Source organism: Rutidosis leptorrhynchoides, chromosome 4, assembly GCF_046630445.1.
Source record: "Rutidosis leptorrhynchoides isolate AG116_Rl617_1_P2 chromosome 4, CSIRO_AGI_Rlap_v1, whole genome shotgun sequence".
Lineage (NCBI taxonomy): Eukaryota > Viridiplantae > Streptophyta > Magnoliopsida > Asterales > Asteraceae > Rutidosis > Rutidosis leptorrhynchoides.
The window spans coordinates 310,193,323-310,337,501 of record NC_092336.1 but is presented as its reverse complement, the minus strand read 5'-3'; positions in this window follow the sequence as shown (position 1 = coordinate 310,337,501).

Here is a 144,179-nt window from a genome sequence, read left to right as displayed (position 1 = left end):
CGACTCTTCTTCCGGTTCCGACTCTTCATCCGGTTCCTCTTCGGGAACTTGTGAATCAGTCCACGAATCATTCCAATTTACATTTGACTCTTCATTATTATTAGGTGAGTCAATGGGACTTGTTCTAGAGGTAGACATCTATCACATAATATGAAACACATTAAGAGATTAATATATCACATAATATTCACATGTTAAAAATATATAGTTTCCAACAAAATTTGTTAAGCAATCATTTTTCAAGTAAACACGGTCGAAGTCCAGACTCACTAATGCATCCTAACAAATTCGATAAGATACACTAATGCAAAATTCTGGTTCTCTAAGACCAACGCTCGGATACCAACTGAAATGTCTCGTTCTTATTGATTAAAAACGTTCCATATTAATTGATTTCGTTGCGAGGTTTTGACCTCTATATGAGACGTTTTCAAAGACTGCATTCATTTTTAAAATAAACCATAACCTTTATTTCATAAATAAAGGTTTAAAAAGCTTTACGTAGATTATCAAATAATGATAATCTAAAATATCCTGTTTACACACGACCATTACATAATGGTTTACAATACAAATATGTTACATCGAAATCAGTTTCTTGAATGCAGTTTTTACACATTATCATACAAACATGGACTCCAAATCTTGTCCTTATTTTAGTATGCAACAGCGGAAGCTCTTAGTATTCACCTGAGAATAAACATGCTTTAAACGTCAACAAAAATGTTGGTGAGTTATAGGTTTAACCTATATATATCAAATCGTAACAATAGACCACAAGATTTCATATTTCGATATACATCCCATATGGTGAACACCTGGTAACCGACATTAACAAGATGCATATATAAGAATATCCCCATCTTAATAATCACCTGAGAATAAACATGCTTAAAACGTCAGCAAAAATGTTGGTGAGTTATAGGTTTAACCTATATATATCAAATCATAATAATAGACCACAAGATTTCATATTTCAATACACATCCCATACATAGAGATAAAAGTCATTCATATGGTGAACACCTGGTAACCGACATTAACAAGATGCATATATAAGAATATCCCCATCATTCCGGGACACCCTTCGGATATGATATAAAATTCGAAGTACTAAAGCATCCAGTACTTTGGATGGGGTTTGTTAGGCCCAATAGATCTATCTTTAGGATTCGCGTCAATTAGGGTGTCTGTTCCCTAATTCTTAGATTACCAGACTTAATAAAAAGGGGCATATTCGATTTCGATAATTCAACCATAGAATGTAGTTTCACGTACTTGTGTCTATTTTGTAAATCATTTATAAAACCTGCATGTATTCTCATCCCAAAAATATTAGATTTTAAAAGTGGGACTATAACTCACTTTCACAGATTTTTACTTCGTTGGGAAGTAAGACTTGGCCACTGGGTGATTCACAAACCTATAACAATATATACATATATATCAAAGTATGTTCAAAATATATTTACAAAACTTTTAATACATTTTGATGTTTTAAGTTTATTAAGTCAGCTGTCCTCGTTAGTAACCTACAACTAGTTGTCCACAGTTAGATGTACAGAAATAAATCGATAAATATTATCTTGAATCAATCCACGATCCAGTGTATACGTATCTCAGTATTGATCACAACTCAAACTATATATATTTTGGAATCAACCTCAACCCTGTATAGCTAACTCCAACATTCACATATAGAGTGTCTATGGTTGTTCCGAAATATATATAGATGTATCGACATGATAGGTTGAAACATTGTATACGTGTCTATGGTATCTCAAGATTACATAATATACAATACAAGTTGATTAAGTTATGGTTGGAATAGATTTGTTACCAATTTTCATGTAGCTAAAATGAGTAGTTTTTACCAATTTTGTTTTGCTCGCCATTTATTCGTTTCTAATCCGTTTTGAGTGATTTATGCGGCCACGGTTTCGTATTGAACTTGAATTTATGAAACTAAATAGAAAAGGTATAGGTTTATAGTCGAAAATACAAGTTACAAGTCGTTTTTGAAAGAGGTAGTCATTTTCGTCGAAAGAACGACATCTTGATGACTGTTTTGAAAAACATACTTTCACTTTGAGTTTAACCATGATTTTTGGATATGGTTTCATGTTCATAAGAAAAATCATTTTCCCAGAAGTATAGCTTTTAAATCAAAGTTTTTCATAGTTTTAATTATCCAAACCAAAACAGCCCCCGGTTGTAACTACGACGGCGTAAATCCGGTTTTATGGTGTTTATCGTGTTTCCGGGTTTTAAATCATTAAGTTAGCATATCATATAGATATAGATCATATGTATAGTTGATTTTAAAAGTGTAGTTAGAAGGATTAACTTTATTTGCGAACAAGTTTAGAATTAACTAAACTATGTTCTAGTGATTACTAGTTTACCACTTCGAATATGATAGCTTTTTATGTATGAATCGAATGATGTTATGAACATCATTACTACCTTAAGTTCCTTGGATAAACCTACTGGAAAAGAGAAAAATAGATCTAGCTTCAACGGATCCTTGGATGGCTCGAAGTTCTTGAAGCAGAATCATGACACGAAAACAAGTTCAAGTAAGATCATCACTTGAAATAAGATTGTTATAGTTATAGAAATTGAACCAAAGTTTGAATATGATTATTACCTTGTATTAGAATGATAACCTACTGTAAGAAACAAAGATTTCTTGAGGTTGGATGATCACCTTACAAGATTGGAAGTGAACTAGCAAACTTGAAAGTATTCTTGATTTTATGAAACTAGAACTTTTGGAATTTATGAAGAACACTTAGAACTTGAAGATAGAACTTGAGAGAGATCAATTAGATGAAGAAAATTGAAGAATGAAAGTGTTTGTAGGTGTTTTTGGTCGTTGGTGTATGGATTAGATATAAAGGATATGTAATTTTGTTTTCATGTAAATAAGTCATGAATGATTACTCATATTTTTGTAATTTTATGAGATATTTCATGCTAGTTGCCAAATGATGGTTCCCACATGTGTTAGGTAACTCACATGGGCTGCTAAGAGCTGATCATTGGAGTGTATATACCAATAGTACATACATCTAAAAGCTGTGTATTGTACGAGTACGAATACGGATGAATACGAGTAGAATTGTTGATGAAACTGGACGAGGATGTAATTGTAAGTATTTTTGTTAAGTAGAAGTATTTTGATAAGTGTCTTGAAGTCTTTCAAAAGTGTATGAATACATATTAAAACACTACATGTATATACATTTTAACTGAGTCGTTAAGTCATCGTTAGCTGTTACATGTAAGTGTTGTTTTGAAACCTTTAGGTTAACGATCTTGTTTAATGTTGTTACCCCAATATTTATAATATCAAATGAGATTTTAAATTATTATATTATCATGATATTATGATGTACGAATATCTCTTAATATGATATATATACATTAAATGTCGTTACAACGATAATCGTTACATATATGTCTCGTTTCAAAATCATTAAGTTAGTAGTCTTGTTTTTTTACATATGTAGTTCATTATTAATATACTTAATGATATGTTTACTTATCCTAATATCATGTTAACTATATATATAACCATATATATGTCATCATATAGTTTTTACAAGTTTTAACATTCGTGAATCACCGGTCAACTTGGGTGGTCAATTGTCTATATGAAACCTATTTCAATTAATCAAGTCTTAACAAGTTTGATTGCTTAACATGTTGGAAACACTTAATCATGTAAATAACAATTTCATTTAATATATATATAAACATGGAAAAGTTCGGGTCACTACAGGTATGATCTGTGATCCTTTATCACGTTCCATTAGAAACTCAGCATGACTTACTGTAATATAATCATGTTGGCCGGGCGTTATTATATTATACTAACCCATGCTTCAATTCCCAACACTTCTCCACAATTCATTCATAATTTATACTTAGATTTTACAGAAGTTTCCAATATAATGGAATACAGAAAACACGAAGAGGTAGATAATTTCGGACAAGAATATTTATGAAAATATCTTCAGAAATATCGAAGATATTTATGATGATATTTTAGAATTTCTAAGTTCGAAGGTTGATGAAGAAAAATTTTCCTCAAGATTTTAACATGGCTTCGGAGCAAGATATTCTCTAAAGATTTCATCGGATCCAGAATTACCTGGATTCTTTGAATATAGGATTTGGTCCTTGTATTTGTCCTTGGTCTCTTTCATGGTTAGCTCAATCTGTTTTTCAGTACCAAATTTTCTATCGAGCGTTCCCAACACTCTATTCTTTATCATCAAACTCTTGGTCATTTAGGCCATTTACAATTTTACTATTTCCTCTGCATTTAATGCAGCCATATCTGAATCGTCGGTTATCAATCCGAGGTGGTTTTAGGAGAATTGTGTTTTTAGATGATTAAACGCTGATGGTAGTATGGTAGAATATAAAAGGTTCTCCAGTAACAATAAAAGAGCACGCATATATATCAAGGTTATAATAAGGTTGTTTCGAACGAAAAGTCGAAGTTGACTTGCTGGAGCTGTGACAAAATTGACTAATTTGAAAAAGAATTGAAATGTTATTTTCGGTAATAGCAATGCCAAAGGAGCTAGCACAGATACGTGTTAAACATTTACTCAGGTTTCGAGTGTTTTCACGTGCATAACTATATGCATCAATCTTTTCTTCTGTAGATGAGGTGCGGTTGGTTCATCCTCTCGATTGAAGTGTTTTCAAGAATTATGAAATGTTTGAACGCAGATTTGAATCGTCAAGATACAAATGAGGTTTAAGATGAAATCAAGTGGCAGACTTGAAGAAATGTCTAGTTTCATATGTTATAATCAATATTTTAATTCATTTTAATTGTCCAATGTTGGTAGTCCTCAGTTGATAGTCTACAGTTAGCAATTCAATAATTCATATATAATTTAATATATAATATTCAAATTAATTAATACGTATCGTGACCCGTGTACATGTCTCAGACTCAATCACAACTCAAACTATATATATTATTGTAGAATTAACCTCAACCCTGTATAGCTAACTCTCACATTACTGCATATAGAGTGTCTATGGTTATTCCAAATAATATATATAGATGCGTCGATATGATATGTCAAAACTTTGTATACGTGTCCCGATATTTAAAGTGCGAAAAATAAATAACATAAATTAAATGACGATAAATAAAATTGCAAGAATATAAATTGCGATAATTAAAATGTAATCAGTTAGCTAGGAACAGTTAGCGTGGATTCTTAACAAAATTTCTCATAGTTAATTTGTTTATTTCTAACAAATTTTATTTTGTACAATGTTTTCTTCATTATGCCACTTGTTGGATTCTGGTAAATCAAAATTCAAATATGAAATTGGATGAAAATGGTTATTCTGCGGTGAATGGATACGTATATCGGTAGTTGTAAGTAGGATAGTGGATGACTGTTGAATCAGATTGAAAGAATGTACAGTGTAACTTATTAATGTGAAATCTAAATATTCATCGGGTATTACCTACCCGTTAAAGTATTTTCACCATTAACAGTTTGTACAGAAGAATTTTTAATTACCATCTTTATGAAAACATATATACATATATATTTTCTTCAGATGTAATTATGAATTTAATGAGTCAATGTGATATTAAATTCGTCAGATTTACAGCTAGAACTAGAGTACATAATCTCTAAAACATTAGAGATTACATAATCGCCATGAAGAACGAAGATAATTGATGTAGAACGATACGTAGAACGATGATTATACTCGAGGTACAGAATGAGATATTGAGGCGTGTGATGTTGAAACTTGGGTTGTTGGTGGTACTGTTGGTGCCGGTGATGTTGTTGAAGCTAGTACGATTCGCACCATATTTTCCAAGACTGCAATTTGGGCGCGAAGCTTGTTGACTTTTTTTATTACTCCGGGATGATTGGCGGTTGAAACGAGCGGATGAATAAGGTTTAGAATTGTGGATATGATATAATCGTGTCGAGATACCCTGGAAATGAGAGAGAAAATGGTATTTCGGACAGGTTCGCCCGTAAGTGCTTCTGGTTCTTCGCCAAGAGGGCAATGTGGTGGATGAAAAGGATCGTCTTTTTCGCATCTCCATTGATTAAGTTGACTACGAACCCATCAGATGAATTTGGAATGGATGATTTGTTGATTAATTCTGGTGACACTGCTTTCGGAGCTTAGGTGAAATTCCATATCGGAAGAGCTGTCGGAATTCGAGGAATTCGAACTGATTGAGGGATTCATCTCTTACAATCAGATGAAAGATTTTCGATAAGGAATAGAATAGGATGTAGATTAGTACCCTGCAATACATAGTTTACATATGCATATATATAATACTAAAATCCCATTAGTTACGAAGGAATCTTCAGAAGCTGTCAGGCAAAGGTAACAGTAACAGATACGCTAAGATATGAATTTTGTCTATACACTATTCATGCAATTAATGCAGCAATACGTGCCTAGACTAAGAATGATAAGCAAATAATTTTCGACACCAAATGATAAGCAAAACTTTTTGACATGCAGACCAGGTTCAAGTGCAGACTTATTAATATAACCTAACAACTACTAAGTCGAAGTCCAGACTCATTAATGCATCCTAACAACTCCTAGTTAGACACACTAATGCAAGACCTGGTTCGCTAAGACCACCGCTCTGATACCAACTAAAATACAGTTGGGGACAACCACCGTCCCACCCAGTGCCTTCCCAGCTAACTGCCTGGTGACCATTGAGTGTACCTCAGATACTAATTTTAGGGCCTGCCTCTCGGCTACTGCCAACCCTCGTAAGGGATCGCAAGGAGTAAGAGCCAATGCTTTGTCACAGGTAACACTGTGAGAACCTCCTTTACGACTAACCCGCCACACATGGACGGCGTTATACCAGCTCTGATACCAACTGAAAGGACCCGTCCTAATCCATCTGGACGAAATCACCAACATCTGGTCCCACTGCAATGATCGAGTCCAAATAATGTCTCTAAAATGCGCAAATGCACAGTGGACGATTTCTTTCATACCTGAGAATATACATGCTTCAAAGTGTTAACCAAAAGGTTGGTGAGTTCATTAGTTTAACATAAATAATCATTTTCATCATTTTAATAGACCACAAGATTTTCATTTCTCATGAATATACGTCCCATGCATAGAGACAAAAATCATTCATATGGATTTAACACCTGGTAACCGACATTCACAATATGCATATAAGAATATCCCCATCATTCCGGGATCCTCCTTCGGACATGATATAAATTTTGAAGTACTAAAGCATCCGGTACTTTGGATGGGGCTTGTTGGGCCCGATAGATCTATCTTTAGAGTTCGCGTCAATTAAGGTGTCTGTTCCCTAATTCTTAGATTACCAGACTTAATAAAAAGGGGCATATTCGATTTTGATAATTCAACCATAGAATGTAGTTTCAATTACTTGTGTCTATTTCGTCAAACATTTATAAAAGTATTTCATGTATTCGCAGTTCAAAATGTATTTCAAAAGCATTTAATAAAGCAGTTATAAAAGTAGCGCATGTATTCTTAGTTCCAAAAATGTAAAGAGTAAAAGGGAATCAAATAAACTCACGCATATAAATATTGTAAAACAGTTAATAAAGCATTTGCATGTATTCTCAGCCCAAAAATATAAAGGGTAAAAAGGTAAATGAAACTCACCTAATGTATTTTGTAGTAAAAATACATATGACTATATTGAACAATGCAGGGTTCGCCGCAGATTCACGAACCTATATCAAGTATATATATTAACACGCATAATGGTAATCGAACAAATTTAGGTATTATTTTTAATTGTTATTTTAGAAATTTGTATGTTTCATTAATAACTAAATTAACTACATATATTTTATATACATTAAATAGATAATTAATATTTGTTACAAAAATATTAATATAGTTATGTTTTATGTTAATAATATATTTTTACATAGAAAATCTTTATTTGATATATTAATATTAATAATACTAATAATAATAATGATAAAAATAATAATACTCATTATAAAAATTTTGATGATTCTAATAATAATGATAATGATAATTTTAATAATAAAAATGTTAATTTCAATAATAATACTAATTTAATAAAAATGCTAAATTTAAAAATAATGATACTTTTAGTAATAATGATAATAATAATAATAATGTAAAAATAATAATAATAATAATAATAACATTGTTAATAAAAAGGAAGATACTTATAATACTAATAATAATAATAATACTAATAAATAAAAATGTTATATGTTAATAATAATAATAATAATAATAATAATAATAATAATAATAATAATAATTACTAATAATAAACAATAATACTACCTTAAAAGGGATAACAATTATGTCACAGGCAGGGCTCGAACACCCGACCTTTCGTTCCCTAACATCACCTCTAAACCATCTGATATGTTATGCTTTTGTGATTTAAACTCGAACTTACAACTATATAACTCATTTAACTAATGTTTCATCTTAGTCATCACCCATCAAAACACCAATTCATCATCATTATTCAACTCGCTTAGCAGGTCTCACAAGTGGGTCTTGGGCTAACCAAAACAAACGGCTCAATTAATCATGACAGCCCAATGCTTAACAAGCCCATGATGAACCACCCTAAATAGTCCATTAGTCCTAATAATCGATCCAGTAGTTAAGATAGGATATTTATGTGAATTCCTTGGATTCGTCTGACTCAGCAAATAATTAAAATAACAATCGATCAACATCAATTCCTCATCAATTCATCATTCTTAATTATCTTTCTTTATGTCATTACATGTACACTTTCATCACCTTTTCCTAATATAACATCATCATCACTTTCTCGCTGCACAGTTTTAGAAGAAGAACCATAGCAGCAGCAAGTTCTCAAATATAAAACAGAAGACGAAAGGAAAAAATATAATAATAGTGAGAGGTATTTGGTTTTGCTCGGTTTGAGCAGACACTTAAGAAGCATAGCAGAAGTTGTAGCATTCGACCAATTTATAAAAATGGGTTTCGTGGTTCCATAAACCGAACAAGATACAAGTGATTTACACTCCAATTTGCAGCTGCAAAATTAGAGGGTTGTGAAGGCTTGTTTTCATGGGTTAAGTAGAAAGTAAATGGTGGGGCTGGAAGTGGGTGATACCACCGAAAGCTTTTCTTTTCTTGAGTAGACCTTGTAATGCTAATCCCTTTTGGTGCCTCCTCTATTAAATCACCAAAACTCCTTTGAGTTTACCTTATCATTATTTCTGTATCATTTATATTATTGCATCATCACCTGTGTAACCATTATTATTATTATCATTCTTAGAATCAGAAAAGAAGTAGCTGCAAAAGAAAATCTCGATGGTGGTTTGTTGGGTTTAAGTGGGTTTCGGTTTGGACAGAGAGATAGAAGCAACTGTTTATTTAGTGATGTTGTTACGGTGTTTGGTGTTGAGCTAACCGGAAGTATAAGGGAATAGCAAATGGCAGCAATGAGGGTTCGAGCATGGTTAAATGGGTTTTTGAAGGTGATGGTATTGGGTTGGGTCTCGAGTAGAAACAATAACACTATGGTTCAGTTTAATGGTGATCGATAGAAATAAAAATGAGGAAAGGTAATGGTGTTCTTGACTTGTTCGAACGTACAGTAACAGGGATAAACAAGTGCAGTTTAAAATGAAATAGAAGTAGTAGATGCAAGTGAGTTTCTATTAACAAAATATATGTATATAAAGTATATATATTTATCATTTGGAGATCTTTTGACTTTGTGTAATTATCCCATATATCATGTATTTTAGATAGAGATCAAAGTTAGTTTGTTACCTAAAATAGTGGTAACAATAAGTTGTACATATACGTTTGCTTGGTGGCCACACCGAATCAATTTCCTATGGTTCGATAAAGGGTGGTGGCATGAAGAAATGGATGAATAAAAAAACAGCTGCAGTGATGAATGGTGGGGAGTTGTGGTTTACAACGAGAAAGAAAAATGGAGAAAGGTCATTTCGATGGTGTCTTTTAGAAGTGACCAAGGTGGTGTTTTTGTGGTTACTCCTAGAATGTATGTTTCCATAAGTATATATATGTAAAGTGTTGATAATTTGAACAAAGTGGTAAACAATAATGACTCACAATCGTTTAATAATGCGTGCATGGAATATGTACATATATTGAGTAAGATAGTGATGGAAAGTATCTATAAGAAAAATTATATAAAGTGTGATTATGATTGATAACAGAAAGTAAATTTAATTGTAAGTGAAAAGATGATGGTGGGTTCTCACAAAAATTAACAAGTGCGATTCATCGATGAAAATGCACATAAAGAAAAGAGATTGAGATTATGGAAAGTCAAAAGGTAACACAGTAATATAACTAGAATCAAACACCCGTGAAGTTCCTTTGTCAAAAGGTTACCGATAGTTTATCAGGGTATTATTTCATACTCCGTTGGTAATTAGTGGTGGATAAAAGTCCTTCGAAAAATTTCATATTTTTTAAATTAAATGTCTTTATTTATTTCAGTCATTATGGTATAAAATTTGATCATTAATTATTAAATAAAAATTACATCAACTGTCCCTCTCAATTATGGGTAAAATACAAAAAGTTCTAAAATTTAACAAACAGCTCCAAAATACATTTTTAATAAGTCTATAATTTATAGAACTCATTTTTGGATCACCGTTTATTTTAAAATCATATAAGTTTGAATTTAGTTTGCTTAATATCAATCAAAACATTAAACGAGTATTACAATCATTTAATATCTATTTTTTAATATATATTTATATATATGTAATTATTTATTTAAATTATAATATCTTATTTTATTTTTTATTTTACATAGTTAATTTTAACAACATATAATATATTGAATTATATTTCAAGTTATTAGATATATAAATATTTAAATATATACATATTTATTTGCAAGTAATTGTTCGTGAATCGTCAAGAACAGTCGAAGGTCAAATGAATATAAGAAACAGTTCAAAATTTTTGAGACTCAACATTACAGACTTTGCTTATCGTGTCGAAATCATATAAAGATCAAGTTTAAATTTGGTCGGAAATTCCCGGGTCGTCACACATAATGGTTTACAATAAGAATATATTACATCAAAAATAAGTTTCTTGAATGCAGTTTTTACATAATATCATACAAGCATGGACACCAAATCTTGTCCTTATTTTAGTATGCAATAGCGGAAGCTCTTAATAATCACCTGAGAATAAACATGCTTAAAATGTCAACAAAAATGTTGGTGAGTTATAGGTTTAACCTATATATTATCAAATCATAATAATAGACCACAAGATTTCATATTTCAATATACATTCCATACATAGAGATAAAATTCATTCATATGGTGAACACCAGGTAACTGACATTAACAAGATGCATATAAGAATATCCCCTATCATTCCGAGAAATCCTTCGGACATGATAAAAATGAATTCGAAGTACTAAAGCATCTGGTACTTTGGATGGGGTTCGTTAGGCCCAATAGATCTATCTTTAGGATTCGCGTCAATTAGTAGATCAGTTTACTAATTCTTAGGTTACCAAGCAAAAGGGGCATATTTGGCTTCGATCATTCACCCATATAATGTAGTTTCAATTACTTGTGTCTATTTCGTAAAACATTTATAAAACTGAATGTATTCTCATTCCAAAATATTAGATTTTAAAAGTGAGACTATAACTCACTTTCACAGATTTTTACTTCGTCGGGAAGTAAGACTTGGTCACTGGTCGATTCACGAACCTATAACAAATATGTACAAATATATCAAAGTATGTTCAAAATATACTTACAATATTTTTAATACGTTTTAATGTTTTAAGTTTATTAAGTCAGCTGTCCTCGTTAGTAACCTACAACTAGTTGTCCACAATTAGATGTACATAAATAAATCGATATATATTATCTTGAATCAATCCACGACCCAGTGTATACATGTCTCAGGCTAGATCACAACTCAAAGTATATATATTTTTGGAATCAACCTCAACCCTGTATAGCTAACTCCAACATTACTGCATATAGAGTGTCTATGGTTGTTCTAAATAATATATATATATGGGTCGATATGATATGTCAAAACATTTGCATACGTGTGTATGGTATCCTAAGATTACATAATATATTAGAATACATGTATAATACAATATAAGTTAGCTAGGATATGATTAATATAAATTTGTTACCAAATTCACGTAGCTACAACAAGCAAAAATAACCAATCTTGTTTTACCCATAACTTCTTCATTTTAAATCCGTTTTGAGTGTTTCAAGTTGCCATGGTTTCATATTGAACTTAAGTTTATGAATATAAACAGAAAAAGTATAAGTTTATAGTCGAAAATACAGGTTACAAGTCATTTTTGTAAAGGTAGTCATTTCAGTCGAAAGAACGACGTCTAGATGACCATTTTGGAAAACATACTTCCACTTTGAGTTTAACCATGATTTTTGAATATAGTTTCATGTTCATAATAAAAATCATTTTCCCATAAGAACAAATTTTAAATCAAAGTTTATCATAGTTTTTTAATTAACTAACCCAAAACAGCCTGCGGTGTTACTACGACGACGTATATCCGATTTTACGGTGTTTTTCGTGTTTTCTGATTTTAAATCATTAAGTTAGCATATCATATAGATATAGAACATGTGTTTAGTTTATTTTAAAATTCAAGTTAGAAGGATTAACGTTTGTTTGTGAACAAGTTTAGAATTAACTAAACTATGTTCTAGTGATTACATGTTCAAATCTTCGAATAAGGTAGTTTTATATATATGAATTGAATGATGTTATGAACATCATTACTACCTCAGGTTTTGTGGATAAACCTACTAGAAATGGAAAAAATAGATCTAGCTTCAAAGGATCCTTGGATGGCTTGAAAGTTCTTGAAGCAGAATCATGACACGAAAACAAGTTCAAGTAAGATTTTAACTCGAAATAAGATTGTTATAGTTATAGAAATTGAATCAAAGTTTGAATATGAGTATTACCTTGTATTAGAAATATATATTACTGTAAATAAGAAAGATTTCTTGAGGTTGGATGATTACCTTACAAGATTGGAAGTAAGCTAGCAAACTTGGAAGTATTCTTGATTTTATAAAACTAGAACTTATAGAATTTATGAAGAATACTTAGAACTTGAAGATAGAACTTGAGAGAGATCAATTAGATGACGAAAATTGAAGAATGAAAGTGTTTGTAGGTGTTTTTGGTCGTTGGTATATGGATTAGATATAAAGGATGTGTAATTTTGTTTACTTGTAAATAAGTCATGAATGATTACTAATATTTTTGTAATTTTATGAGATATTTTATGCTAGTTGCAAAATGATGGTTCCCACATGTGTTAGGTGACTCACATAGGCTGCTAAGAGCTGATCATTGGAGTGTATATACCAATAGTACATACATCTAAAAGCTGTGTATTGTACGAGTACGAATATGGGTGCATACGAGTAGAATTGTTGATGAAACTGAACGAGGATGTAATTGTAAGCATTTTTGTTAAGTAGAAGTATTTTGATAAGTGTCTTGAAGCCTTTCAAAAGTGTATGAATACATATTAAAACACTACATGTATATACATTTTAACTGAGTCGTTAAGTCATCGTTAGTCGTTACATGTAAATGTTGATTTTAAACCTTTAAGTTAATGATCTTGTTAAATGTTGTTAACCCAATGTTTATTATATCTAATGAGATGTTAAATTATTATAGTATCATGATATTATGATATATTAATATATATTAATATGATATATATATATATATATATATATATATATATATATATATATATATATATATATATATATATATATATATATATATATATATATATATATATTAAATGTCGTTACAACGATAATCGTTACATATATGTCTCGTTTCGAAATCCTTATGTTAGTAGTCTTGTTTTTACATATGTAGTTCATTGTTAATATACATAATGACATGTTTACTTATCATTTATTATGATTAAACATAGTGTAACAACATCTTAATATGATTCATATGTAATTAGTAAGACGTTGTTATAAAGATAATCGTTATATATATCGTTTCGAGTTTCTTAATTCAATAAACACAATTTTATGTATATAACTCATTGTTAAAATACTTAATGAGATACTTACTTATCATAATATCATGTTAACTATATATATAATCATATATAAGTCATCATATAGTTTTTACAAGTTTTAACGTTCGTGAATCACCGGTCAACTTGGGTGATCAATTGTCTATATGAAACCTATTTCATTTAATCAAGTCTTAACAAGTTTGATTGCTTAAAATATTGGAAACACTTAATCATATAAATATCAATTTCATTTAATATATATAAACATGGAAAAGTTCGGGTCACTACCGTACCTACCCGTTAAATAAATTTCGTCCCAAAATTTTAAGCAGTTGGAGGTGTTGACGTATCTTCTGGAAATATGTGCGGGTATTTCTTCTTCATCTGATCTTCTCGTTCCCAGGTGAACTCGGGTCCTCGACGAGCATTCCATCGAACTTTAACAATTGGTATCTTGTTTTTCTTAAGTCTTTTAATCTCACGATCCATTATTTCGACGGGTTCTTCGACGAATTGAAGTTTTTCGTTGATTTGGATTTCGTCTAACGGAATAGTGAGATCTTCTTTAGCAAAACATTTCTTCAAATTTGAGATGTGGAAAGTGTTATGTACAGCCGCGAGTTGTAGTGGTAATTCACGTCGGTAAGCTACTGGTCCGACACGATCAATAATCTTGAATGGTCCTATATACCTTGGATTTAATTTCCCTCGTTTACCAAATCGAACAACGCTTTTCCAGGGTGCAACCTTAAGCATGACCATCTCTCCAATTTCAAATTCTATATCTTTTCTTTTAATATCGGCGTAGCTCTTTTGTCGAATTTCGGCGGTTTTCAACCGTTGTTGAATTTGGATGATCTTCTCGGTAGTTTCTTGTATTATCTCCGGACCCGTAATTTGTCTATCCCCCACTTCACTCCAACAAATTGGAGACCTGCACTTTCTACCATAAAGTGCATCAAACGACGCCATCTCAATGCTTGAATGGTAGCTGTTGTTGTAGGAAAATTCTGCTAACGGTAGATGTCGATCCCAACTATTTCCGAAATCAATAACACATGCTCGTAGCATGTCTTCAAGCATTTGTATCGTCCTTTTGCTCTGCCCATCAGTTTGTGGATGATAAGCAGTACTCATGTCTAGACGAGTTCCTAATGCTTGCTGTATTGTCTACCAGAATCTTGAAATAAATCTGCCATCCCTATCAGAGATAATAGAGATTGGTATTCCATGTCTGGAGACGACTTCCTTCAAATACAGTCGTGCTAACTTCTCCATCTTTTCATCTTCTCTTATTAGCAGGAAGTGTGCTGATTTGGTGAGACGATCAACTATTACCCAAATAGTATCAAAACCACTTGCAGTCCTTGGTAATTTAGTGATGAAATCCATGGTAATGTTTTCCCATTTCCATTCCGGGATTTTGGGTTGTTGAAGTAGACCTGATGGTTTCTGATGCTCCGCTTTGACCTTAGAACACGTCAAACATTCCCCTACGTATTTAGCAATATCGGCTTTCATACCTGGCCACCAAAAATGTTTCTTGAGATCCTTGTACATCTTCCCCATTCCAGGATGTATTGAGTATCTGGTTTTATGAGCTTCTCTAAGTACCATTTCTCTCATATCTCCAAATTTTGGTACTCAAATTCTTTCAGCCCTATATCGGGTTCCGTCTTCCCGAATATTAAGATGCTTCTCCGATTCTTTGGGTATTTCATCCTTTAAATTTCCCTCTTTTAAAACTCCTTGTTGCGCCTCCTTTATTTGAGTAGTAAGGTTAGTGTGAATCATTATATTCATAGCTTTTACTCGAATGGGTTCTCTGTCCTTTCTGCTCAGGGCGTCGGCTACCACATTTGCCTTCCCCGGGTGGTAACGAATATCAAAGTCGTAATCATTCAACAATTCAATCCACCTACGCTGCCTCATATTCAGTTGTTTCTGATTAAATATGTGTTGAAGACTTTTGTAGTCGGTATATATAATACTTTTGACCCCATATAAGTAGTGCATCCAAGTGTTTAATGCAAAAACAACCGCGCCTAATTCCAAATCATGCGTCGTATAATTCTGTTCGTGAATCTTCAATTGTCTAGACGCATAAGCAATTACTTTCGTTTGTTGCATTAATACACAACCGAGACCTTGCTTTGAGGTGTCACAATATATCACAAAATCATCATTCCCTTCAAGTAATGACAATATAGGTGCCGTAGTTAACTTTTTCTTTAACAATTGAAAAGCTTTCTCTTATTCATCTTTCCATTCAAATTTCTTCCATTTATGCGTTAATGCAGTCAAGGGTTTTGCTATTCTGGAAAAGTCTTAGATGAACCTTCTGTAGTAACCAGCTAGTCCTAAAAATTGGCGTATGTGTTTTGGAGTTTTCGGGGTTTCCAACTTTTCAACGATTTCAATCTTTGCTGAATCCACCTGAATACCTTCTTTGTTCACTATATGACCGAGAAATTGAACTTCTTCCAACCAAAATGCAGACTTTGAAAACTTAGCGTACAGCTTTTCTTTTCTTAACAACTCTAGCACTTTTCTCAAATGTTCTTCATGCTCTTGGTCATTCTTTGAGTAAATAAGTATGTCATCAATGAAAACAATGACAAACTTGTTAAGGTATGGTCCACACACTCGGTTCATGAGGTCCATGAACACAGTTGGTGCGTTAGTCAATCCAAACGGCATAACCATAAACTTGTAATGACCGTAACGCGTCCTAAAAGCAGTCTTTGGAATATCATCCTCCTTCACCCGCATTTGATGATATCCAGAATGTAAATCGATCTTCGAATAAATAGACGAGCCTTGTAGTTGATCAAATAAGTCTTTAATTATTGGTAGTGGTAGCTGTTCTTGATGGTAAGTTTGTTCAACTCTCGGTAGTCGATACACAACTTGAATGTACCATCTTTCTTCTTGACAAACAAAACAGGAGCTCCCCATGGTGATGTGCTTGGTCAAATGAAACCACGCTCTAAAAGTTCCTGTAACTGACTTTGTAATTCTTTCATTTCACTGGGTGCGAGTCTGTATGGAGCACGAGCTATTGGTGCAGCTCCTGGTACAAGGTCTATTTGAAATTCAATGGTTCGATGTGGGGTTAATCCCGGTAATTCTTTCGAAAATACATCGGGAAATTCTTTTGCGACGGGAACATCACTGATGTTCTTTTCTTCAGGTTTAACTTCCTCGATGTGTGCTAGAATGATGTAACAACATTTTCTTATTAGTTTTTGCCCCTTCAAACTACTAATAAGATTTAATTTCGCGTTGTTCTTTTCTCCGTACACCATTAAAGGTTTTCCTTTTTTACGCATAATGCGAATCGCATTTTTGTAACAAACGACCTCTGCTCTCACCTTTTTCAACCAGTCCATGCTAATTATTACATCAAAACTGCCTAGCTCGACTGGTATTAAATCAATTTTAAACGTTTCATCCCCCAGTTTAATTTCTCTCTCCCGGCATATATTATCTGCTGAAATTAATTTACCGTTTGCTAATTCGAGTAAAAATTTACTATCCAAAGGCGTCAATGGGCAACTTAATTTAGCACAAAATTCTCTACTCATATATCTTCTATCTGCACCCAAATCAAATAAAACATAAGCAGATTTATCGTCAATAAGAAACGTACACGTAACAAGCTCCGGGTTTTCCTGTGCTTCTGCCGCATTAATATTGAAAACTCTTCCACGGCCCTGCCCATTAGTATTCCCCTGATTTAGGAAATTTCTAATAATGTTGCCCAGTTTTCCACATTTATAACAAACAGCGTCGGTATTACTTGCTCCGACACTATTCGTTTCGGCATTACTTGTTCTGACATTATTTGTTCCTTTAGTTCTGTTAAACTTTGGTCCGTAGACCTCACACTTTGTCGTGCTATGACCATTTCTTTTACACCTGTTGCAAAATGTCGTGCAAAACCCCTGATATTTTCTTCACACCTATGACATGGCTGTTTTTGGTTTTTGTTGCCGTTGTTGTTATTGAGGTTGTAGTTGGGATTGTTATTGTTGTTGAAACGGCTGTTGTAGTTGTTGTTGTTGTTAGGATGTTTGTTGTAGTTATTGTTAGGATTGCGGTTATTGTTGCGATTGTTGTTGCGGTTGTTGGATAGTTGTTGTGATTGTGGTTGTAATTGTTGTTATTGTTGTTGTACTGGTGACTCTTGTCACCGTTTTCCTCCCACTTCCTCTTGAGTTGTTTCGCGTTGGCTTCTTCAGCCGCCTGCTCTTTAATTCTTCCCTCAATATGATTTATGAGTTTATGAGCCATTCGACTTGCCTTCTGTATAGAAGCGGGCTCGTGTGAACTCACATCTTCTTGAATCCTTACTGGTAACCCTTTTACAAATGCGTCAATCTTCTCTTCTTCATCTTCGAATGCTCCCAAACACAATAGGCACAACTCTGTGAAGCGTCGATCTTCTCTTCTTCATCTTCGTAACTCTCTAAGTTCTGCCTTGAGTTTATTGACTTCGTTTCCAGGACGGTACTGCTCGTTCGTCAATTGCTTGAATGCCGACCACGGTAGTGCGTAAGCAGAATTTTATCCTACCTGTTCAAGATAGGTGTTCCACTACGTTAACACAGTACCTGTGAAGGTATGCGTAGCGTAATTAACTTTGTCCTCTTCAGTACACTTACTTATGGCAAACACCGATTCGACTTTCTAGGTCCACCGTTTCAATCCAATTGGTCCTTCGGTTCCATCAAATTCCAAAGGTTTGTAGGCAGTGAATTCTTTGTAGGAGCATCCTACACGATTTCTTGCGCCGTTAGCTGTATTGCTAGATTCAGAGTTATTGTTGGTATGTAGCGCAACCTGTATTGCAGCTATGTTTGCAGCAAGAAAGGTACGAAATTCCTCTTCGCTCATATTCATGGTGTGTCGAGTAGTCGGTGCCATTTCCTTCAAAATAGCCAACTAAATCGAGTTAATCATACAGAATATTAAGACTAGTCAATAGTATTTCCTAGCATAATCTGAACTCATTTATAAAAGCTTTTTCTTCATATTAGCGTTTTATAAGTTTAAATTCGGGTACTACCTACCCGTTAAGTTCATACTTAGTAGCTAATATACAATTCAACTACTACAATTCCATATGAAAAACTAATTATAATAATATATCACATATAAATATTTTTCAAACTTACAACATCACTATATTACATATAACATGAAATATAGTACACTTTGATACAGGACAGTTTTGAAGATAAATCTAGTTAATACGCAAGTTGTTCAGCAAAGGAAATAAAGACACGTAATTCATAAGTCCAGAAACAAGTCATGCATTCTGGTTTTACTAAGACGACTTCCCATCCTTGGTCTTGTGGAAAATAACCGTTATGACCATTGGCTAGGCAGCATGTTGTAATATCGTCAAAAGGACAAGGGTTTCGTAATGTCCAACAGCCCTGTAATAATCTAAAAATCTTGTTTCTCACCCCAACTACTGAATCCGTCACTTGTGGGAAGGTTTTATTTAAAAGTTGCAATCCGATGTTCTTTTTCTCACTTTGGTAAGAAGCGAACATCACTAACCCGTAAGCATAACATGCTTCTTTATGTTGCATGTTAGAAGCTCTTTCTAATTCACGAAATCCTATGTTAGGATATGTTGAGTCAAAATAGGTTCTTAACCCGTAGCGTAAAATTGCATTTAGGTTCCCCGCATTTAACGCTTTAAATAAAACACGGCGTAACTTACGGTCTCCCCAATGTGATATACCCCACCTATCAAAGGAAAGCCTTTTATAAACTAAGACATTTCTGGAAAGTCTTTCAAATGATTGACAAGTTAATTTCGCCATAACTAAATGTGCTGATGAATTCTGACCGACTCTAGACAAGATTTCCTCAATCATATCCTCTGGTAGGTCTTCTAAAATATTCGGTTGTCTACTCTTAACGTCCATTTTGTTTTTATACTGTAAAATAGACAAGGATTAGATTCGTAAAAGATAATTAACAAACAATACAAGCAGTTTTTACATAGAACATAAAAGTACAAGCACACTACAATACATATAATACATAACATAATTAAAAACGTTCCATATTAGTTGATTTCGTTGCGAGGTTTTGACCTCTATATGAGACGTTTTTCAAAGACTGCATTCATTTTAAAAACCAAACCATAACCTTTATTTCATCGATAAAGGTTTAAAAATCTTTACGTAGATTATCAACTAATGATAATCTAAAATATCCTGTTTACACACGACCATTACATAATGGTTTACAATACAAGTATGTTACAACAAAATAAGTTTCTTGAATGCAGTTTTTACACAATATCATACAAGCATGGACTCCAAATCTCGTCCTTATTTAAGTATGCGACAGCGGAAGCTCTTAATAATCACCTGAGAATAAACATGCTTAAAACGTCAGCAAAAATGTTGGTGAGTTATAGGTTTAACCTATATATATCAAATCATAATAATAGGCCACAAGATTTCATATTTCAATACACATCCCATACATAGAGATAAAAGTCATTCATATGGTGAACACCTGGTAACCGACATTAACAAGATGCATATATAAGAATATCCCCATCATTCCGGGACACCCTTCGGATATGATATAAATTTCGAAGTACTAAAGCATCCGGTACTTTGGATGGGGTTTGTTAGGCCCAATAGATCTATCTTTAGGATTCGCGTCAATTAGGGTGTCTGTTCCCTAATTCTTAGATTACCAGACTTAATAAAAAGGGGCATATTCGATTTCGATAATTCAACCATAGAATGTAGTTTCACGTACTTGTGTCTATTTTGTAAATCGTTTATAAAACCTGCATGTATTCTCATCCCAAAAATATTAGATTTTAAAAGTGGGACTATAACTCACTTTCACAGATTTTTACTTCGTCGGGAAGTAAGACTTGGCCACTGGTTGATTCACGAACCTATAACAATATATACATATATATCAAAGTATGTTCAAAATATATTTACAACACTTTTTATATATTTTGATGTTTTAAGTTTATTAAGTCAGCTGTCCTCGTTAGTAACCTACAACTAGTTGTCCACAGTAAGATGTACAGAAATAAATCGATAAATATTATCTTGAATCAATCCACGACCCAGTGTATACGTATCTCAGTATTGATCACAACTCAAACTATATATATTTTGGAATCAACCTCAACCCTGTATAGCTAACTCCAACATTCACATATAGAGTGTCTATGGTTGTTCCGAAATATATATAGATGTGTCGACATGATAGGTCGAAACATTGTATACGTGTCTATGGTATCTCAAGATTACATAATATACAATACAAGTTGATTAAGTTATGGTTGGAATAGATTTGTTACCAATTTTCACGTAGCTAAAATGAGAAAAATTATCCAATCTTGTTTTACCCATAACTTCTTCATTTTAAATCCGTTTTGAGTGAATCAAATTGCTATGGTTTTATATTGAACTCTATTTTATGAATCTAAACAGAAAAAGTATAGGTTTATTGTCGGAAAAATAAGTTACAAGTCGCTTTTGTAAAGGTAGTCATTTCAGTCGAAAGAACGACGTCTAGATGACAATTTTAGAAAACATACTTCCACTTTGAGTTTAACCATAATTTTTGGATATAGTTTCATGTTCATAATAAAAATCATTTTCTCAGAACAACAACTTTTAAATCAAAGTTTATCATAGTTTTTAATTAACTAACCCAAAACAGCCCGCGATGTTACTACGACGGATTAAATCCGGTTTTACGGTGTTTTTCATGTTTCCAGGTTTTAAATCATTAAGTTAGCATATCATATAGATATGGAACATGTGTTTAGTTGATTTTAAAAGTCAAGTTAGAAGGATTAACTTTTGTTTGCGAACAAGTTTAGAATTAACTAAACTATGTTCTAGTGATTACAATTTTAAACCTTCGAATAAGATAGCTTTATATGTATGAATCGAATGATGTTATGAACATCATTACTAACTTAAGTTCCTTGGATAAAACTACTGGAAAAGAGAAAAATGGATCTAGCTTCAGCGGATCCTTGGATGGCTCGAAGTTCTAGAAGCAGATTCATGACACGAAAACAAGTTCAAGTAAGATCATCACTTGAAATAAGATTGTTATAGTTATAGAAATTGAACCAAAGTTTGAATATGATTATTACCTTGTATTAGAATGATAACCTACTGTAAGAAACAAAGATTTCTTAAGGTTGGATGATCACCTTACAAGATTGGAAGTGAGCTAGCAAACTTGAAAGTATTCTTGATTTTATGTAACTAGAACTTGTAGAATTTATGAAGAACACTTAGAACTTGAAGATAGAACTTGAGAGAGATCAATTAGATGAAGAAAATTGAAGAATGAAAGTTTTTGTAGGTGTTTTTGGTCGTTGGTGTATGGATTAGATATAAAGGATATGTAATTTTGTTTTCATGTAAATAAGTCATGAATGATTACTCATATTTTTGTAATTTTATGAGATATTTCATGCTAGTTGCCAAATGATGGTTCCCACATGTGTTAGGTGACTTACATGGGCTGCTAAGAGCTGATCATTGGAGTGTATATACCAATAGTACATACATCTAAAAGCTGTGTATTGTACGAGTACGAATACGAGTGCATACGAGTAGAATTGTTGATGAAACTGAACGAGGATGTATTTGTAAGCACTTTTGTTAAGTAGAAGTATTTTGATAAGTGTATTGAAGTCTTTCAAAAGTGTATAAATACATATTAAAACACTACATGTATATACATTTTAACTGAGTCGTTAAGTCATCGTTAGTCGTTACATGTAAGTGTTGTTTTGAAACCTTTAGGTTAACGATCTTGTTAAATGTTGTTAACCCAATGTTTATAATATCAAATGAGATTTTAAATTATTATATTATCATGATATTATCATGTATGAATATCTCTTAATATGATATATATACATTAAATGTCTTTACAACGATAATCGTTACATATATGTCTCGTTTAAAAATCATTAAGTTAGTAGTCTTGTTTTTACATATGTAGTTCATTGTTAATATACTTAATGATATGTTTACTTATAATAGTATCATGTTAACTATATATATATATATATATATATATATATACATATATATATATATATATATATATATATATATATATATATATATATGTCATCATATAATTTTTACAAGTTTTAACGTTTGTGAATCACCGGTCAACTTGGGTGGTCAATTGTCTATATGAAACATATTTCAATTAATCAAGTCTTAACAAGTTTGATTGCTTAACATGTTGGAAACATTTAATCATGTAAATATCAATCTCAATTAATATATATAAACATGGAAAAGTTCGGGTCACCACACATGGACTCCAAATCTTGTCCTTATTTTAGTATGAAACAGCGGAAGCTCTTAATAATCACCTGAGAATAAACATGCTTAAAACGTCAACAAAAATGTTGGTGAATTATAGGTTTAACCCATATATTATCAAATCATAATAATAAACCACAAGATTTCATATTTCAATATACATCCCATACATAGAGATAAAATTCATTCATATGGTGAACACCTGGTAACCGACATTAACAAGATCCATATAAGAATATCCCCTATCATTTCGGGAAATCCTTCGGACATGATAAAAATGAATTCGAAGTACTAAAGCATCCGGTACTTTGGATGGGGATAGATCTATCTTTAGGATTTGCGTCAATTAGTAGATCGGTTTACTAATTCTTAGGTTACCAAGCAAAAGGGGCATATTCGGCTTCGATCATTCACCCATATAATGTAGTTTCAATTACTTGTGTCTATTTAGTAAAACATTTAAAATATTAGATTTTAAAAGTGAGACTATAACTCACTTTCACAGATTTTTACTTCGTCGGGAAGTAAGACTTGGCCACTGGTCGATTCACGAACCTATAACAAATATACATATATATCAAAGTATGTTCAAAATATATGTACAACATTTTTAATACGTTTTAATGTTTTAAGTTTATTAAGTCAGCTGTCCTCGTTAGTAACCTACAACTAGTTGTCCACAATTAGATGTACAGAAATAAATTGATATATATTATCTTGAATCAATCCATGACCCATTGTATACACATCTGAGGCTAGATCACAACTCAAAGTATATATATTTTTGGAATCAACCTCAACCCTGTATATCTAACGCCAACATTACTACATATAGAGTGTCTATGGTTGTTCCAAATAATATATATAGATGGGTCGATATGATATGTCAAAACATTTGCATACGTGTCTATGGTATCCCAAGATTACATAATATATTAGAATACATGTATAATACAATATAAGTTAGCTAGAATATGATTAATATAAATTTGTTACCAATTTTCACGTAGCTACAACAAGCAAAAATATCCAATCTTGTTTTACCCATAACTTCTTCGTTTTAAATCCGTTTTGAGTGTTTCAAGTTGCCATGGTTTCATATTGAACTTAAGTTTATGAATCAAACAGAAAAAGTATAAGTTTATAGTTGAAAATATAGGTTACAAGTCATTTTTGTAAAGGTAGTCATTTCTGTCGAAAGAACGACGTCTAGATGACCATTTTGGAAAACATACTTCCACTTTGAGTTTAACCATGATTTTTGGATATAGTTTCATGTTCATAAGAAAAATCATTTTCCCATAAGAACAACTTTTAAATCAAAGTTTATCATAGTTTTTAATTAACTAACCCAAAACAGCCTGCGGTGTTACTACGACGGCGTATATCCGGTTTTACGGTGTTTTTCGTGTTTTCCGATTTTAAATCATTAAGTTAGCATATCATATAGATATAGAACATGTGTTTAGTTGATTTTAAAAGTCAAGTTAGAAGGATTAACTTTTGTTTGCGAACAAGTTTAGAATTAACTAAACTATGTTCTAGTGATTTCAAGTTTAAACCTTCGAATAAGGTAGTTTTATATATATGAATCGAATGATGTTATGAACATCATTACTACCTCAGGTTTTGTGGATAAATCTACTGGAAATAGAAAAAATAGATCTAGCTTTAAAGGATCCTTGGATGGCTTGAAAGTTCTTGAAGCGGAATCATGACACGAAAACAAGTTCAAGTAAGATTTCCACTCGAAATAAGATTGTTATAGTTATAGAAATTGAATCAAAGTTTGAATATGAGTATTACCTTATATTAGAAAGATATCTTACTGTAAATAAGAAAGATTTCTTGAGATTGGATGATCACTTAACAAGATTGGAAGTAAGCTAGCAAACTTGGAAGTATTCTTGATTTTTTGAAACTAGAACTTATAGAATTTATGAAGAACACTTAGAACTTGAAGATAGAACTTGAGAGAGATCAATTAGATGAAGAAAATTGAAGAATGAAAGTGTTTGTAGGTGTTTTTGGTCATTGGTATATGGATTAGATATAAAGGATGTGTAATTTTGTTTACTTGCAAATAAGTCATGAATGATTACTAATATTTTTGTAATTTTATGAGATATTTTATGCTAGTTGCCAAATGATGGTTACCACATATGTTAAGTGACTCACATGGGCTGCTAAGAGCTGATCATTTTCAGTGTATATACCAATAGTACATACATCTAAAACCTGTGTATTGTACGAGTACGAATATGGGTGCATACGAGAAGAATTGTTGTTGATACTGAACGAGGATGTAATTGTAAGCATTTTTGTTAAGTAGAAGTATTTTTATAAGTGTCTTGAAGTCTTTCAAAAGTGTATGAATACATATTAAAACACTACATGTATATACATTTTAACTGAGTATTTAAGTCATCGTTAGTCGTTACATGTAAATGTTGATTTGAAACCTTTAAGTTAACGATCTTGTTAAATGTTGTTACCCCAATGTTTATTATATCTAATGAGATGTTAAATTATTATAGTATCATGATATTATGATATATTAATATATATTAATATGATATATATATATATATATATATATATATATATATATATATATATATTTAAATGTCGTTACAACGATAATCGTTACATATATGTCTCGTTTCGAAATCCTTAAGTTAGTAGTCTTGTTTTTACATATGTAGTTCATTGTTAATATACATAATGACATATTTACTTATCGTTTATCATGATTAAACATAGTGTAATAATATCTTAATATGATTCATATGTAATTAGTAAGACGTTGTTATAACGATAATCGTTATATATATCGTTTCGATTTTCTTAATTCAATAAACACAATTTTATGTATATAACTGATTGTTAAAATACCTAATGAGATACTTACTTATCATAATATCATGTTAACTATATATATAATCATATATAAGTCATCATATAATTTTTACAAGTTTTAACGTTTGTGAATCACCGGTCAACTTGGGCGATCAATTGTCTATGTGAAACCTATTTCAATTAATCAAGTCTTAATAAGTTTAATTGCTTAACATGTTGGAAACACTTAATCATGTAAATATCAATTTCATTTAATATATATAAACATGGAAACGTTCGGGTCACTATAACAGCAGCTGGTGGTTCCATTATGAAGAAAACCTCAACTGAAGCTCACAAAATTATTGATAACACGGCCTCCCACTCTCATGAGTGGCACCAGGAAAAAGATATCTTTCATTCATCTAAAGCGGCTAGAGCCGATTCTAGCCATGACTTTGATTCCGTTTCCGCAAAAATAGATGCTTTCGAGAGACGAATGGAAAAGATGAATAAAGATATTCACGCAATATGAATCAGTTGTGAGCAATGCGGTGGACCACACTTAACGAAAGATTGTTACATTGAACAAACGATGGAACAACGAGAGAATGTTTCCTACATGAACCAAAGGCCGAGAAATAATTATCAAAATAATTATCAACCGCCAAGGCCAAACTTTAATCGAAATCAAAACATTCTTTACAATCCAAATGGACCTAACAATAACTCGTACAACGAACAAGGTCCGAATAATCAACCAACTCAAAACAACACTTTCAATCAACAAAGACTTGGCTTGTATAAACCACCAAAACAAACAGAAGAGAAAAAGCCAAATCTGGAAGAAATGATGACAAAGCTAATGGAATCTCATAGACAAATTATTACATCTCAAACCCAAACGAATGAGAGGTTTGATCAGTCATTAAGAACTTAACAAGCTTCCATTTTGAATCTAGAAAAACACATAGGTACTCTTGCTAGCATGATAAGTGAGAGGGAACAAGGAAAGCTATCAAGTAATACTGAAGTAAATCCTTGGAATGAGAATGTTAACATGGTGTCAACGAATTCTGAAAAATCAGCACCAGAAGATGGGAATGTTTTAGATGTGAGTAACGATGAAGAAGTTACAACACCACCACCACCCGAGTATGTAAAGCCAGTGGTGGCACCATACAGACCACCCATCCCGTTTCTAAGAAAAGGAGTTGAGTATGAGCAAGTAATAGTTAATAAAGTTTGTGATACCTCTGGAAATAAGAAGAAGAATAAGAAAGTGCAAGAAACAAAAACCGTATAAGTAAACTCGGTGAAGACAGTTCCACCAAAAGTTCCACCCAGGTTGGGTGATCCGGGTGAATTTATTATTCCTTGTCTACTTAGTGATTATGTCATGTATGATGCATTAGCAGATTTAGGTGCGAGTGTGAGTGTTATGCCCCTTTCATTATATAAGAGATTAGGAGTAGGTGAGTTAAGTCCAACAAAAATGAGTGTTCGACTCTTTGATCAAACCATTAGGCACCCAGTTGGAATTGCTGACAACCTACCGGTTCAAGTGGGTAATTTAACCTTTTTAGTCGAATTTATTGTCATTGACATAGAAGAGGACTCAAACATTCCTCTAATTTTAGGCCGACCATTCTTAGCATCCACCAGGGCGTTATTTGATGTAAGAGAGGGTAGAATGACACTTAGTGATGGTGAAAAATCGGTCACCTTTGTTTGTCGAAAGAGTAAATCTCCACCAACCAAAACCATTAAACCAACAAAAATGATCGGTAAGAACCATGTTGTTTTACCAACTCCAACGGTAGTGCTAAACAATAATAAAATGGCTAAGTGTGGGTAAGATGAAGTAAAACCTAATGATGACCTGATAACAAAGAACCCCATTGTTGATACGAAATTAAATGACCCCGTTATTAACAGTTCAATGAAGAAACTTATTAATCGGATTCGCGATGCTAGAACCAAGGGGAACTTTAAGTTATGTAATCGGTTAGTATCCAATCTATCGCCTAAAGAAAAGGCGAAACTAGTTGAAATTGTGGATATTACACAGGAATCCGACCAATGGCTTAAAGTAAAAGTCACAGATATGCAAGTTGATTATGGTCCAAAAGAAATTGACGATGAAGTTAATCACAATTTTGACACCACAACTACCTAAGTGTGGGGAGATTCAAATGTTCTAAAAAAATGTTGTCTAGAGTTAGTTGTTCTGTTCTCGTGTAGTTCCGAGAATGGAATCCGATTGGTCTTTTCCACTAGCAGACACTAAAGAACTAGTTTTCTCCCCCCATTCTGAATTTTTTCTGTTTTGTAGGTTTTGTATGAAATTAATACGCTTTTTAAATTTAAGTTTTGTGTGAATTTAAAAACAAAATTTACTTTATTTCATTAAGCTTAAAAAATGATTTCTAAAATTCGTCGTAGGTTAAAGACTAGGTCATGGAACCGAAATTGCTTTACCCGAGGGCGGGGCGAAAAATTTTGTTACCATTATTTTTAATTTTATTGATCTAAAGTATACCAAAAAAAAAATTAAAAAAACCCAAAAATCTTTGCTTTTAAAACAATCGCTTTAAAAACGGTAAATGTTAAATTTTGTCGAGGGACGGACTAGGTAAACATACAGAAACTACCTAAAGTAAAAGGAAACAAAATTTTAAAAAATTATTCATTTAAATTGTTTTAATAAATAAAGGTTTTATAAATAGATATATATATATATGTATATATATATATATGTATATATATATATGTATATATATATATATATATGTATATATATATATATATATATATATATATATATATATATATGTATATATATATATGTATATATATATGTATATATATATATGTATATACATATTATATATATGTTTGTATTTTATGTAATATATTAGAACAGGGTAAAACATCGCACTTTCAAAGATTGGCATTAAAGTTCAGCAAAAGCTACTAATTTTGACGACAAGACGCAAAATATCAAATGTGATATAAAATAATATGTTTGCAAACTCGGTATTTTTAATCACTATTCTACTCTAATCACCCTCATGAATTTATAATTATAGTCTGATTTCATGCAAATGAGGGCATTGCATGATCTCAAGTGTGAGGAAGGGTTATAAATTCTCTCGGGTTTACACTTAGTTTAATTGCCAAATTTTGTGAAAATTTTAAAAATTTTCAACTAAATGAATTCAAAATCATGTTTATACATATTTATGAACGATAAAACTAGGTGTTAATGCCGAAATTATTGTTACCTCAGAGAGAACATAAATGGAGAAACAACCCAAAACGCTTGAATTCATTTAAAATGGAATAGAAGAGAATAAAAAGGCAAAGAAAAGAATAAATAAAAGCTAAGTGTGGGAAGAATTTACCAATTTCTTTAAAACACATATCACATATTTGGTACAGATTATTGCAGGTACTTTTTCTTTGGACTAAACTAATCAGTTTTACCCGATTTATTGTAATACCTTTGAAAGAATAGATGGATCTACACGACGAATCAATTCCATCATTAAAAGGAAGTAAAGTCTTCCGAAAAAGACACGCGCTTCTTGATTTAGGTCAGGAAATTGTCTTCCAGATCAGCAGTAGGTTGACGAAAAATCTAGAAAAGTCATCTCTAAAATCAGCAGGAAATTCACGGACCTCAGCATCAAACAGGGTCGCCAAGTGGTCAGACTTATCCTAACCATGAGAGGATCTGTCTCGTAAAATGGGTTGGGGGGGCGCCGTGCAAATTAGCTTGATAAGACTAATGAATCAGACCCCCAGAAAGGATAATCTCCTTAAAGATCAAAAATAAGCTTTTAAGCCTGATATTACTCAATCCGTGAGATTGACCATAAAGATTGAGAATTACAAACTCATAGAATTCGATGATATCTAAACTCGAGCTTGAACGAGAAAATATTTTGATCAAAATTACAAACCGATTTGTTTTCTAAAAACCTATTTTCAATGCGTTCATTACCATTGAACGTAAAATTCTAAGAATTCACCAGAATACATTAGGTCACCTGAACCAAATCGGGTGTCAACCGTTAGAACGCTGGTTGCATAGCATGGTCGAAGATAGGACCTTGTGCCAGACCGAAAAATTATAGGGTGATCTTTACTATTTCTCCGACAAAGGATAGTAATTGCATCCGACACGTTATGGACCATGAACATCTGCATGTCATTAGATATTACCTTAGCAGTTGCTTGTTCATCACTTTTATTTACAACATAACGGTAGTTTACCGAAAGGTAATATACAGGACAAGTAAACTGGACGTGTGCTTTCCTAATACAAGGTTAGCAAGTGGGTGACACAAAACCACAAGTTTTGAGCTAAAATTTTCAAATCTGAAACCCACAAAACCCACAAAACCCACAAAAATATTTTGCGAACACCGGTGAAGGGTTATTCCGGAAAACTTGTCTAGGGTAAAATCTAGCTTGAATTTTCAAAAGATCAAAAGTTTTCATAAAGATCCAATTTCCTTAAGGATCTAAATTTTCATAGTCATGTGGGACTGTAAACCACATCGTTACTATCATTGTTTATACCGCCGTATCAAAATCACTGATGTATAAAGTGTGAAAAAAGTGATTCGGGTGAAGTGTGATTTAATTTCAAGTTCTGTATTGCTTGAGGACAAGCAACGCACAAGTGTGGGAATATTTGATAGTGCTCCAAATGAACATATAATTAGGCGCAATATCATTCCAATATGTAAAGTTTTAGTTACAATTGTTCTATTTTTAAGTTGTAATCGTTTAAATAAATAAATGCGAAGACGAAGCACGAAGATTAAAGAATTGAAGAAAAAGTGCCACTAAAACTAGAAAAGGGTCCTTAAAGCCATAGTGCACTCAAAAGCATCCTAAAAAGTGAGTTAAAAGACTTGCGCGGATTTTGGGAGTTAAGGAAAATAATTTTTTATGCAAATTACAAATTGTGAAACGCAAAGAACAAGATATCTACGCGTACGAAAGGACGTTCAATAATCCGGAATCAAGACATAAACCGGGCGTAAACGTACGAGACAAGGGAGCTAAAATTACAAGTCAACTATGCACAAGAATATAATATAATATATATATAATTAATATAAATTATATATATTATATATACATTTAAATAAAACGTCGGCAACAAGAAAAAAAAATCAAGTGGCCTGATACAGCTGGCCATGCGATCGCATGGCCAGGAAGCCTAAAAACCATGCGATCGCATGGCAGGAGAATCCTGGCCAAGTCTATAAATTGCAACATTTTCGGACGAATTATGTTCACTCTTTCACTCTTCTTCCTCTGTAAGAAATATATATATTAATATTTGTAATATTAAGTTTAATTTAAGTTTAATAATAATTGGGTTAATGTAAGAAATGTTTTAAGGTTTTGTAAGTTGAAACTCTGTCCGGGTAACGCTGCGCGATTAATCACCACTGTAAGCTATGTTCTTCCTTTTTAAATTAATGTCTCGTAACTAAGTTATTATTATGCTTATTTGAGCCGAAGTAATCGTAATGTTGGACTAAATATTAAAATGGGGTTATTGGATTTTGTACCATAATTTGGGTTTGGACAAAAGACCGACACTTGTGAATATTGGACTATGGACTATTAATAGATGGGGGGTATTGTCTAATTGAATGACAACTCATTGGAATCTGTCAAACCTATCTTCAAAATAGTTAATCTAATAATTATTAAATGATTATGCATGTCCTATTTAGTGACGTTTATACGACATCTTTTACAAATCATTTAATTTAATCAATTGGATTGGGTAATTTATTATTCATTATGGCCAAGTGAATAAATTATGTATCATGGACTAATTATAACAGGGGTGGATTACATACAAGGGTAATTGGTGTAATTTTTAACAAAGTATTAAAACCTTGGATTATATGCAGTCGATAACCTGGTGTAATCATTAAACAAACTATTAAAAGCTTGTTACAGTTCTAATCTCTAATTAGTTGGAATATTTGACTTCGGGAATAAGGTTAATTTGACGAGCATTTTATAATTATGACCGATGAACTATTATGGACAAAAACCAGATAGGTTCAAATAATCCAGGACAAAGGACAATTAACCAAGAGTAATAAATTAAAATCAAAACATCAAACATCATGGTTACAAAAGTTTAAATAAGCATAATTGTTTTATTTCATATTCTATCGCACTTTTATTTACTGTCATTTTATTTATTGTCATTTTAATATTGTTATTTATTTTACGCACTTTAATTATTGTCATTTTTCTTTACGCTTAAAATATAAAATCGACAAACCGGTCATTAAATGGTAAAAACCCCTTTTTATAATAATATTACTATATATAATTATATATATTTTATATAAATATAGTTGTTTAAAATATAGCGTTAAACTCAGTTGTCTCCCTGTGGAATGAACCGGACTTACTAAAAACTACACTACTCTACGATTAGGTACACTGCCTATAGTGTTGTAGTAAGGTTTAGGTATATCCCATTCTATAAATAAATAATAAAGCTTGTGTAATTTGTATCATATTTCGTAATAAAAGTAATAGTATTTCGTATACACCACTGCACACATCAATATCAATATGATATGCTAACTTAAGGATTTAAAACTTGAAAACACGAAGAACACCGTAAAACTGAACATACGCGGTCATAGTGAAACCGGAGGCTGTTTTGGGTTGGATAATTAAAAACTATCATAAACTTTGATTTAAAAGTTTGTCTTCTGGGAAAATGATTTTCATATGATCATGATAATATATCCAAAAATTATGGTTAAACTCAAAGTAGAAGTATATTTTTCAAAATAGTCATCAAGATGTCATTCTTTCGACGGAAATGACCACCTCTTTCAAAGTTGATTTGTAATCTGTAACTCCGACTATAAACCACCACTTTTCAGTTTAGTTTTAGAAAATTGAGTTTATTACAAAACCATAGCAATTTGATTCACTCAAAATCGATTTGTAATGAAGAAATTATGGGCAAAACAATATAGGTTAGAAATAAGTAAATTGACTACGAGATTTATTTAACAAGATCTATACTAACCATATTCTAGATAACTTTGTAGTGACCCGAACTTTTCCATATATATATATATATATATATATATATATATATATATATATATATATATATATATATATATATATATATATATATATATATATATATATATATATATATATAATGAAATTGATATTTACATGATTAAATGTTTTCAACATATTAATCAATCAAACTTGTTAAGACTTGATTATTTGAAATGAGTTTCATGTAGACAATTGACCACCCGAGTTGACTGGCGATTCACGAACGTTAAAACTTGTAAAAACGACATGATGATATATATATATGGACATATATGTGGTTAACATGAGATTATGACAAGTAAGTATCTCACTAATTATATTAACAATGTGTGATATACATAAAAAAAAATGAGAATATTGAATTATAAAGCTCGAAACGATGTATATAACGATTATCGTTATAACAACGTCTTACTAAATACATATGTATTGTATTAAGATATTGATATACTATAATTAATGTTAACACCTATTTCCTTATGAGGTAAGGTTTAGTATGTCAACACGATACTAGAAGTAATCTAGCTTTAGGTGGGCGAGTGTTGTCGATTGATGTTTGTTCTTGGGAAATAATCCCTGCAGACCTGTTTCACAAGTGTAGAAACTTGTGGGGTGGCTTAATCAATCTGTCGTCCGTAGAGCGTAAAAGTGCTAGCCGGATGACTTCTAGTGAGAGAAAGTGCTAGAGAGAGAGAGGTAAAGTCTGTGACCACTCGGAAATTTCCAATCAAATTTAAACTTTATCTTTATATTATTCCGACACGATAAGCAAAGTTTGTTAAGTTAAATCTCAAGAATTTTAAATTGTGTTCATACATTCATTATAACCTCGACCAAATTCAGACGATTCACGAACCGTTATATATAAATAAATATGTATATATATGTATATATATATATATTATAACTTGAGAATATTAATAAAGTATTAAACGTATAATACTTTACATGATCGTATTTGTTTTAATATGTTTATCGATGGAATTAGAAGATAATATCAAATTGTTGATTTATCAGATACATTATGATATAATTACGAGTCCATGTTATGAGGTCCACTGTGATTTAAGAAATCTATTCTTTTTGACAACATTCGGAAAATGGTAAAGTGATTTATAAGTAAGAACGTGAAGTGTAAATAACTTAGATGTTGGATATCGACAAGTTAAGTAACTCGACATTTTTCATTAAGATGATTTCATACGTTTATTTAACCTTTAAACTTTATCCCATGCTTCACCAACAAACTGTAATTTAAAAACTTGAAACCTATTATGAATATATATGATTCTATTGTTTTAAAACATTTTATGATATAACGATTTTCATTATTTTAACCTTTAAACAAAATGATTCTTAAAAATATATTTGGTTTTGGAAAACAAAATTATTATATTTATTTGATTTAGTTTCAAACGTACACAAATGTTTTCAGTTTAAAAAGAAATTTATTATTAAAACGTATATAACTTTTATAAATATCTAGAACAACTTTTGACAACTCATTACTTAACCAGTATGATAAAGATAACGATATTTATATTTTATTTTATTAAATATATATAACGATTTAAATTAATATTATATATATTTATACGCGTATTATACGTACATAGTTTTATACTTTTACTATACTTAAACTTTACCATTACTTTATTTTTACTTTACTTTAACTTTAATAATTCACTTTAATAATTCATACTTTAATAATTCTCTTTAATAATTCATACTTTATAATTCACTTTAATAATTCATACTTTAATAATTCACTTTAATAATTCATACTTTAATAATTCACTTTAATAATTCATACTTTAATAATTCACTTTAATAATTCAAAAATCTATTATAAATAGAATTCAATAGGTTTAATTATTTCATAGAAACTTGAAAATATTTTTCTCTAAACTCTCTCAATCGATTTACATATATATATTTACTCCGTATTATTTCAAGATATTATTAGTATACATAAAATATTACGTCAGAGTGCTGTCCGAGTGATTTCGAAATTGTTTTTCGAGTGGGATTGGATTAAGGAAATTATGGGTTATAGCTATGGAGGTGATTGGTATGGTTCATGGGTATGCTCGTGAGGTCAATATAGTGTTTATCATCTCCGTTGCGTCTACGTACCTTTCCTGCAATATTGAATCTCAATATTGATACGTGAGTACTCATAATTTAACTTTTACATACTAATAGTGTATCCCTGACTAGTGCTCGAGTATATAGGATTATGCATGTTTGTACTTTTGATATTGCCTTTAGTTAGGTTATGTTGAATCCTGAATTAGTTATATATGCGACTGAGATAAGGTATAAGATATGCATGTCGTTGGAAAGCTAGCGAAAAATTAAGAACTTTTCATTTAGATATCGAATGATTTCGATGAACGGATTTGAAGTTATAGTCCATCAAATTTTTGTATTATTATTAAAAATGATTATTATTATCGTCGTTATTATCGTCGTTCTAGTTTTATCTTATTATTATTATTATTATTATTATTATCTTTATCAATAAAAGGATTTATCATTAAAAATTGTTATTTTTTTATTATTACTATCGTTATTATCGTTAAAGTTATAATTAGTATTATTATTATTATCCAATTATATTTTTATTATTATTATTATTATTATTATTATTATTATTATTATTATTGGTATTATTATTATTATTATTATTATCATTATTAATATATATATCATTATTTAAAAATGGTTATTGTTATTATTATTATTACTATATTATCATTAAGATAATTATTAGTATTATCGTTAATAATGCTATAGTAACTATCATTATTAATATTAGTGTAATTAAAACAAATATTTGTAACACCTAATTATTTTGATTACTATTATTATCATTATTACGAACACGATATAAAAGACGATTAAAAGCTATTAAACGAAACGATTAGAAAATAATGGGTAAGAGCATCATGATGAAATTAAAATATTATAAGATATTGATTTAGATAAAATTATCGTTCTTATTATTTTTATCATTACTATTATTATTAAAATTATCGTTAGTATTAAAACTATCATTTTAACAAAAATTATCATTTTAATAGAAATGTCATTGTTACTATAAAATATCATTATTATTATTATTATTATTTTAAATAGAATTATTATTTTAAAGATAATATTAAAAATTATCGTAAATATTAAAGTTATCATAATTAGAATTATCGTTTTATCATAATGTCATCTTAGTAATTATAAATATTGATATTTTTATAATAATAATTATTATTACAAAATAATACAACTTTTACTTACTATCATTATAGATATTATTTTATCAAATAAATATTTGACACAAACATATTTTACTATGTGTAATAACTTACTTTAATAATACCTATCATATTATCTTTATAATATTAAATGAACCCTATAAATTTTATTACTTAATATATATAAAAGTATATTTTATTATATAAATATAATATAAAATTTTATTTATTAATAAATAAATTATATTATTTACTCTAATAAATCTTTTAAAAATATTTAAAAATATAAAACGACGATATTTAAACTATATATTAACCATGTATAAATTTTTGGAAATTATTTTGAGTCAAATTTACTTTTGTTGACTTTTGCATATTAGTCTCGAGCATTAGGATTGTGGTACACTATGACTTGACCTAATTTGTTAGACAAATATTGACCAATACATAAATATATATAATTAATTTAGGTTCGTGAATCCGAGGCTAACCTTGCACTTGTTCAATGACGTTATATGTATTTTTACTACGAAATACAGTATGGTGAGTTTCATTTGCCTTTTTACCCTTTATATTTTTGGGACTGAGAATACATGTGCTTTTATAAATATTTGATGAAATAGACACAAGTAATTGAAACTACATTCTATGGTTGAATTATCGAAATCGAATATGCCCCTTTTTATTAAAGTCTGATAATCTAAGAATTAGGGAACAGACACCCTAATTGACGCGAATCCTAAAGATATATCTATTGGGCCTAACCAACCCCATCCAAAGTACCGGATGCTTTAGTACTTCGAAATTATATCATGTCCGAAGGAGGATCCCGGAATGATAGGGGATATTCTTATATGTATCTAGTTAATGTCGGTTACCAGGTGTTCACCATATGAATGATTATTTTTTGTCTCTATGCATGGGACGTATATTTATGAGAACTGGAAATGAAATTCTTGTGGTCTATTAAAATGATGAAAAAAAATGATTATGATAAACTAATGAACTCACCAACCTTTTGGTTGACACTTTAAAGCATGTTTACTCTCAGGTGTTAAAGAAATCTTCCGCTGTGCATTTGCTCATTTTAAAGATATTACTTGGAGTCTTTTATAGCATATTTCGAAGAACGTTGCATTCGAGTCATTGAGTTCATCAAAGATTATTATTAAATCAATTTATAGTTGGATAGTGGATATTATGAAATGGTATGCATGCCTGTCAATTTTTGATGTAAAGAAAGATTGTCTTTTAAAAACGAATGCAATGTTTGTAAAATGTATCATATATGAAATGTCCCGTTCTTATTGATTAAAAACGTTCCATATTAATTGATTTCGTTGCGAGGTTTTGACCTCTATATGAGACATTTTTCAAAGACTGCATTCATTTTAAAACAAACCATAACCTTTATTTTATCAATAAAGGTTTAAAAAACTTTACGTAGATTATCAAATAATGATAATCTAAAATATCCTGTTTACACACGACCATTACATAATGGTTTACAATACAAATATGTTACAACAAAATAAGTTTCTTGAATGCAGTTTTTACACAATATCATACAAGCATGGACTCCAAATCTCGTCCTTATTTAAGTATGCGATAGCGGAAGCTCTTAATAATCCCTGAGAATAAACATGCTTAAAACGTCAACAAAAATGTTGGTGAGTTATAGGTTTAACCTATATATATCAAATCATAATAATAGACCACAAGATTTCATATTTCAATACACATCCCATACATAGAGATAAAAATCATTCATATGGTGAACACCTGGTAACCGACATTAACAAGATGCATATATAAGAATATCCCCATCATTCCGGGACACCCTTCGGATATGATATAAATTTTGAAGTACTAAAGCATCCGGTACTTTGGATGGGGTTTGTTAGGCCCAATAGATCTATCTTTAGGATTCGCGTCAATTAGGGTGTCTGTTCCCTAATTCTTAGATTACCAGACTTAATAAAAAGGGGCATATTCGATTTCGATAATTCAACCATAGAATGTAGTTTCACGTACTTGTGTCTATTTTGTAAATCATTTATAAAACCTGCATGTATTCTCATCCCAAAAATATTAGATTTTAAAAGTGGGACTATAACTCACTTTCACAGATTTTTACTTCGTTGGGAAGTAAGACTTGGCCACTGGTTGATTCATGAACCTATAACAATATATACATATATATCAAAGTATGTTCAAAATATATTTACAACACTTTTAATATATTTTGATGTTTTAAGTTTATTAAGTCAGCTGTCCTCGTTAGTAACCTACAACTAGTTGTCCACAGTTAGATGTACAGAAATAAATCGATAAATATTATCTTGAATCAATCCACGACCCAGTGTATACGTATCTCAGTATTGATCACAACTCAAACTATATATATTTTGGAATCAACCTCAACCCTGTATAGCTAACACCAACATTCACATATAGAATGTCTATGGTTGTTCCGAAATATATATAGATGTGTCGACATGATAGGTCGAAACATTGTATACGTGTCTATGGTATCTCAAGATTACATAATGTAACGACCCGGAAATTTCCGACCAAATTTAAACCTTAAACTCTATATGTTTCCGACACGATAAGCAAAAACCTTAATATTGAGTCTAGAAAGTCTGAAATCTATTTGGATAATTAGTTACCCTCTTGACCAAGCCTGACGATTCACGAACATATTATATGTATTTACGATATATACTTATTTGATAACGTTAATAAGATATTAGATATAAAATTTGATATGTATAATTGATTATATTGGTATTAGTAATACTATTACTATCATTAATAATATTAACATTATTATAATTAATAGGATTATTAGCATTTTTTTATTATTAACTATTATTTTTTTTAATATTAATTATTCAGTATCAATATAAGTATTATTATAAAAATTATCGTCTAATATTAATATTATTATTACTATTATTGTATATATAAGTTTAATTATTAATATAATTATTATTAGTAGTAATTATTTTTATTGATATTATTAATTATTTTTATCATTAATATTATTATTATTTCCGAATTTATTATTGTTAATATTTTTATTATTATTAATTATATTATCTGTATTATTATTATTAACATATTTGTATTTATAATTATTAATTATTAATATTTAATATAAAAAAATAATAATATAAAAGGACAGATCATTACGCTTTTATATTCTGTTTCCCATCTTAATCAGTTTAATTTTTTTTTTTTCTGTCTTGTTCGGCCTTTCTGTTTGCTCGTGATTTTTCTTCCGTGATTTATGCTTCAATCAATCCAAACCACATCAATATAATTACTCCTTGCTACTATCAGTTGCGAAAAAAAAAAAAAAGAGAAAGAACAGCGGCCATTTAACTCTGTTACTAAACTCAAAATACAAACCTTTGAATTCGAAAATTTTTTCAAGTTGTAAGAATGCAGTTATGTTAGTAATCCCTTACTCAAACTATCTTCAAAGATTTAATGATTAATTTACAAAATCAAAGACGAATTTTGAAGCCGAAGATTTAAATTTAAAAGTCAAAGAAATTGTTCTTGAGAAAATTCGAAAACGTTTTGATGTTTTGAGATAAATTGATGATACAGACAGTTTATAAAGCAGATTTGAAACCTATTTCATGTAACATCCCGCCTTTTTCTGTCAACTTTTCCGTTTAACTATTTTAAACTCCGTTATATGTTTATAACATCTCCCGTTAATACGCGTTTCGATTTATCTTGTTTAGGTAATTTAACGCACCCGATTGGAAGTAGAGGGACTTGTTTTGCCAAAACACTAAAGTGGTGACTAGCCACTTGACTAGTCAACACTTCCACCTCATTTCTTCATTTTCATTTTCCTTTTCATCTAACACTTTCATATTTTTCTCAAATTCTTCATAAAGTAATTCATCATCCATATTCAAACGATCAAGCTTCGGGCCAAACAAATTACATATTCGAACTCCTCGTGATCTCCTCTTCGATTCCATACCAATCTCATTTCATTTGGGTAACTTTCTAAAATCACTAATTTTATGTGTTCTTGAGATTTTTGAGTTAAAAGGTTGTTGATTAGTGTCTATGGCTCAAGTCTAGTATGATTATGTGATTTGTATGCTTGTTCTTGTTATTTTGATGTAACTAGTTCATATTGAAAGATAACATGCTTAACCTTGAGATTTGAGTGTTTATATGTTGTTAGATGCTAAGACTTCATGTTTTAATTATGCTCCTAGTGTTACTAGCTTTATTTTGATGTAAAGTTTGATTAAGGAAACCTCCTAAACTTGATTATGAAATTTGGTGAATTTAGTTTAGGGTTTGATGAACTTGAAATGAATCTTAGATGCATTGAATGATTGCCATGTTGTTTTGTTTGCGTTTAGTTGTATTGTATGCTTGATTATCTTCAAAACGGCGTATTACACATGTGCATTAATTTCCTGAATCATAATATGGCATTTATGAAATTGGAGTAATAAATGATGAGCATTAATGGTGATTTTGATATGAGTTTGTTTGGTTTTGATTGAGTAAATGCGTTTAGTTATTCTCCTTGTCAAATTACCTTTCTAATGATATATGATATGCGTTTTAAGTGTTTTCGGTGCATGAGATGTGTTAAATTGTATTTTGGTTCGTGACTTGGACCATTTTTCTGCAAACTGCATGTTTCCCAGGTATTGCGCGCCGCACATATACCCGCGCGCCGCGCAGAATTAGAAATCTCAGATGTTTGCCTTCGTGGTTAAGTTCTGACCAGGATTTACACTTGGGTGCGCGCCGCGCAACCCATAGCGCGCCGCGCATACTGCCCAGCTCATTTTGTCTTTGTTTTTCATGTCACAAAAATGTTTCCCGCTTTACTATAACCCCGTTTACCATGAAACTTGACTATTATGCTCGTATATGACTTCTCATCATGAGAAAATTGTCGGACACCCGACCCGACCCCGTTGACTTTGACTTTGACCAAGTTTGACTTTTAGTCAAACTTAACCAAACGATTATACAATCGTTCTAACATGCTTAACTACTTGTGTCGTGCATGAAACTTGACAAATTGATCCACGTGCTATATTAATCGAGTCGTAACGAGCCATAGGACTAATTGAACATCTTTGACCCTTCGTGACTATCGTTATTGATACAACCTATTTGTTTAGGTCAAGACTAGCATTGTTCTTTGCACACGTTACTTGTCGAAGTACTTTTTGTTCGTGCATACAAGGTGAGATCATAGTCCCACTTTTACTCTTTTAAACTTACTTTTGGGATGAGAAAACATAAACGATTCTTTTGAACTAAGTGAACACAAGAACGGGAAAACAAACATTCTACATACGAGTTTAGAACGAAAATCCTCAATCCGATTATCATTAGTTACATCAGATGGTGTAAGTGAGAACTTATGTTATATGGCCATATGGGTTGACAACCCTCATCTTTGACGGTTCGCTACCGTCTACGGATGAAATATATTTTCGAGAATCAGTGTTTGTTCTAGCACTATGGATGGGGTATACAATGGATGGAATGTTAAGCTTTGATAATTGGGTGCTCGTGAATATTAACTTTTAGAATGTATTACTATTATTTCAACTTTGCAAACCTTGTGGTTCAACTTACTTTACTTTTACTCACAAACTTACTTAAACCTATGATTTCACCAACGTTTTCGTTGACAGATTTCTATGTTTTTCTCAGGTCTTGCACGATATGTGATACAAGCTTCCGCTCATTATTTGATACTTGCATTGGATGTCGAGTATACATGCTTTTCATGGAGCGTCTTATGACTTTACTTTAAACCGTGTCGCCTAGATTTCCTTTGTACTTATAACCTTGTAACTTAACTTTTGGTTGAACAATTCTTGTAAACTTTGGAAACAATCTTTATTTTGAAATGAAGGCGACATATTTTGGTCAAACTTTGTCTTAAAGACTTATGACCATGCAATGGGACCTACGTAGATGACGCCATCACTTGAAGATTTGTCGGGGTCGCTACAAGTGGTATCAGAGCATTGGTTGTAGGGATTTAGAGTTCATTTGTGTCCACCCCGAGTCATAGGGTACATAGGTGAATCTAGACTACAACCGGCATATAGACTGAAGTAGGAATTACTTGACTATTTGTGCATTTATACTCGAACTCTTCTATCATATCTAACTCGTATTCGATCTTGATCTTACGTTGATAAATTTTGTTGATGCGCCACCTTGACTTTATGAAATAATGTTAAATGCACATGAGAATCAGGGTAATATAATTTCCGGGATTATATTACGGTGATTCACATGGACGTTCCGACACTATGACATAGAGAATTTAAGGCGAGTCAAGGAAAATTTTCTCTTTATCCTTATTCCATACTCCGGTTAGTATTGTTGAAAATACTAACCAACGATATTCTTGTGTCATGAAGGAACAATGGCTCACCAAGGTCAACACAATACTCCTCTCGAAACTCTAGAACAAGCTCTTCAACGCATGATAACCACCGCCGTGGGTACGGCTGTGGCCGATCACTTTTCTAACAACACCAATCGTGGAGCCGGTAATTCAAGCGAAGGTTGCTCCTACAAGAACTTCATGAAGTACAACCCTTCCACTTTCGATGGAACCGGAGGACCGGTTGTTCTCACCCGATGGTTTGAACAAATGGAGACCGTTTTTAACACAAGCGGTTGTCGAGACCAAGATAAGGTCAAGTTTTCCACCCTCACTTTCACCGGCATTGCTCTCTCGTGGTGGAACAAGTACGTACAATCGGTGGGTATCGATGGAGCCCACACACTCTCATGGACCGAATTAAGAGAAAGAATGGTCACTGAATATTTTCTGCGCGACGAGACTCGAAGGCTCGAACAGGGTCTAAGGAATTTAAAAACGGTCGGGAATGACCTCGAAGCTTATAATCAACGGTTTACCGAACTAGCCTCAATGTGTCCCAATCTCATGACTCCCGAATCCCTAAGAGTCGAACTTTACATGGATGGCCTCCCTAAGAGCATTCAACACGGGGTAATGACATCCCAACCCACTAACCTACAAGAGGCTTTAGCAAAGGCCCACCAAACTTTGGAAACGGTGAATGAAATGGAAGCACCGGCACCAATGGTCGAGAACCACCCGAGTAACAACAAAAGAACATGGGGAGCCTCTCAATTTAGCAACCACAACAATAATAACAACCCCGCCAAGAAGCCTTTCACCTCCAACGACAAGAAAGGCTATGCCGGAAAACTACCTTTTTGTAACGAATGCCACAAGCATCACTTTGAAGGATGTGGCAGGTTTCGCCACCGGCGCCAAGGAAGTGGTCACGTCGCCAAACGTTGTGGAAGTACCACCCCCGTCGCTCGAATGATGCCCAACGCACACAGGACGGGTGCTTGCTTCGAATGTGGTCAACTGGGTCATTTTAGGAATGTGTGCCCAAAGAAGAAATCAACCCCAACGCACGCCGTTGAACTTTCAACATCAACGCCTAGGATGCCCGAGACGACGATGGACTAGTCACGGGTACGTTTCTTCACAACAAACCGTATATTTCATACTTATTCGATTCGATTACCGCTAGACGTTTTACAACCGAGACCTTGACTTGTACTCTTTACATTCCACCTTTTTCCCCTAGATACTACTTAGGCAATGTAAGCGACCAACGGAAAGATATTGTGTGTCTATAAATTTTATCGGAGGATATGCGTTAAGAAATTGGACTCGGCACCTATAGAACTAAGGAGCTCAGAACCTATTCGTTAGGGAGAAATTGTTTCCCTACAACTAGGTATAGATTATTGTGAATCGAGTAATTTTCGGTTGGAAGCCGATACCCTCTTCCTCGTATCCATTACCTCATGATTATTTGCGTGGATCCCGTGTATTCCAAATCAACCTCCGTTCCGGTTATCATCAATTGGGGGTTAAGGGAGACGATGTCTCCTAAGCCATTTTTCCGAACTCACAACGTAGTTGTAAATCTCTCTTAGTACCGTTTGATTTATTTAGGACTCCGTCCGTATTCATGAACCTCCTAAACCACGTATGCAACTTATCTAGACAAATCTGTTATCGTATTTATGGATGACATCTTAACTTATTTAAGTAAAGAAGGAAAACGAACAACATCACCATCTTACGCTCGAACTTTTGAGAAAAGAGCAACTCTATACCAAATTCTCCGAGTGAGAATTTCTGTTGAACGAAGTCCAATTTTCTAGACCATGATGTTAATGGTCAAGGCATTACAATCAATCTCGAAATCAAGCCACATGTAATCAGGAAACTCTACCAACTCGGACTTGTATTCGTAAAAATCTTAGATCTCGTCTGTTATTACCGAAGATTCATTTCTGACTTTTCTCGTGTTACACGACTTTTAAACTCGTTAACTCACTAAGGAAAACTTTAAACCTCTCCGTGTTCGCACCTTGAGCGTGATTCTTCACACCAACATTTCTAGTTAAAAATCGTATAGCAACAGATGGAACTCAAACATGAAAATATTTCTACTTGAACGACGAAAGGCATACTCTCTCGACTCAAAAATCAACATAACTAAAATTCGTTATTTTGCACGAAGAATTCGAATACTAAATTGTGGATCCGATCAATTTTCTCGTCATCCCGTACCACACTACCTACCTCTGTTATTTCACCATCACCGTCTGATATTACTGGAATTTAAGATAACACACAATCCAATGATACTTCACTCTTCTTTGACTTAACGCCCTTGTGTTTCTGATAATCGGTCAACTATTGTTCAACCCCGAACTATACAACTACGTGTACTACCTCGTTTCTCTTTCAGACTTCAATTTTTGACAACTAGAGGCACGTTATGGCAACCTCGAGATGTAAGCTCATCCTATTATAGGTCCTCATTTCACTCCTATCTTTATCGCTCGCATTTCCGTTTAAGGAAACTCCTTGTAACATTTCTCCATGGATAGAGAAACTCCTTATATTACATTAGTATTAACCACGAGGGTGAATAGTCCTAACGAACATTTTTCGAACCCTAACTGACTTGTTCAAACATATCTTAAGAGATTCTACACCAACACGGTGTATCTTCGTCATTTATCCTGTATCGAAATACTCGTTTCACTTCTAGTGTTACAAGAAACCTTGGGAACGCGTTTAGACATGAGTACCGCATATCATCCCCAAACCGATGGGCAAAGTGAACGTACCATACAAACATTGGAGGATATGTTACGGGCTTGCGTTGTTGATTTTGGAAAAGCTTGGGACAAGCACTTACCCCTCGCCGAGTTCTCATATAACAATAGTTATCGCGCGAGTATTAAGGCCGCACCTTTTGAAGCATTATATGGCCGAAAATGTCACTCTCCTCTTTGTTGGGCCGAAGTGGGTGACGTGCAAATTTTCGGGCCCGACCTCATTCACGAAACCACCGAGAAGATTCTTCAAATCCGAGATAGGCTTCGGACGGCCCGGAGTCGTCAAAAATGCTATACCGACAAAAGACGCAAAGACCTCGAATTTCAAGTCGGTGACCGCGTCATGTTAAAAGTCGCACCTTGGAAAGGTGTCATCCGTTTTGGGAAACGTGGGAAACTAAATCCGCGGTACGTTGGTCCTTTCGAAATCTTAGAACGTGTTGGAACCGTTGCGTATCGTTTGGATCTTCCGCCTCAACTAAGCTCCGTCCATCCTACTTTTCATGTATCTAACTTGAAGAAATGTCTTGCCGAGCCCGATATCGTCGTTCCTCTCGAGGAACTTACTATTAATGACAAACTTCATTTTGTGGAGGAACCAGTTGAAATTGTGGACTACGTCGAGAAGGAATTGAAACAAAGCCGGATCCCGATTGTCAAGGTCCGTTGGAACGCCAAAAGGGGACCCGAGTTTACTTGGGAAAGAGAAGATCAAATGCGAAAGAAACACCCTCATCTATTCCCGGTTCCGGAAACGTCAGATTCCGAGGAAGAAACAACGACTACTACGCCTACCTAAATTTCGGGACGAAATTTCTTTTAAGGTGTAGGTAATGTAACATCCCGCCTTTTTCCGTCAACTTTTCTGTTTAACTATTTTAAACTCCGTTATATGTTTATAACATCTCCCGTTAATACGCGTTTCGATTTATCTTGTTTAGGTAATTTAACGCACCCGATTGGAAGTAGAGGGACTTGTTTTGCCAAAACACTAAAGTGGTGACTAGCCACTTGACTAGTCAACACTTCCACCTCATTTCTTCATTTTCATTTTCCTTTTCATCTAACACTTTCATATTTTTCTCAAATTCTTCATAAAGCAATTCATCATCCATATTCAAACGATCAAGCTTCGGGCCAAACAAATTACATATTCGAACTCCTCGTGATCTCCTCTTCGATTCCATACCAATCTCATTTCATTTGGGTAACTTTCTAAAATCACTAATTTTATGTGTTCTTGAGATTTTTGAGTTAAAAGGTTGTTGATTAGTGTCTATGGCTCAAGTCTAGTATGATTATGTGATTTGTATGCTTGTTCTTGTTATTTTGATGTAACTAGTTCATATTGAAAGATAACATGATTAACCTTGAGATTTGAGTGTTTATATGTTGTTAGATGCTAAGACTTCATGTTTTAATTATGCTCCTAGTGTTACTAGCTTTATTTTGATGTAAAGTTTGATTAAGGAAACCTCCTAAACTTGATTATGAAATTTGGTGAATTTAGTTTAGGGTTTGATGAACTTGAAATGAATCTTAGATGCATTGAATGATTGCCATGTTGTTTTGTTTGCGTTTAGTTGTATTGTATGCTTGATTATCTTCAAAACGGCGTATTACACATGTGCATTAATTTCCCGAATCATAATATGGCATTTATGAAATTGGAGTAATAAATGATGAGCATTAATGGTGATTTTGATATGAGTTTGTTTGGTTTTGATTGAGTAAATGCGTTTAGTTATTCTCCTTGTCAAATTACCTTTCTAATGATATATGATATGCGTTTTAAGTGTTTTCGGTGCATGAGATGTGTTAAATTGTATTTTGGTTCGTGACTTGGACCATTTTTCTGCAAACTGCATGTTTCCCAGGTATTGCGCGCCGCGCATATACCCGCGCGCCGCGCAAAATTAGAAATCCCAGATGTTTGCCTTCGTGGTTAAGTTCTGACCAGGATTTACACTTGGCATACTGCCCAGCTCATTTTGTCTTTGTTTTTCATGTCACAAAAATGTTTCCCGCTTTACTATAACCCCGTTTACCATGAAACTTGACTATTATGCTCGTATATGACTTCTCATCATGAGAAAATTGTCGGACACCCGACCCGACCCCGTTGACTTTGACTTTGACCAAGTTTGACTTTTAGTCAAACTTAACCAAACGATTATACAATCGTTCTAACATGCTTAACTACTTGTGTCGTGCATGAAACTTGACAAATTGATCCACGTGCTATATTAATCGAGTCGTAACGAGCCATAGGACTAATTGAACATCTTTGACCCTTCGTGACTATCGTTATTGATACAACCTATTTGTTTAGGTCAAGACTAGCATTGTTCTTTGCACACGTTACTTGTCGAAGTACTTTTGTTCTTGCATACAAGGTGAGATCATAGTCCCACTTTTACTCTTTTAAACTTACTTTTGGGATGAGAAAACATAAACGATTCTTTTGAACTAAGTGAACACAAGAACGGGAAAACAAACATTCTACATACGAGTTTAGAACGAAAATCCTCAATCCGATTATCATTAGTTACATCAGATGGTGTAAGCGAGAACTTATGTTATATGGCCATATGGGTTGACAACCCTCATTTTTGACGGTTCGCTACCGTCTACGGATAAAATATATTTTCGAGAATCAGTGTTTGTTCTAGCACTATGGATGGGGTATACAATGGATGGAATGTTAAGCTTTGATAATTGGGTGCTCGTGAATATTAACTTTTAGAATGTATTACTATTATTTCAACTTTGCAAACCTTGTGGTTCGACTTACTTTACTTTTACTCACAAACTTACTTAAACCTATGATTTCACCAACGTTTTCATTGACAGATTTCTATGTTTTTCTCAGGTCTTGCACGATATGTGATACATGCTTCCGCTCATTATTTGATACTTGCATTGGATGTCGAGTATACATGCTTTTCATGGAGCGTCTTATGACTTTACTTTAAACCGTGTCGCCTAGATTTCCTTTGTACTTATAACCTTGTAACTTAACTTTTGGTTGAACAATTCTTGTAAACTTTGGAAACAATCTTTATTTTGAAATGAAGGCGACATATTTTGGTCAAACTTTGTCTTAAAGACTTATGACCATGCAATGGGACCTACGTAGACGACGCCGTCACTTGACGATTTGTCGGGGTCGCTACATTTCATTTAGGATACAGGAACTAAAACATTCGAAAAATCGATTTGAATATTTGGGTTGGTTTTTGTTCTTCGCACCTGTCTTTCTGTTAATTATTTGTTTTAGTTCGACTGTTAATTAAAGACCCTACTTCAGATCGATTATAATTTAAAAATCAAGTATTAATTTTTTTAAAAAAACGAGTGGATTGTTCTGAGCTGGGTCGATGTATTTCCAAAGAAGAAGGAGATGAAACAGTAAAACCTGTTAAATAAATTCGGGACTGGGAATAATTCAGAAAAACAAAGTTGCTCTGATGGTTTGGATACGAGTGAGGGAACGAGGGGATTGTGGGTTCGAGACCCAGCTGAGACATTGAATTTTTTTTTAGGACTTCTTCCAAGGTAGTCTATTTTCTTATTAATTATTATTATTATTATAATTATTATCATTATTATTATTATTAAGCTAGGAATTAATTAAAAAGATTAATATGATAGAGATTTTTGTTACTAAAAATATAATTATCATTTTAAAACTAGTATTATTATTGTCATCATAAAAATTAACATAAGTATAAATATTGGAAATTATTATTATTACTATTTATTATTATTAATATTAACAATTAGGTTAGTAATGTCATTATGATTAAAAACCATTGTCATTCGCATAAAAAAAAAATTTTTGTTATAGATATTATTATTATTAGTATTACTATCTTTACCTTAGTAGTATTACAATTATTAATTTTACAAACAAAAGAAGTTTATACATCAAAAATATATTACATACTATATTTTCATATGAAATTATTATTAACTATGATAAAAACTAAATTATGTATAGGGTATAAATATATATATATTATGATATTATAAGTAAACATGTATATGAATATAAACATTGAGTCTAACATACATAACAATACATTATCATTTAAAAATATATTATAATAAATATATATACAACTCTGTTGATTACAATTAAATGTGTTAATGTATATATATAAATTATATAGGTTCGTGAATCCGAGGCCAACCTTATACTCGATCAATGATGTTATATGTATTTTTGCTACAAAATACAGTATGGTGAGTATATAGTCCCTTTTAAACTCTAAATATTTTGGGCTGAGAATACATGCGCTGTTTTAATAAATGATTTACGTTATGGACACAAGTGATCAAAAATATAAATTCTACGTTGAGTTGTACCATGGCATATCTCTTTATACTTGGTAGCTAATATTTACGTGAGGAGCGTAAACGCGAATCCTGTTGATAGATCTATCGGGCCTGACAACCCCAACCGGGCTGGACGAACAGCATTTAACGGTTGCACAGTACTTCGTTTCGTTACTACACTTGGTACGGTGTAGGGTTTATTTAAGAGTATGCTGCTGTGATTTAAATGTTAAGTATGGTTACCAAGTGCTCAACGTCTTTTCTATACACGAGGAGTGTATTATGTATAAACTTTAAATTTTGTGGTCCATTGTTATAACGCTGCTAGCATCAAACCTATATATCTCACCAACTTTATGTTGACGTTTTAAAGCATGTTATTCTCAGGTACGAATTAAGTCTTCAGCTGTGCATTTGCTCATGTTAAGGACAATACTTGGAGTCGATCATCGCAAAGGAACCAAATGTTGATGACTTCGTCCGGATGGATTAGGACGGGTCCTTTCAGTTGGTATCAGAGCGGTGGTCTTAGTGAACCAGGTCTTGCATTAGTGTGTCTAACTAGTAGCTGTTAGGATACATTAATGAGTCCGGACTTCGACCGTGCCTGCATGTCAAAAGTTTTGCTTATCATTTCTAGTCGTAAATTATTTGCTTATCATCCTTAGGGAATTGCCTGCTTATCATTCATAAGTCTAGACACATCTTACTGCATTTAGTGCATCGATAGTGTATAGACAAAATTCATATCTTAGCATATATGTTACTTTGGACTTTAGTTGACATCTTTTCAAAGATTCTCCGTAATTTACGGGATTTTGGTATTATATATACATATGTAAAGTATGTATTGAAGAGTACCAAATCTAACTTCTATAATCTATTTCATACCAAAAATTCATTTTTCCGATTATACAAGATAGATTTCGCATCTAGTTCGAATTCCTCAGATTATGACAGCTATGCCGATATGGATTTTCATTCAAGCTCCGAAGGCAGCGTCACCGGAATGGATCAACCAATCTCCCATCATCTATTCTGGATGAATTGGGGGTGGGTTCGTAATATACTAAGTCACTGGAGACATGAAGAGGGTGATCCCTTCCATCCACCAAATTGCCCTCTTGGCGATGAACCTGAAGCACTTACCGGCGAACCTGTTCGAGAAACCATTTTCTCTCTCATTTCTAGAGTATCTCGTCACGATTATATACTATCCCATATTTCAGATCTTGTTCATTCGCTCACTCCAACCACCAATCATCCCGGTGTACAAGCAGAAGTTAACGAACTTCGCGCTCGCATGATGGCTTTAGAGAATATGGTGCGAAGGTTACAAACACCAGCAGCAGCACCAGCAGCATAATCCGTACCACCATCACCAACACCGACAGTACCCATATCACCCTCAACCACAACCGCGTCGTAAACCTCAACATCACAATTTGTACCTCGGATATCAACATCACACACCTCAATATCACTATCTGTACTTCGAGTATGATCTTCGTTTTACATATCATTCTATATCGATTATCTTCGCTTTACTTATCGTTCTATCTCATTTATCTTCGTTCAACATGGTAATTATGTAATCTTAAATGTTTTAGAGATCATGTAATCAAGTATTAACGATAAATCAAAAAAAAAATTAATATCTTATTGACTCATTAGATCCATGATTACATCTGAAGAAAATATATATACAAGTATATTTTCATAAAGATTGTAATTAAAAAAAAAATTCTTTCGTACAAACTGTTAATGATGAAAATATTTTAACGGGTAGGTAGTACTCGAGGAATATTTAGATCTCACATTAATAAGTTACAGTGTATATTCTTCGAATCTGATTCAACGGTCAATTGCTATTCTACTTACAACCACCGATATTCGTATCTGTTCACCACCGAATAACCATTTTTATTCAAATTTCATATTTGGATTTTTATCTATCAGAATTCAACAAGTGGCATAATGAAGAAAACATTGGACAAAATAAAAAGTGTTAGAAACAAACAAATTAATTATGAGAAATTCTGTTAGGAATCCACGCTAACTGTTCCTAGTTAACTGTTCCCAGCTAACTGTTAATTCCGTATTACATTTTATCGCAATTTAATTTATTGTCATTTAAGTTCTGTTATTTATTTTACGTACTTTAAATAACGGGACACGTATACAAGGTTTCGACCTATCATATCGACCCATCTATATATATATTTCGGAACAACCATAGACACTCTATATGTGAATGTTGGAGTTGGCTATACAGGGTTGAGGTTGATTTCAAAATATATATATGGTTTGAGTTGTGATCAATACTGAGACCGGTACACGGGTCACGATACGTATTAATTAATTCGAATATTATATATTAAATTATATATGAATATATTGGACTAGTGGACAACTGGACTATTGGACTGCTAACTTTGGACAATTAAAATGAATTAAAATATTGATTATAACATATGAAACTAAACAATTCTTCAAGTTTGCCACTTGATTTCATCTTAAACCTCATTTGTACCTCGACAATTAGAATTCACATTCAAACCGATCATGATTCTTAAAAACACCTCGATCGAGAAATTGAACCAGTCGCACCTCGTCTACGGAAGAAAGATTTATGCACCTGAAGAACTCTAGAACCCAAATTCATAATTTAACACGTACCTGTGTTAAAACTTTTACCATTTATTAGCAAAAACAACCTTATAATTCCTTTTCAAGGTAGTCAATTTTGTCACAGCTTCAGCAAGATAACTTCAACCTCTCATTAAGACTAGTCTTATCATAACCTCGATATACATACGTCGTTCTTTCGCCGTCATTACCGGAAGACCTTTTATCATATTACCATCAGCGTTTAATCATCTAAAAACACAAATCTCCTAAAACCACCTTGGTTTGATAACCGATGACCCAGATCCGTTAACTTTGAAAATGCTGACGAAGCAGCATGTAATAGATGGTCTTAATGGCCAAAAGTTGATAATAAAGAAAGGAGGGTTAGGAACGCTCGACAAAAAAAAAAATTTAGCACCGAAAAGCGGATTATGCGAAACTATGAAGAAAGCCGTAGACAAATCATAAAGAATAAGTTTGACTTCAAAGAATCTAAATGATTAAGTGCCTGCTGAAACCGTTAGTATGAATCCTACTCCTTATCCTAAATCTTCCCAGATGATATTCTTCATCATCATCTTATCTTAAACATTATAAGATATCTTCGTATATTCCATTATACATATTCTCCATATTTTTGGAAATATTTCCACAACTATTCTTATCTGAGATCATGTATCTCTCTGTAATATCTGCATTACAATATAAAAGAAACTGTGTTAGTTTCTAAATTCTGAAACCTTCAAGTTTAAAATAGGAATGTTCTGAAGTAGTGTTGGGAACTGATGCATGAATTAGTATAATATAATGAAACTTGATCAACTTCATTATATTACAGTAACTCATGTTAAGTTTCTAATGGAATGTGATGATTCACAGTACCGTCATCATGTGCCATGTTACACGGCTCTTACATTCTATTCAATTCCGAAACATATTAAGAACAAATCATCTTGATAGTTCTATCTTCCTGGATATTCTGGTAATTTGATAAATCAAAATCGTGCCATTACCATTCCTTTCTGAGAACAATAGCTATGTTCATTTCAAATCTTATACCTACGAATTCCGAACCATTGCTCGCTTGGCTTGAGAACGGGAAGAGGAAATGAAAGAATGAAGCTCCAAAATAGAAACTAGAGTATAAAATCGCAGCAAATAGGAGAAAGAGTAGAAGATGTGGGATATGGAAATAAGGGAATGAATGGGGTAGTTTTATAAGTGAAATATCCGACAAAGAAATCACAACAGATTTGCCGCATTAAATCAAAGGAGATCCTGTTTCCTAAATCGCCGAAGAACCAAATCTTATTACGAAAGATTTTCTTTAAATCTCGTGAATTTCGGAAATCAATCATAACCACGTCATCAGTTAAAAACGATATCATATTACTCATTTCACTCTCTTTTGTGATAGCTTCACTCGTACGCTTCACATGATCGAAATTTTTATCTATATCTATCAATAATGGTAAAACTCCGTTATTACCTCATATTCTTCATGAAAACATTCCTATTGTTATTTATGACAACCTCTACCAAAATTTCGGGGACGAAATTTCTTTAACGGGTGGGTACTGTAACGACCCGAAAATTTTCGACCAAATTTAAACCTTAAACTCTATGTTTCCGACACGATAAGCAAAAACCTTAATGTTGAGTCTAGAAAGTCTGAAATCTATTTGGATAATTAGTTACCCTCTTGACCAAGCCTGACGATTCACGAACATATTATATGTATTTACGATATATACTTATTTGATAACGTTAATAAGATATTAGATATAAAATTTGATATGTATAATTGATTATATTGGTATTAGTAATACTATTACTATCATTAATAATATTAACATTATTATAATTAATAGGATTATTAGCATTTTTTTATTATTAACTATTACTTTTTTTAATATTAATTATTCAGTATCAATATAAGTATTATTATAAAAATTATCGTCTAATATTAATATTATTATTACTATTATTGTATATATAAGTTTAATTATTAATATAATTATTATTAGTAGTAATTATTTTTATTGATATTATTAATTATTTTTATCATTAATATTATTATTATTTCCGAATTTATTATTGTTAATATTTTTATTATTATTAATTATATTATCTGTATTATTATTATTAACATATTTGTATTTATAATTATTAATTATTAATATTTAATATAAAAAAAATAATAATATAAAAGGACAGATCATTACGCTTTTATATTCTGTTTCCCATCTTAATCAGTTTAAATTTTTTTTTTTCTGTCTTGTTCGGCCTTTCTGTTTGCTCGTGATTTTTCTTCCGTGATTTATGCTTCAATCAATCCAAACCACATCAATATAATTACTCCTTGCTACTATCAGTTGCGAAAAAAAAAAAAAAAGAGAAAGAACAGCGGCCATTTAACTCTGTTACTAAACTCAAAATACAAACCTTTGAATTCGAAATTTTTTTCAAATTGTAAGAATGCAGTTATGTTAGTAATCCCTTACTCAAACTATCTTCAAAGATTTAATGATTAATTTACAAAATCAAAGACGAATTTTGAAGCCGAAGATTTAAATTTAAAAGTCAAAGAAATTGTTCTTGAGAAAATTCGAAAACGTTTTGATGTTTTGAGATAAATTGATGATACAGACAGTTTATAAAGCAGATTTGAAACCTATTTCATTTAGGATACAGGAACTAAAACATTCGAAAAATCGATTTGAATATTTGGGTTGGTTTTTGTTCTTCGCACCTGTCTTTCTGTTAATTATTTGTTTTAGTTCGACTGTTAATTAAAGACCCTACTTCAGATCGATTATAATTTAAAAATCAAGTATTAATTTTAAAAAAAAAACGAGTGGATTGTTCTGAGCTGGGTCGATGTATTTCCAAAGAAGAAGGAGATGAAACAGTAAAACCTGTTAAATAAATTCGGGACTGGGAATAATTCAGAAAAACAAAGTTGCTCTGATGGTTTGGATACGAGTGAGGGAACGAGGGGATTGTGGGTTCGAGACCCAGTTGAGACATTGAATTTTTTTTTAGGACTTCTTCCAAGGTAGTCTATTTTCTTATTAATTATTATTATTATTATAATTATTATCATTATTATTATTATTATTAAGCTAGGAATTAATTAAAAAGATTAATATGATAGAGATTTTTGTTACTAAAAATATAATTATCATTTTAAAACTAGTATTATTATTGTCATCATAAAAATTAACATAAGTATAAATATTGGAAATTATTATTATTACTATTTATTATTATTAATATTAACAATTAGGTTAGTAATGTCATTATGATTAAAAACCATTATCATTCGCATAAAAAAAAAAATTTTGTTATAGATATTATTATTATTAGTATTACTATCTTTACCTTAGTAGTATTACAATTATTAATTTTACAAACAAAAGAAGTTTATACATCAAAAATATATTACATACTATATTTTCATATGAAATTATTATTAACTATGATAAAAACTAAATTATGTATAGGGTATAAATATATATATATATTATGATATTATAAGTAAACATGTATATGAATATAAACATTGAATCTAACATACATAACAATACATTATCATTTAAAAATATATTATAATAAATATATATACAATTCTATTGATTACAATTAAATGTGTTAATGTATATATATAAATTATATAGGTTCGTGAATCCGAGGCCAACCTTATACTCGATCAATGATGTTATATGTATTTTTGCTACAAAATACAGTATGGTGAGTATATAGTCCCTTTTAAACTCTAAATATTTTGGGCTGAGAATACATGCGCTGTTTTAATAAATGATTTACGTTATGGACACAAGTGATCAAAAATATAAATTCTACGTTGAGTTGTACCATGGCATATCTCTTTATACTTGGTAGCTAATATTTACGTGAGGAGCGTAAACGCAAATCCTGTTGATAGATCTATCGGGCCTGACAACCCCAACTGGGCTGGACGACCAGCATTTAACGGTTGCACAGTACTTCGTTTCGTTACTACACTTGGTACGGTGTAGGGTTTATTTAAGAGTATGCTGCTGTGATTTAAATGTTAAGTATGGTTACCAAGTGCTCAACGTCTTTTCTATACACGAAGAGTGTATTATGTATAAACTTTAAATTTTGTGGTCCATTGTTATAACGCTGCTAGCATCAAACCTATATATCTCACCAACTTTATGTTGACGTTTTAAAGCATGTTATTCTCATGTACGAATTAAGTCTTCCGCTATGCATTTGCTCATGTTAAGGACAATACTTGGAGTCGATCATCGCAAAGGAACCAAATGTTGATGACTTCGTCCGGATGGATTAGGACGGGTCCTTTCACATAATATACAATACAAGTTGATTAAGTTATGGTTGGAATAGATTTGTTACCAATTTTCACGTAGCTAAAATGAGAAAAATTATCCAATCTTGTTTTACCCATAACTTCTTCATTTTAAATCCGTTTTGATTGAATCAAATTGCTATGGTTTCATATTGAACTCTATTTTATGAATCTATACAGAAAAATTATAGGTTTATAGTCGGAAAAATAAGTTACAAGTCATTTTTGTAAAGGTAGTCATTTCAGTCGAAAGAACGACGTCTAGATGACCATTTTAGAAAACATACTTCCATTTTGAGTTTAACCATAATTTTTGGATATAGTTTCATGTTCATAATAAAAATCATTTTCTCAGAATAACAACTTTTAAATCAAAGTTTATCATAGTTTTTAATTAACTAACCCAAAACAGCCCGCGGTGTTACTACGACGGCGTAAATCCGGTTTTACGGTGTTTTTCGTGTTTCCAGGTTTTAAATCATTAAGTTAGCATATCATATAGATATATAATATGTGTTTAGTTGATTTTAAAAGTCAAGTTAGAAGGATTAACTTTTGTTTGCGAACAAGTTTAGAATTAACTAAACTATGTTCTAGTGATTACAAGTTTAAACCTTCGAATAAGATAGCTTTATATTTATGAATCCAATGATGTTATGAACATCATTACTACCTTAAGTTCCTTGGATAACCCTACTGGAAAATAGAAAAATGGATATAGCTTCAACGGATCCTTGGATGGCTCGAAGTTCTTGAAGCAGAATCATGACACGAAAACAAGTTCAAGTAAGATCATCACTTGAAATAAGATTATTATAGTTATAGAAATTGAACCAAAGTTTGAATATGATTATTACCTTCTATTAGAATGATAACCTACTGTAAGAAACAAAGATTTCTTGAGGTTGGATGATCACCTTACAAGATTGGAAGTGAGCTAGCAAACTTGAAAGTATTCTTGATTTTATGTAACTAGAACTTGTAAAATATATGAAGAACACTTAGAACTTGAAGATAGAACTTGAGAGAGATCAATTAGATGAAAAAATTGAAGAATGAAAGTGTTTGTAGGTGTTTTTGGTCGTTGGTGTATGGATTAGATATAAAGGATATGTAATTTTGTTTTCATGTAAATAAGTCATGAATGATTACTCATATTTTTATAATTTTATGAGATATTTCATGCTAGCTGCCAAATGATGGTTCCCACATGTGTTAGGTGACTCACATGGGCTGCTAAGAGCTAATCATTGGAGTGTATATACCAATAGTACATACATCTAAAAGCTGTGTATTGTACGAGTATGAATACGGGTGCATACGAGTAGAATTGTTGATGAAACTGAACGAGGATGTAATTGTAAGCATTTTTGTTAAGTAGAAGTATTTTGATAAGTGTCTTGAAGTATTTCAAAAGCGTATGAATACATATTAAAACACTACATGTATATACATTTTAACTGAGTCGTTAAGTCATCGTTAGTCGTTACATGTAAATGTTGTTTTAAAACCTTTAGGTTAACGATCTTGTTGAATGTTGTTAACCCATTGTTTATTATAACAAATGAGATGTTAAATTATTATATTATCATGATATTATGATATATAATATATCTTAGTATGATGTATATACAGTTAAATGTCATTACAACGATAATCGTTACATATATGTCTCGTTTCGAAATCATTAAGTTAGTAGTCTTATTTTTACATATGTATTTCATTGTTAATACACTTAATAATATATTTACTTATCATTTAACATAATTAACCAAGTGTATCAATATCTTAATATGATTCATATGTACCTAGTAAGACGTTGTTTTAACGATAATCGTTATATATACCGTTTTCGAGTTTCTTAAATTAATAGTCTCATTTTTATGTATATAACTCATTGTTAAAATACCTAATGAGATACATACTTATAATAAAAACATGTTAACTATATATATAACCATATATATGTCTTGTATAGTTTTTACAAGTTTTAACGTTCGTGAATCACCGGTCAACTTGGGTGGTCAATTGTCTATATGAAACATATTTCAATTAATCAAGTCTTAACAAGTTTGATTGCTTAACATGTTGGAAACATTTAATCATGTAAATATCAATCTAAATTAATATATATAAACATAGAAAAGTTCGGGTCACTACAATATAGAGGTCAAATACCTCGCATTGTAATCAACTATTGTGAATCGTTTATAATGTATATGAACGGGTCCTTTCAGTTGGTATCAGAGCGGTGGTCTTAGCGAACCAGGTCTGCATTAGTGTGTCTAACTGATAAGTCGTTAGGATGCATTAGTGAGTCTGGACTTCGACCGTGTCGGCATGTCAAAAGTTTTGCTTATCATTTCTAGTCGGAAATCATCTGCTTATCATCCATAGGAAATTACCTGCTTATCATTATTAGTCTAGACACGTCTTGCTACATTAATTGAATGAGTAGTGTATAGAAAAACTTCATATCTTAGCGTATCTGCTAAATCATATCTTATCGTATCTGTTACTTTAAACTTTACCTGACATACCCCGCAAATTCCTCCGTAATCTATGAAATCTTTTGATCTCTATATATAGATATCCTATGTAAATAGAATACTACCCGATAGCCGAAAAATCATTTTTATATCGAAAATCCTTTATCCAATCGTACGAAATGGAATTTGTCATCAGTTCAAGTCACTCGGATTCTGAAATGGAATCTCACTCAAGCTCCGAAAGCAGTGTGACCGGAATGGATCAACCAATCAGTCATCACCTATTCTGGATGAATTGGGGATGGGTTCGTAGCCTCCTCAATCATTGGAAACAAGAAGAAGGCGATCCTTTCCATCCACCACATTGCCCTCTTGGCGAAGAACCTGAAGCACTTTCCGGCGAACCTGTTCGAAACACCATTTTCTCTCTCATTTCCAGGGTATCTCGTCACGATTATATACTACATCAAATTCTAGATTTTATTTATCCGCTCGTTCCGACCGACAATCATCCTGGAATAATAGAAGAAGTCAACGAACTTCGCGCTCGGGTAGTGGCTTTGGAGAATATGGTGCAGAGATTACAAACACCAGCGGCAGCACCAGCAGCATAACCAGTACCACCATCATCAACTCCAACAGTACCATTACCACCTCCAACCACAACCGCGTTGTAAACCTCAACTTCACAATCTGTCCCACGAGCATCAACGTCATACGCACCATAGATACCAAGGAGTACCAATAACAATAACTGACGAAGTATTAATTCATAACTTCATTAGAGAAACATTCTGCGGCGATTATATAATCTCTAAAGTCTTAGAGATTATCTAATCTAGCCCTAACCATAAATCAGTTAAGCAAACCAAAATGATAGAAGGAAGAGTAGAAACCCTGAAAAAAATGGTGTGTGATTAACAAGTTAAACTTGTTTTACCAACAGCATCAACAGTACCGTCAACGTCACCAGCATCGTCAGTACAGTCAACATCAGAATCAACAACACCTATAACATCACAAACTCCGTCAGTTCAAGAATCACTGTGGACATCATTACGAATCAATAACGTGTATATTGTATCAACAAGTTATGAAGAATTAACTCATTCCCTCTGAAGAAATTATATATATATTTTATATATATATATATTTTTTGAAATAAAAAAAATAAATCTTTCCGTGCTAAGCTATTGTGTGTGAATCTTAACTACTCAGTTAATTCATATTACAAATATGCAATAATGTACGTCCCTCACCCGCGACTTAACCATCGTTAACTACAATCTCTGTCTCAATTCAACAAATTCCAATTCCTAATAAATCAAGTATATATTTGATTTTACACTTCATCATTGATGTAACCGAAACTTTTCAGATAACATCATTCGTACTTTGCGAAGTTCACAAGAATTTAACGAAAACCAACATCACATCTCAACAAATAACGAAGTATTGATTCATAATTTCAATATTATTGAAGAAATACTTATGTAACCTCTAAACCTTCAAGGAATTATTCAATTCTAGTTCCAATCGTAAATCGAATGAGTTTAATTTAGTATTAACTCATTAAAATCTATGTTACATCTGAGGAGAATATATATATATATATATATATATATATATATATATATATATATATATATATATATATATATATATATATATTTTCATAAAGACTGTAATAAAATTCTATATATATATATATATATATATATATATAATATATATATATATATATATAGATAGATAGATATATATATATATATTTTCATAAGGACTGTAATAAAATTCTTATGTACAAAATATTAATTGTGAAAATTTTTTAACGGGTAGGTAATACCCGAGAGATATATATAAATTCACAATTAATATGTTACATTCTTCGAATCAGATTAAGCAAATTATCAATTATACTTCCTACTTTCACAATAATATACATTCTTTCATAGAAATCAAAACAACCATACTCATTCAAACCCAATTACGTATTCTGATTTTAAAATCTCAGAATTCAATTCGAGATATAACCGGACCATTACTTTTAGATTCCTACATCTTTCAAAGCTATACTTTGACTTCAAAAGTGTGTTAGAACATCAAATGTATACAAACGATTACAATCTATGTTCAAACCCTTCGAAAATCTCTGAAGACACTTCAAATAATGAGCAATCGAGATGATGATCCAACCACATATTACCCACAGTTATGTACTTAAAAAGCTCTCGAAACCAAAGTCATAATTCAACACATATCTGTGTCAGATCTTTTGGCATTTATTAGTAAAAATAACCTTGCAATTCCTTTGCAAAGTAGCAAATTATATCACAGCTCCAGCAAGACAACTTCAATTTTTTCATTCGGAGTAGCCTTATCATAATTTTGATATATGTGATTACCCTTTTGTTACCGGAGAACCTTTCATATTCCACCACATTAGCAATAAACTTACCAACAACTTCACTGATCTTGGGCATTCCGAAGAATCTTTATATTTATCGAAACCTCATCATTTACTCATCTGCCTCTTGTAACGAGAATTGTCATACGAATCATTGGGAGTTAGCAATCAGTATTTTGAAATCTCACAGCATGTTGACGCCAACAGTTATACATAACGTCTATTTCCAAGGCTTACATACTTTGAATGTGAAGTTTCTGAAAAACACTCTGAACCACGAACTAGTTCTCGAAATGCTGATGAAGCAACAAAAACTGTAAACGACCTTAGCAGTAAAAAGTTTTATGATAAAGATTAGTGTATTAACAAAGCTCGGAAATAGAGAAGTTTTGGAACTGGAAAATGGATTAAGCAAAGTATGAAGGAGGCTGTGGACAAATCACAAAGACTGAACCTGCCTTCAAAGAATCCAAATGATTCAGTGTCTGCTGAAGTCATTAAAGAATACCTTGCTCCTGACACTAAACCCTTACAGACAATATTCTTCATCATCCTCTGATATTAGAAATTCTAAGATATCATCGTATCTTTCATTATAAATATCCTCCATATTTCTGAAGATATTTCCATAACTATTCTTATCTTGAATCATTTATCTCTTTGCGCTATCTGTATTACATCAAAAAGGAAACTGTTTAGTTCCTATACTCTGTAAACCTTTGAGTTTAAAATATGAATGTTTTTGAAGTAGTGTTGGAAACTGAAGCATGAGTTAGTATAATATAATGACACTTGATCAACGTGATTATATTACAGTAATTCATGATGAGTTTCTAAATGGAACGTGATGATTCACAGATCATAACATCATCATGTGCCATGTTATACGACTCTTGTATTCTATTTAACCTCTAAAATATCAAGAAAATATTTCTTGATGATTCGGCCTTTTCCAAGGTATTCTAGTAATTTGACAAGTCAAGATCGTGCCATCACAATTTCCTTCCTAGAACATTAATAATGTTCATTCCGAAAATCATATTTGTGAATTCTGGACCATTACAAGCGGTGCTTAATTGCAAGAAGAAGAAACGAAAGGACAAAACTCCGAAATAGAAATTGGGGTATAAATTGCAGCAAATAAAAGAGAGCATTAACTGTGGATGACAATGATTATAGAAGATAGAAACAGAGACTTTGAAATATAAGGGAAGATATAAAGCCCAACGACAAACCAAAAATTATAAACCATATATATCGATGCATATAGCAATATAAAGACACGGGAGAACTAGAAACACTATAAACCCAAGAGTATAGTAGAAGTAAATAGATTCTTCCGGCGGTAGATGAAAAAGAAGAATGACCGATATGAAAGTTATAAGTATATCGAAAAATCAGAACTGGATGGAGCATATTGATGAATACTTTAAAATATGAGTTGAGGGGGAAAGAATACAAGGTGATGAAACATGACTAGGAACTTAGAAATCAACAGATTTAACTCACACAATGACGGAATAAGTGAATCAAACCCTCTAGTGAATAGGTTAAGCTTTTTGTGATTAATTTAGTCATACCACAACTAAATCAAGTGTGATTAGATCAACACCTAGAGCTATTATTCACCACCTGGGTGATTTGGGTTGAGAGAGAATCGGAGGAGCTCACCAGATCTGAGTGTGTGTAACAAATGAGAGGCTTAACCTAAAAATGAAGAACATATGACTTTATATACCCCTGCTGTTGACTCACCCGTACGATTCATCCATCACACATACGAGTTGGCTTCATCAGCCGTACGGGTGATCACTCACTCGTGTCTTCTCATTTAGGTTGTAATTGTGACTTAGCTCAGTATCAACCGTGCGTATGAGCCTGTCAGCCATACGAGTGAGGCTTCACTCGGACGTCTGACTAATTCTAACATAGTCAAACATCCACATCTCGTTCCTGCAGTTGCTGTAACCACATACAAACACGGATAGGATAATAACGAACGATCATGGTGGCCTGTAAACTGTTGTACCTACAATGGACGTGGGTAGATGTCTAGGGACTTGCATAAAATGCATCAACAGAAGGTGTGAGTTGTAAGAAAAGGAAGGAGGTGAATTTATAAGAAAATCTCTGACAGAACAATTAAAATGGACGATCGCATTTAAAGCGGATCCTAATTCCTTTTGTTACCGGAGAATCAAATCTTATTACTGTAACGTCCTCCCAATAGGGTCTGGAAGAAACGTTACTAATATCAAATAAACCAACATATTATAATACGAGAACAATACTAAATGAGAAAATTTAACTTTATTGAGTACGCAGCGGAAAATGAAATGTCGTTACAATAATGGAAATAACGATAAAGTAATTGTTCATATGCAGAAGTAATAAATGCGATATCTCTTGATCCTAAGTCCAAGTAGCATCACATAAGTAGTAGATAAGAAAGCTTGAATCAAACAGCACCTGAGACAAAACATGCTAAAGTGTCAACCAAAAAGGTTGAGTGAAGTTCATAGGTTTAACAAAAGTAGTTATCGTTATTTTTAGACCACAAGATTTAGTTGTAAAGTTGATCTCCCGCAGGATCAAAAAGTAGATCTCGCAGATCCAAAAGTTATGCCAGTGCGTGATATTTAGACTAAACGTTCAAGTTTGCCCCATGACAAGTTGTGTCTGTCCTTGTCGGTTTAAATTTCATTATCAAGTAATACAAAGACTGAGTCAAATGTATCGGGGACGTTACTCCCGATAGGCCTACCCCCAATAAATAAGCATGCCGCAGCACTTAAAAATATCACTGTAGGGACTTAGTCGGACGTAGCCGGGTATAGCATAATTTTAGCAGTTGGTACTTGTGTCTAAATTGTAAATAGTAAAAGCAGCATGTGTCTCACCCCAAATAAGTTAAATAAGTTTGCTAGCAATAAAGAGTGGGGCTATGAATTCACCTTAGTAAGTAGAGAGAGTTATTCCTCGGAATAGAGAGTTGAACGAGTGAGCAGGAAAGTCAACCTATTGACATTTAAGAGTAGTTAAGTGTTTTGCCCATGTTTAAGTTTAAGTATGTGTTTAAGTATAGTTTGTTTTACTAAGTTTCTATTCCTAGTAAGTTACTATTTTTATAAAGTTTCTATTTTTAGAAAGTTTCTTATTTTACTAAGTTTCTATGACTAGAGAGTTTCTACTTTTATGAGTGTTTCCATTTTAGGATACTTGCCGTATTAGATAAGCTTCCAATCACCCCTTTCCCTTCGAATGGCTAATTTAGATCTAGGGGCTTGAGCCATAGGACCCTTTAAATCGGAAATCCAAACCCTCTGCCTAGAATCTCGTAGAAACCATTCGTCAAGAAAGTTCGAAGATCTATACATCTCTAATACATATCCCAAAATGTTTTTGTGCTACAATATAATTAGTAGGTTATAGGTGCTAGTAATAGTAATAGTGTATACATGTTAAGTACTAGTATAAGTAGTATTAGGGTTTCATTAATTAGGGTTAGTTAATTAAAGTAGTAATTAATAACTAGGGTTTAGTAATTAATGTCCTAGGGTTTCATAAATGTTTAGAGTTTAATTAATTAGGGTTTAAGAATTATAGTTTAGGTGTAATTAGGGTTTAAGGTTTTAATATGTATATGTATATATAATTCGTATATATATGTATATATATATATATATAAATATTTTTTTACATGTATATATGTATATATAAATCTAGGTGTGTTTATGTATATACTTATGAATAACAAGTTTATAATATGAATATGAATTATCAAAGATCAAAGTTTATGTAAATAGTTTAGGGTTTATGTTATACCTTTGAAGATTCAAGATAATTAACAAAGAAAAGATGAACACGATGAAGATGGAAGATCAAAGCCTTGAAAATCTTGAAGAACTCCTTGAAGATTCTTGAAGAACACGAAGAACAAGCTTGAAGATCCGAATACCACAAGAGAGGGAGATGGAGAGATTGTTTTTGAGAGAGGATTTTGGTGTGATTTGTGAATGATAAACTAGGTGTTTATATAGTGCAAGTATTAGAGTGTTAGTCAACATAAGGATGTTCTAATTAATGATTTTATTTTGTTTTATAATTTTTAGTCAACAATAGGTGGTACTAGTTTATAATTAGTCAACATAAGGATGTACTAGTTTACACTTTATTTTTAGTCAACATAAGGATGTAAGATTTTTTTAGTCTCATTATTATTACTATTATTATTATTATTATTTTTACATTTACTACATGATAAGTATTATTTTCTTTTTACTAATTCATGACTTGTATATATTTAGTTCCCAATTGTTTTATTATTTATATAAATGTCACTTTTTATTTATTACTTATAGGTTATTAGTTATAATATTACATAAATGCATAAATTTTAATTAGCAGTGACTGTCGACTAACAGTTTATTATTTTCATCTTTTATTAACTTGTCAATTTTTGTACAAAGTTAATTAATATGTTTTCTAACTCTTAACACTTAACAATTGTTGATTAAAGTTTAATCATTAAGTTTTAATTATATTGTTTGGGCTTTTAATATTGGAAAAATATAGAATGGAAAAAATGAGGGTCGTTATAGTACCTCCCCGTTATTGAAAACTTCGTCCCGAAGTTTTTAGGTAGTTTCCTCGTTTGCATCAGCAGTTGAGAAGAGATGGGGATATTTCCGTTTCATATGGTCTTTGCGTTCCCAGGTATATTCGGGGCCTCTACGCGAATTCCAACGGACTTTAACGATAGGTATATTGCTTTTACGCGTTTGTTTGACCTCTCCTTCCATGATTTCTATAGGTTATTCAACGAAGTGCATTTTATCATTAATGCGAATATCATTCAAAATGATGATGTTATACAAGTCATTTCAGTAAATTGGATACATGAAATGTGTTATGAATAGTACTGAGCTCATTTAAAACCTTGAGCATTTTATGCCACAATATTAGGGCAGACAAACAAAGAGGAGTTCGTGAAAATCACAGTCATGAAATTTGATAGAGATCTTCATTGTTTACAACAAGAATATTTTAATGATGAATATAAGTTGAAAAATAAAGTTTTATCACTATTGAATAATATGGATAAAACGATTCGTTTATAGGAAGAGTATAAATGAAGCTATCATAAAAGAGTGAAATGAGAAAATTAAATGTTCGCCTTAACTTTTGACGTAGTCACGATTGATTTTCGGAATTCAAGGAATTAAAGGAAATCTTCGTAATCTATAAGATTTGATTCTCCGGTATTTACGAAATTTTGAGATTTGTTTGATTAAATGCGGTGATTTGCCTCGATTGATGTGTTTGGAATTTTGCTATAAATTAGCTTCTTTCGTTTCATTATCTTCACCACTTCTATACTTTCTTTCTCAATTCAAACTTCCAAAAGATTAAGAAAATGCTTAATCCAGTTCTGATCCTGGTTATTATATTGACCATCTATGCAGTCATTCTTCTTTTTCTTTTACCGCCAGAGGAATCTGTTTACTTCTACTATGCTCTTGGGGTTATAGTGTTTTTAATTATCCCGTGTCTTTATATTGCTATACGCATTGATATACACGGTTTGTAATTTCGGAGTCGTTATCGGGCTTTATATTTTCCCTTATATGTCGGAGCTTTATGCTTTTGTTTCTTCTTCCCGACTTCAAGTCAAGCGAGTAATGGTCCAGAATTCATAGGTATGAAGTTTCGAATGATCATAATATATAAAGTAGAAAGGAAATGTAATAGCACGATTTGATTTGTCATATTACCAGAATATCCGGAAAAGACCGAATCATCAAGAAAAATATGTTCTTGATATATTTAGAGGTTAAATAGAATGTAAGAGTCGTGTAACATGGAAAATGATGATTATAAAATCTATGAATCATCATCTTCCATTAAAAACTTAGCATGACTTACTGTAATATAATCACGTTGGCCTGACGTCATTATATTATACTAACTCATGCTTCAATTCCCAACACTTCTTCAAAGCATTTATAATTTAAACTCGAATTTTACAGAATATAGAAACTAAAACAGTTTCCTTTATAAAGATATCGCAAAGAGATACTTAATTGCGGACATGAATCGTTATGAAGATATCTTTCGAAATATAGAGGATATTTATGATGATATTTTGGAATTTCTAAGTTCGAAAGTTGATGAAGAAAAATTTTCCGCAAGCTTTTAACATGACTTCGGAGCAAGATATTCTCTAAAGATTTCACCGGATCCAAAATTACCTGGATTCTTTGAATATAGGGTTTGACCCTTGTGTTTGTCCTTGGTCTCCTCCATGGTTAGCTCAATCCGTTTTTCAGTTCCAAATTTTCTTTTGAGCTTTTCCAACGTACCATTCTTTATTATCAAACTGTTGGCCCTTAAGACCATCTACAATTTTTCTGTTTCCTCTGCATTTAATGCAGCCATATTTGAATCATCGGTTATCAATCCGAAATGGTTTCAAGAAATTTCATTTTTAGATGATTAAACGCTGATTGCGATCGTCAAGATTCAAAGGATGTTTTCAAGAATTTTAAATTTGAAGTGTTTAAGCGTAAGATGCATCCATCAATGGATCTAACGGTTGACGAAGAAATGTTGTGATTTTCAAAAGTAAGGAATGGTAAGTTCGGTGGTTTGATTTGATAATTCATCATAGAATACGAATGAATATAATTCATGAATGTAGTGATCTTTAGGAAGATAACACTTGCTAAAGCTTTACTTAAGTTTCGATATGTCAAAATCAGAGTATGTAACTGAATTTGTATGAAAATGGTTTTTCTTTGGTGAACATATACATATATCATGTGAATGTAAGTAGTATAGTTAACAACTGCTGAATCAGAATGGAAGAATGTACAATGTAACATATTTATATGAGATATGAATATCTCTCGGGTTTTACCTACCCGTTAAAATATTTTTTACAATTAACAGTTTGTACAAAAGAGAAGATATACGTTCATATATGTATTCTTCAGATGTAATCATGGTTTTAATGAGCTAATATAATATTAAACTCATTTGATTTGCTGTTGAAACGAGAATAAATAATCTCCAAAACCTTAGAGATTTCATAATTGTCGTGAAATATTTCGCTAATGAAGTTATGAATTAATACTTCATCGTTCATTGTTATTGATATACTTCGGTATATGATGTTGGTGCTCTTGGAATTCTTGTGAAATTCATAAGGCACTAATGATATTTTCTAGAAAGTTTCGAGTACATCGAAAATTAAAGTATACAATCAATCATATATTTGAGTAATACACTTGGTTTATTACGAAATGGAGTTTATTGTATTGAAGCAATGATTAACGATTGTTAAGTTATTAACAAAAGATGTACATCATAGCATATTGTGATATGAATTAACCATGTAGTACATACTAGTTAAGATTCACACGTAATAGCTTAGTACGAAAAGATTTATTATTGTTCCAATCCATATATATAAAGTATACATATGTAATTCTTCAGGAAGAATGAGTCAATACATCTTAACTCATTATTAATAATATTCCTTGGTATCTATGGGGCGTATGATGTTGATGTTTGAGGTACTGAGTGCGATGTTGAGGCGTGGAATGCGGATGTTGTCGTTGGTGAAGCTGGTGATGTTGGTGGTGATGTTGGTGATGATGCTGATGGTACTGGTGGTACTGGTTATGCTGCTGGTGCTGCTGCTGGTGTTCGTAGGTTTCGCACCATATTCTCCAGAGCCACTACTCGAGCGCGAAGCTCGTTGACTTCTTCTATTATTCCGGGATGATTGGCGGTTCGGACAAGTGGATGAATAAGATCTAAAATTTTAGATATTATATATTCGTGACTGGATATCCTGGAAATGAGGGTGAAAATAGTGTTCCGAACGGGTTCGCCAGTAAGTGCTTCAGGTTCTTCACCAAGAGGTGAATTCGGTTGGTGGAAGGGATTACCTTCTTCTTGTCTCCATTGATTAAGTTTACTACGAACCCATCCCCAATTCATCCAAAATAGATGATGGCTGATTGGTTGGTTCATTCAGGTTACGCTGCCATTGGAGCTCGAAGAGTTCGAGAAATCCATATTATGTGTTTGGAATTAGGGTTTTTGATATGAGATTAGTGTTGAATACTGGATGATATATTCGTCTCCTCGAATACGTGTATATAGCAAAAAGATTTCCGTAATTTACAGAGGGAATTTAGGAAAAGTGTTAGACAAAATCTATTGGGATAGATATGATAAGATATAATAAGATATGATGTGTCTATACTTTAATAATGGCAGTATGACGTGTCGAGATCATAAAGTGATAAGTATGTAATCTAATAATCTTTTGATTAAAGACTTTCAATTCGTATACTGTGATAACCCAATGACATTTTTCGATTCATAAACCGATGCATAAAGGCATAAGGCATATAGGTACGTGATATAACAGGGAGTTATATACGTTTGTGTGTGAGTAGTAACAATTATAAGAGTTTCAAAATCATGGATAATATTTCATGTAATACATATGTAATACACATAACCATGATAGATGACTTATGAATGTCAAGAATTTCTGAAATCATTGTGTCGCATTTAGATGCGGTGGTGTAATTGGATAGTACTCAGGAAAGTGAGCAGAGTTCTTAGATTAGCTCGTCATTCTAAGATAAGTAAAGTTTATAAAGTATAGTGTAGCATTTAACAGTTAAAGGCAACAATTAAAGGCACTATGGTCAAGAAAAGTTGTAGTCCTACATTAGGAAAGAGACTTTGATTAGAATCTTTAAGTCAAGTTTGGTAAAGCATGATTGTTAAGATTATAAGGCAATCCTAAGTGCTTTAAGTGTAAGGCAGGAAAGGTTATAGTTTCCTAGATTGCTAAGGCACCCTAGCTAGCAAGTAAGGCACACATAAAATTGCAATCCTGGTTCTCTATAACAGCCTGGTTATGCTCTGATACCAATCTGTAACGTCCTCCCAATAGGGTCTGGAAGAAACGTTACTAATATCAAATAAACCAACATATTATAATACGAGAACAATACTAAATGAGAAAATTTAACTTTATTGAGTACGCAGCGGAAAATGAAATGTCGTTACAATAATGGAAATAACGATAAAGTAATTGTTCATATGCAGAAGTAATAAATGCGATATCTCTTGATCCTAAGTCCAAGTAGCATCACATAAGTAGTAGATAAGAAAGCTTGAATCAAACAGCACCTGAGACAAAACATGCTAAAGTGTCAACCAAAAAGGTTGAGTGAAGTTCATAGGTTTAACAAAAGTAGTTATCGTTATTTTTAGACCACAAGATTTAGTTGTAAAGTTGATCTCCCGCAGGATCAAAAAGTAGATCTCGCAGATCCAAAAGTTATGCCAGTGCGTGATATTTAGACTAAACGTTCAAGTTTGCCCCATGACAAGTTGTGTCTGTCCTTGTCGGTTTAAATTTCATTATCAAGTAATACAAAGACTGAGTCAAATGTATCGGGGACGTTACTCCCGATAGGCCTACCCCCAATAAATAAGCATGCCGCAGCACTTAAAAATATCACTGTAGGGACTTAGTCGGACGTAGCCGGGTATAGCATAGTTTTAGCAGTTGGTACTTGTGTCTAAATTGTAAATAGTAAAAGCAGCATGTGTCTCACCCCAAATAAGTTAAATAAGTTTGCTAGCAATAAAGAGTGGGGCTATGAATTCACCTTAGTAAGTAGAGAGAGTTATTCCTCGGAATAGAGAGTTGAACGAGTGAGCAGGAAAGTCAACCTATTGACATTTAAGAGTAGTTAAGTGTTTTGCCCATGTTTAAGTTTAAGTATGTGTTTAAGTATAGTTTGTTTTACTAAGTTTCTATTCCTAGTAAGTTACTATTTTTATAAAGTTTCTATTTTTAGAAAGTTTCTTATTTTACTAAGTTTCTATGACTAGAGAGTTTCTACTTTTATGAGTGTTTCCATTTTAGGATACTTGCCGTATTAGATAAGCTTCCAATCACCCCTTTCCCTTCGAATGGCTAATTTAGATCTAGGGGCTTGAGCCATAGGACCCTTTAAATCGGAAATCCAAACCCTCTGCCTAGAATCTCGTAGAAACCATTCGTCAAGAAAGTTCGAAGATCTATACATCTCTAATACATATCCCAAAATGTTTTTGTACTACAATATAATTAGTAGGTTATAGGTGCTAGTAATAGTAATAGTGTATACATGTTAAGTACTAGTATAAGTAGTATTAGGGTTTCATTAATTAGGGTTAGTTAATTAAAGTAGTAATTAATAACTAGGGTTTAGTAATTAATGTCCTAGGGTTTCATAAATGTTTAGAGTTTAATTAATTAGGGTTTAAGAATTATAGTTTAGGTGTAATTAGGGTTTAAGGTTTTAATATGTATATGTATATATAATTCGTATATATATGTATATATATATATATATATAAATATTTTTTTTACATGTATATATGTATATATAAATCTAGGTGTGTTTATGTATATACTTATGAATAACAAGTTTATAATATGAATATGAATTATCAAAGATCAAAGTTTATGTAAATAGTTTAGGGTTTATGTTATACCTTTGAAGATTCAAGATAATTAACAAATAAAAGATGAACACGATGAAGATGGAAGATCAAAGCCTTGAAAATCTTGAAGAACTCCTTGAAGATTCTTGAAGAACACGAAGAACAAGCTTGAAGATCCGAATACCACAAGAGAGGGAGATGGAGAGATTGTTTTTGAGAGAGGATTTTGGTGTGATTTGTGAATGATAAACTAGGTGTTTATATAGTGCAAGTATTAGAGTGTTAGTCAACATAAGGATGTTCTAATTAATGATTTTATTTTGTTTTATAATTTTTAGTCAACAATAGGTGGTACTAGTTTATAATTAGTCAACATAAGGATGTACTAGTTTACACTTTATTTTTAGTCAACATAAGGATGTAAGATTTTTTTAGTCTCATTATTATTACTATTATTATTATTATTATTATTTTTACATTTACTACATGATAAGTATTATTTTCTTTTTACTAATTCATGACTTGTATATATTTAGTTCCCAATTGTTTTATTATTTATATAAATGTCACTTTTTATTTATTACTTATAGGTTATTAGTTATAATATTACATAAATGCATAAATTTTAATTAGCAGTGAGTGTCGACTAACAGTTTATTATTTTCATCTTTTATTAACTTGTCAATTTTTGTACAAAGTTAATTAATATGTTTTCTAACTCTTAACACTTAACAATTGTTGATTAAAGTTTAATCATTAAGTTTTAATTATATTGTTTGGGCTTTTAATATTGGAAAAATATAGAATGGAAAAAATGAGGGTCGTTATAATTACAAAGATTTTCTTCAAATCCCTTGAAATCTTGAAATCAATCATATCTACGTCAAATGATAAGATGAATCTACACTTACTCATTTCACTCTTCTATGTTAGCTTCATTCGTACTCTTCATATAAATGGATTGTTTATCCAAATTATTCGCTGATGATAAAACTCTAATTTTTAGCTTGTATGCATCATGAAAACATACTTATTATCATTCACGACCTTTCCACTCAAATTTCGGGACGAAATTTCTTTAACGGGTAGGTACTGTGACAACCCGAAAATTTCCAATCAAATTTAAACTTTATCTTTATATTATTCCGACACGATAAGCAAAGTTTGTTAAGTTAAATCTCAAGAATTTTAAATTGTGTTCATACATTCATTATAACCTCGACCAAATTCAGACGATTCACGAACCGTTATATATAAATAAATATGTATATATATGTATATATATATATTATAACTTGAGAATATTAATAAAGTATTAAACGTATAATACTTTACATGATCGTATTTGTTTCAATATGTTTATCGATGGAATTAGAAGATAATATCAAATTGTTGATTTATCAGATACATTATGATATAATTACGAGTCCATGTTATGAGGTCCACTGTGATTTAAGAAATCTATTCTTTTTGACAACATTCGGAAAATGGTAAAGTGATTTATAAGTAAGAACGTGAAGTGTAAATAACTTAGATGTTGGATATCGACAAGTTAAGTAACTCGACATTTTTCATTAAGATGATTTCATACGTTTATTTAACCTTTGAACTTTATCCCATGCTTCACCAACAAACTGTAATTTAAAAACTTGAAACCTATTATGAATATATATGATTCTATTGTTTTAAAACATTTTATGATATAACGATTTTCATTATTTTAACCTTTAAACAAAATGATTCTTAAAAATATATTTGGTTTTGGAAAACAAAATTATTATATTTATTTGATTTAGTTTCAAACGTACAAAAACGTTTTCAGTTTAAAAAGAACTTTATTATTAAAACGTATATAACTTTTATAAATATCTAGAACCACTTTTGACAACTCATTACTTAACCAGTATGATAAAGATAACGATATTTATATTTTATTTTATTAAATATATATAACGATTTAAATTAATATTATATATATTTATACGCGTATTATACGTACATAGTTTTATACTTTTACTATACCTAAACTTTACCTTTACTTTATTTTTACTTTACTTTAAGTTTAATAATTCACTTTAATAATTCATACTTTAATAATTCACTTTAATAATTCATACTTTAATAATTCACTTTAATAATTCATACTTTAATAATTCACTTTAATAATTCATACTTTAATAATTCACTTTAATAATTCATACTTTAATAATTCACTTTAATAATTCAAAAATCTATTATAAATAGAATTCAATAGGTTTCATTATTTCATAGAAACTTGAAAATATTTTTCTCTAAACTCTCTCAATCGATTTACATATATATATTTACTCCGTATTATTTCAAGATATTATTAGTATACATAAAATATTACGTCAGAGTGCTGTCTGAGTGATTTCGAAATTGTTTTTCGAGTGGGATTGGATTAAGGAAATTATGGGTTATAGCTATGGAGGTGATTGGTATGGTTCATGGGTATGCTCGTGAGGTCAATATAGTGTTTATCATCTCCGTTGCGTCTACGTACCTTTCCTGCAATATTGAATCTCAATATTGATACGTGAGTACTCATAATTTAACTTTTACATACTAATAGTGTATCCCTGACTAGTGCTCGAGTATATAGGATTATGCATGTTTGTACTTTTGATATTGCCTTTAGTTAGGTTATGTTGAATCCTGAATTAGTTATATATGCGACTGAGATAAGGTATAAGATATGCATGTCGTTGGAAAGCTAGCGAAAAATTAAGAACTTTTCATTTAGATATCGAATGATTTCGATGAACGGATTTGAAGTTATAGTCCATCAAATTTTTGTATTATTATTAAAAATGATTATTATTATCGTCGTTATTATCGTCGTTCTAGTTTTATCTTATTATTATTATTATTATTATCTTTATCAATAAAAGGATTTATCATTAAAAATTGTTATTTTTTTATTATTACTATCGTTATTATCGTTAAAGTTATAATTAGTATTATTATTATTATCCAATTATATTTTTATTATTATTATTATTATTATTGGTATTATTATTATTATTATTATCATTATTAATATATATATATATCATTATTTAAAAATGGTTATTGTTATTATTATTATTACTATATTATCATTAATATAATTATTAGTATTATCGTTAATAATGTTATAGTAACTATCATTATTAATATTAGTGTAATTAAAACAAATATTTGTAACACCTAATTATTTTGATTACTATTATTATCATTATTACGAACACGATATAAAAGACGATTAAAAGCTATTAAACGAAACGATTAGGAAATAATGGGTAAGAGCATCATGATGAAATTAAAATATTATAAGATATTGATTTAGATAAAATTATCGTTCTTATTATTTTTATCATTACTATTATTATTAAAATTATCGTTAGTATTAAAACTATCATTTTAACAAAAATTATCATTTTAATAGAAATATCATTGTTACTATAAAATATCATTATTATTATTATTATTTTAAATAGAATTATTATTTTAAAGATAATATTAAAAATTATCGTAAATATTAAAGTTATCATAATTAGAATTATCGTTTTATCATAATGTCATCTTAGTAATTATAAATATTGATATTTTTATAATAATTATTATTATTACAAAATAATACAACTTTTACTTACTATCATTATAGATATTATTTTATCAAATAAATATTTGATACAAACATATTTTACTACGTGTAATAACTTACTTTAATAATACCTATCATATTATCTTTATAATATTAAATGAACCCTATAAATTTTATTACTTAATATATATAAAAGTATATTTTATTATATAAATATAATATAAAATTTTATTTATTAATAAATAAATTATATTATTTACTCTAATAAATCTTTTAAAAATATTTAAAAATATAAAACGACGATATTTAAACTATATATTAACCATGTATAAATTTTTGGAAATTATTTTGAGTCAAATTTACTTTTGTTGACTTTTGCATATTAGTCTCGAGCATTAGGATTGTGGTACACTATGACTTGACCTAATTTGTTAGACAAATATTGACCAATACATAAATATATATAATTAATTTAGGTTCGTGAATCCGAGGCCAACCTTGCACTTGTTCATTGACGTTATATGTATTTTTACTACGAAATACAGTATGGTGAGTTTCATTTGCCTTTTTACCCTTTATATTTTTGGGACTGAGAATACATGCGCTTTTATAAATGTTTGACGAAATAGACACAAGTAATTGAAACTACATTCTATGGTTGAATTATCGAAATCGAATATGCCCCTTTTTATTAAAGTCTGGTAATCTAAGAATTAGGGAACAGACACCCTAATTGACGCGAATCCTAAAGATAGATCTATTGGGCCTAACAAACCCCATCCAAAGTACCAGATGCTTTAGTACTTCGAAATTTATATCATGTCCGAAGGAGGATCCCGGAATGATAGGGGATATTCTTATATGTATCTAGTTAATGTCGGTTACCAGGTGTTCACCATATGAATGATTATTTTTGTCTCTATGCATGGGACGTATATTTATGAGAACTGGAAATGAAATTCTTGTGGTCTATTAAAATGATGGAAATAAATGATTATGATAAACTAATGAACTCACCAACCTTTTGGTTGACACTTTAAAGCATGTTTATTCTCAGGTGTTAAAGAAATCTTCCGCTGTGCATTTGCTCATTTTAAAGATATTACTTGGAGTCTTTCATAGCATATTTCGAAGAACGTTGCATTCGAGTCATTGAGTTCATCAAAGATTATTATTAAATCAATTTATAGTTGGATAGTGGATATTATGAAATGGTATGCATGCCTGTCAATTTTTGATGTAAAGAAAGATTGTCTTTTAAAAACGAATGCAATGTTTGTAAAATGTATCATATAGAGGTCAAATACCTCGCAATGTAATCAACTATTGTGAATCGTTTATAATGTATATGAACGGGTCCTTTCAAAGTCTCTGCTCTCAAATTTGTCAGAATGTCTGAACTGTGTAAAATGACGACCCAAGGGGTCTATTTATAGTGTCAGATCCACCAGATTGTTCGGGGACAGGTGTCAGATGATGATACGTTCTGTTACTTGTGTTCTGAAATTTACGCTGAAAGTGGCGTTCTCCGGCCAGGGCTTACACGCTAGGCGGCCTTCAGGGCTTACGCATGACGGAGCGGCCTATACAACGAAGAACGCTGGATGGATAATTCCACAAAACTGTTGTTTTCAGTCTTCTTGACGCTACTTTTATGCAACCATTATGCATTTTATGCGTGTATACGATAGGATACACCATTAAGTCCCCCCAGTTTAATGACTTAAGCATTTGAAAAATGATTAAGTTGTTAAACTTTTGATAACGCATGCTAAACTAGCCTGTTCATCTCCCATTTGCATCGGGGAAAACATTACAGGCATTAAATGCAGACGAATTTTACTGACTCTGTGATGATTAACTTTAAATGGTTGAGAATCTCTACGCACCTCCAGCTGTAAAAAGTGTCATTTCGTACCCCACGTTTAAACTTACCCGTACACGTGTCACAATCGTGTCCATAAAAATTGCATCAACGAACTCCTATATAAACCGGCATAACCCTTTTATCTTCACTTTTTTTACCTTTTCCAAGATCCAAAAATCTTATTTCTTCCCAAATCTTCATCGCTTTCTTCATCCTTCAACATTTTAAGGTTTACCGTATTCCAAGGTCAGTTACACTTCATCTTACTGCTATTTTCTTCTTGTTGATATCTTTTTACTGTATTATCATGGCTTCTACACCGAGTACTGTCCAAGAACACGCAGAGCCCTCTTCTTCAAATGCTGCCGACATTCCAGAAGTTAGCACGATGGCTTCATCACTAACATGAGAATACTTAGACGGTTTAAAAATTGCTTTTCACCATCTTAATCAATACAACCCTGTTATTCCTACCAACAGGCAAACTGTCAACCATCCTCCTGACTGAAAAATTACTTTATACGCCTTACAACTTACTCACGGCAACCTCCGTATTCCCCCTACTAACTTTCTTCTTCATCTTCTTAGATACTATAAGGCCTGTTTTAGCCAAATGCATCCCCATGGCCTTCAAAAAATTATCCTTTTTGAAATGTACTGTAATGCCAGCAATATTAAGCCACGCATTAAAGTTTTTATCTCTTTGTTTAGAATTCGTACAATTAGCGACTGCTGGCTTACTATTGATAGTAAACGAAATACTCATTTTGTTGGTACAAATAGAGTTTCAAACTTGAAGGACTGGAAGAGTCCGTTTTTCTTTGTTGATGAGACTGTTATTCCGGAGGAGTACTCCGTTGTCCGGAAATGGGGTGCTATTGATGCTGGTGTAGGAAAGGGTATTAAGATTTCTACCACAGAGCAACGGATAGTAAATAGTTTGAAAGAGCTCCGCCTTCCGCCCAGATCATACGAGAAGTATGAGAGGATTCTTGTGATGTGTAGAGTGAGTCAAGAATGGCCAAGCACTTATGTGCCAGTACTCCGTGAGAAGAATCAGGGTAGGATGTGATATGATCATCCTAATATGTATATAAATGCTTGTCTATTGTTTATCATGTTTGCTTATATTGCTGTCCATGTTTAATTTTTGCAGCCAAGTACGAGATGCAGGTTCACTCTGCTCTTTTATCCGTCGATCTTGATGATGAAGTGGAGATCACTAACCGTTCTAAAACTGCTGAAGAGCTAGAGGCAGAGAGGGCTGCAGCTGAGGCTAAGGCTGCTGCTGATGCTGCTGCTGCTGAAAAGGGGGAAGAAATCATTGTTAGCAGTTCTGACAGTGAGTCCGGGTCTGAACAGACAGATACTGAACGGACAGCGGATGACACCACCACCGCCGAGCAGCAGACATCAGGCTCGGTTGAGATCACGGGTGAAACAAACCCCACTCCTCCTCCAATTCAAAATACAAGGAAGAAGAGCATAGGCTCTAAGAGGGTGAAAAGTGTGACGGCCCAGAAATTTTCGACCAAATTTAAACTTAATCTTTATATGATTTCGACACGATAAGCAAAGTCTGTAACGTTGAGACTTAAAAACTTTGAACTATTTTATATATCCATTTAACTTTCGACTGTTTCCGACGATTCACGAACAATTGTTTGTAAACAACTATGTGTGTGTGTATATATATATATATATATATATATATATATATATATATATATATATATATATATATATATATATATATATATATATATATATATATATATATATAGAGATAAGTGTGTAAATGAAAATATATGTAGTAATTTAAAAGAATTATAAATATAATTTAAACATTAGAATTAGATATGTAAAATAAGATACAAAATAAATAAGTACAATATAAAAATGAAACCATACATAAAGATATATGAGATAAATGTATAATTATTATATATACTATAATATATATAAAATTTAATAATAAAGAATCTATAAAAGTTACTATATAATATATTATATGAATATATGAATATCAAATGTTACATAATTAATAATATATTATTAACAAATTAAAATATAGTTGTTATAATAAGATTATTATTACTTTTATTATTTTTAATAAAATATTAATAATTAATATCAGCATTAGTTATACTATTATAAATAATATATAGATATGAAATTTAATGCATTTAATTTGTTACCTTTACTAATATTATTATTACTTTCACTACTATTATTAGAATATATATTTAATATTAATAACAGTGTTATTATTATCATTTTATATAATACAAAAATATGAAATTCGGATATAATGGATCAGTTATATATAACTACTATCATTAATAGTATCATTAGTACTGTTTTTATCATTATTCATATCATAATTAGTTATAAGATTACAATTTTAGTTACTAATAATGATTATGTATTATTATTATTATTATTATCTTTATCAAAGATTATTATTATTAATATCATTATTATTATAGTATTTATTAATAGAAATTAATATAATCTATTATTATTATCAATAATAATATAATTATTATAAGTTTTAGGATTAGTAGTATTTTTATTTATTATTATTAATAAAATTAATAAGTATTATTATTGTTAATATATTATTAAACATTAATATTATTAATTAAACTGTATTATATATATATACAGATAAATAGAAGTATGCCTGTATCATGTTACCTATCATTATCAATGTAATTTTTTTCCTTTCACTCTCTGTATACTCTTGATTCATTGTTGATGGAATCTCCCATATAAACAAATCAATTTTATCATGTTTTGAAGAATATAAATTGTTCAATCCCTTCACTGTATTTATCAATTTTAGTCTCTTTTACAGAATCATTTTTTTACTGATAGTCTCTGCTCTTGAAGTTTTATACCATAATTCGAATTCGATCACCATTTAAAAATCTAAAAGTGCAATCAGGTTAGGATTTAATTCGTCAACCTTCCTGTAAAATATCATCATTTAATTCTTCAAATCATGGACGAATTCATGAAGTCAAAGTTTCTAAAACAAAAGTTAAAGTTTGTGTTCATAAGGAATTTAGGTTTCGTTTTTGAGTTTATGGAACAATTGATGATTCCTAAAGTTTGTATACATGATTTCCAAAATATTTCGTGTAGAAAGTTTCTGTTAAAACGTCCTAAAAATTGAAAATCTAAATTGTTTTTTTTTTTAAAGCTGCGACAGCAGCTATTTCTTATTTCTGTTTTTTTTACATTTTTTTTTGTCTTGTTTGATTGCATAGAAGTATCCCACATTGATTAATTTATTTTAAGTCCTAAATCAACTTGTAATTCGCGGTTATAGTTTGGATTGAGTTGGATTCGTTTATGTTGGAGGAAGAAGAAGAGTAGGGATTAAATAATATACGATTTATATTAAAACAAAAGGGTTATAAAACAGAAAAAGGGCGACGGCCCAACGGTTAAGGGTGTTGGGGTAGTAGCGGGAGGTCGCGAGTTCGAGTCTCGTTTGGAGCTTTTCTTTTTAAGAGGGTATACACCTTATTCCCTTTTCTACTACTATTATTATTATTATTATTATTATTATTATTATTATTATTATTATTATTATTATTATTATTATTATTATTATTATTATTATTATTATTATTATTATTATTACTACTACTATTGTTAATACTAATTATTATTATTGTTATTGTTATTGTTATGATTAGTATTATTAATATGAACATTATTAATATGACTATTATTGTTGTAATTATTAATATTAGTATTATTATTGTTATTATTGCTAGTATTATTATTCATTGATACTATGTTTATTACCTATTGTTATTACTAATAATAATAACATAATTATTATTATGGCTATAAAAACTTGTATTATTATCACTAGTACTATCATTAAAAATTATTAGTATTATCATTATTGTATTATTGTTATTATTATTATTATTATTATTATAAATATGAACTTGTTAATAACATTGATATTTTGGAAGTTAACAATATGTTAATATGGTAAAATTATGGAAAATACTTATAATTATAGGAAGGTATGTACAATTAGGAGTATGATTATGAATTAACAAAATAGGAACGACAGTTATAAGTCTAGAAATTTAACATGAAGTTTACGATGAATCTGATTATTATTATTATTAATTACTATAATTACTAAAAGTATCATTACCTTAACTCTACCATTTTATTTATTTATTAAAACTATTATTATTGCTATTATTATTATTATTATTATTATTATCATTATTATTATTATTATTATTATTATTATTATTATTATTAAAATTATTATTACCATTATATTACTTATTCTAATATTATTATAACTATTAATTTGCAAACACAGATTATATTTAATATACAAAATGAATATATAATAAAATATATAAGATATTGATATAAAATCACTAATAAAAAAAATTATATAATTTGTTCGATTACGATTATAGGTTTTAATATATATACAAATGATATAGGCTTGTGAATCCGAGGCCAATCCTGCACTTGCTCAATGTCGTCATATGTATTTTTACTACAAAATACAGTATAGTGTGACGATCGCTCCAAATCCATATGGACAATACGTCATTCATTGATTTCATTGCGAGGTATTTGACCTCTATATGATACGTTTTGTAAACATTGCATTCTTTTGAAAAGGCACACCATAAATGAATATTTAAATCAAAGGTTTTCAACATCTGATGATTTCTACATATAGACAATCACTATAAATAATAGTTTACAATAGTACTTCCGTTGACAATACAGTCAAAATAAGATACATGGTGATGATTTGGTGAATGCAATGTTTCCTTGAAAAATATGCCATGTATGACTCCATGCACATAGCTTGTCTAACATATAAGCAAACAGCGGAAGACTTCTAGGGAACCTGAGAATAAACATGCTTCAAGTGTCAACACAAAGGTTGGTGAGTTCATAGTTTTAATATTACACATAATCCGTATATCAATGTGGATTACAAAAGTTCAGTTGTTTTATTCAAAACGTTTATCAATAGGTTTTACATAAAAGGTGGATCACAAGATTTCAGTTGTTTCATCCGAAACGTTTATCAATCGGTTCTACAAAGTTGAGCACCCTGGTAACTAAACTTTAACGTTTATATAATTTGTACCCTTTGTATAATCATCTTAATAATACACGCAAACCAACGTGTACGCTTCTCAAATAGCATACGTCCGTTAAAAGGCTAGTGCTCTAGCTCGAACGGGGATATCAAGCCCTATGGATCCATATACTACTACTCGTGCCCACCAGTTCTTATAACCGGCAGTTACTAGTTACCAAAGCTAAGGGATTTTCGGTTCAAACTCAGTGTAGAATTTAGTATGTACTTGTATCCATTGCGTTTAAAATAAAGTGCATGTATTCTCAGCCCAAAAATATATATTGCAAAAGCAATTAAAAAGGGATCAATGAAACTCACGCATATAAATATTGTATATCGGTTAATAAAGCATTTGCATGTATTCTCAGCCCAAAAATGTAGAGAGTAAAAGGGATCATATGAAACTCACTGTTTAATATTGATATACAATATTGTAGGAAAGCACGTAGACGCATCGGAGATGATAAACACGAGGTTTGATTCACAAAAATACCCCCGAACATTACCCATAATTTTCTTGGCAATAACCCATAATTTTCTTAGCTCTAGCTCGTTTGGAAACCATTTTGAAAGTGACAAGCTCATAACCTCGTCGTAGTATTTTATGTATAATACTAATTAATAATAATAATAAGATTATTAATAATATTAATCTTAATAATAATAATAATAATAATAATAATAATAATAATAATAATAATAATAATAATAATAATAATAATAAAATAAATACGGAGTAATATGCATGTGTGTGTGTTAATGTGTCGAGCAAAATGCCATTTTATAGCATCAGGCCAGACTTTTGCCTCCATGCGATCGCATGGATTTATAGGCTTGTGGCCATGCGATCGCATGGCCTCAGATTCCAGCTCACAAATTTTTGTTTTCTTGTTTGTCGACATAATATTAAATTAATATAAATATAATATATATAATTTATATAATTAATTATATATTATATTAAATTCACGTGCATAGTTGACTTGTAATTTTTGTTCCGATAAGTCGTACGTCATCACTCGACTTATGTCCCGGTTCCGATTTTTCGAATGTCCTTTCGTACCTTTAGAACACTTGCATTTTACGTTTCGTGTCACGTACCTTTGTCAAAATATAGCCTTAAATTATTCATAAACTATACCACTCATAGTATAACTTAAACTTTCAAATGTTTTGGTCATTTACTTCTATAAATCATCGGCTCGCTATTTGTTAATATATATATAATATATACATTTTCATTTTGAAATAGTGTTTTACTGTAGCAAAGTTGCTGTAGCAAAGTCAAATTTTACTGTAGCAATTCACTGTAGCAAGTCAATTTCACTGTAGCAAATAGTGATTTTCGAAAACACTGTAGCATTTTGAGTAATGTGGCAATTTGAAAACACTGTAGCAAATTAGTGTTTAACTGGTTCATCTTAAACGCTTTAGTTAACTTATCTAAATATCAATTGAATCAATAAACGAATGTTACTATCGTTTATTATATATATGTATATATCTTTTTAATATACGTAAATCAGTTTTTAAATACACATTAGAAGTTATTTATAAATAAATTTTAATAATAAATATTTCAACTTATCATATACATTCAAATAGATATTTAAACCAATAAGTTTAATGTACGGTATCAAACAATTAATACATTGTTACCTTTTCATGTTATAGTATATATGTATCTATTTACATATAATTGTTCGCGAATCGTCGAAAACAACCGAAGGGTATTTAAATATATAAAAGTAATTCAAAAATTTTGAGATTCAGTTTTACAGACTTTGTTTATCGTGTCAGAAATGTTAATCATACAAAGATTAAGTTTAAATTTAGTCAAAATTTCTGGGTCATCACATATAGTGAGTTTCATTTGCTCCCTTTTTAAATGCTTTTGCTATATATATATTTTTGGGACTGAGAATACATGCACTGCTTTTATAAATGTTTTACGAAATAACCACAAGTACTTAAAATTACATTCTATGGTTGGATTATTAAACCGAATATCGCCCTTGAAGTCTGGTAACCTAAGAATTTAGGGAAATGGCCCCTGATTGACGCGAATCCTAAAGATAGATCTATGGACCTTGACAAGTCCCATTCGGGGTACGAATGCTTTAGTACTTCGAGATTATTATACAGATGAGAGGTTCTGTTTTGGGGATATTCTATGCATTATGTTAACGCCGGTTACCAGGTGTTCAATCCATATGAATGATTTTTGTCACTATGCATAGGACGTATGTTTATGAGAAATGAAAATCTTGTGGTCTATTAAAATTATGAAATGATTATTTATGATAAACTAATGAACTCACTAACCTTTTGGTTGACACTTTAAAGCATGTTTATTCCCAGGTACGAAAGAAATCTTCCGCTGTGCATTTGCTCATTTTAGAGACATTACTTGGAGTCATACATGACATATTTCAAAAGACGTTGCATTCGAGTCATCGAGTTCATCAAGATTATTATTAAGTCAATTACAGTTAGATATATTATGAAATGGTATGCATGCCGTCAACTTTCGATGTAATGAAAGATTGTCTTTTCAAAAATGAATGCAATGTTTGTAAAATGTATCATATAGAGGTCAAGTACCTCACGATGTAACCAACTATTGTGAATCGTTTATAATTGATATGGACTTCTTCCGAATGGATTAGGATGGGTCGTTACAAAAAGTACAGAGGGGAGCCAAAAGCAGAAATGTAGAAGAAGTATGCCCATTTTGCCCTTTCTTGATACTGCTTATATTGTTGCTTATAATTGTTATATTTGTTGATATTGCTAATTTGTTTCTGTTAGTGACTTTAGCAGAATCTGATGATAGCCAAGGGAAGGCCACTGAAGGCGGTGAGCAAAGGCCAGAGGAGAACCTTGAAGGTGAAAGAGATAAGGGTCTGAAAATTACTGACCCAAACTTTACTCCATTTGAGGAATCTGAATTCCATGAAGAGAGGCCGGAAGGCGACTATGCTTATCATTCTCCTCCTCCTAGCACCACTAACCCTACTGTCATATCTTCCAATGTTTAAGAGCCATCTCTTCCTACTCATGTGAGGACGTTGCAGGCGATTATTGAGAATCCTGCTACTAAGGACAAAGAATTTTCAACTCTTCTTCAAGTATGAATGATAAAACTTCCTGTATGTATATGTTTGCAATTTATTTATGTGAGTTGCTTGAAATTAACCATAAAATTTTTCTTCTACAGGGTTATGCTATCCCTGAGATAAAACCCTAGTTCACCGCTCTCCGCTCTGAGCAGCTCAGGGAATCAACTGCTGCAGCTCATGTATTGCTGACCAACCATCTGGATTCTGTGCTGCAACTGCAGAAGCAACAGGAGCCCATACTTGCCTTTGCCCATGCTGAGATTGCTCAAGGTGCAAATGCTCGCAAAAGAGCAATTGATGCTGAACGTGCCTTGACTGATGCTCAGAATATATTGAAGGCTAAAGAAGCTGAGCTGAAAAGTGATCAAGATTTCGCTGTTGCTTTGCAAGAGGAAAAGGACAGGTTGGTGGATGCTGAAAAGAAAAAGTTTGAGGAGGAGCAGGTGAAAGTGAGTGAGCTGGAGAAGCAGTTGAGTGCAGAGAAGGAAAAGTCTGCTGAGCTTCTCCAGAGGGTGGAGGAAGGCGAGGGTAACTTTGCTGAGCTTAAGAAGGGTATACCGGGTCTGATAGCTAAGGTTCTTGGGTCCAAGCTTGTTGGAGACCCCTACAATGATTATGTTGATGCTATGCGCACCCATGCTATTTCTGATATGACAGATAAATTAACCCGACGCCTTGCTCCAAACCAGACTCTCCCTACTGCTATTACTAATCTGATGCTTCCTAGAACTCTGGAGAAGGTCAATGAAGCAATGGAGAAGTTGGTTAACCTGAAGATAGACGTGTATGATGAAGTATGCAGCAGAGAAGATTCATCTGCTCAGGATGTGCTTGGTGTGGAATTTTCATAAATTTGTAACTATTTGATGAACAACCGTTTATAATAAATTTTGACAATTTGGATTCCATAAATATGTATTGCTTTAATGATTGTGTCTCCTTGCATACTTGCTCCAATTATTTTTTTGTTTCCTGCTTAGAACAAATATGTGATGCACTGAAGCATATAATAAATTTGTTATGTACAACTGTACATTGTATAACTGAGCAAAGCACTTAGATAAGTGTTTAAGGTAATTCATTTTTGGATGTTTTGCATTGTTAACTTCAGCTGAATGAGCAACATATCAAAAATTCATTTTGCAAACATTATGCCTTCAAACATTCAGTAGGATATTTGTAGTTTGTTATACGCTTTCCGTCATCAAATGAATGAGGAATAGTTATGAAGTGTCTTTAAAGAGTGATTATAAAATAATCTTTCCGCCATACGCCTTCCGTCATAAAGTATATGAGGAAGAATTTTTGAAATAATGCGTAAAGATTAGTTATGAGTTAGTAACCTGTCCGTCATACGCCTCCCGTCATAAAATATATGAGAAAGAATTGTGTAATATATTTGGCCTTCATAAAATATAAACTTCTTTCATTCTGTGAATTAAGTTTTTTATAATGCTTGTCATGACAAGTATCTGAGTTTTGTATTTTGCCTCGGTGCGTTCTAGTAAAACTTTAACGTTTTCTAGCCGATCCCTTGTGCCTTTGTTGGCCGGCACAAAAGCTTCCGCCATCGGAGGTATAAAAGTACTCTCCTTCTGAGGGTAGGATATAAATACAATTTTTTGCATTTGTCATAGGCATCACTTTGCATAAGAAAAATATAAAATTTTATTGATCAGTACGGTGCAATACATAAACAATTGATGACGAATTTAGGTGGATCAAACCTAATTAGTACATCATGAACGTTTAGTGTATGCAATTGAAAACATAGGAACTGTAAAGATGACCATAATGGTCTACAGTAAACTGATAAATTTTGTTCTTCAGAAATGCTAACAAACTGTTCTTATTGAAATGATAAATTTTGTTCTTGAGAAAATGCTGGAATTTGTTTCCACAAACGCCAAGCGCCTAGCGCTGTCCGGCCTGAACACATGATCATGGTATATAGGACTCCTGAACCTCATCCTCCCTGAACAACCGATTACGCCTCCTCTGATTCATATTGCCTTCTGGTAAGTTTGAAAATGTGGATCGTTCCCTTGTTGGTGCCACATACTGTGAGTGTATGGCGGCTACTCCATTTGGAGTTGGGAATCTGATCTCTGCATGAGCCGTTGATGTTATTGCTCCAAATTTAGCTAACACTGCCCGTCCGAAAAGGACATTAAATCGAGAGTTGCCATCCAGAATAGTGAAATCGATTGTTTCGGTTCTCAATAGTGGAAATGTTCCCAAAATGACCTCCAAACGAACTCGCCCCATTACATTCACTGGCGTTCCTGTTAGCCCTGAAACCTTCAAACTCGTCTGCCTAGCTCTAACTTGCACATGCCTTTGAAAAGCCTTGAAACAATGCCAATAAATGATGTCAGCCTCACTGCATGTATCTGTGTAGATATGGCTGATGTACTTGTTTGCAATTTCTGCTGAATTGACCACTGGCTGAAAGGACAAGGCCCAATTTTGAATTGGTTGAAAAATGATTGGGGCATATCTCCAGCTATCAACATTGTTATCCGACTGCTCACCGTCCTCATAGTGACTTCCATTCAACCACACCATTTTGATTACAACGTCTGGAGTTGACTCACGCTCCGCGATCCGGTTTCCATACTGGTTTCTGTTATCTCTTCTGCCATGATCTTCCCTTCCTCTGTTCTCACCTCGACGACCTCTTCCACCATCATCTTTTGCCATCCAAATTTCCGGCGAGGATCATTTCTCCTATATTGTTTTTCTGGCAACAAGTGGTTTAACTCTCCTGCTTTGATCTTTACGATGATTTCCCTCATCGGAGATTTGAAATTATCTGTATCATGACCCCATGCCTCATGAAAGTTGCACCATAGATCACTTTTTGGACCCTCTCTTTCTTCCATAGGTGCTGGAGGATTGAAAGTGGTCCGAATTGGTTCGGTGAAAAGAATCTCTTTAGGCATTTTAGTCAGCACCATTATCAAAGGATGCCTCTCTATTGGCCTTCGGTTATGATGAAAATCATGGCGATGATTGTTGCCTCTCCATCCACCATTGGAATTGTCATTCCTCCTCTGATTTCTATCGAAGTACCACCCTCCGTTGTGTGGTTTGCTGCTGCTGCTTCTATCAAACTTGTTCATCCCTCACTCACCGGCTCGAACATGCTTCTGTGCAACTTCCAACGCCTGATGCAGAGTTTTTGGCAAGTCATACCTTAATGCATGGACAAGTGTACTAAACTGTCGCTGATCCAAACAGAAAATGAAACCAGATACTAGCTGAGATTCTGGACAATCAGGTATCTTTTGTGCTTTAAGTGTGTATCGCTTCATAAAATTACTCAAGGACTCATTGTGATGCATTGTGATCTCATGTGCATCAAGATGTGTCAAAGTACAGCTTCGAAGATTTTGATACTGCATAACAAACTTTGCATGGAGGTCCAAATAACTTGTGATGCTTTTTGGCGGCAAGCTAGCAAACCATTCCCTTGCCATTTTCTTCAGCACCATTGGAAACATATGACAAGCTACCTCATCATCCCAATGCTGCAACCTCATTGCACCTTCAAACATAGTGAGAAAATCTTCAGGATCTGTTGTACCATCATAAACTCCAATTGTCAGTATGCCAAGATTCCTGGGCAATGAATAGTTAGCAATTCGATCAATGAAACACTGAGTGGATTCTGCCATAGCTGGTGGCTTTGTAGCTTTCTCTCCAGTAATGAGGGTGAAGAAATTATCTACAGCCACAGCACGGACGGCGGGCTGCGCTAAGCGTTGCTTATACTTTGCCGGAGCATTCTGCTTAAGGATGTCATTTAAAAGCAATACTGCCTGCCTCTTAGACATGAACTCATCTTTGTCAATTTCATCGTCAGAATCATTATTAATATAGCTCAAGTCATTATCATCCTCAGAATCATCAACAAGACTGCCTAGCTTGTCAAGTAGTCTGGATAACCTATACTTTGATATAGATTGCCTTTTCATGATTTGCCTGTCTTTGCCATCCGCCATTTGTCAAAAATTTATAAATGATGGACATCGACGTGGTTGCATCAATGGTTGCCTCTCCGGATTAGTAACAAGGTTTGGAATCCTTTCTTTACTTTTGGTTGTTGTTTCTTCGATTACTGGCCTTTTCTTTGAATTAGTTGCCAAACGTTTAAGCCTTTCTGCAGTTTGAGCAACTGTTTCTTCAATCGTACTGTCCGGTGGTGGAACAGGTACATCTTCAACAGTGATCATGTCTTCGGTTAATGGATTGTTGACCGCTTCAAGTACAAATGGAGCTTCAGTCATTTTTGTTCCTTTTCTGTTTCGCGTGTTCTTTGCATTAGTGGATGGCGCCATTGTTAACACCAATTTCCTTATGAGGTAAGGTTTAGTATGTCAACACGATACTAGAAGTAATCTAGCTTTAGGTGGGCGAGTGTTGCCGATTGATGTTTGCTCTTGGGAAATAATCCCTGCAGACCCGGTTCACAAGTGTAGAAACTTGTGGGGTGGCTTAATCAATTTGTTGTCCGTAGAGCATAAAAGTGCTAGCCGGATGACTTCTAGTGAGAGAAAGTGCTAGAGAGAGGTAAAGTCTCGCCTCTCAAATTTGTCAGAATGTCTGAACTGTGTAAAATGACGACTCAAGGGGTCTATTTATAGTGTCAGATCCACCAGATTTTTCAGGGACACATGTCAGATGATGATACGTTCTGTTACTTGTGTTCTGAAATTTACGCTAAAAGTGGCATTTTTCCAGCCAGGGCTTATGTGCTAGGCGGCCTTCAGGGCTTACGCATAACAGAGCAGCCTGTACAGCGGGGAACGCTGGACGGATAATTCCACAAAACTATTGTTTTCAGTCTTCTTGGCGCTACTTTTATGCAACCATTATGCCTTTTATGCGTGTATACTATAGGATACACCATTATTTAACATGATAAAATGATAATTAAGTATATCATTGAGTGTATTAACAATGAACTATACAAATAAAATGAGACTACTAACTTATGGATTTCGAAACAATATATATATGTAACAATTATCGTTGTAATAGTATTTTAACACACACACACACACACACACACACACACACACACACATATATATATATATATATATATATATATATATATATATATATATATATATATATATATATATATATATATATATATATATATATATATGATGTTAAGATATATTCATACCTTATGTTATCATGTTAACATAACAATTTAACATCTCATTTAAATATAATAACAATGAATTAATTACATTTAACAAGATCGTTAACTTAAAGGTTTCAAAACACTTACATGTAACGACTAACGATGACTTAACGACTCAGTTAAAATATATATACATGTAGTGTATTTAGATGTATTAGTATACTTTTGAAAGACTTCAAGACACATATCAAAGTACTTATACTTAACAAAAATGCTTGCAATTACATCCTCATTCATTTTCATCAACAATTCTACTCGTATACACCCGTATTCGTACTTGTACAATACCCAGCTACTAAATGTATTTACTATTAGTATATACACTCCAATGATTAGCTCTTAGCAGCCCTTGTGAGTCACCTAACCATGTGGGAACCATCATTTGGCAACTAGCATGAAATATCCAACAAAAATACAAACTAAACGGAACCTTATATGGCATGCATATTCACGTTTTCATCTACCACCATTATCACTTTCATTTTTCAACATTCATGCATCAAACACATCTCTATCTTGTTCTCTCTTGATGTTCTAAGTGTTCTTCATCATCTTCATCAAAATCTAGCTCAATATAGCTCATAAATCCTAATCTAGATCAACATACAAAACAACAACTCAAGAACACATCAAAACACTTTCAAGTTTACTAGTTTACTTCCAATCTTGCAAATCTATTTCAAGTGATCATCCAATCTCAAGAAATTTTTCTTATTTACATTAAGATATCTTTCTAATTCAAGGTAATACTCATACTCAAACTTTGATTCAATTTCCATAACTATAACAATCTTATTTCGAGTGGAAATCTTACTTGAACTTGTTTTTCGTGTCATGATTCTACTTCAAGAACTTTCAAACCATCCAAGAATCCTTTGAAGCTAGATCAAATTTTGTTACTTCCAGTAGGTTTACCTACTAAACTTGAGGTAGTAATGATGTTCATAACATCATTCGATTCATACATATAAAACTATCATATTCGAAGAGTTAAACTTGTAATCACTAGAACATAGTTTAGTTAATTTTAAACTTGTTCGCAAATAAAGTTAATCCTTATAACTTGACTTTTAAAATCAACTAAACACATGTTCTATATCTATATGATATTCTAACTTAATGATTTAAAACCCGAGAACACGAAAAATACCGTAAAACCGGACATACGCCGTTGTAGTAACACCGCGGGCTGTTTTGGGTTTGATAATTAAAAACTATGATAAACTTTGATTTAAAAGTTGTTCTTCTGAAAAAATAAGTTTTTCTTATGGACATGAAACTATATCCAAAAATCAGGGTTAAACTCAAAGTGGAAGTATGTTTTTCAAAATGGTCATCAAGACGTCGTTTTTCGACTGGAATGACTACCTCTTACAAAATTGACTTGTAACCTGTATTTTTGACTATAAACTTATACTTTTTCTGTTTAGTTTCATAAATTTCAGTTCATTATGAAACCATAACAACTTGAATCACTCAAAACGGATTTAAAACGAAGAAATTATGGGTAAAACAAGATTGGATAATTTTACTTGTTGTAGCTACGTGAAATTTGTAACAAATTTATACAAATCATAACTTAACTAACTTATATTGTATTATACATGTATATTATGTAATTCTGGGATACCATAGACACAAATACAATGTTTTGACATATCATATTGACCCATCTATATATATATATATATTTCGAAACAACCATAAACACTCTATATGCAGTAATGTTTGAGTTAGCTATACAGGGTTGAGGTTGATTCGAAAATAATATATATACTTTGAGTTGTGATCTAGCCTGAAACTTGTATACATGAGGTCATGGATTGATTCGAGATAATATATATTGCTTTATTTCTGTACATCTAACTGTGGACAACTAGTGGTAGGTTACTAACGAGGACTGCTGACTTAACAAACTCAAATCATTAAAACGTAATAAAAATGTTGTAATTATATTTTGATCATACTTTGATATATATGTACATATTTGTTATAGGTTCGTGAATCGACCAGTAGCCAAGTCTTATTTCCGACAAAGTAAAAATCTGTGAAAGTGAGTTATAGTCTCACTTTTAAAATCTAATATTTTTGGGATGAGAATACATGCAGTTTTATAAATGTTTTACAAAATAGACACAAGTAATTGAAACTACATTATATGGTTGAATGATCGAAGCCGAATATGCCTCTTTTAGCTTGGTAGCTTAAGAATTAGTGAACTGGCCCCTAATTGACGCGAATCCTAAAGGTAGATCTACAGGAACTAACAACCCCCATTCTGGAATTTGGAATGCTTTAGTACTTCGAGTTTATCATGTCCGATGGGTGTCCCGGAATGATGGGGATATTCTATATACATCTTCTTAATGTCGGTTACCAGGTGTTCACCATATGAATGATTTTTATGCAGATTGCATGTTATCGAAAAATAGAAATGAAAATCTCGTGGTCTATTATTACGAGTTGAAAAATATATAGGTTAAACCTATAACTCACCAACATTTTTTGTTGACGTTTAAAGCATGTTTATTCTCAGGTGATTATTAAGAGCTTCCGCTGTTGCATGCTAAATTATGGACAAGAGTTGGAGTCAGCATGCTTGTATAATATTGTTTAAAAACTGCATTCGAAGATTTAATTGATGTGTAATATTATTGTAAACCATTATGTAATAATCGTGTGAAAACACTATATTTTAGATTATCATTATTTGATAATCGTCGTAATATTTTAAACCTTTATCGATAAAATAAAGGTTATGGTTTGTTTTAAAATCGAATGTAGTCTTTGAAAAACGTCTCATATAGAGGTCAAAACCTCGCAACGAAATCAATTAATATGGAACGTTTATAATCCATATGAACGGGACATTTCAGTTGGTATCCGAGCGTTGGTCTTAGAGAACCAGAATTTTGCATTAGTGTATCTTACCGAGATTGTTAGGATGCATTAGTGAGTCTGGACTTCGACCGTGTTTTCTTCAAAAACGATTGCTTAACACTTTTTGTTGGAAACTATATATTATTAACAAGTAAATATTATGTGATATATTAATCTCTTAACGTGTTTGATATTGTGTGATAGATGTCTACTTCTAGTATAAATCCCATCGACTCACCTAATAATAATGAAGAGTCGAATATATTTTGGGAAGATTCACAAAATCCCGAGGAAGAACCGAAAGAGGAGGAACCGGAAGAGGAGGAACCGGAAGAAGAGGAACCGGAAGAGGAGGAACCGGAAGAAGAAGAGGTTTCGAAAGAAGATATATTAATACATACAGTTAAACGATTAAATAAAAGAAAATCCTCTACCAACGGACCAAAGTTAATAATGGTCAATGTTGTTTCAGCCGAGGAAACAAAATATTGGGAAAATTACCAATTTTCTGATGAATCGGAGCCCGACGAGGATTCTGATGAAGTTATAGAAATTACCTCGACCCAATTTGAAAAAGCAAAAGAAAACAATAAGGGAAAAGGTATCAAAATAGAGAAACCTGATTACAACCCCGATGAACTTTATATATATCGTAAACACCCGTACTTCTTAAATTTTAACAATAACCCGGGAACCTCTAAGCCACTAGGTTTTTCTAAACCATTTGTGAAAACGATGGCTCGTATTAGGGGAGCACCATATATCCCTAGGAAATTAGCGAAACGAACCAAGTCCGAAGAGGAAGAAACGAGTGAGTCGGAATAAAGAGTTGTAATCATGTTGTGTAATATATGTATTGTAGTGTGCTTGTATTTTCATGTTATGTAAAAATTGCTTGTATTGTTTATTATTTATCTTTTACGAATCTAATCCTCATCTATTTTACAGTATAAAAACACACAATGGACATTAAGGATAGACAACCGAATATTCTAGAAGACCTACCCGGGGACATGATTGATGAAATCTTGTCTAGAGTCGGTCAGAGTTCATCGACACAATTATTTATGGCGAAATTAGTTTGTCAAACATTTGAAAGACGTTCCAGGCATGCCTTAGTTTATAAAAGGCTTTCCTTTAATAGATGGGGTATATCACATTGGGGAGACCATAAGTTACGCTGTGTTTTCTTTGAAGCATTGAATGCGGGGAACCCAGATGCAATTTTACACTACGGGTTGAGAGCCTATTTTGATTCTACCTATCCTAACATAGGACTTCATTCTTTAGAAAGAGCTTCTAACATGCAACATAAAGAAGCATGTTATGTCTACGGGTTAGCAATGTTCGCTTCTCACCAAATTGAGAAAAAGAACATAGGATTGCAACTACTAAATAAAACATTCCCACAAGTGATGGATTCAGTAGTTGGGGTGAGAAATGAGATTTTTAGATTATTACGGGGCTGCTGGGCATTACGAAATCCTCGTCCTTTTGACGACATTACAACATGCTGCCTAGCCAACGGTTATAACGGTTATTTTCCACAAGACCAAGGATGGGAAATAGTCTTAGTAAAACCAGAATGTATGACTTGTTTCTGGACTTATGAATTACGTGTCTTTATTGCCTTTGCTGAACGACTTGCGTACTAGCTAGAATTATCTTGTATCAAAGTTATTGTGTGCTATATTTCATGCTATATGTAAAATAGTGGTATTGTAAGTTTGTAAAATATTGTATAAAAGTTTAAACATGAAATATTATTATAAACAGGTTTTCATATAGAATTGTAGTAGTTGAATTGTATATTGGCTATTAAGTATGAACTTAACGGGTAGGTACTACCCGAATGAAAAATTATAAAACGATAATATGAAGAAAAAGCTTTTATAAATAAGTTCATATTATGCTACAAAATACTATTGACTACTCTTAATATTCTATATGATTAACTTAATTCTTTTGGCTATTTTTGAAGGAAATAGCACCGACTACTCGTCAGAACTTGAACATGAGCGAGGATGACTTCCGTGTTTTCATTACAGCAAACGTAGCTGCAATACAGGCTGCGATGCAAAATAACAATAACTCTGGATCTAGCAGTGGAACTAATTCCACAAGAAATCATGTAAGATGCTCCTACAAAGAATTCACTGCCTACAAACCTCTGGGATTCGATGGAACCGAGGGTCCAATTGGATTAAAATGGTGGACCGAGAAGGTCTAATCGGTGTTTGCCATAAGTAAGTGCACTAAAGAAGATAAAGTAAAGTACGCTATGCATACCTTCACAGGCACTGCATTAACATGGTGGAATACCTATCTCAAGCAGATGGGACAAGATACTGCCTACGCGTTACCGTAGTCAGCATTCAAGCACTTGATGAACGAGCAGTATTGTCCCAGAAACGAGGTCAATAAGCTCAAGGTAGAGCTTAGAGGATTACGAACGCAAGGATTCGACATTACCACGTATTAACGATGATTCACAGAGTTGTGCCTATTATGTCCAAGAGTGTTCGAAGATGAAGAAGAGAAGATCGACGCATTTGTTAAAGGGTTACCAGAAAGGATTCAAGAAGATGTGAGTTCATACGAGCCTGCCTCCATACAAAAGGCAAGCCGTATAGCTCACAAACTAGTAAACCAGATTGAGGGAAGGATTAAGGAGCAGGCAGCCCAAGAGGCCAACATGAAACAAGTCAAGAGAAAGTAGGAAGAAACCAGTGACAAGGGTCACCAATATAACAACAACAACAATCACAACCACAATCACAATAACAATCAAAACAATCGCAACAATAACCGTAATCCTAACAATAACTACAACAAACGTACCAACAACAACAACAACTACAACAATCGTTTCAACAACAATAAAAATCCCAACAACAATCTCAACAACAACAATGGCAACAAAAACCAAAAATGCCAAAGGTGTGAAGAGTACCACCAGAATGAGTTCTGCATGACATTTTGTCCCAAGTGTAAAAGAACTGACCATGGTGCGAGAAAGTGTGAGGTCTACGGCCCAATGAATAACAGAAATAAAAGAACAGATAATGTCAGAACAAGTAACGTCACCTTTGTTTGTTATGGATGTGGAAAACCTGGCCACATTAGGAGTAATTGCCCGAACCCAGGGAAAAATAATGGGCAAAGTCGTGGAAGAGTTTTCAATATTAATGCGACAGAAGCGCAGGAAGACCCGGAGCTTGATACGGGTACGTATCTCATTGACAATAAATCTGTTTATGTTTTATTTGATTCGGGTGTAGATAGAAGCTATATGAGTAAAGATTTTTTTGCTAAATTAAGTTGTCCATTGACGCCTTTGGATAGTAAATTTTTACTTGAATTAGCAAACGGTAAATTAATTTCAGCAGATAAAATATGTCGGAATCGAGAAATTAAACTGGTTAGCGAAACATTTAAGATTAACTTGATACCAGTAGAGTTAAGGAGTTTTGATGTGATAATCAGTATGGACTGGTTGAAAGAAGTGAAAGCAGAGATCATTTGTTACAAAAATGCGATTCGCATCATGCGCGAAAAAGGAAAACCCTTAATGGTGTACGGAGAAAAGAGCAATGCGAAGTTAAATCTTATTAGTAACTTGAAGGCGCGAAAAGTAATAAGAAAAGGTTGTTATGTCGTTCTAGCACACGTCGAGAAAGTCAATACCGAAGAAAAGAATATCAATGATGTTCCCATCGCAAAAGAATTTCCCGATGTATTTATGAAAGAATTACCGGGACTACCTCCACACCGATATATTGAATTTCAAATAGATCTCGTACCAGGAGCTGCACCAATAGCTCGTGCTCCATACAGACTCGCACCCAGCGAAATGAAGGAACTCCAAAGCCAATTACAAGAACTTTTAGAGCGTGGATTTATATGACCAAGTACATCACCATGGAGAGCTCCTATTTTGTTTGTCAAAAAGAAGGATGGTACATTCAGGTTGTGTATCGACTACTGAGAGTTGAACAAACTTACCATCAAGAATCGTTATCCACTACAGAGAATCGACGATTTATTTGATCAGCTGCAAGGTTCGTCAGTTTACTCGAAGATTGATTTATGTTCTGGATGAAATGTCCCGTTCATATTGATTATAAACGTTCCATATTAATTGATTTCGTTGCGAAGTTTTGACCTCTATATGAGACGTTTTTCAAATACTGCATTCGATTTTAAAATAAAGCATAACCTTTAATTTATCGTTAAAGGTTTAAAAATGATAATAAAAAATATAGCGTTTTCACACGACCATTACATAATGGTTTACAATAATATTACACAACAACATACGTCTTCGAATGCAGTTTTCAAACAATATTATACAAGCATGGACTCCAAATCTTGTCCTTAATTTAGTATGCAACAGCGGAAGCTCTTATCAATTACCTGAGAATAAACATGCTTAACCTATATATTTATCAATCGTAATAATAGACCATAAGATTTCATATTTTCATTTTTCATAAACATCATCCCATACATAGAGATAAAAATCGTTCATATGGTGAACACCTGGTAACCGACATTAACAATATGCATATAAGAATATCCCCATCATTCCGGGATATCCATCGGACATGATATAAAAACTCGAAGTACTAAAGCATCCGCTACAACGGATGGGGTTTGTTGGGCCCAATAGATCTATCTTTAGGATTCGCGTCAATTAGTAGACTGGTTTACTAATTCTTAGGTAACCAAGCAAAAAGGGGCATATTCGGCTTCGATCATTCAACCATAGAAGGTAGTTTCATGTACTTATGTCTATTTTATAAAACATTTATAAAGCTGCATGTATTCTCATCCCAAAAATATTAGATTTTAAAAGTGAGACTAAAACTCACTTTCACAGATTTTTTCTTCGTCGGGAAGTAAGACTTGGCCACGGGTTGATTCACGAACCTATAACAAATATGTACATATATATCTAAGTATGATCAAAATAATTACAATATTTTTTTATTACGTTTTAATGATTTGAGTTTGTTAAGTCAGCAGTCCTCGTTAGTAACCTACAACTAGTTGTCCACAGTTAGATATACAGAAATAAAGCAATATATATTATCTTGAATCAATCCACGACCTCGTGTATACAAGTCTCAGGCTAGATCACAACTCAAAGTATATATAATATTTTGGAATCAACCTCAACCCTGTATAGCTAACTCCAACATTACTGCATATAGAGTGTCTATGGTTGTTCTGAAATATTTATATAGATGGGTCGATATGATATGTCAAAACATTGTATTCGTGTCTATGGTATCCCAAGGTAACATAATATATATTAGAATACATGTATAATACAATATAAGTTAATTAAGTTAGGATTTGTATAGATTTGTTACAAATTTCACGTAGCTATAACAAGCAAAATTATCCAATCTTGTTTTACCCATAACTTCTTCGTTTTAAATCCGTTTTGAGTTATTCAAGTTGCTATGGTTTAATATTGAACTTAATTTTATGAATATAAACATAAAAAGTATAAGTTTATAGTCGGAAATACATATTACAAGTCGTTTTTTAAAGGTAGTCATTTCAGTTGAAAGAACGACGTCTAGATGACCATTTTGGAAAACATACTTCCACTTTGAGTTTAACCATGATTTTTGGATATAGTTTCATGTTCATAAGAGAAATCATTTTCCCAAAAGAATAGCTTTTAAATCAAAGTTTATCATAGTTTTTAATTAACTAACCCAAAACAGCCCGCTGTGTTACTACGACGGTGTATGTTCGGTTTTTCGGTGTTTTTTGTGTTTTCAGGTTTTAAATCATTAAGTTAGTATATCATATAGATATAGAAAATGTGTCTAGTTGCTTTTAAAAGTCAAGTTAGAAGGATTAACTTTGTTTGCGAACAAGCTTAGAATTAACTAAACTATGTTCTAGTGATTACATGTTCAAATCTTCGAATAAGATAGTTATATATATATATACATATATATATATATACATATACATATATACATATACATATATATATATATATATATATATATATATATATATATATATATATATATATATATATGAATTGAATGATGTTATGAACATCATTAATACCTTAAGTTTAGTAGGTAAACATACTGGAAGTGTCAAAAATTGATCTAGCTTCAAAGGATTCTTGGATGGCTTAAAAGTTCTTGAAGTAGAATCATGACACAAAAACAAGTTCAAGTAAGATTTCCACTCGAAATAAGATTGTTAAAGTTATAGGAAATGAATCAAAGTTTGAATATGAGTATTACCTTGAATTAGAAAGATAACTTACTGTAAATAATAAAGATTTCTTGAGATTGGATGATCACTTGAAATGGATTTGCAAGATTGGAAGTAAGCTAGTAAACTTGAAAGTGTTGTTGGTGTTTTCTTGAGTAGTTTTTTTGTAACTTGGTTTATGTATAGATTTATGAACTAGATTGAGCTAGATTTTGATGAAGATGATGAAGAACACTTAGAAAAATGTAAGAACACTTGAGAGAGAGAGTAATTTGATTCAAGAAAATTGAAATGGAAATGTGTTTGTGAGTCCTCTAATTCATGTGAATTTAGGGGTTCCATATAGGCTCCATTAGTTTGTAATTTTGTGAGATATTTCATTCTAGATGTTAAATGATGGTTCCCACATGGTTAGGTGACTCACATGGGCTGCTAAGATCTAATAATTGGAGTGTATATACCAATAGTAAATACATTTAGAAGCTGTGTATTGTACGAGTACAAATACGAGTACATACGAGTAGAATTGTTGATGAAAATGAATGAGGATGTAATTGTAAGCAGTTTTGTTAAGTAGAAGTACTTTGATAAGTGTCTTGAAGTCTTTCAAAAGTGTATGAATACATATTAAAACACTACATGTATATTCATTTTAACTGAGTCGTTAAGTCATCGTTAGTGGTTACACGTAAGTGTTGTTTTGAAACCTTTAAGTTAACGATCTTGTTAAATGTTGTTAACCCATTGTTTATTATATCTAATGAGATGTTAAACTATTATATTAAAATGATAATATGATGTATTAATATATCTTAATATGATATATATACATTTAAATGTCGTTACAACGATAATCGTTACATATATGTCTCGTTTCAAAACCCTTAAGTTAGTAGCCTAGTTTTTACATATGTAGTTCATTGTTAATATATTTAATGATATGTTTACTTATCAATTATCATATTTGAACATAGTGTAACAATATCATAATATCATTCATATGTATTTAGTAAGACGTTGTTATAACGATAATGGTTATATATATCGTTTCGAGTTTCTTAATTCACTAAACTCATTTTTATGTATATCACACATTGTTAATATACTTAGTGAGATACTTACTTATCAAAATCTTATGTTAACCATATATATGTCTATATATATAACATCATGTAGTTTTTACGAATTTGTAACGTTCGTGAATCGCCGATCAATTTGGGTGATCAACTGTCTATATGTAACCTATTTCAATTAATCAAGTCTTAACAAGTTTGATTGCTTAACATGTTGGAAACACTTAATCATGTAAATATCAATTTCATTATATATATATATATATATATATATATATATATATATATATATATATATATATATATAAACATGGGAAAGTTCGGATCACTACAGTACCTACCCGTTAAATAAATTTCGTCCCAAAATTTTAAGCTGTTGAAGGTGTTGATGAATCTTCTTGAAATAGGTGCGGGTATTTCTTCTTCATCTGATCTTCACGCTCCTAGGTGAACTCGGGTCCCCTAAGAGCATTCCATTGAACCTTAACAATTGGTATCTTGTTTTGCTTAAGTCTTTTAACCTCACGATCCATTATTTCGACGAGTTCTTCGATGAATTGAAGTTTTTTGTTGATTTGGATTTCGTCTAACGGAATAGTGAGATCTTCTTTAGCAAAATATTTCTTCAAATTCGAGACATGGAAGGTGTTATGTACAGCCGTGAGTTGTTGAGGTAACTCAAGTCGGTAAGCTACTGGTCTGACACGATCAATAATCTTGAATGGTCCAATGTACCTTGGATTTAATTTTCCTCGTTTACCAAATCGAACAACGCCTTTCCAAGGTGATACCTTAAGCATGACCATCTCTCCAATTTCAAATTCTATATCTTTCCTTTTAAGGTCCGCGTAGCTCTTTTATCGACTCTGAGCGGTTTTCAACCGTTGTTGAATTTGAATGATTTTCTCTGTAGTTTCTTGGATTATCTCAGGACCCATAATTTGTCTATCTCCTGAAGGTATTTCGTATGCCCGAGAGACATATTAAATTAATGTGGCTAATGTGTTATGATCCAAGTCGGGTCATACCCAATAACAAGTTTACCGACACCTCACATGTATTTATTTAACGATTGGTTCGTTAAATAAATACGCGACACTAGAACTTTAGAAAATTGGTTTTCTAAATTATTATCACTTGAGATAGATTATTTGGATAATTTAAATGATAAGGATTTAATTATTTATGATTTTAAATAATTATATTATGTTATATTTTATAAATGGTTTATAAAATATGTAAGTAACAAAAGTATATCCATGGATTTTATTACAAGTTTTGTAAAAACTAATCTTGTTATAAAATATGGGAAGGGTGGCGGTTTTGGAGACCCAAGAAAGACCACACATGTCCACTTTTGTTACTTCCAACATACATATTCCTTAAGGGCATGCTAGTATATCTATAACCAAGTAATTGACTCATGCATTCAAGTGACCAACTTTGAAAACTCTCTTTCCCTCCTCCTAGAAACTACTGGCTGAAACATACAAGGGAGATAGAGAGAGTTTTAAGCTTGATAATCTAGTTCATTTAGGGTAAAAATCCTAACCAAATTAAAGGTGGTGTTGGTGCACAAAAGGCTTGTGGGTATTACACACTTGAGGCTTCAAGTTAGAGGCTTTCATTCATCATCTTCTTCATCATCTTACCACTTTGAAAACAGCCCTCAAACTCACTTGAGGAGGTATTAATCTTACTTCCTTTGTTGTTATATGTAAGCATTATTTCATAACTTGATAACTATATGGAATTCATCTAAAATGGTTTAACATATAAACTTGTTTTATTAATCATCATGCTTCCGCTTGCTTTACTATCATAAAATGGATTTTTGATTATGTTGACATTATAAACATGTTGTTATGTTGAATTCCATTAATGGTATCTAGAGCCGAAGTCTATGAAATATGCTTCTTATATATGGTCTATAAACCCACTTTACTTGAATTCTAAGTACATGCATGAAAATGGAATGCAAAAAATTTTGGGTTTTGGGTGGGTACCCTATTTTGGCCGAATTTGGGAGGGTCCAAATGGTAGTTTTGGGTTGCCATTTGGTTAATATTTGTTGATATATTGATGTTCACAATCATAGCCAAGACCTTATGTTTGAATGGATATTTGTTTGGTTGATTTATTATTCATTTGATATGGTTGTAATATTAATTCAATTTGGTTTGTAATATTATTATTTTGGTTATGTAATTTATTTTATATTTGGTATGTAAAATAGATTAGGTTGTATTTTCATTTTTAGAAAAATGTATTAGGATATATTTTTTGTAAAAATGAAGATGCAAGATGAAGACAAGGAAGATGCAAGATTAAGTGGGAGATTTGAAATCTCCTACTTTGTGTTATAACCCTTTACCGGTGACATTTGTTTTCAGCTAAACAAATGCCTACCAAAATGGCTTGATTGTGAACATATTTGTTTTGCATGCATGGTTGTTTATTGTATGATTGTGGATTGTATGTTTGTATGCTACAAGTTAATCACACAAGTTAACAACAAGCAAAATGGCAATTTAATTGGTTAAATTAGACATTAATAAACGACATGCAAAACGACAATTTAATTGGTTAAATTAAAAATGGCTAAAAGGACATTAATAAACGGTTATTAAGAACATGATAAGGATCATATATATAAAATGCAATATATCAAGTAATTGGCTTAATTAAAAGACATGAAAATGGTTTTTCATATGTACCATACACTAAATGCATGTTGGTGTATGGCATAAAAGTTTTCTTAAACTAGAAATAATGAAAACTTAAAATCCCTTATTAATAAGGCAAACAAGTTAAACGCCATCCTTTTGTGTGACACTTAAAAATATTAGGGAACTCATAATGGGATAAAGGTCACCTAACCGTTATGAGCAAACTAATATGATTAAGGTGAATTTCGCACACTTGTGGGATAAAGGTCACCTAACCACTTGTATGTTAAATTTACACGTTTACACAAGTAGGACGACTTGATTTGGGAATCATGAACTTAGGGTCACCGAAGCATGAGGAACAAATAGGCGTTGATGGGAAAAATATGCCATGCAAAAGGATTGCATGATCCCATAACTTAGAAGTTGCAAAAGGATTGCAATTGTCATATATTGACTACCTAGCTAAATCAAATGAGGGGATAACGGTCACCTAACCGAAATTTGGTTTACCGTTGGTTTCTAAAATTTAATAAATATCAATTGGATTTAAAGGGTATTGATTGTTAAATTAAAATTGATACTTAAACAACTTTGTTAAATTTTGTAGATGGCCGCCAATAACAACAACATTCCAAACACACCAATAAACTTTAACAACCTATCGTTGAGGTCAATCCTCAAAAAGGAAAAACTCAACCATACGAACTTCATGGATTGGTTTCGCAATCTAAGAATTGTCCTCAAACTAGAGGATAGGGCGTATGTGTTGGAAGACCCCATTCCCGATCAACCGGACGAGGATGATGCGGAAGGCATGGCTTATTGGGAGAAATATTGCACCGATTCGGTGCAAGTTTCTTGCCTCATTCTTGGGACTATGATACCAGAAATCCAAAAGGATTTCGAGCATCATAGTACATATGACATGATCACACAATTGAAGGAGATGTTCCTTCAACAAGCTTGTGTCGAGTGCTTCGAAATGGTTCAATCACTTCATGCATGTCAGATGGATGACTCCCAATCCGTTTCATCTTATGTCCTTAAGATGAAGAGCCTAATTATCGAGCGAACCGTCTAAACTGCAACGTGTCTAATGAATTAGCCACAAACCTTATCCTTAATTCTTTGTCAAAGAGGTTTGACACATTTGTAATGAATTACAACATGAATGGATGGGATAAAAGCATTGGCAAATTACATGCCATGCTTAAGACGGCCGAAGCAAGCATGAGTAAAAGGGCTTCACCCATGTTTATGATCAATGAAGGTAGGTCTAAAAACAATAACACTTCTAAGCCGAAGGCGGCTAAGAGGAAAGGACCCGCCTACCAAGGCAAGGGCAAGGGAAAGGGGAATATGGTTACCCCAACCAATAAGAACAAAAAGCAAAAGGTTGCTGGTAAAGCTAACCCCAAGGAAGATCCGTGCTTTGGTTGCGGTGAGATCGGTCACTGGAAACGCAACTGCCCGATCTACCTTAAGGAGTTGAAAGAAAAGAGGGATGCAGGGTAAACCTCAGGTAATGTATATATGGTATACATTGAGCTTAGTATTACTTCTTCTAATACATGGGTATTAGACACAGGATGTGGAACTCACATTTGCAATTCTATGCAGGGGTTCAAAAGAAGTAGACAAGAAGCGGGAACATCAAGTCTCTTCATGGGAAATGGAGCTAAGGTGAAAATAGTAGCTCAAGGAGACTTTATTTTGAAGCTTCCAAGTGGTTTGGAGCTTATGTTGAAAAATGTTTTGTATGCACCCGATTTATCTCGAAACATTATTTCTGTATCTCGTTTGAAATAATATGGTTTTAGTCTTAATTTCATTAATGATGATATCCATGTTTCTTTAAATAATGTGTTCTATTTCAAGGCTTCGCCTTCGAATGGTATTTATGAATTGGTTCATGATGACACATCATACAATAGCTCAATGTTCCATGCAAACACCAAGAAACTCAAAAGGGATTTCAGTGATTCCTACTTATGGTATTGTCGCCTTGGTCACATAAACAAGAATTGAATGCGTACACTTCAAAAGAATAGACTTTTGAAATCAAATGAACTAGACTCGTTTGATGTATGTGAATCTTGTTTACAAGGCAAAATGACTAAAGCACCTTTCAAAGGGACCTATGAAAGGGCTAAGGACTTATTGAGATTAATACATTCGGATGTATGTAGACCCTTTAAGCCCATAACTAGGAATGGTGAAAGATTCTTCGTTACCTTCATTGATGACTTCAATTGTTTCGGATATGTCTACTTATTAAGACACAAAGATGAAACTTTTGAAGCATTCAAGGAATATCAAAACGAAGTACAAAATTAACTCAATAAGACAATCAAGGTACTTCATACTGATAGAGGAGGTGAATACCTAAGCAATGCTTTCCAAGATCATCTTAAAAGTTGTGGGATTATCTCGTAACTCACTCCTCCTGGAACACCCCAACTTAATGGAGTTTTTGAAAGGAGGAACCAAACCCTAATGGATATGGTTCGATCTATGATGGCTAGAAGCTCGTTACCTCTATCATTTTAGGGTTATTGTCTATGCTCCGCGTCTCGTATTCTAAATATGGCCCCAACCAAGAAAGTGGAACGAACTCCTCATGAGATGTGGTTTGGAAAACCTCCATCTCTGTCATACTTAAAGGTATGGGGATGTGAAGCTTATCCTAAGCGTTACGTCCCTAATAAGTTGAATGCTCGATCCACGAAGTGTATCTTCATAGGAGATCCCAAGGATGATATGGGATACTATTTCTATGATCCAACCGAGCAAAATGTATTTGTTGCTCGAAAGGCTGAATTCCTTGAAACTAAGTTCCTAATGGAAGGAAATAGTGAAAGGAAGATAGATCTTGAAGAGGTTCAAGATCAAGTAGATGATACACAATTGGTTGACACTAGCACTCAACATGAAAATGTTGAGAGTGATCAAATGGATGATCAAAATACACAAGACATTCGCAGATCTGGTAGGATTAGTAATCCTCCTGAGAGATATGGGTTTCTCATGGATGGTTGCTATGTGGTTGATTTGGATGAACCAACAAACTACCAAGATTCTTTATCAAGGATTGATAAGGATAAATGGCAGGAAGCCATAAACGCTGAGATGAAATCCATGTATGATAACCAAGTTTGGGAACTTGTTGAACAACCTACTGGCTCAAGGCTATTTGATTGTAAATGGCTTTTCAAAATGAAAACCGACATACATGGAAACTTGGATACATATAAAGCTAGACTTGTAGCAAAAGGTTTCACTCAAACTCAAGTGGTTGACTATGATGAAACGTTTTCGCCTGTGGCAATGCTAAAGTCTATTAGGATATTACTTGCCATTGCTGCTCATTATGATTATGAAATATGGCAAATGGATGTCAAGACCGCTTTCCTAAATGGACATCTTGAGGAAGATGTCTATATGGTTCAGCCTGAAGGTTTTGTTGATCCGAAATGTCCTAAAAAGGTATGTAAGTTAAAGAAGTCAATCTACGGATTGAAACAAGCATCTAAATGTGGAATCATCGTTTTAATGAGGAGGCCAAGAAATTTGGCTTCATTAAAAATGGTGATGAAGCTTGTGTATTATCACACCCCCAGTTAGGGCCAGGGCGAAATGTGACTTAATATCAAAATATACCAACATATTATAATAACAAGAACAATACTAAATGAGAAAGTTAAACTTTATAGAGTACGCAGCGAAAAATGAAATGTCGTTACAAAGGAGTAAAGTAAATGTTTAAATGCAATAGTAATAAATGCGATAATCTCTTAATCCTATGTCCAAGTAGCATCACATAAGCAGTAGATAAGTAAGCTTGAATCAAACAGCACCTGAGACAAAACATGTTAAAGTGTCAACCAAAAGTTTGAGTGAAGTTCATAGGTTAACAAAAATTTGACCGTTGTTTTAGACCACAAGATTTAGTTTGTAAAGTTGATCTCCCGCAGGATCAAAAAGTTATGCCAAAGTGTGATATTTAGACTAAACGTTCAAGTTTTCCCCATGAGAAGTTATGTCTGTCCTTGTCGGTTTAATTTCATTATCAAGTAATACAAAGACTTAGTCAAATGTATCGGGGACGCTACTCTCGATAGGCCTACCCCCAATAATTAAGCATGCAGCAGCAATTAAAAATATCACTGTAGGGACTTAGTCGGACATAGCCAGTTATAGCATAGTTTAACAGTTTGGTACTTGTGTCTAAATTGTAAAAAGTAAAAACAGCATGTGTCTCACCCCAAGTAAAGTAAGTAAGTTTGCTAGCAATAAAGAGGGGCTATGAATTCACCTTAAATAGCAGTTATAGTATTCCACGCAAGAAGGAAAGTAAAGCAAGTAAGTGATCTGGATATCAACCTAGAGGTATAACGTTTGATTAGTTAATGTCTAACTGACATAAAGTATGTTTATTAATATAGCAACTATATTGACAGTGACGTTTTTCGAGAAAAGTTCCTATTTCTCAAAAGTTTCTATTTTAGAAACTTACTATTTATGGAAAGCTTCCACTTATAGTAAGCTTCTAGTTTAAGAATGTTGGGGTTATAATTCTTAACAAAGATGTTGTACATTCTCGCTCAAACTTCGTTGCTAACATGCAAGTTACTCGAATGATCTATTGTTACCGAGTGGCCCAGGATCTCTTGACCAGAATTTAAGTCTTGGCATTCGAGATCCACAAGCGTCCCATAATGGTAACAAGGATCACCCTAGGCAACAAGTAGCGGTGATGTTTGTAGTCTTTGTACGCTATCTTTAATTATAACCTTCACGTTAGGTGCGTATATACATATATATTCATTAATTCGATTTTAATTATAATTCCTATATATTAATTCATAAAAATACTTTTAGAATTTTTAGTAACATATATTACTAATTATAACATGTTATTTATTTTATTTTTAATTGCATATAATTTATAACATTATTTACATGTTTTGGTAAAAAAATAATAATAAAGTTAAGTAAAAAGTAAAAAGTAAGAAAACAAATACTTACTAGTAGTAATTCTTCAAAGAGAGAATGAGAAAAATTTTGGTGTGAGTTTGAATGAGAAATGAGGGGTATTTATACATGAAAAAATTAGGTAAAAAGAATAAAATAATTAAAAGAAAAAAAATATTTTAATTTTTAATGGGATTTTAAAATTCAAAAGTATTAAATGTTAGGTCACGGGATAATGCACAAAATAAAATAATAAAAGTAGTTTTTCCATTATAATTTTTTAATTAAAAAGTAATTTATTTATTTATTTATTTATTTATTTATTATTTTTTATTTAATTTATTTTAAGGATTTTTTTTAAATATAAATAAACAAATTGATTTAGTGCTTTTCCAAGAATATTTGTCAATATATTTTTTTAATTAATAAATACAAATTTTGCATAAAAATAATAAATAATTCGTTATTTTGTATTTTTAATAATAATTATGATTTTAATTATTAAACTATAGTTTTAGTAAGTTTGTAAATATTATTACATTTATATATAATTGGATTTATTATATAGTTAAATATATAATACATTAACTAAATAATAGAAGTGATACAAAGTTTATATACTTAGTTAAATTATGTCAAATTATATAAATTAATAATATATTATTTATTTAAGCGTACATTGTTGACTAAAAATTACTATTCGGTCAATATTTAATTGTATATAGCAACCCTTAATACATATAGTCAGGCAGATAACCCTAGGGTTAATTCAGTAAATTTAGAAGTCGAAAAGTGAGGGTTGTTACAGTACCTCCCAGTTAATAAAAACTTCGTCCCAAAATTTTAGGTAGACTTCTCAGATGCATCAGCAGTTGAGAAGAGATGAGGATATTTCTATTTCATTTGGTCTTCACGTTCCCAGGTATACTCGGGGCCACGTTGTGAATTCCAACGGATCTTAACAATAGGTATGGTACTTTGTTTTAAGCATTTAGCAGATCTGTCCATGACTTCTACGGGTTCCTCTATGAAGTGCATTTTATCATCAATGCGAATGTCATCCAAAGGAATAGTGAGAGTGTCATTAGCAATACACCGTTTAAGATTTGAGACATGAAACACATCATGTACTTGACTGAGTTCGGTTGGTAGTTCTAATCGATATGCTACGGGACCAATTCTTTGAGTGATTGTGAAAGGTCCAACATATCGTGGAATGAGTTTACTTCGTTTACCGAAACGGACAACACCTTTCCAAGGGGATACTTTCAACATGACTTTATCTGCAACTTGGTATTCGATGTCCTTTCGTTTCTTATCGGCATAACTCTTCTGTCGACTACGGGTAGTTTCTAAACGTTGCTTGATTTGAACGATCTTTTCGGTAGTTTCATGAATAATTTCAGGACTAGTTAAATGTCTGTCCTCAAGTTCATCCCAACATAGAGGGGATCTACACTTCTGTCCATATAGAGCTTCAAAAGGTGCAACTTTAATGCTAGAGTGATAACTGTTGTTATAAGAAAATTCAACCAAAGGCAGATGTCTATCCCAGCCTTTGCCGAAGTCGATAACACAAGCGCGAAGCATATCTTCCAATGTTTGAATGGTTCGTTCACATTGACCATCGGTTTGTGGATGATAAGCAGTACTCATGTCGAGTTGAGTTCCAAGAGCGGTTTGTAAGGATTTCCAGAATCTGAAAGTGAATCTACTGTCGCGATTGGATATGATTGATATAGGAATACCATGACGAGAGACAATTTCTTTGATATACAGTTGTGACAATCTCTCCATCTTGTCGGTCTCTTTGATCGGTAAGAAATGAGCAGATTTAGTAAGATGATCTACTATGACCCATATAGTATCATTTCCACTAGAAGTCTTGGGCAATTTAGTAATAAAGTCCATAGCGATACATTCCCACTTCCACTGCGGAATATCGGGTTGTGTCAACAGACCAGAAGGCTTTTAATGTTCAGCCTTGACTTTCAAACAAGTGAGACACTTACTAACATAAGTAGCAATGTCGGTTTTCATGTTAGGCCACTAGTAGAATTCCTTCACATCGTGGTACATCTTACTGGAACCTAGATGAATAGAATACCTAGTCTTATGCGCTTCATCCAAGACTAGTTCACGGAGATTATCGAAGCGAGGAACCCAAATTCTATTGCCAAAGTACCGTGTACCATTAGCTTTCACTTGGAGTTGGTTCTCAAAACCGATAGGTCCTTCACCTTCGATAAGTGTTGGTTTAATAGCTTCCAGATGAGCTTCGCAAATTTGTGATATAAGATTTGATTTGATTTTCAGGTTTAAGGCACGAACACGTTTAACATCGTCTTTTCGACTAAGGGCATCGGCAACTACATTTGCCTTGCCAGGATGATATTCCATCTTACAGTCATAATCGTTCAATAACTCGAGCCATCGACTTTGCCTCATATTCAGCTGTTTTTGATCAAAGATGTGTCGAAGACTTTTATGGTCAGTGTACATCGTAAACTGGGTACCATATAGATAATGTCTCCATATCTCTAATGCAAATACCACGACACCTAACTCAAGGTCATGTGTGGTATAGTTCTCCTCGTGTTTCTTCAACTGTCTAGATGCGTAGGCAATAACCTTTTCACGTTGCATTAAAACGCAACCAAAGCCTTGCTTTGAGGCATCGCAATAAAAAACAAAATCATCAGTACCTTCAGGTAAAGATAGAATCGGGGATGTGGTCAACTTCTCCTTAAGAATCTTGAAAGCAGATTCCTGTTCTTCGGACCACTCAAATTTCTTCCCTTTTTGTGTTAGCTTCGTAAGAGGTTTAGCATGAATTGAAAAATCCTTTATAAATCTCCGATAGTAACCGGCAAGTCCCAAAAATTGGCGAATATGCTTCTCAGTCTTTGGTATCTCCCAGTTCTGAATAGCAGTGATTTTAGCAGGATCAACATGTATTCCTCTTCTATCAACAACATGTCCAAGGAATTGTACGGTTTTGAGCCAAAACTCGCACTTAGAGAATTTAGCATAAAGTTGTTCCTTTCGTAAGAGTTCAAGAATCATACGCAAATGTTGCTCATGTTCTTTCTCACTCTTGGAATAGATCAAGATGTCATCAATGAATACAATGATGAATTTATTGAGATAGGGTTTGTAAACACGGTTCATAAGATCCATGTGAAGGTATTTCATATGCCCGAGAGACATATTAAATTAACGTGGCTAACGTGTTATGATCCAAGTCGGGTCATACCCAATAACAAACTTACCAACACCTTATATGTATTTAATCTTAACGATTGGGTCGTTAAATAAATACGCGACACTTGGATTTTAGAAAATCGGGTTTCTAAAATATTATCACTTAAGATAAATTATTTGGATAATTTATATATATATAATTGTTTATAGGTTTAAATGATTATGTTGTGTTATATTTTATAAAAAGTTTTATAAAATGTATAAGTAACAAAATAATACATAAGTTTATAAATAAGTTATAAACTTTTATAAACTTACAAGATTATTATTAAACAAGTAGTGTGGCAGAATTTGAGTCTCCAAGACATGCCCCATGCTCCTTGATTGTTACTTTTGATACAACACAATTCCAAGGGACATGCTTGACTCAATGACCAACATATTCTCACAAGTATTCAAGGGAATAAAAACACACACTTGACTAGAGAATAAGGGAGGGATTTTGAGAGAAAAAGGCTGTTAAAAAACTGCCTGCTGTTCGTGATCTTTGGGCAGCAAAGAGGCAGTTTTAACTTGTTTTTTTTAAGTGATTAAGTGTTCAAGTTAAATCCTAACCATTGTACTAGGTGTTGGTTATATGTTTGGGGTATTACCTCTTGAGGTCTCATTGTTTTGAGGCTCCATTTAACATCATATTTGAAGCTTACTGCTGCTGATTTTCCAGCAAGTTTAAGAAGGTTTCAAGCTTGTGTTTAAGGTGTTTAAGGGTCCTAAACATTAGCAAGCTCAAGGGTGTTGTTGGTGAATCAAAGGCTAGGGTTTTGCTTACTTGAAGGTTCAAGTTAGGAGCTTATTTCTTCATCTACATCATCTTCTTCATCCTTGTTCTTCACCTCCTTTTGGAGTAGGTACAACATCTTACTAGCTCTATTTTACATTTTAGTGTATTATTCAAGACTAGATCTTTTATGGAATTCATGTTTAAAAGGCTTAAACTATACATGCATAAACTTTAAATTGCTTCCGCTTTATGTATACATATACACGAATTTACATACACTTAAAATGGGTTTTGTGACTTTGTTTATGTAATGAATTCCATCAATGGTATCAGAGCCAAAGTCTTGTTAATATGCTTCTTGTTTTTGGCTAGTAAACTCACTTTCTTTACAATCTACCAACATGCATGAAAGTAGAATGTAAAAAATATTGAGTTTTGGTGGGGTGTAAGGTGATGGCCGAATTATTGGGTCCCAAAAATGGGTTTGGGATTTCAAGTTTGGCCATGTTTGTTGTTATGTTGTTGTTCACAATCGAGCCTAGACCGTGTGGTTGAATGTTTGGATGATTTGGTTGTTATTCATGATTTGTAATATTCATTCATATGGTTGTAATTATTTTGTAAATTTGGTTTGTAAAAGTTGTATTTGATCTTGTAATTTTGTATGTAATTTGTTCTATTTTGGTTTGTAAAATAGAATAGGTTGTTATTTCATTTTCTAGAAAAATTGTATTAGGATATGATTTTGTAAAATGAAAGTGAAGATTCATGAAGAAGATTCAAGATGAAGCTTATGAAGTTACAAGTTTAAGTGGGAGGTTTTGGTAAAAATCTCTTACTTTGGTTAACCCTCTTAGGTGACATTTGTTTTTTGGCTAAACAAATGTCCACCAAAATGGCTCTTGATTGTGAACACTTTGTTATGCATGTTTGTGTATGTTTGTATGTTTGGTTGCTACAAGATCATCACATGTTATGAACTTGCATGATAAATTATAATTGGTTATAATAAAACATAACAAAATGACACTAATAATTGGTTATTAGACTTAAGTAAAATGGTTTATTTAAAAAGGTAATGAAATGGTTAAAACTAGTAATTGGTTACTAAAAGGTACATGAAAATGGGTTTTTCATAAACATACTACACACCAAATGCATGTTGGTGTATAGCACTTTGTTTTCTAAACTAGAATGTAGAAAACCTAAAATCCCTTAACTAAAACAAGGTAAACAAGTTAAACGCCATCCTTTTGTGGAAACACTTAGACATATTAGGAATCTCTTGATGGGATAAAGGTCACCTAACCGTCATGAGTGAACTAACATGAATAAGGTACACTTTGCATACATGTGGGATAAAGGTCACCTAACCACTTGCATGTTAAGTTTACATGTCTACACAAGTAGGACAACTTGATTTGGGAATCATGAACTTAGGGTCACCGAAGCATGAGGAACAAATAGGCGTTGATGGGATTAATATGCCATGCAAAAGGATTGCATGATCCCATAAATTAGAAGTTGCAAAAGGATTGCAATTGTCATTACGACTACCTAGCTAAATCAAATGACGGGATAAAGGTCACCTAACCGAAATTTGATTTACCGTTGGATTCTAACATTTAATAAAACAAATTAAAGGGTATTGTCTATTAAATCTAAATCAATACTTAAATGAACTTTGTTGAATTTTGTAGATGGCCGCAAATAACAACAACAACATGAACAATGCACCACTTAACTTTAACAACCTATCGTTACGGTCTCTCCTCGAGAAAGACAAACTCAACCATACAAATTTTATGGATTGGTTCCGCAATCTTCGGATTGTCCTCAAACAAGAGGATAAAATGTATGTGCTTGAGGACCCCATTCCCGATCAACCGGATGAGAGTGATGTGGAGGCAATGGCCTCTTACGATAAGTATTGCCACGACTCCCTTCAAGTCTCATGCTTAATGCTTGGGACTATGATACCCGAACTCCAAAAGGATTTCGAGCATCATAGCGCATACGACATGATAACACAATTGAAGGAGATGTTTCTCCAACAAGCACGTGTTGAGCGTTTCGAAACGGTTCGGGCGCTTCATGCTTGTCGTATGGACGATACCCAATCGGTTTCATCTTATGTACTTAAGATGAAGAGCCTTATCGATCGTGCTAACCGTCTTAACCTTAACATATCTAATGAGTTAGCCACCGATCTTATCCTTAACTCCCTATCAAAAAGGTTTGATCAATTTGTAATTAATTACAACATGAATGGGATGGATAAGAGCATAGGTGAGCTTCATGGTATGCTTAGGACGGCGGAAACTAGCATGGGTAAAAGGACTTTACCCGTGTTAGCAATCGATCAAGGTGGGTCTAAAGGTAACACCTCTAAGCCAAAGGTGACTAAGAGAAAAGGACCCGCCCATCAAGGCAAAGGGAAGGGGAAGATGGTTACCCCAACCATCAACAAGGCAAAGAAGCAAAAGGTAGCCGAGAAGGCAAACCCCAAGGAAGACCCATGTTTCGGTTGCGGTGAGATGGGTCATTGGAAACGAAACTGTCCGGTCTATCTTAAAGAGTTGAAGGACAAGAGGGATGCAGGGCAAACCTCAGGTAATATATACATGGTATATATAGAGCTTAGTATTACTTCTTCTAATACATGGGTATTAGACACGGGATGTGGAACTCATATTTGCAATACTTTGCAGGGGTTCAAAAGAAGTGATCATAAAGCGGGAACATCAAGTCTCTATATGGGCAATGGTGCAAAGGTGCATGTTAAAGCTCAAGGAGAATTTGTTTTGAAGCTTCCAAGTGGATTGAAGCTTATTTTAGAAAATGTTTTGTATGCACCGGATTTATGTCGAAACATTATTTCTATTTCTCGCTTAAGACAATGTGGTTTCAATGTTAATTTTATTGATGATGATATCCATTTTTCTAAAGATAATGTATTCTATTTCAAGGCTTCGCCTTCAAATGGAATTTATGAATTGGTTCATGATGACGCATCATCGAGCTCTATATACCATACTAGCACCAAGAAACTCAAAAGGGATTTGAGTGATTCCTATTTATGGCATTGTCGCCTTGGACATATAAACAAGAACCGAATGCATACACTTCAAAAGAATGGACTTTTGAAATCAAATGAAATGGATTCGTTTGATGTATGTGAATCTTGTTTACAAGGCAAGATGACTAAAGCACCTTTCAAAGGGACTTATGAAAGGGCTAAAGATTTATTGGGATTAATACATTCGGATGTATGTGGACCCTTTAAACCCATGACTAGGAGTGGTGAAAGATACTTTGTTACTTTCATTGATGACTTTAGTCGTTTCGGATATGTCTACTTATTAAGACACAAGGACGAAACGTTTGAAGCATTCAAAGAATATCAAAACGAAGTACAAAATCAACTCAATAAGACAATTAAGGTACTACGTACCGATAGAGGAGGTGAATACCTAAGCGATGCTTTCCAAGATCATCTTAGGAGTTGTGGGATTATCTCGCAACTTACTCCACCCGGAACACCCCAACTTAATGGAGTTTCCGAAAGGAGGAACCGAACCCTAATGGATATGGTTCGATCTATGATGGCTAGAAGCTCGTTACCTCTATCATTTTGGGGTTATTGTCTAAGCTCCGCGGCTCGTATTTTAAATATGGCCCCAACCAAGAAAGTGGAACGAACTCCTCATGAGATGTGGTTTGGAAAACCTCCTTCTCTTTCATACTTGAAAGTATGGGGATGTGAAGCTTATCCTAAGCATTATGTAGCAAATAAGCTACATGCTCGATCCACAAAGTGTATCTTCATAGGATATCCCAAAGATGACATGGGATATTACTTCTATGATCCATCCGAGCAAACGGTATTTGTTGCTCGGAAAGCGGAATTCCTTGAAACCAAGTTCCTTATGGAAGGTGATGGTGAAAGGAAAATAGATCTTGTAGAGGTACAAGATCAAGCCGATGATACACAATTGGTTGACACTAGCACTCAACATGAGGATGTTAAAAATGATCAAGTAGATGATCAAGGTACACAAGACGTTCGAAGATCTAGTAGGATTAGTAATCCTCCTGAGAGATATGGTTTTCTCGTGGATGGTTGCTATACGGTTGATTTGGATGAACCGGTAAACTACAAAGATGCTTTATCAAGGATTGATAAAGATAAATGGCAGGAAGCCATGAACGCCGAGATGCAATCCATGTATGACAACCAAGTTTGGGAACTGGTTGAGCAACCTCCTAGCTCTAAGCTAGTTGATTGCAAGTGGATTTTCAAAATGAAAACCGACATACATGGAAACTTGGATACATACAAAGCTAGACTTGTAGCAAAGGGTTTCACTCAAACTCAAGGGGTTGACTATGATGAAACTTTCTCGCCTGTGGCAATGCTAAAGTCTATTAGGATATTATTTGCCATCGCTGCTCATTATGATTACGAAATTTGGCAAATGGATGTCAAAACTGCTTTCCTAAATGGATATCTTGAGGAAGATGTCTATATGGTACAGCCCGAAGGTTTTGTCGATCCGAAAAATCCTAAAAAGGTATGCAAGTTAAAGAAATCGATCTACGGATTGAAACAAGCATCTAGAATGTGGAATCATCGTTTTAATGAAGAGGCAAAGAAATTTGGCTTCATTAAAAATGGTGATGAAGCTTGTGTATACAAGAAGGCTAGTGGGAGCTCTATAATGTTCCTTGTGCTATATGTGGATGATATATTATTATTTGGGAATGATATAACCACAATGCAAGAAGTCAAAACTTGGCTAAAGAGTTGCTTCTCCATTAAGGATCTTGGAGAAGCACAATACATATTGGGGATTGGAATCTATAGGAATAGATCCAAGAGATTGATAGGTTTAAGCCAAAGTACATACATTGATAAAGTCTTGAAAAGGTTCAAGATGGAAAACTCTAAGAAAGGTTTGGTACCTATTCAAAAGGGAACCATTCTCAGTTCATCTCAGTGTCCTACCACGAAAGATGAACAAGAGAGAATGAAGAAAGTCCCATACGCATCTGCTATTGGGTCTATCATGTATGCAATGATATGTACTAGACCGGATGTGTCATGCGCTCTAAGCTTGACAAGTAGATACCAGAATAACCCAGGAAATAGTCATTGGACTGCGGTTAAATGTATATTGAAATACCTTAGAAGGACTAAGGATATGTTTCTTATATATGGGTCTGGTGAGGAGGAACTCGTTGTAAAAGGTTACGTGGACGCGAGTTTCCAAACTGATCGAGATGACTCCCGATCACAATCCGGTTATGTATTCATGTTAAATGGTGGTGCGGTCTCTTGGAAGAGTGCGAAACAGGAAGTTGTTGCGTTATCCACTACAGAGTCGGAGTACATTGCCGCCTCATTGGCAGCTCAGGAAGCTGCATGGATGAAGAAATTCATCGACGACTTAGGAGTGGTCCCTTCCATTCAGGACCCTCTTGAGATCTTTTGTGACAACGAGGGTGCGATTGCTCAAATCAAGGAACCTCGTGCTCATCAAAAGACCCGTCACATTGAGCGGAGATTCAACTACATTAGGGATGAGGTTGAAAAAGGAAAGATATGTATTCACAAAGTTCACACAGATCAAAATGTTGCGGATCCTCTCACGAAGCTCTTACATGGGCCAAAACATGAGGGACATGTTTGTGCATTAGGGCTTCGATATTCTAGTGATTGGATTTGATCTATTTATGAATTGTACCGGAACGAAATTATTCAAACTCATTAATATAACTGTGGTGTTAATTTATTTGAGTTATGTTCCTATTTTGCATATTTCATCCATGAATTAGCAATTATTCAAAATTTCCGTAGTCGATCACATTTGTGGGAACAAGTGTGAGGTTTAGACTATTATGAACTTGGATTGGTATACATTCATAGGTTGAATGTGCGGCAAGGTTGCAACCAAGGTTCATAGATATTTGTGGGAAACAAATATTGGAAGACCCGCTCTCAAGAATTACTGTATAGAGCCTTTGTGGTTGATCACATGTAACCTTGAGTAAAGGCGAATATCATTGTATCCTCTGACCTGAGATACATATTGGGTTCGGATATTCACCAAGTACTGTGCCTTGATTCTTTCCTTCGCTATTCTGAAACATGGTAGTACATAAAGAAGAACTCAGGTATATTACAAAGTGTATATCTAGGACGTATGTAGTCAAGATGGAATTTGTCCCTCTTATTCGTTGAGAGTCAGATGTCTAAGGCCTGATAAAGTTAAATCTATAAGAGAGTGGTCACTCTGTATCTCTTGGATTTGACATGACATCTAGGACGAAAGGATATAATGAAAGATTCACCTAATCATATTCGAGATGGGAACTCGAAAGGGATGATGTTATTGAATGGCACAAAGTCATAACATATTAGGGGTGATGGACGGTGTGTTAGGCTGTATCCATCACTTGCATTAATTTCTTATGTTTCTCGTGCAAGTGGGAGATTGAAGGTATTTCATATGCCCGAGAGACATATTAAATTAACGTGGCTAACGTGTTATGATCCAAGTCGGGTCATACCCAATAACAAACTTACCAACACCTTATATGTATTTAATCTTAACGATTGGGTCGTTAAATAAATACGCGACACTTGGATTTTAGAAAATCGGGTTTCTAAAATATTATCACTTAAGATAAATTATTTGGATAATTTATATATATATAATTGTTTATAGGTTTAAATGATTATGTTGTGTTATATTTTATAAAAAGTTTTATAAAATGTATAAGTAACAAAATAATACATAAGTTTATAAATAAGTTATAAACTTTTATAAACTTACAAGATTATTATTAAACAAGTAGTGTGGCAGAATTTGAGTCTCCAAGACATGCCCCATGCTCCTTGATTGTTACTTTTGATACAACACAATTCCAAGGGACATGCTTGACTCAATGACCAACATATTCTCACAAGTATTCAAGGGAATAAAAACACACACTTGACTAGAGAATAAGGGAGGGATTTTGAGAGAAAAAGGCTGTTAAAAAACTGCCTGCTGTTCGTGATCTTTGGGCAGCAAAGAGGCAGTTTTAACTTGTTTTTTTAAGTGATTAAGTGTTCAAGTTAAATCCTAACCATTGTACTAGGTGTTGGTTATATGTTTGGGGTATTACCTCTTGAGGTCTCATTGTTTTGAGGCTCCATTTAACATCATATTTGAAGCTTACTGCTGCTGATTTTCCAGCAAGTTTAAGAAGGTTTCAAGCTTGTGTTTAAGGTGTTTAAGGGTCCTAAACATTAGCAAGCTCAAGGGTGTTGTTGGTGAATCAAAGGCTAGGGTTTTGCTTACTTGAAGGTTCAAGTTAGGAGCTTATTTCTTCATCTACATCATCTTCTTCATCCTTGTTCTTCACCTCCTTTTGGAGTAGGTACAACATCTTACTAGCTCTATTTTACATTTTAGTGTATTATTCAAGACTAGATCTTTTATGGAATTCATGTTTAAAAGGCTTAAACTATACATGCATAAACTTTAAATTGCTTCCGCTTTATGTATACATATACACGAATTTACATACACTTAAAATGGGTTTTGTGACTTTGTTTATGTAATGAATTCCATCACCATGAACACAGCAGGAGCATTGGTCAAATCAAAAGGCATGACATAGAATTCATAGTGCCCATAGCGAGTGCGAAAAGCAGTCTTAGGAATATCGGATTCCTTGACTCTAAGTTGGTGATATCCGGACCTCAAATCAATCTTTGAATAAACACTTGACCCTTGAAGTTGGTCGAATAGATCATCAATACGTGGCAACGGATAACGGTTCTTGATAGTAAGCTTGTTAAGTTGGCGGTAATCAATGCACATCCTTAACGTACCATCCTTCTTTTTAACAAATAGAATAGGAGCTCCCCATGGGGACGAGCTTGGACAAATGAAACCTTTATCCAATAGTTCTTGGAGCTGGTTGGATAATTCCTTCATCTCGGAGGGTGCTAAACGATACGGCGCTTTAGCAATAGGAGCAGCACCGGGAGTTAAATCAATTTGAAATTCAACTTGTCGAGGAGGTGGAAGACCAGGAAGATATTCGGGAAACACATCGGGAAAGTCTTTAACCACTGGTACATCTTCAATACGCTTCTCTTTCGATTCAATCATCTTAACGTGAGCTAGAATAGCTGGATAACCTTTAATATGGTATTTGCGAGTTTTAATACAGGAGATGATGTTGAGATTGGAACCACTCTTTTCACCTTGGATGATGAGAGTCTCTCCATTTCCCAATGGAACATTAACAGTTTTATCGTAACACATGATATATATATAAAACACTTTATATTATTAAGGAACGAGGCATTAAATAAGCCTTTTAGTGCACGATTCGGAAATAGAAATAGTTTTAAGGAATAGCCTTTACATAGACAAGGAATTGGAAAAATAATCTAGGAAATATTAAGATTGAAGTAATCTTCATATTTCTTCTTCTCATCCTCCACCTTCTTCATAAACTCATCAACTTTCTCGTTCCTCGCCTTTTGCTTCTCATAAAGATACTCGAGGTTATCGTAGAGGTTGGTAACGCGGCTGTTGACTGCGTTGTTATCGTACCCCTTTAGAGTAAGCTGCTTATTGACTCGATTTCTTTCCATATCCAACCAGAAATCAACATTCTCCTTGAGATGAGCAAGTGATTGCTTTCCCCAACGGGTGTAACGTTCTTCCTCATACTTCACCAACTTTATCTATTTCTTTAACTCAGCGTTTACCTCCAAGAGTTTCTTAATTTCACGATCCTTCTCATCCATACGAACCTCCATTCTCGCCACGTGGCGAAGCAAACCTTCTAAGTTTCTCTTGGTATCTTTTCACAGGCTCATGATCTCATACTTAGCAGCATCATCATAAGAAGGAGATCAGATTCTTTTCCTTGACGGACTAGTTTCCTCAGGACGTTTCCCCTTGTCTTCAGTTTTCGAGGTCGGGTAGTGATTGGGAGAATTAGGTAAAGACCATTTAGTATCTTCTTCTATAGTTTGGTGAACGAGGACCACCAAAGCCATAAGGTGGACTTTGGGCTGGTCTTTCAGTGGAAGACCATTTAGTATCTTCTTCGGTCAGCTTGAAAAGAGTCATTTTGTTCGCTTGATGAAAATTAGACATTCTAACATTAGGAAAGAGACTTTGATTAGCATTTTAAGCTAAGAATATCAAAGCAAGGTTGTTAAGATTATAAGGTAATCCTAAGTGCTTTAAGTCTAAGGCAGGAATGGTTATAGTTTCCTAGATTGCTAAGGCACCCTAGCTAACACATAAGGCACACACAAAAATGCAATCCTGATTCTCTATAACAGCCTGGTTATGCTCTGATACCAATCTATCACACCCCCAGTTAGGGCCTGGGAGAAATATGACTTAATATCAAAATATACCAACATATTATAATAACGAGAACAATACTAAATGATAAAGTTAAACTTAATGGAGTACGCAGCGAAAAATGAAATGTCGTTACAAAAGAGTAAAGTAAATGTTTAAATACAATAGTAATAAATGCGATAATCTCTTGATCCTATATCCAAGTAGCATCACATAAGTAGTAGATAAGTAAGCTTGAATCAAATAGCACCTGAGACAAAACATGCTAAAGTGTCAACCAAAAGGTTGAGTGAAGTTCATAGGTTAATAAAAATTTGACCGTTGTTTTAGACCACAAGATTTAGTTTGTAAAGTTGATCTCCCGCAGGATCAAAAAGTTATGCCAAAGCGTGATATTTAGACTAAACGTTCAAGTTTGCCCCATGAGAAGTTATGTCTGTCCTTGTCGGTTTAATTTCATTATCAAGTAATACAAAGACTTAGTCAAATGTATCGGGGACGTTACTCCCGATAGGCCTACCCCCAATAATTAAGTATGTAGCAGCAATTAAAAATATCACTGTAGGGACTTAGTCGGACATAGCCGGGTATAGCATAGTTTAACAGTTTGGTACTTGTATCTAAATTGTAAAAGTAAAAACAGCATGTGTCTCACCCCAAGTAAAGTAAGTAAGTTTGCTAGCAATAAAGAGGGGCTATGAATTCACCTTAAATAGCAGTTGTAGTATTCCACGCAAGAAGGAAAGTAAAGCAAGTAAGTGATCTGGATATCAAACTAGAGGTATAACGTTTGATTAGTTAATGTCTAACTGACATAAAGTATGTTTATTAATATAGCAACTAAATTGACAGTGACGGTTTTCGAGAAAAGTTCCTATATCTCAAAAGTTTCTATTTTTGGAAACTTACTATTTATGGAAAGCTTCCACTTATAGTAAGATTCTAGTTTAAGAATGTTCGGGTTATAATTCTTAACAAAGATGTTGTACATTCTCGCCCAAACTTCGTAGCTAACATGCAAGTTACTCGAATGATCTATTGTTACCGAGTGGCCCAGGATCTCTTGACCAGAATCTAAGTCTTGGCATTCGAGATCCACAAGCGTCCCATAATGGTAACAAGGATCACCCTAGGCCACAAGTAGCGGTGATGTTTGTAGTCTTTGTACGTTATCTTTAATTATAACCTTCACGTTAGGTGCGTATATACATATATATTCATTAATTCGATTTTAATTATAATTCCTATATATTAATTGATAAAAATACTTTTATAATTTTTAGTAACATATATTACTAATTATAACATGTTATTTATTTTATTTTTAATTGCATATAATTTATAACATTATTTACATGTTTTGGTAAAAAAAATAATAATAAACTGAAGTAAAAAGTAAAAAGTAAGAAAAGAATACTTACTAGTAGTAATTCTTCAAAGAGAGAATGAGAGAAATTTTGATGTGAGTTTGAATGAGAAATTAGGGGTATTTATACTTGAAAAAATTAGGTAAAAAGAATAAAATAATTAAAAGAAAAAAAATATATTTTAATTTTTAATGGGATTTTAAAATTCAAAAGTATTAAATGTTAGGTCATGGGATAATGCACAAAATAAAATAATAAAAGTAGTTTTTCCATTATAATTTTTTAATTAAAAAGTAATTTATTTATTTATTTATTTTTAATTAATTTATTTTAAGGATTTTTTTATATATAAATAAACAAATTGATTTAGTGCTTTTCCAAGAATATTTGTCAATATTTTTTTTAATTAATAAATACAAATTTTGAATAAAAATAATAAATAATTCTGTATTTTGTATTTTTAATAATAATTATGATTTTAATTATTAAACTATAGTTTTAGTAAGTTTGTAAATATTATTACATTTATATATGTGTATTTATTATATAGTTAAATATATAATACATTAACTAAATAATAAAAGTGATACAAAGTTTATATACTTAGTTAAATTATGTTAAATTATATAAATTAATAATATATTATTTATTTAAGAATACATTGTTGACTAAAAATTACTATTCGGTCAATATTTAATTGTATATAACAATCCTTAATACATATAGTCAGGCAGATAACTCTAGGGTTAATTCAGTAAATTTAGAAGTAGAAAAGTGAGGGTTGTTACATGTATACAAGAAGGCTAGTGGGAGCACTATCATGTTCCTAGTACTATATGTGGATGATATATTGTTATTTGAAAATGATATTCCTGCAATGCAAAGTGTTAAAACTTGGCTAAGTAAATGCTTCTCCATTAAGGATCTTGGAGAAGCACTGAAATGTCCCGTTCTTATTGATTAAAAACGTTCCATATTAATTGATTTCGTTGCGAGGTTTTGACCTCTATATGAGACGTTTTTCAAAGACTGCATTCATTTTAAAACAAAGCATAACCTTTATTTCATCAATAAAGGTTTAAAAAGCTTTACGTAGATTATCAAATAATGATAATCTAAAATATCCTGTTTACACGCGACCATTACATAATGGTTTACAATACAAATATGTTACAACGAAATAAGTTTCTTGAATGTAGTTTTTACACAATATCATACAAGCATGGACTCCAAATCTTGTCCTTATTTAAGTATGCGACAGCGGAAGCTCTTAATAATCACCTGAGAATAAACATGCTTAAAACGTCAACAAAAATGTTGGTGAGTTATAGGTTTAACCTATATATTATCAAATCATAATAATAGACCACAAGATTTCATATTTCAATACACATCCCATACATAGAGATAAAAATCATTCATATGGTGAACACCTGGTAACCGACATTAACAAGATGCATATTTAAGAATATCCCCATCATTTCGGGATCCTCCTTCGGACATGATATAAATTTCGAAGTACTAAAGCATCCGGTACTTTGGATGGGGTTTGTTAGGCCCAATAGATCTATCTTTAGGATTCGCGTCAATTAGGGTGTCTGTTCCTTAATTCTTAGATTACCAGACTTAATAAAAAGGGGCATATTCGATTTTGATAATTCAACCATAGAATGTAGTTTCACGTACTTGTGTCTATTTTGTAAATCATTTATAAAACCTGCATGTATTCTCATCCCAAAAATATTAGATTTTAAAAGTGGGACTATAACTCACTTTCACAGATTTTTTTACTTCGTCTGGAAGTAAGACTTGGCCACTGGTCGATTCACGAACCTATAACAAATATGTACATATATATCAAAGTGTGTTCAAAATATATTTACAACACTTTTAATACATTTTGATGTTTTAAGTTTATTAAGTCAGCTGTCCTCGTTAGTAACCTACAACTAGTTGTCCACAGTTAGATGTACAGAAAATAAATTGATATATATTATCTTGAATCAATCCACGACCCAGTGTATACATTTCTCAGTATTGATCACAACTCAAACTATATATATTTTGGAATCAACCTCAACCCTGTATAGCTAACTCCAACATTCACATATAGAGTGTTTATGGTTGTTCCAAAATATATATAGATGTGTCGACATGATAGGTCGAAACATTGTATATGTGTCTATGGTACCTCAAGATTACATAATCTACAATACAAGTTGATTAAGTTATGGTTGGAATAGATTTGTTACCAATTTTCACGTAGCTAAAATGAGTAGTTTTTACCAATTTTGTTTTGCTCGCCATTTCTTCGTTTCTAATCCGTTTTGAGTGATTTAAGCGGCCACGGTTTCGTATTGAACTTGACTTTATGAAACTAAACAGAAAAGGTATAGGTTTATAGTCGTAAATACAAGTTACAAGTCATTTTTTGAAAGAGGTAGTCATTTCCGTCGAAAGAACGACATCTTGATGACTGTTTTGAAAAACATACTTTCACTTTGAGTTTAACCATGATTTTTGGATATGGTTTCATGTTCATAAGAAAAATAATTTTCCCAGAAGTATAGCTTTTAAATCAAAGTTTTTCATAGTTTTTAATTATCCAAACCAAAACAGCCCCCGGTTGTAACTACGACGGCATAAATCTGGTTTTATGGTATTTATCGTGTTTCCGGGTTTTAAATCATTAAGTTAGCATATCATATAGATATATATCATGTTTATAGTTGATTTTAAAAGTGTAGTTAGAAGGATTAACTTTATTTGCGAACAAGTTTAGAATTAACTAAACTATGTTCTAGTGATTACAAGTTTACCACTTCGAATATGATAGCTTTTTATGTATGAATCGAATGATGTTATGAACATCATTACTACCTTAAGTTCCTTGAATAAACCTACTAGAAAAGTGAAAAATATATCTAGCTTCAACGGATCCTTGGATGGCTCGAAGTTCTTGAAGCAGAATCATGACACGAAAACAAGTTCAAGTAAGATCATCACTTGAAATAAGATTGTTATAGTTATAGAAATTGAACCAAAGCTTGAATATGATTATTACCTTGTATTAGAATGATAACCTACTGTAAGAAACAAAGATTTCTTGAGGTTGGATGATCACCTTACAAGATTTGAAGTAAGCTAGCAAACTTAGAAGTATTCTTGATTTTATGTAACTAGAACTTGTAGAATTTATGAAGAACACTTAGAACTTGAAGATAGAACTTGAGAGAGATCAATTAGATGAATAATATTAAAGAATGAAAGTGTTTGTAGGTGTTTTTGATCGTTGGTGTATGGATTAGATATAAAGGATATGTAATTTTGTTTTCATGTAAATAAGTCATGAATGATTACTCATATTTTTGTAATTTTATGAGATATTTCATGCTAGTTGCCAAATGATGGTTCCCACATGTGTTAGGTGACTCACATGGGCTGCTAAGAGCTGATCATTGGAGTGTATATACCAATAGTACATACATCTAAAAGTTGTGTATTGTACGAGTACGAATACGGGTGCATACGAGTAGAATTGTTGATGAAACTGAACGAGGATGTAATTGTAAGCATTTTTGTTAAGTAGAAGTATTTTGATAAGTTTCTTAAAGTCTTTCAAAAGTTTATGAATACATATTAAAACACTACATGTATATACATTTTAACTGAGTCGTTAAGTCATCGTTAGTCGTTACATGTAAGTGTTGTTTTGAGACCTTTAGGTTAACGATCTTGTTAAATGTTGTTAACCCAAAGTTTATAATATCAAATGAGATTTTAAATTATTATATTATCATGATATTATGATATATTAATATATCTTAATGTGATATATACATTTAAATGTCGTTACAACGATAATCGTTACATATATGTCTCGTTTCGAAATCCTTAAGTTAGTAGTCTTGTTTTTACTTATGTAGTTCATTGTTAATACACTTAATGATATATTTAATTATCATTTTATCATGTTATATATAATATAACAATGTATTAATATGCTTCATATATATTTAGTAAGATGTGGTTCTAACGATAATCGTTATATATATCGTTTCGAAATCCTTAAGTTAGTAGTCTTGTTTTTACTTATGTAGTTCATTGTTAATACACTTAATGATATATTTAATTATCATTTTATCATGTTATATATAATATAACAATGTATTAATATGCTTTAAATATATTTAGTAAGACGTGGTTATAACGATAATCGTTATATGTATCGTTTCGAATTTCATACGTCTATAGTCTCCTTTTTAAGTATATAACTTATTGTTACTATTTTTAATGAGATACTTGATGATAATTATATCATGTTAAACATATATATTTATTCATTTATGTATCATCATGTCATATACAACTTATAGCGTTCGTGAATCATTGGTTAAACTGGGTAATCAGACGTTTACAAAATTTCTGTTTCAATTAACCAAGTCTTAACAAGTTTGATTGCTTAACATGTTGGAAACATTTAATCATGTAAATATAGTTTTCATTAAACATATAATCGTAGAAAGGTTCGGAAAAATTCGGGTCACCACAGTACCTACCCGTTAAATAAATTTCGTCCCGAAATTTTAAGCGATTGGAGGTGTTGGCTCATCTTCTGGAAATAAGTGCGGGTACTTCTTCTTCATCTGATCTTCTCATTCCCAGGTGAATTCGAGTCCTCTACGAGCATTCCATCGAACCTTAAAAATCGGTATCTTGTTTTGTTTGTCTCTTAACCTCACTATCCATTATTTCAACGGGTTCTTCAATGAATTGAAGTTTTTCATTGATTTGGATTTCGTCCAATGGAATAGTGAGATCTTCTTTAGAAAAACATTTCTTCAAATTCGAGACGTGGAAAGTGTTATGTACAGCCGCGAGTTGTTGAGGTAAATCAACTCGGTAAGCTACTGGTCCGACACGATCAATAATCTTGAATGGTCCAATATACCTTGGATTTAATTTCCCTTGTTTTCCAAATCGAACAACACCTTTCCAAGGTGCAACCTCAAGCATGACCATCTCTCCAATTTCAAATTCTATATCTTTTCTTTTAATGTCGGCATAGCTCTTTTGTCGACTTTGGGCGGTTTTCAACCGTTGTTGAATTTGGATGATCTTCTCAGTAGTTTCTTGTATTATCTCCGGACCCGTAATCTGTCTATCAACCACTTCACTCCAAAAATCGGAGACCTGCACATTCTACCATAAAGTACTTCAAACGGAGCCATCTCAATGCTTGAATGGTAGCTATTGTTGTAGGAAAATGCTGCTAACGGTAGATGTCGATCCCAACTGTTTCCGAAATCAATAACACATGCTCGTAGCATGTCTTCAAGCGTTTGTATCGTCCTTTCACTCTGCCCATCAGTTTGTGGATGATAGGCAGTACTCATGTCTAGATGAGTTCCTAATGCTTGCTGTAATGTCTGCCAGAATCTTGAAATAAATCTGCCATCCCTATCAGAGATAATAGAGATTGGTATTCCATGTCTGGAGACGACTTCCTTCAAATACAGTCGTGCTAAATTTTCCATCTTGTCATCTTCTCTTATTGGCAGGAAGTGTGCTGATTTGGTGAGACGATCAACTATTACCCAAATAGTATCAAAACCACTTGCAGTCCTTGGCAATTTAGTGATGAAATCCATGGTAATGTTTTCCCATTTCCATTCCAGGATTTCGGGTTGTTGAAGTAGACCTGATGGTTTCTGATACTCCGCTTTGACCTTAGAACACGTCAAACATTCCCCTACGTATTTAGCAACATCGGCTTTCATACCTGGCCACCAAAAATGTTTCTTGAGATCCTTGTACATCTTCCCCGTTCCAGGATGTATTGAGTATCAGGTTTTATGAGCTTCTTTAAGTACCATTTCTCTCATATCTCCAAATTTTGGTACCCAAATCCTTTCAGCCCTATACCGGGTTCCATCTTCTCGAATATTAAGATGCTTCTCCGATCCTTTGGGTATTTCATTCTTTAAATTTCCCTCTTTTAAAATTCCTTGTTGCGCCTCCTTTATTTGAGTAGTAAGGTTATTGTGAATCATTATATTCATAGATTTTACTCGAATGGGTTCTCTGTCCTTTCTACTCAAGGCGTCGGCTACCACATTTGCCTTCCCCGGGTGGTAACGAATCTCAAAGTCGTAATCATTCAACAATTCAATTCACCTACGCTGCCTCATGTTCAGTTGTTTCTGATTAAATATGTGTTGAAGACTTTTGTGGTCGGTATATGTAATACTTTTGACCCCATATAAGTAGTGCCTCCAAGTCTTTATTGCAAAAACAATCGCGCCTAATTCCAAATCATGCATCGTATAATTTTGTTCGTGAATCTTCAATTGTCTAGACGCATAAGCAATCACCTTCGTTCGTTGCATTAATACACAACCGAGACCTTGCTTTGATGCGTCACAATAAATCACAAAATCATCATTCCCTTCAGGCAATGACAATATAGGTGCCGTAGTTAGCTTTTTCTTTAATAACTCTTTCTCTCGTTCATCCTTCCATTCAAATTTCTTCCCTTTATGCGTTAATGCAGTCAAGGGTTTTGCTATTCTGGAAAAGTCTTGGATGAATCTTCTGTAGTAACCAACCAATTCTAAAAATTGACATACATGCTTCGGAGATTTTGGGGTTTCCTACTTTTCAACGATTTTGATCTTTGCCAGGTCCACCTGGATACCTTCTTTGTTTACTATGTGACCGAGGAATTGAACTTCTTCCAACCAAAATGCACACTTTGAAAACTTAGCGTACAGTTTTTCTTTCCTCAATACTTCTAGCACTTTTCTCAAATGTTCTTCGTGCTCTTGATCATTCTTTGAGTAAATAAGTATGTCATTGATGAAAACAATGACAAACTTGTCAAGATATGGCCCACACACTCGGTTCATAAGGTCCATGAACACAGCTGGTGTGTTAGTCAATCCAAACGGCATAACCATAAACTCGTAATGACCATAACGCGTCCTAAAAGCAGTTTTTGGAATATCATCCTCCTTTACTCGCATTTGATGATATCCAGAACGTAAATCGATCTTCGAATAAACCGACGAGCCTTGTAGTTGACCAAATAAGTCATCAATTCTCGACAGTTGATTATGGTTTTTGATGGTAAGTTTGTTCAACTCTCTGTAGTCAATACACAACCTAAATGTACCATCTTTCTTCTTGACAAACAAAACAGGAGCTCCCCATGGTGATGTGCTTGGTCGAATGAAACCACGTTCTAATAGTTCTTGCAGTTGGCTTTGCAGTTCTTTCATCTCGCTGGGTGCGAGTCTGTAAGGAGCACGAGCTATTGGTGCAGCTCCTGGTACAAGATCTATTTGAAATTCAATAGATCGATGTGGAGGTAGTCCCGGTAATTCTTTCGGAAATACATCAGGAAATTCTTTTGCGATAAAAACATCATTGATGCTCTTTTCTTCAGTTTGTACTTTCTCGACATGTGCTAGAACAGCATAGCAACCTTTTATTATTAGTTTTTGTGCCTTCAAATTACTAATAAGATGTAGCTTCGTGTTTCCCTTTTCTCCGTACACCATTAAGGATTCTCCTTCTTTTCGTACAATGCGAATTGCATTTTTATAACATACGATCTCTGCTTTCACCTTCTTCAGCCAGTCCATGCCAACTATTACATCAAAACTCCCTAACTCTACTGGTATCAAATCAATCTTAAATATTTCGCTATCCAGTTTAATTTCTCGATTCCGGCATATATAATCTGCTGAAATTAATTTACCGTTTGCTAATTCGAGTAAAAATTTACTATCCAACGGCATCAATGGACAACTTAATTTAGCACAAAAATCTCTACTCATATAGCTTCTATCCGCACCCGAATCAAATAAAACGTAAGCAGATTTATTGTCAATAAGAAATGTACCCGTAACAAGCTCCGGGTCTTCCTGTGCCTCTGCCGCATTAATATTGAAAACTCTTCCGCGGCTGTAGTGACCTGAAATTTTCCATGTTTATATATATTAATTGAGATTGATATTTACATGATTAAATGTTTCCAACATGTTAAGCAATCAAACTTGTTAAGACTTGATTAATTGAAATATGTTTCATATAGACAATTGACCACCCAAGTTGACCGGTGATTCACGAACGTTAAAACTTGTAAAAACTATATGATGACATATATATGGATATATATATATATATAGTTAACATGATACTATGATAAGTAAACATATCATTAAGTATATTAACAATGAACTACATATGTAAAAACAAGACTACTAACTTAATGATTTTTAAACGAGACATATATGTAACGATTATCGTTGTAAAGACATTTAATGTATATATATCATATTAAGAGATATTCATACATGATAATATCATGATAATATAATAATTTAAAATCTCATTTGATATTATAAACATTGGGTTAACAACATTTAACAAGATTGTTAACCTAAAGGTTTCAAAACAACACTTACATGTAACGACTAACGATGACTTAACGACTCAGTTAAAATGTATATACATGTAGTGTTTTAATATGTATTTATACACTTTTGAAAGACTTCAATACACTTATCAAAATACTTCTACTTAACAAAAATGCTTACAATTACATCCTCGTTCAGTTTCATCAACAATTCTACTCGTATGCACCCGTATTCGTACTCGTACAATACACAGCTTTTAGATGTTTGTACTATTGGTATATACACTCCAATGATCAGCTCTTAGCAGCCCATGTGAGTCACCTAACACATGTGGGAACCATCATTTGGTAACTAGCATGAAATATCTCATAAAATTACAAAAATATGAGTAATCATTCATGACTTATTTACATGAAAACAAAATTACATATCCTTTATATCTAATCCATACACCAACGACCAAAAACACCTACAAACACTTTCATTCTTCAATTTTCTTCATCTAATTTATCTCTCTCAAGTTCTATCTTCAAGTTCTAAGTGTTCTTCATATATTCTACAAGTTCTAGTTACATAAAATCAAGAATACTTTCAAGTTTGCTAGCTCACTTCCAATCTTGTAAGGTGATCATTCAACCACAAGAAATCTTTGTTTCTTACAGTAGGTTATCATTCTAATACAAGATAATAATCATATTCAAACTTTGGTTCAATTTCTATAACTATAACAATCTTATTTCAAGTGATGATCTTACTTGAACTTGTTTTCGTGTCATGATTCTGCTTCAAGAACTTCGAGCCATCCAAGGATCCGTTGAAGCTAGATCAATTTTTCTATTTTCCAGTAAGTTTATCCAAGGAACTTAAGGTAGTAATGATGTTCATAACATCATTCGATTCATATATATAAAACTATCTTATTCGAAGTTTTAAACTTGTAATCACTAGAACATAGTTTAGTTAATTCTAAACTTGTTCGCAAACAAAAGTTAATCCTTCTAACTTGACTTTTAAAATCAACTAAACACATGTTCTATATCTATATTATATGCTAACTTAATGATTTAAAACCTGGAAACACGAAAAACACCGTAAAAACGGATTTACGCCGTCGTAGTAACACCGCGGGCTGTTTTGGGTTAGTTAATTAAAAACTATGATAAACTTTGATTTAAAAGTTGTTATTCTGAGAAAATGATTTTTATTATGAACATGAAACTATATCCAAAAATTATGGTTAAACTCAAAGTGGAAGTATGTTTTCTAAAATGGTCATCTATACGTCGTTCTTTCGACTGAAATGACTACCTTTAAAAAAATGACTTGTAACTTATTTTTCTGACTATAAACCTATACTTTTTCTGTTTAGATTCATAAAATAGAGTTCAATATGAAACCATAGCAATTTGATTCACTCAAAACGAATTTAAAATGAAGAATTTATGGGTAAAACAAGATTGGATAATTTTTCTCATTTTAGCTACGTGAAAATTGGTAACAAATCTATTCCAACCATAACTTAATCAACTTGTATTGTATATTATGTAATCTTGAGATACCATAGACACGTATACAATGTTTCGACCTATCATGTCGACACATCTATATATATTTCGGAACAACCATAGACACTCTATATGTGAATGTTGGAGTTAGCTATACAGGGTTGAGGTTGATTCCAAAATATATATAGTTTGAGTTGTGATCAATACTGAGATACGTATACACTGGGTCGTGGATTGATTCAAGATAATATTTATCGATTTATTTCTGTACATCTAACTGTGGACAACTAGTTGTAGGTTACTAACGAGGACAGCTGACTTAATAAACTTAAAACATCAAAATATATTAAAAGTGTTGTAAATATATTTTGAACATACTTTGATATATATGTATATATTGTTATAGGTTCGTAAATCAACCAGTGGCCAAGTCTTACTTCCCGACGAAGTAAAAATCTGTGAAAGTGAGTTATAGTCCCACTTTTAAAATCTAATATTTTTGGGATGAGAATACATGCAGGTTTTATAAATGATTTACAAAATAGACACAAGTACGTGAAACTACATTCTATGGTTGAATTATCGAAATCGAATATGCCCCTTTTTATTAAGTCTGGTAATCTAAGAATTAGGGAACAGACATCCTAATTGACACGAATCCTAAAGATAGATCTATTGGGCCTAACAAACCCCATCCAAAGTACCGGATGCTTTAGTACTTCGAAATTTATATCATATCTGAAGGGTGTCCCGGAATGATGGGGATATTCTTATATATGCATCTTTTTAATATCAGTTACCAGGTGTTCACCATATGGATGATTTTTATCTCTATGTATGGGATGTGTATTGAAATATGAAATCTTGTGGTCTATTATTATGATTTGATATATATAGGTTAAACCTATAACTCACCAACATTTTTGTTGATGTTTTAAGCATGTTTATTCTCAGGTGATTATTAAGAGCTTCCGCTATTACATACTTAAATAAGGACGAGATTTGGAGTCCATGCTTGTATGATATTGTGCAAAAACTGCATTCAAGAAACTTATTTTGTTGTAACATATTTGTATTGTAAACCATTATGGAATGGTCGTGTGTAAACAGGATATTTTAGATTATCATTATTTGATAATCTACGTAAAGCTTTTTAAACCTTTATTGATGAAATAAAGGTTATGGTTTGTTTTAAAATGAATGCAGTCTTTGAAAAACGTCTCATATAGAGGTCAAAACCTCGCAACGAAATCAATTTATATGGAACGTTTTTAATCAATAAGAACGGGACATTTCAGTTGGTATCCGAGCGTTGGTCTTAGAGAACCAGAATTTTGCATTAGTATGTCTTATCGAGTTTGTTAGGATGCATTAGTGAGTCTGGACTTCGACCGTGTTTACTTGAAAAATGATTGTTTAACAAATTTTGTTGGAAACTATATATTTTTAACATGTGAATATTATGTTATATATTAATCTCTTAACACGTTTGATATTATGTGATAGATGTCTACCTCTAGAACAAGTCCCATTGACTCACCTAATAATAATGAAGAGTCAAATGTAAATTGGAATGATTCGTGGACTGATTCACAAGTTCCCGAAAAGGAACCGGAAGAAGAGTCGGAACCGGAAGAAGAATCGGAACCGGAAGAAGAATCGGAACCGGATGAAGAAATAGAACCGGTGGGGGAAATAATAAAACGGTTAAGTAAAAGAAAATCCTCAACCAACCGACCAAGGTTAATTATGGTCAATGGTGTTTCCGCCAAGGAAGCAAAATATTGGGAGGATTACCAATTCTCCTATGAATCGGATTCCGACGAGAATTCCGATGATGTTATAGAAATTACCCCAACTGAATTTAAAAAGGGAAAAGAAAATAATAAGGGAAAGGGCATAAAAATAGAGAAATCTAATTCCAACCCCGATGAACTTTATATGTATCGTCAACCCCCGAAGTCCTTAAGTTGTAACAATGACCCGGGAACCTCTAAACCTCCAGGTTTTTCTAAACCAATGTGGAAAACGACGGCTCGTATTAGGGGAACATCATATATCCCTAGAAACTTGGCAAAACGATCCAAAACCAAAGAAGAAGAAACAAGCGAGTCGGAAAAAGATAGTTGTATTCGTGTGGTGTAATATATGTAATATAGTGTGCTTATGCTTTATGATATATGTAAAAATTGCTTGTATTAATAAGTATTTTATTTTATGAATCTAACTCTTGTCTATTTTACAGTATAAAAACACAAAATGGATAGACAACCCAATATTTTAAGAGACCTACCCGGAGACATGATTGATGAAATCTTGTCTAGAGTCGGTCAGAATTCTTCGGCACAACTATTTAAGGAGAGATCAGTTTGTAAGACATTCGAAGAACGTTCCAAGAATGCCTTGGTTTATAAAAGGCTTTCGTTCGAAAGATGGGGGATATCACATTGGGAAATCCATAAGTTACGATGTGTTTACTTTCACGCATATATTGCGGGGAACCCAAATGCTATTTTACGCAATGGGTTAAGAAATTATTTTGACTCAATATATCCGAATATTGGACTTCGTGATTTAGAAAAAGCGGCTAACATGCAACATAAAGAAGCATGTTATGCTTACGGATTAGTAATGTTCGCTTCTCACCAAAGTGAGAACAAGAACATCGGGCTACAACTATTAAACAAAATGTTCCCACAAGTGACGGAGTCGGTAATTGGGGTAAGAAATGAGGTTTTTAGATTATTACGGGACTGTTGGACATTACGTAACCCTCATCCCTTTGACGACGTTACAACACGCTGTCTTATCAACGGCCATAACAGTTATGTTCCACAAGACCAAGGATGGGAAGTAATCCTAGTAAAACCAGAATGCATGACTTGTTTCTGGATGTATGAATTACGTGTCTTTATTGCCTTTACTGAATGACTTGTGTACTAGCTAGAATTATCTTCACAACCATCTTGTATCAAATTTATTGTGCGCTATATTTCATGCTATATGTAAAATAAGCGGTATTGTAAGTTTGTAAAATATTGTGTAAAAGTTTGAACGCGAAATATTATTATAATCAGTTTTTCATATAGAATTGTAGTAGTTGAATTGTATATTAGCTACTAAGTATGAACTTAACGGGTAGGTACTACCCGAATTTAAACTTATAAAACGCTAATATGAAGAAAAAGCTTTTATAAATGAGTTCATATTATGCTACGAAATACTATTAACTACTCTTAATATTCTGTATGATTAACTTGTTCCATTTGACTATTTTGAAGGAAATGGCACCGACTACTCGACACACCGTGAATATGAATGAAGAGGAATTCCGTACTTCTCTAGCTTCAAACATAGCCGCAGTACAGGCTGCGCTACATACCAACAATAACCTTGGATCTAGCAGTACAGGAAATCGTGTAGGATGCACCTACAAAGAATTCACTGCCTGCAAACCTTTGGAATTTGATGGAACCGAAGGACCGATTGGATTGAAACGGTGGACCGAGAAGGTCGAATCGGTGTTTGCCATAAGTAAGTGTACTGAAGAGGACAAAGTGAAGTACGCTATGCATACCTTCATAGGTTCTGCGTTAACATGGTGGAATACCTATCTAGAGCAAGTGGGACAAGACGATGCGTACGCACTACCGTGGTCAGCATTCAAGCACCTGATGAACGAGAAGTACCGTCCCAGAACGAGGTCAATAAGCTCAAGACAGAACTTAGAGGGTTACGAACCCAAGGATTTGATATTACCACGTACGAAAGACGATTCACAGAATTGTGGCTATTGTGTCCGGGAGCATTCGAAAATGAGGAAGAAAAGATCGACGCGTTTGTGAAAGGATTACCAGAAAGAATCCAAGAAGATATAAGTTCACACGAGCCCGCCTCCATACAACAGGCATGTAGAATGGCTCACAAACTAGTGAACCAGATTGAAGAAAGAATTAAAGAACACACTGCTGAAGAGGCCAATGTGAAGCAAGTCAAAAGAAAGTGGGAGGAAAACGGTGATAAGAATCACCAATACAACAACAGCAATTACAACAATAATCGCAACAATTATCCCAACAATCGCAACATCAATCGCAACTACAACAAACGGCCTAACAACAACAACAACAACAACAACAACAACAACAACAACTACAACAATCATCCCAACAACAATAATAACCGTAACAACAACAACAATCAGAAGCAGCTATGCCAAAGGTGTGAAAAGTATCACTCGGGGTTCTGCACCAAATTTTGCAACAAGTGTAAAAGAAATGGTCATAGCGCGGCGAAGTGTGAGGTCTACGGACCAGGGGTTAATAGAACGAAAGGAACAAATGGTTTCAGAACGAGTAATGGCGGAGCAAGTAGTGTCGGAGCAAGTTATCCCAATGTAGTTTGTTATAAATGTGGAAAACCGGGCCACATTATTAGAAATTGCCCGACCCAGGAGAACACAAATGGACAAGGCCGCGGAAGAGTTTTCAATATTAATGCGACAGAGGCACAGGAAGACCCGGAGCTTGTTACGGGTATGTTTCTTATTGACAATAAATCTGCTTACGTTTTATTTGATTCGGGTGCGGATAGAAGCTATATGAGTAGAGATTTTTGTGCTAAATTAAGTTGTCCATTGACGCCTTTGGATAGTAAATTTTTACTCGAATTAGCAAATGGTAAATTAATTTCAGCAGATAATATATGTCGGAATCGAGAAATTAAACTGGTTAGCGAAACATTTAAGATTGATTTGATACCAGTAGAGTTAGGGAGTTTTGATGGGATAATCGGTATGGACTGGTTGAAAGAAGTGAAAGCAGAGATCGTTTGTTACAAAAATGCAATTCGCATTATACGAGAAAAAGGAAAACCCTTAATGGTGTACGGAGAAAAGGGCAACACGAAGCTACATCTTATTAGTAATTTGAAGGCACAAAAACTAATAAGAAAAGGTTGCTATGCTGTTCTAGCACACGTCGAGAAAGTACAAACTGAAGAAAAGAGCATCAATGATGTTCCCATTGCAAAAGAATTTCCCGATGTATTTCCGAAAGAATTACCGGGATTACCCCCACATCGATCCGTTGAATTTCAAATAGATCTTGTACCAGGAGCTGCACCAATAGCTCGTGCTCCTTACAGACTCGCACCCAGTGAGATGAAAGAACTACAAAGCCAATTACAAGAACTTTTAGAGCGTGGTTTCATTCGACCAAGCACATCACCGTGGGGAGCTCCTGTTTTGTTTGTTAAGAAGAAAGATGGTACATTCAGGTTGTGTATCAACTACCGAGAGTTGAACAAACTTACCATCAAGAACCGCTACCTACTACCGAGAATTGACGACTTATTTGATCAACTACAAGGCTCGTCTGTTTATTCAAAGATTGACTTACGGTCCGGGTATCATCAAATGCGGGTGAAAGAAGATGATATTCCAAAGACTGGTTTCAGAACACGTTACGGTCATTACGAGTTTATGGTCATGCCGTTTGGTTTAACTAATGCACCAGCTGTGTTCATGGACCTTATGAACCGATGTGTGGACCATACCTTGACAAGTTTGTCATTGTTTTCATTGATGACATACTTATTTACTCAAAGAATGACCAAGAACACGGTGAACATTTGAGAAAGGTGTTAGAAGTATTGAGGAAGGAAGAATTGTACGCTGAGTTTTCAAAGTGTGCATTTTGGTTGGAAGAAGTTCAATTCCTCGGTCACATAGTGAACAAAGAAGGTATTAAGGTGGATCCGGCAAAGATAGAAACTGTAAAAAAGTGGGAAACCCCGAAAACTCCGAAACACATACGCCAGTTTTTAAGACTAGCTGGTTACTACAGAAGGTTCATCCAAGACTTTTCCAGAATAGCAAAACCCTTGACTGCATTAACGCATAAAGGGAAGAAATTTGAATGGAATGATGAACAAGAGAAAGCGTTTCAGTTATTGAAGAAAAAGCTAACTACGGCACCTATATTGTCATTGCCTGAAGGGAATGATAATTTTGTGATTTATTGTGATGCATCAAAGCAAGGTCTCAGTTGTGTGTTAATGCAACGAACGAAGGTGATTGCTTATGCGTCTAGACAATTGAAGATTCACGAACAAAATTATACGACGCATGATTTGGAATTAGGCGCGGTTTTTTTTGCATTAAAGACTTGGAGGCACTACTTATATGGGGTCAAAAGTATTATATATACCGACCACAAAAGTCTTCAACACATATTTAATCAGAAACAACTGAATATGAGGCAGCGTAGGTGGATTGAATTATTGAATGATTACGACTTTGAGATTCGTTACCACCCGGGGAAGGCAAATGTGGTAGCCGATGCCCTGAGCAGGAAGGACAGAGAACCCATTCGAGTAAAATCTATGAATATAATGATTTATAATAACCTTACTACTCAAATAAAGGAGGCGCAACAAGGAGTTTTAAAAGAGGGAAATTTAAAGGATGAAATACCCAAAGGATCGGAGAAGCATCTTAATATTCGGGAAGACGGAACCCGGTATAGGGCTGAAAGGATTTGGGTACCAAAATTTGGAGATATGAGAGAAATGGTACTTAGAGAAGCTCATAAAACCAGATACTCAATACATCCTGGAACGGGGAAGATGTACAAGGATCTCAAGAAACATTTTTGGTGGCCGGGTATGAAAGCCGATGTTGCTAAATACGTAGGAGAATGTTTGACGTGTTCTAAGGTCAAAGCTGAGCATCAGAAACCATCAGGTCTACTTCAACAACCCGTAATCCCGGAATGGAAATGGGAAAACATTACCATGGATTTCATCACTAAATTGCCAATGACTGCAAGTGGTTTTGATACTATTTGGGTAATAGTTGATCGTCTCACCAAATCAGCATACTTACTGCCAATAAGAGAAGATGACAAGATGGCGAAGTTAGCACGACTGTATTTGAAGGAAGTCATCTCCAAACATGGAATACCAATCTCTATTATCTCTCATAGGGATGGCAGATTTATTTTAAGATTCTGGCAGACATTGCAGCAAGCATTAGGAACTCGTCTAGACATGAGTACTGCCTATCATCCACAAACTGATGGGCAGAGTGAAAGGACGATGCAAACGCTTGAAGACATGCTACGAGCCTGTGTTATTGATTTCGAAAATAGTTTGGATCGACATCTACCGTTAGCAGAATTTTCCTACAACAACAGCTACCATTCAAGCATTGAGATGGCGCCGTTTGAAGCACTTTATGGTAGAAAGTGCAGGTCTCTGATTTGTTGGAGTGAAGTGGGGGATAGACAGATTACGGGTCCGGAGATTATACAAGAAACTACTGAGAAGATCATCCAAATTCAACAACGGTTGAAAACCGCCCAAAGTCGACAAAAGAGCTACGCTGACATTAAAAGAAAAGATATAGAATTTAAAATTGGAGAGATGGTCATGCTTAAAGTTGCACCTTGGAAAGGCGTTGTACGATTTGGTAAATGAGGGAAATTAAATCCAAGGTATATTGGACCATTCAAGATTATTGATCGTGTCGGACCAGTAGCTTACCGACTTGAGTTACCTCAATAACTCGCAGCTGTACATAACACTTTCTACGTCTCGAATTTGAAGAAATGTTTTGCTAAAGAAGATCTCACTCTTCCGTTAGATGAAATCCAAATCAACGAAAAACTTCAATTCATCGAAGAACCCGTCGAAATAATGGATCGTGAGGTTAAAAGACTTAAGCAAAACAGGATACCAATTGTTAAGGTTCAATGGAATGCTCGTAGAGGACCCGAGTTTACCTGGGAGCATGAATATCAGATGAAGAAGAAATATCCGCATCTATTTCCAGAAGATTCGTCAACACCTTCAACAGCTTAAAATTTCGGGACGAAATTTATTTAACGGGTAGGTACTGTAGTGACCCGAACTTTTCCATGTTTATATATATTAACTGAGATTGATATTTACATGATTAAATGTTTCCAACATGTTAAGCAATCAAACTTGTTAAGACTTGATTAATTGAAATATGTTTCATATAGACAATTGACCACCCAAGTTGACCGGTGATTCACGAATGTTAAAACTTGTAAAAACTATATGATGACATATATATGGATATATATATATAGTTAACATGATACTATGATAAGTAAACATATCATTAAGTATATTAACAATGAACTACATATGTAAAAACAAGACTACTAACTTAATGATTTTTAAACGAGACATATATGTAACGATTATCGTTGTAAAGACATTTAATGTATATATATCATATTAAGAGATATTCATACATGATAATATCATGATAATATAATAATTTAAAATCTCATTTTATATTATAAACATTGGGTTAACAACATTTAACAAGATCGTTAACCTAAAGGTTTCAAAACAACACTTACATGTAACGACTAACGATGACTTAACGACTCAGTTAAAATGTATATACATTAATATGTATTTATACACTTTTGAAAGACTTCAATACACTTATCAAAATACTTCTACTTAACAAAAATGCTTACAATTACATCCTCGTTCAGTTTCATCAACAATTCTACTCGTATGCACCCGTATTCGTACTCGTACAATACACAGCTTTTAGATGTTTGTACTATTGGTATATACACTCCAATGATTAGCTCTTAACAGCCCATGTGAGTCACCTAACACATGTGGGAACCATCATTTGGCAACTAGCATGAAATATCTCATAAAATTACAAAAATATGAGTAATCATTCATAACTTATTTACATGAAAACAAAATTACATATCCTTTATATCTAATCCATACACCAACGACCAAAAACACCTAAAAACACTTTAATTCTTCAATTTTCTTCATCTAATTGATCTCTCTCAAGTTCTGTCTTCAAGTACTAAGTGTTCTTCATATATTCTACAAGTTCTAGTTACATAAAATCAAGAATACTTTCAAGTTTGCTAGCTCACTTCCAATCTTGTAAGGTGATCATCCAACCTCAAGAAATCTTTGTTCCTTACAGTAGGTTATCATTCTAATACAAGGTAATAATCATATTCAAACTTTGGTTCAATTTCTATAACTATAACAATCTTATTTCAAGTGATGATCTTACTTGAACTTGTTTTCGTGTCATGATTCTGCTTCAAGAACTTCGAGCCATCCAAGGAATCGTTGTAGCTAGATCTATTTTTCTCTTTTCCATTAAGTTTATCCAAGGAACTTAAGGTAGTAATGATGTTCATAACATCATTCGATTCATATATATAAAGCTATCTTATTCGAAGGTTTAAACTTGTAATCACAAGAACATAGTTTAGTTAATTCTAAACTTGTTCGCAAACAAAAGTTAATCCTTCTAACTTGACTTTTAAAATCAACTACACACATGTTCTATATTTATATGATATGCTAACTTAATGATTTAAAACCTAGAAACACGAAAAACACCGTAAAAACGGATTTACGCCGTCGTAGTAACACCGCGGGCTGTTTTGGGTTAGTTAATTAAAAACTATGATAAACTTTGATTTAAAAGTTGTTATTCTGAAAAAATGATTTTTATTATGAACATGAAACTATATCCAAAAATTATGGTTAAACTCAAAGTGGAAGTATGTTTTCTAAAATGGTCATCTAGACGTCGTTCTTTCGACTGAAATGACTACCTTTACAAAAACGACTTGTAACTTATTTTTCCGACTATAAACCTATAATTTTTCTGTTTAGATTCATAAAATAGAGTTCAATATGAAACCATAGCAATTTGATTCACTCAAAACGGATTTAAAATGAAGAAGTTATGGGTAAAACAAGATTGGATAATTTTTCTCATTTTAGCTACGTGAAAATTGGTAACAAATCTATTCCAACCATAACTTAATCAACTTGTATTGTATATTATGTAATCTTGAGATACCATAGACACGTATACAATGTTTTGACATATCATGTCGACACATCTATATATATTTTGGAACAACCATAGACACTC